Source organism: Larimichthys crocea, chromosome X (assembly GCF_000972845.2).
Source record: "Larimichthys crocea isolate SSNF chromosome X, L_crocea_2.0, whole genome shotgun sequence".
Taxonomy (NCBI): Eukaryota; Metazoa; Chordata; class Actinopteri; family Sciaenidae; genus Larimichthys; species Larimichthys crocea.
In genome coordinates, this window is record NC_040020.1 from 21,220,621 (window position 1) to 21,364,799 (window position 144,179).

Here is a 144,179-nt window from a genome sequence, read left to right on the forward strand (position 1 = left end):
CACTGCAGGCTTTTAAAAAGCCTCAAATTAAGAAAAGAATTGAAATGCTCTCAGTCACATTGATGCGTGCAATGGAGGAAAAGGCCCTGGGATCAAGACATTTAATTTTAAACACACCAAAGATCATCAGGTCCAACTGCAGCGAAGCAATCTGTTTGTCTGAAAATAAAATAATGTCTAATAACACCATGTATCTTCTTGAGTGATTTTTCAAGTCATAAGAGATCTTATAAAAACATTGGGACCCTGAGAAACAATTGTCTTCCTTGGTTTTCTGCCTTTTTTGCCACAAAAGGAACCATAATTACACTATTTTAAAATGGACCAAATTTATATTCTATCTTCTCTTCTTTATGTTGTAGTGTTTTATTGATACTAACATGCTACAAGTAACACGTTTAAAATAGCTTTTTTTTTTTTTTACAACCGTGTAAAAGGGCCAGTGAAAACAGGGCAGAAAGCCCTCAGAGTTCACTCTTTCAAGAGTAGGAATTTATTGAAATATAACTCAAAAGTCTGAGTTCTCTCATTTATTTATAATTGAGGTTCTTGCAAGACTATATACTGAATGGTGTGACGTCACAGAACTCCCTTATCACTAAGCAACTGGGAAAGAACAACTTGCCCTGAAAGCCACGGTCATGGCTCAGTTCAACAGAGAGAGGGGGAAAGTCTAGACCACATTGCTTATAGGGGTCAAAAGAAAAGAGGGTAGCTAGAGGTGAAGGGTCAGGAGTCACCACCAACCAATGGGAACAAAAAAGGGTGAATTTCTGTGAACAAAAGCAGACACAAAAGACAAGGACTGCACTCAAAATGTTGTGCAAGCTTGAAGTGTATTGACCTGACCGAGTGTGAGGACAAATAATCATCTGTCTTTGTCTAAATGATGAGGGTGCTTTTAGGCCTTTAAACTTTTAGGGGTTGTAGATTTAAGGGCCTTTAGAGGCTTTTCAAAAGACCACCACCCACTTGTTTTTATGCATATTTAATTAGCACATAAAAAGAAATGTATGTATGCTACAACAGCTACAACATCTTGTGTTATTGTTAATGACACTGATGGGTTTTTGAAATGACTGCACATCTATTGTACAATACCCACCATATAGAACGTATGATTCAGGAATAAACTATGTGAGTAGGCAGTAATTTAAACAATGGCTACTTGTAATTACAGGTCCATACAGCCATGCTTTATGTTTACCTCGAGGGCAGGTTTGTTCAATAAAGTAGATCAACATGGAGGTTACAGCTGTTTGTCTTGTAAAACAAAGGAGAAGAGTTAGCTCTGATAGTATAGCTTTATTACACTGACAAAGTTGATTTGACATCACATAGGAACATGTACCTTCAGGATATTTTTTTTCATACATACACCCACACAGAACAGACAGTGTTAAGCACAGACAAAGTGGTGGAGAATCACATGATCAAAGTGACAGCAGTCTTTGAGTATCGTGTGGGTTGTAAGGTGTTTGCCCAATGATCTCGCAGTTATAAATCACAAGCTGTATGAGCATCCACTCACACGTTTATCAGACGGACGTGCAGCACATCCGCATGCTGCACACCCACACAGACCCCCAGGATCCCTTCTCTGTATTTACAAAATGGCAGTGGTTCCTCTTGAAAAACAACGGGTCAATCAGGCTTTGTTCATTGTTCGTGGCACTATTCACTCACCGCTGGTCTTCTGATTGGACCAGATTTAAAAGACGAGGCTCATCATCAATACAAAAATATAGTACAGCAATTTTCTTGTCATAGCAAACATTCATACCTGTCCGTCAATGGCCCAGTCATATCAGCAGCCATTCAGATAAAAAAAACAAAAAAAAACAGAAACATAATCTGCTACACAAAGCAAAGAGAAAAGGGGGCATTGATCACATCAGGGGTTTGCAAGTTTTAACCCATTCAAAACAAATAGTTTACTTTGCATCACAGCAAAGAACTGTAAAACATGCTAATGTATTATAGAGAATTTGATGTACATATTTTAGCCGTTAGCTTCCGTTCATTTCTGTACAAAATCAGACTCCGGAAACTTGCTTTGTATCTGTGCAATCCATCCACACATGAAATGAACTGAATGAAGCTCATGTTTCGCTATTTTCTATTAGCCATAAAAAAATGTAAAATTCATATTTAGGAATTTAGTAGTAGATTACTACAGCAAACTGACAAGGATTTTTATACAATTTATTAATATATGTTGCTCCACCTCTGCCAAGAGAAATCCTCAGAGGTTAAAAAATTGGCATTCATCTATTCATGATATGATGAAATTGTCAGTAGTTGATATGATCATTTGGCACATCTCTACATTACAGTATGATGTAATGTAGTACACATATCTGCACTTTAGCTGCACAACAATAATATATCACTGACAAAACATTACATAGTTGTTATGTAGTTATCATTATGTAGTTAACTGTGATGACTTGCAGTCTCAAGCAAGTTTCGTATTGCACAGGAATGAACGGAAGCCGGTGTCAAACTGTAAAGCATGCTTTGAAAAATGGTCAACAAAAGTACAAATTATTTGTGAGTTAAGATAATTTGCAAACAGACTAGTATGCTCTTTTAACATTACAATAATTCTTCATAATGACTTAACGCACAGTTGTCGTAAAGATGCAGTGATACACAGCTTTCACTGATAGTCACGCAATAACATGTGGTTTGAACCCAGATGAACGCGGAGACCCTCTGAGGTAAAGGTTTAACTTGAGGCTTGTGAAATCTTCAGGGACATACAACAAGCTCTTTGTTGAAATGCTGACCAAACAATATTGAATTAATAAAATGTTATAGATGAACTTTTAGGTTAAACATGAGTTAAAACCTTTCAGGCTGTAAACCCTCATGCCCTTTGTCTAGTTATCATTTTATCAGTTACAGAATGTTCTCTGTCGATAAAATGGAAGTTATAGAAAACAGACACAGATCTGACACACAGTAAGCAACTTGAGGAATTGATCAACTGACAAAGAAAAAGGACATGGTTCCTATTTGCTCTCCTTCTCCCGTCCAAGGAAACCACAAAGCTTTCAGGCATGTGCCTGTTGTTAAAGTTGTACTGTTTTGACATGACGGGACATTTCAGGTTTAAAAACAAGGTGTTTCTAACCCTTTTCACTTGAAAACATCTGAGGTTTTAACGCAGGTGAGTCACGGCAAGGCTGCGAGACAGATTTCTTTTTTTCCAAGCACATCAAAAGCTAATCGTCCAAAGATGATTTTACAAATAAAGCATCCAGTGAACTGCACGCAGGCAGCAGATTTGCTTTTTTTTTACATCCCACCTCACACCTACACTGCCCTTCCCCTGTTACCAACCTCCAGAGAGCCTTGGTTTACTTACCCGAGGCGCCACAATCTATCAAAAACAGACTTCATTCTCTGAGTGCAGACGCAGGGCATGCATATAGGGTGGCACATAGTCTTGTTTATGGTGTGTGGAGGTGTGACATTTTCTACACGACACAATATATGGCCATTTGTCAGACATTCACATTACAGACGGTGAAAATAGGTCCAAGCCACATCCGCGTATCGAAGCACATGCCACCCGGGGGAGAGCAGAAACATAAAATCTATCCTCTCCCTGTGTGGGCACAGCAGTCAATCAGACTTTGTGGGTGTTTGACGAATAGTTTTGTGCTTCTGCGACAGTGACTTTGTCCACTGGGAGTCTTCGAGGAGGAGTTTCCGGGTCTTGTCATCGTCTTGTCGAGGACACAGGAAGGCTGACCTCATGGTCCCCGGGGTCGATGAAAGGTCAGAAGGGTCGATATAGTCAGACCTATAGTTCGTGGAGGACCCAGTCGTTTGGGGATGCTTTAGAAGGTCAAAGGTCGATGATCTATGTACATTGAGTGAACAGTCAAAGCTGCAAAAAACTGTGTTTTTCCTCAGCATACAGTGTCCAGTGTTTGGCAAGTACATACAGTAGTTCTTCATCACTTCACTGCTTTTCTTCCCCCGCCTCTCATTTTCTCAATTTCTGAGTCTTTTTTTTCCCACCTGCCATTCATCCCTCTCTCAGGTGCAGCATTCCCTCTCCACGTGGCAAAAGAGGGGGGATTGGGTGGGCAGGGACGTGGAGGTGGTGGGGTCCGATGAGGAAGACGAAGAGAAGGAGGCGGTGGTGCCGGTGGAGGTGGAGGCGAGGAGGGAGGGGTAAGGGCTCATCTTGTCGATGTTGACGTAGGTGGTGTTGAGCAGCACGTAGTGCTCCCCGCTGAAGCTGGAGAAGATGGCGGAGATGCGCGCCACTAGCTCGGAGAAGGAGGGACGCCGCTCTGGCTTTGGATGCCAGCACTCGATCATCACCGTGTAGCTGGAGGGAGAGGAGGAGAGAGGAGTCAGAACTGACCGTGTCGCAATAATTAAACCAGATAAAGAAAAAGAGATAACTGTTCTAGCTTCATTTGATCCAAAAAAACAACAACTGTCAACTACTTCTGATAATCAAATGAAAAATTCAAATCCTTTTTCAAGCTACTTTTCTTTTAGCTTTTTCCAGCTTCTTAAATTGAAATATTTATGGATTTTTATCTTTTTTCTGTGAATTCTATAGAATAAAGAATTTTCTTTTGGGGCTTTTTTGCCTTTATTTGACATTTGAAAGCTGAAGGCAGACAGGAAATGGGGGAGAGTGAGTGGGGGTTCATGCACCAAAGAGTTGAACTATGGCTGCTGCGGCAAGAACTTTGAACCTAGTTAGTGGGGTGCATGCTCTACCAGGTAACTGCTTACCTGCTTAAGCTACTTTAGTTTGTTGTTTTTTTCTCTTGTTGACTTTCACGGTCGTATAGTATAGTTTCTCTAGTCGTCATAAGTTTTGCCATTTTCTTTAAACAGCTTGAATGTGTGCTTCTCTTCTCCTTGTGTAGAGTTCTTCCACTGAACAATTAATTGCTTATATCCACCATTTCGAGCTGAAGATCTGAGAGGCAACATTATGTTTTAGTTTTTATCAGAAGAAAAAATATATTAATAGTCGATTTCATCACTCGGTAGTCCACAAACAGACAGTAAATTATTCCTCCCTCGCCGGTGTTGAAATGATAAGGTCTTACATTATTTCACTGTGTCTCGAAGATAAGTTTGACTTTCACACTATCATTTTTACCCTGTCAGAAGCTGATGTCTCTGATATTGTCTGTATTATTTTTCTTTCCCCCGACTTTGCAGAACCACAGTATCATTGTTAGAAATGAAGAAAAATGGCCCCATTACCATACGTCTGAGGTATCTGCCAGTGACTGCTATCACCAAAACATCCAGTAAACGATCAGGAGTGAAGAACTGCGGGAATGTTTGCAGACGTGCATCACCTCCTGACGTCTCTGTTTAATTTACAGCCAAGGAAACTGTTGGGCCTCTGAACACTCCCACTCCGCACTAATTTACACGCACACTTACCCTATAGACATGTAGCGTAACCTTGTGATGTTATCTGAATGGTATGAGATCACAGTTGGCAGTTTTGTTTCACAGAACCAAAGGGTCAGAGTTTAATGGCTAAAGATAATTTCAGATACAGTAGTGTCAAGCGTAATGACACTGAAATACTTTCCTGTGATTTCATGTGACATTTTTATGAGCATAACTGTATGTAAGATGTAGCTACATCTAGCAGTAACACTGTTCTATCAGCAAAAAAAAAAATAATACATTTTTGGTCTGTGTTCACCACATCATATCAGTGGATTTTGCCTGGCAAGCACAGATCTGATTAAAGGTACGCTCAGGTCTGCCAACACCGTTCTGTATGATAGCTGCTCTTTGGGAGAGCTTAGCAACAAAAAGAGAAATAAATAAAGAAATACTACACTGGCATTAGATTTCGATTTCCAGAACTTGCTTTGTGTTTTGTGTGGTGAAGCAAGAACTTTCAATTGACCCGCAGCTGTGATGAGATGCATCGCTCGACTGAAAAGACAGAGGAGCTGTGAGTGTGTTTGAGACTCTTGCTGAGGTAGATGATGGATGATCTGAACTTGAGTGGTTCTTATTTATGACTTCCATTGCTTATGCAGCTCCTTCACATCCACCGTTCCCCCCTGCTACTCTCCGATGATTCAGACTCTCGCTTCATGATGAGTGCAGCTCTACAGGATATCACTCATGCTAACTGAGCCATAGCACTTTGCTGGAGGAGGTGAATGATATATACATGTGAGTGTAAGTCTGTGTGAGTGTATGTGTGTGTGCACACTTACAGGGCATCAGGACAGAACTCAGGCTGCAGCAGCCTCCTCCCCTGCAAGAGGAACACGGTGATGTCGAAGGAGTTCACATCAGAATATGGTGGGGCTCCACGGGTCATCAGTTCCCATAGCAACACGCCAAACGACCACTATGGGAATAAAACAAGAATTAACACAATACAGCAAACTTTCATCACAGTTTGAAGAAAGGGTGTAATCATATAATATTTTTTTATCGATTGGGCTACACATGTGCTTACCACATCCGACTTGGTGGTGAACTTGTGTGTCTGCAGACTCTCCAGAGCCATCCATTTGACGGGCAGCTTGACTCCACTCTTGTTGTGGACACTGTAATATTCTTTATCATAAACGTCTCGAGCCAGGCCGAAGTCTGCCACCTTCACCGTGTAGCTCTCATCCAGCCTGTCAGGGCAAAGAAGAAATGACTTTATATTTTCCTGTTTTTTCGCCTCTCTCTTCTGTTATTTTTACTTTCAGTATTCTTTCCTCACCTTCCTCTTTAACTTGTTGCTACTTGAAAACATTCTTTCTAAGCCTATACAGTCCTGTGCTTCTTCTGTCTCCTTTGTTCCCCTTTCTTCCTGTCCCAACTGTATTTACTTCTAATTTAGTGTGATCTATTGTTGCTTGCTCTATGCATAACACACACTCACGTCATATCGAATGAATAAATATGAACTCACATGCAGTTCCTGGCAGCTAAGTCTCGATGGACAAACTTCTTGCTGGCCAGATACTCCATTCCTCTGGCCACCTGCAGCCCGAAGCCCATCAGATCCTTCACTGTCGGGTTCTGAAACAGAACCATCAGAGGACTGTGAGATTATGACTCAATCAATGCAGAATGTGGTCTCAGTTGCAATCATGAAATACATGCATGTGTTTTTTTATGTGTCCATACATGTCCCTCATCTCGGATAAAGTTGCGCAGGTCGCCATGCTTCATGTAGGGCAGAACCACCAGTGGTGAACCCTCTGGCGGCAGGCAGATCCCCAGCAGAGAGAGAACGTTGGGGTGGCTGAAGTCCTTCATGATGATCCCCTCCTTCAGGAACTGGGACACCTCTTCCAGATCTGTGATGCCTTTATAGAAAAAAACAAACATACATGAAAACATGAACATTTTGGACCACTTACATCACATCACAGAGTAAGTGAGGGGCAGGGAGAGCTGGTGATGTGCTGTATTTTCTTTTGAGAAGATCTTTTAGACTACAGTGGCAGATGGAGAGTAACTCTGCTGTACTGACATCAGCTGGAAGGTCATTCCATACGAACCTTTGTCGGAATAATGATGATGATGAAGATCAAGCAAAAACAAATACTAAAAAAACAATCCTCCCTGAATATCTCCACCCAGCCCTGACCAAACTCCCATTTACCAATTGCATCCCTGCTGTGATGCCCTGCACTTTGGCCCCACTGACTCGGCTGTAATCTGGTTAGAGATGGAAGCTCTTTATGTCTGAAGAAACCAGCTGACTGGCCTTCAACTAAGGTTAGACCCCAAAGATGGAGAGAGATGATATTTGCTTTCAGAGGTTCAATGTGAAAGTTGAAGAAGATAATTACATTATTGTTGCGTATAAAATGAATATTCCTTTCTCTATCATACATGAATCATTCTGGAAACACAATATGTGTCATTGGCTCTTCTACTTTCAACTCCTTGTCTTGTATTTTATTAGGATGAAAGCATCAAATATAACAAAAGAATGCAAAAAAACAAAACAATGACAAAATGCCCTGAGAAATCACTAAACTTAATAAAAGGTCCAAATCCCAGAGGACACAACCCCAACAGGCCAAGCTCATCCCACCCCACAGTGGTTAGAAGCTCCTGGTGACTGCACGGAGCTTTCCCCCATATTACTCCAACATCAATCTCCCTGGTCCGACTGACAGGTTACACGATTAGCGGGGACCCTAATGCTGTCCTCACCATTCGACGCTCATTCATCACCATCAACTTGACCAAAAAGGATTCAAGGCTCTGATGAGATGAGATCCCTTAATGCTATTTAAGTGTTGTGATATCATACAATGGGAATGCGATATAAGCAGATGTAGGGTGGAATAATTGTGGCTGGATGTAAATATGTTTAGACAAGGAAGGAGTGTGTCAAGTGAGAGAGAGAGAGACAGAGTGTGTGTGTTCTGAGAGGAAGTAGAAAAGCTCCTATATAAAACAATATGTCACCTTTAATTGAACGTCAGGTGAATTTAGTTAAACCTGAACTCATGAAAGGATGTTACGTGAACATGGCTTCTCATACAGTCAACAGCCAACAAATATTATTCCAAGGCTGTTTTTTAGCACGAGTGACTTAAAATCAAGAAACAGATACAGCAACATTAGTTAGTTAAATGATGAATGTCACAAAGAGTAGATTTTCCTCAGAGCCAAGCTCTGTGAGGAAATGATCAACTCTTTTGAAATTAGAAAGAAACGTGGTCACTGAAGAGCCAAATAGAAATTGTCACAATTCTATATTAAATCTGGAAACGGACAAGAGCTACTGTGATGATATGTATTGCATAGTTTCACTCAAACTGTTTGAGCAACCTTTGCAGAAACACTCCAGCAGGGTTTTTTTTGTGTCGGGCGGTCGGTCGGTCAGGAGAGTAAACATGAACATCAGAAGAAAACATGAGGAGAACAAGCATGGGTTTGCTCATTCATTTAGTCTATATATAAGTCTCGTAAATCAAGCCTCCATTTTCCCAGGAAATATCGTGCTTAGTGGCAGTCAGAATTACACAGTGAAAGCGAGGTTTATAGGGAGGCAATCAAAACAAGCATGGTCATTATTCTATAGCTACTACACTGTGCAATAAACATTTACTTCATAATTACAAGTTAGAGCATAGAAGTTGGCTAAAATGTTTCTGAGCAGAAAAAACCTAACTATAGGTATTTCCATCGTTCAGCTGTAAATGAAAGCAGTAACACTCATGCTGTGTAAAAAAAATCTGCATCGCTTCAGCATGGCAAGTCTCCAGTAAAACTGCAGAAGCCGGTGTTTGTAAAATATATGAACGTGAAGCAGATTTATGCTTAGCACACCATTCTAGGGAAACCTTTTCTCATCTGTAAACAGTTTGGCTAACCTATGTACGGGTAAAGGAGTTTGTACTCACGGTTCAGGGACTTGACAGCACAGTGCTGCTTTTGGCCGTCTGGCTCCAGCAGAGTTCCATGGAAAACACAACCGAAGTGACCTGCAGGTTACAACACGGGCGTATTAGTCATAATTCGTCAGCATCACTGAGTTAAAAAGCTCGTGTTCAAACTCCTTCCAAGTAACATGTTTTTAAACGCACATAATAAAAAAAGTCTCTCCCATTTTAGACAGACACATGAGCTGCACCACATTCAGGCCCAATGACAATGAGGTCCAGCTGTGAAGCAGGTGAATGGCAGCCAAGTACATGTCAGTTGGCAGAAATCAGTCAGTACTTCAGGATGTTAAAGAATGATCTCTTTCTTGAGGGTCTTTCTTGCTTTTGAGTCATTTGCTTCTTGAGCTTACATGCACACATCAGTAAAGAGTTTCACACACCTTCGTGGAGAAAGGGAGCGAGGTAGGAGCTAGAACCTCCCTACCAACCAAACAATACGAGTCACTACTAGAACATGAACGTGATCCCGCACTTGTTTCCCATGTCTAAACTATAACCATCTTTGAAAAACACAACCAAGCCAGAGAACTTCTCCTTTGCTTTCGTGAGTAGGAACTTTGCCACTGCACCAGCTCATAAACTGATGATTTAATCACAAACCTGGCCGGCTGATTTGTGTAATGGCTTACAAGAACCCCTGAGGCTCAAGCAGAATAGACAGCAGACATAAAATTTGATGCTTCACCATTCACCACCATCTGAATTTCACCATGACTAAGAGACATTATGAGAACGTGCATGTTTATTTTGGCACAGCGCAGACGGACACTGAGAGAGATTGACCAAATTCCAATTCCTTGTATGTGTGAACATGGCCAATAAATCTGATTCTGATCATATCTTTCAGAGACGAGTGAAAAAAACTGCAGTTTCTACATCTTGCCCATAAATGGTAACAATTTTGTTATCTTAAGCTACTATCTTACATACAGGAAGGCATTGCAGGCCATTTTGGGATTTTGTGCGATCAGCATCCTTCATTTATATCTTGGCATGTTGAAGCCTTCTTCTCGACAAAAAGCCCTGTGATTCAGATCTTGGTTACATGAAAAAAAACTGTTCCAGAAATTAGATCAATATATATCTGTCCACGGCTGACACACAAAAATGAAAGTTTGGAGCAGAAGGATTAAGTGCTTTCAGTTTTTTATGCACATTGTTTCACAGAACTCAACCAGCTGGTTTTAAAAAACAGCATGTCTGACGCTTGTGTGTGTGTTTTGCCTTTTTTTCCACACTTTTAACAGCCAATTCTGATTATCTTAAATTACCATCACCCTCACACTAACCCAGTAACCCAGTATGAAGCTTTATTCATTAATACCCCCGCAAGCTAATAGGCTATGCCAAACCCGCCTGAGTTATTGTGCATTTTATTGAATTATATCTCTTAAGACACGAGGGCTCGCCCCAGACTGGGAGGGGCCCAAGAATAAAATGAGCGCGGCGTTCTCCTATCACGTCCTCGCAGATGGCTGAGGGTGTTGGATTACGACTCCCAACAATGGACCCTGGGAATACTAGCTGTGAACAAATCATCCTATGCCACTTTAAAAATCCTGCCTCGAAATCCAGGCTCCTTTCTTCGGGGGGGATAATTCAGCCGAGGGGGTACGGGGGCTGTTTTCTGTGACATGGAGGGATTTGGGGTCTTTCTCCTCTTGATGTTAAATTTGATCCATGGCTCTGACCCGCCCACTTAAACGGCACAATATGAGGTGATTTTGCGTCTGCATGTCAAGCTTGTGTTTTGATAAAGAAGGCAATTAAGCTCTTTGTGGGGAACTTAAGCTTTTGTATACCTTTACATAAATCCCAAATTTGATCTAAGCTCGCTGGATAATAGTATCAGTCCACATCAGCCACAATCCCATCATAAACTGTTTGTTTTTAAAACGCTGCACGCTAAATCTGTTGCATGCCCACAAATAAAGCAGAAACAGACTTCGACACAAGAGAGATCGTAAAAGTATACTTTAAACGAGTGAAAGTAGAGGTTCATGTAATTAAATCATTGTTTTACTGATGAATTAAGTTTTTTTTGTATTTATCTGCTCAGCTGTATTGTATTTCTGTATTAGCGACTTTCATTTTATCTCTGCAAACATTTATGTGGCATTTTGCAAGCTGCAGGAACAAACGTCAAGTATCGGCTACTATTGAGATGTGTGTGATTTTGTTATGATCTGAGCTCTGTGGAGTGTATCAGTAGATTAGCTGTAGTTCCATAGTGAATGAACACACTTATGGTGTGTATCAGTATTTAAACAATAATTGTTTTTAGGCAGACATCTTTGACGCTTCACTGAATTATTTATCCCTTTTACTTTTCGCGGTTATTTATGATTATGCACATCCATTTCTAGCTGCTATAAAAAGCCATAACCCTCCTCGTGAGGCTCTTTAATGCATTCTTTTGTGATAACAGAGCAACCAAAGCACTGCATCACCGTCGTGCCCTGAATAGGTTCTGGCATTGTTGCTACACTGGCACTTGGATTAATGATTCCACAGTTCTGTATGTATGCTTTAAAAGCTTTGACACGACAGTTTGTATTGACCGGGTCTTTATATATGACATTTTAAAATGCATAAAAGTCTGCTTTTCTACTTTATTTTGCACATTAACAGCCATTAGCTCCTTCCTGGAAGAAAAAAAACACATTTTTTGCCAGGAAATGCTCAGAAAATTATTCATTTACCATTTCTCCATTTAGAAAACACTCAAGACACCCAGTACTGAACGAGCTGTTTGAACAACAAATGATGAAAGCAGAACTGAAATGTCCACCCTAAAAAATTACTTGATTACCGTAGAAGAGAGCCTGTGATATGAACAGTAAACAAAGTACGTCTGTGACTGACCTCTGCCGATGACCTGGTTGAGGTGGAGCAACAGCTGCTCCCTGGCGATCACCACGTGCTGCACCTCCGTTAGTAGGTCTGGGTGGAGACAGGATGGGTCGATGTGGACTGGGGCCATCAGTAGGGGTGACACCAGCTCGCCCTCCATTCCCAGACCCATCCCACCTCCCAGTGCCCCCAGTCTGGGAGACAACAGCTCCCCATTACCTCCATAGATGGGAGGAGCTGCCCGACATGTCTCTGGCCTGTCAGTGCCCTGATCTGGAGAAGCAAAGTAGATGGGAGGGGGGGTCAAAGGTCAGCGACTGTATCAGTGGGGCCTCCAGAGGTCAAGGTGTGTTACATGATCAGAAAGGGACAGCTACAAAGGAAGAGAGAAACTTGACACTGTGATGGAGGGTAGCTGAGCTGGAAAAACACAGTTTCTGACTTCTCCTCTGGAAGGAAAATAAATGGGCAGAATCAGCAAGCAAAAATATGTCAGATTTATCCAGGACAGAAGACAGAGAGGACAGACATAAAAGATGGGCTCAAATATGAGCTATAGATGCGTTTGCAGCCACTGATCCTACACCCCAACTCTCCCTGAGGACAGGCATTAGTTCATTAGTAAGTCTACCTTCTCAGATTTTAAGCCTTTCAAGTTGCTTTTTAGCAGCAGGAAAATTGCTTTGCCCATCATACTCAGGATCATAATACATGGAGGCCCTCTCATGCCCTCAGGATTTAAGCTTAGTAACCAAAACCGCAGGTGCCTCTAAAGACCCCACTAAAGTTTGGTTGTTCAACACAGAGTCCAAAATCATCCATGTCTCACTGGCAGACTCTTTGCCTGTGATAACAGAATATTTTTCTTTTCTTCTTTCCAAAAAATGTGAAGTGACAGAATCACTTTGCAGCAGACAAATTATATGAACCATATTCCATGTCTAAGTGTTTGAATCAGCAGGCCACATTATGCAAAACACAACCTGTTATTTGGTTACTCTGGATCATTTACCGTTTAACAGTGTTTTTATAATAATAAACCCACAGTGATGATTATTTATTCTGCAGCTCTATGGAGCTTTTCAGACTTTTATAGTATATTCTTTTCACTTTATGGCCACTAAGATAATATGAAAAATGAAAAGTCAATAATTACTTTTGATACTGGAGAAAAGTGTCAATAATAATATGGAATACAATATATAATATGATACATCTATTTCAGGCAAATTATACTGTGTACATGGATGATTTTGATCAGCTGATTAAAAAAAAACATTCAATTCATTCTGACTGATGGATCTTTCAAAAACTTACATTTCCTGAAGGCTACAGGTGTTAGTTCAGAACGTGTCAGGCATGCACCGCTAGCATAGTGTTCAGCCCCACAAGGAGGGAAGCAGGTAGGAGGGAGGGAGGGAAGGAGGGAGATGGGATGTGGGGAAGAAGATGTCAGGTGGGGGCAGGGAGGGGCTTATCTGGTTGACGTACCCTCCAGCAGGGTTGTTCTATAGTCGACTGACTCGTGGGAGACCATTTCGTTAGTGGGGCTGACGCTCCTCGCATTAGCCAGCCTGTCCAGATGCTGGATGTGACCCCGGCCATCATACCACACCTCAGACAGATCTAGAAGTAGAGGGAGGAGGGAAAGAAGAAAGAATGACAGAGACATCAGGGGATGAGAAGCGCGTAGAAGGAAAGTCGAAAGGGTGGGAGAGACAGAGAGGAAGAGGGTGAAGGAAGTGAAGGAGGAAAAGGGGGAAGGGGTGAAGAGATAAAAGATAAAGGGGGGATGGGGAGAGATGAGAGAATTACTAAGAAAGGCAAAGCAGTTCACCAGTGCGCCCCACGCACAAACACTTACTATAAAACCCACCAGGCAAAAACAAACCCAGCAGACACACATGCACACAGGTTAGAAAAGACACACTGAACTCCAGTTGCAAGTAGGCACATATATCAATCTACACACACACGCACACGACGAACACACCAGGGCTGGGGTCAATTCACTTTTAATTCAACACATATATAAAACTATGATTTAAGAGGCGATTATATTACACGATATTATCATAGGTGCATCATTAACATGAGATTTTGCATATCAGGATACTGACAATATCTGTATACCACAATACACCCTATTCATATCGTCATTTTCTGCTTATTTATGACACAGGTACATCATGTATTTAGCATATTCTGACTTTTTAAAATTCCTGCCATCCTTCATTTCATAAAGTAACAGGATTTGACTGGAGAGTCTGTTTAAAACAACATCGCAGGGCAGATAACATTACATAAGACTGTGAAATCAATGCCAGTCGGTCACTGTCTCACATCAAAACTGAGTTTATGATCTCAGAAATCTATGAATATGTGGCAGCCGTAGAAGTGAACTAACCTTTGACCCCATGACCCCACCAAAACGTGACATTTCTGCTCTTACCATCAATGTGTTTGTTCCTCCTCCACATGAGCAGAGTTCCCAGAAGCAGCAACAGCGCGCTGACACACACGCAGCCCACAATGAGGCCTGTGTAGTCCTGCTCCTGAGCCAGCGTCACCTTGCCCAGGTGCCTGATGGAGTCCGCCTGTCGCCACTGAAAGAAGCCAAGGGGTTTGAGGTGTCATAATGAAGGAAGTCAATTTTAACAACACTAATAATTACTATTGAACTGCCCTCCATCCATAGGTCAGAGGTCAGGTAGCTGGTAGATTTGGTATGTGTGAGCTCATTTGGGTTCAGGTTAGGGACATTTTCATGTGTTTTAAATGTGGCATAATAAGAGCAGCAGGTCACATCACTAATGGAGACAACAAAGTGTTGCGTGTTTGATAAAGTGCTGAGCTGGTGTGTAGGAGCAGATGTTGCAGCAGAGACAGTTAATAAAAGAAATGCCCCATTGGAGAAGTAATTACTGGATTTATTTGTCACACATCTTTGTTTGAGATCGGTCTGTCTCAGCAGTAACACACTCTTGCAAGATCTGGTAACAAGAATCTCTCCTTTCACTGTCGGTGCTGAATCATCAGTGTGGTTTCACCAAAGATAATCTCAACAGCTGAACTAAAACTTAAAGTACTTTCTGAACTATCTCTGCACAACAACACAATCTGTTTTCATCCATGCACACAATGAGACAATGAGGTTTGCAGACCCGGGGCAAAGAGACAGGAAGTGTATATAATTTCATTCATCATATAATCATTTATAAATCTTTGGTTGCAGTCAATGTGACCAGTGTTGTTACCACAATATGAGCAAGTGCGTTACAGCTGGACACAGATTGCATCATTGCAAAAAGACTGCTGTCTTTGTCATAAGTGTCAAGTGTGAGTAAAATGCCATGATTCATATAGTCTGTCCCAAATGGATCTATTCAGAATGACTCACATGCCATGTGATCTTATTATTGTGTGTCATGTGATCGTATTTTTCATTGTTTGAACACTGTACTCACTACTAGGGATGGGAATCGAGAACCGGATCTTTGTTGAGAACCGGTTCCGTGTGTTTCAATTCCATGGAATCGTTTGGCAGTTTATCTAACGATCCTCTTATCGAAAGCACGAATTACGTCGCGTAACTTCCACCAGAAATTACGCACGCTCGATTCCAGCAAGCACAACAAATTACGCCATGTAACTTATGCAAGTTTTGCACGTGCAGTGCAATGAGTAGTAAACAATGGCACCCACTCGGTACAAACGCTCTAAAGTTTGGCTGCATTTTAAGATGGCAACAGGGCGACTTGCAATCATTGCAAAGTGGAGATAACAGCGTCGGGAGGGAACACGACGAACATGCAGAATTATTTGCACACACAACATGCAATATTTTTAAATGAATGTCGTGTTTTTGACACACTTCGGACTGGAGATGAATCTCAACCTAGCAGCAGCGGCTATGACCAGGCTATGACCACCTCTACGGTTACTACGGAAGGTACGGAAGGTAAAAGGAAACAGCTTTTTCCCCTCAGCTATCACCCTATTGAACTCTGCTCAAAGATATTGTAATACATCTGAATATTATGTTCATACTCTGTTAAAAAAAACATACATCTGTACTATATAGTTAGCCCTCTTGTTCAGTATTGTAATACATCTGAATATTAGTTTAGTCACATCTGTATCTTGCACTCTGTCAATTTATTAATTACACTACCTGTACATTATGCTCCCATAAGTTATTTGTATATAATCTGCCCATAACTACTGCCCACATTGTTTAGCTGTACATACTCTGCACATAATTATCTGTACATACTCTGCACATACTCTGCACATAGCTATACACACCTTACACCTTTGCACTACTGTAAATACCGCATTTAGCTGTATCTATTGCATTTCTCTATTTGCACTTCTGATTTGATGCTAAACTGCATTTCGTTGCCTTGTATTTATACATGTGGAATGACAATAAAGTTGAATCTAATCTAATCTAATCTAATCTAAATAACACTGCCTACCATGTTAGCGCGATGTGTTTCTTTGTAAAACATGCTATAATAGTTCACCTTAAACGAATACCTTCTGCATTACATTTAGAAGATGACCATGACGAGAGAGAGAGTCTGGCTGGCTCAGAGGCTGGCAGCTGTACTAGTACTTGTTCCAGTTCACTACCTCCTATAGATGATGCTGATCAAACTGTTTGTTCTCCTTTTTTTCCCAAATGAGAATCAATAAGAGAATCGATAAAGAATCAAATCATTAAGCAGAATCGATAATGGAATCGGAATGGTAAAAATCTTATCAATTCCCATCCCTACTCACTACACTGGATTTGAATAGAAACAGTGACTATGAAACTGATGCACACGCTCTCAGTTTTGATTGTGTTCTATGATCTTTGTCTCATTTTTTTTTTACAACGTAATGTTTGGGAGGTACCATGTAAGTCACATGACATTGCTGAAGAACAAAAAAGAAGTGAAAGTACGAAATGATGTTGTGCTGCAACACAAGCCTGATAGAGCATCACCACGTGTCCTCAGGCAGTCAACCTGTCCAATTACTGCCTGTTTTCCTAAAACTGTAGTACTCTGTCACTGTCCTAACTCTTACAGACTGCACTAAATGAAGGCATACATGACACATACAGTATGTTATGCATGGCATATATGGTCCACAAGCATTTAAAAGGCATGCAACTGGCATTCAGACATATGGTATGCAATAACACACGCACACACACACACTGACAGGGTCTGTTGCCACAGCCTGGAGGAAGATTACATCAGTGATATTGCTTTTGCCATTATTAGGTTTAGTGGAAATGAGGTTTATACTGCTGTCTGCTGCTGCAGATGGGACGGCGTGTCTCCGTGTGTGAATGAGTGTGTATCTGGGCATGTCTGGAGGTAGGGGATATATGAATGTGTGTATGTTGGTGGAGCTAAGAGATATTGGCTGACCCTCCCTCGAGATAATGGCTTTCCTTTGAAGGCCAGTTCACAAGTCAACAGTGATGAGGCTGATATCGTCTAGTCTGGACCACGCAGCCATTTTCACCAGGAGGCAGCCGCTGGATATTATATTTAAGGATGACATGAGGATGTTTGAAGCTCAGTGTCTGATATTATTTTTTATCATAAAAGATTCTCTTATCAAACCTTTTATAGCCTACTATGATGTTTGGAGGCTGTTTGCTGCAAACAAGGATGCATGTTTACCAGAACTGCATTTTTTAATGTAGGCATATAATTATGTTTTTAATAATGTGTGATGTTCAATGCACTTGGAGAGTCATGTAGTTCATAGCAATATCTTTCCATTCAGGTGCTTCAGCTACTTCAACTTTAGTTTGGTTTCTATTTCATAGGATGCTTTTTTTTTCTCCACAACCACTTAAAAGATTTCACTCGAGTGACAATAAGACTTCATAGTAAAAGCAGGAGAAGTGGGTCAACCCCCTACTCAAAACATAACCAATCTTGTGGTTGCATAGCATTCTGCTCTATTCTAAAATGATATAAAATGAGTCTATATTTTCTATGGTGGATTTCTCACTGTGTAATTGTTAAATATTGGTCCAGAATGTTTTTCTTGAAGCCCTCACTCTTTTCTGACTCCTAAACCTGATTCATTGTTGATGTTGCTTACTGAAACATTTCCTGAGTCCACTTAACTGCAGGAAAGATGTTGACATGGGGCTACAATGTGTACACTTTGGCCAGTTTTCCACAAAAAGAATTATAATACACCAAATAAAGAACTGGACTTGGAAACAAAAGGCAATAAACTAAAGACAATCAGCTAGTAGTTATTTTCGTTTTAACCACAAACATTTCTATGTATTTACTGACTAAAATAAAGGTTATAGTAGGTTGGATGGCTCTGTTCGCAGGTTGATAAGCAATGTTTCAATGCCCTTTCTGGTTGAACGTTGAAAGTTTGTTTCACCTCTGACCTCTGATGTCACATGTTCCTGATGCATACCACAGGGGGTCTTGAGTTAATAAAAAACTTTTTTTAATGCTTTATGATAGCTTTGATATCTTTTTATACAGAATATGAGTCACTGTTTGTTTAGTTTGTTTAAACTGTTTCATCATAGAAGGGAAACTTTGGTATTTTCTAACCCTATTTTCCCATGTGTTTGTGTATAAGTGACTAATGCCATGCAATGTGTAATTCTTTGAAGCACCATCAACGTGCGTTCACTGAAAGTGTTTGTTTTGCCACTGACAAGCTCAAATGGGACCCTACAGAGAGAAATTTTTATTAGAGGAACTGTTCCTCTAATAAAAAATTCTCTCTGTATCACTACCAGATCATGACCAGATTCCATTGAGAAAAAAATTAATTATACAATCGCAAAAAACACAAGAGTTTCTGGTCTACCACTGCCTCAATTAGTTGGTCTCTTTGGCATTTTCACACATGAACTAAACTCTGAATAAAAGTCACAGCATGCAGTACAGGGTGAACAATACAGAAGTCTCCCTTTAATAAAAGTGTATGTGTGTGTGTGTGTGTGTTTGACCGGGGTTTCTGCTGACATTTCTATACTGTATGTCCCCTTCTTACGACTCAGAAGATGCTTGACTTATATTCAAGTGACAAGACAGCTGGATGCTGAGCCCTTTCACTCAACACACTGTGTAATAAATTTCTCCCTGGGCTGGTTTTTATAAGGGACTGCATTAGGACAGGAGAGTTATTGAAGTCTCCTGTAAATGATCTGGAACGCTAAAGGAATGTGGTGTTTTCCATTAAGTTCCCAGAGCGCAGAATGAAGAGCTCAGTATGGCTGATGGCAGAATGATCCTGTTACTGTCTTCAGAAAACTCCCAGTGAAGTCTGTCTTTACTTTGTGTTTTAATATGATCAACCTGGAATCAAATTAATCAAATATTGGGAATAATCTGAATGAAACCTGAAGTAATAAAAGTGTTATTTATTCGAATTTAAGTCAAATTCAATGAAACATATTAATAATAATCATGACTAATAAAAAAGGTTCTTGCACATACTTGATTCATCTATCATCAGAGTGTGTAATGTTGTTGCTATGTGGCGATTAAGCCTCTTTCTCCTCAGAAGCAGGTGCCGTGATATGATATGATACAATTTATTGCTAAAATTCCTTTCATGAGTCTGACAATACAAACAGAGGGGAATTTTTCATAGTGCATTATAAGTGGCTTCATGGATCTCTGCTGTATTGCATCCACTGTATTGCATCAGAGCAGATGTTTGATATAAATTCTGTCTCTATTTAGACATAAAAAGCCTCTCTTGAACATGATTATTCTTGGTTCTCGGGAATATAATAGAAGCAGTGTTCATAATACGTAAATCTAGTGCAAAAGTCCCCCATCATAAAGAGTGATGTTATCTCAAGGTGCTTTAAGACATGGCTCTGAGATAAAACCACTTGTTTACTAGGAGTAATTGAGACAGGATAAGGCAGATAAGTGCTCTGGTTTAAAGGAAATTAACACTGCCTATTCAAAGTTTGAAACAAGCTCATTTGAATTGGACGAAGGTCAGAATAATCTCATTATGCTGACAGATTTTTTTTTTACTTGTTTCAAGAGGTTTTAAAAAGATTAAGATTGTAGTAATACAGACTTGCAGGCAAAGTTACATTTTTTTGTAAGACACGGGTGCATCTTTAAAACAGCTTGCACCTCAAAAGAATAATGAGCTAATTCATTAACATGCAAATGAAATTAACCTGACCAACAGTTTAACACACCCTGACACAAACACAGGCACTCTGCACCATCAGCCAAACCCCATTTCAAACACACACTGAAGCTTTTCTCTGCTGTCGGCATGCAGGGACACTTGAACAAGACCTCTATTGAGTGTTGTGAAGAGGATATGTGCGTGTGTGTGGCTGGGCGTGGATGTGTACTTGTGGTGAGCAGGGTGTCTCTCTAAATAAAAGGCTCTCAAAAGATTTAATTAAAGAAAGTATCCTTGTTGACCAACTGGAGCTTTGCACACCTGTGTGTATACATGCACCTGTGAATGTTTGCACTCTATGGGAATGTTTGTATGTGTCTACATCTACACATTTTTACTCTTAACTCAAACAAAAATACTAATTTCAGATCAGGTCAGTCTCACCTCAACCTGCAGCTCTTTGGCAGGGGCAGCCTGAAGCTCGGTGGGCACTGTGCACTCCAGAGTGTTTCCAACTAGAATCAGACTCTCACAGCTATGGTTGGAAACAGTCAGAACTTGACATTTCATGGCCTCCCTGTCCATCCGGTCACCCTACAGTGGAGGGAAGGGGAGAGGAAAGAGGGAGATGGAGAGAATAAAGAGAGATGGAAGCAGAAAGACAGCAAACGAGATGGAGGGAGTAAGGGAAGGAGAAGCGAGACAGGAGGAGAGAAAACAAAGAGGCATATGAGGTCAAATTCCAGATCAGCCACATTACAAGTGACTATTACTAAAGTGAAAGGTTGGTGAGTCCAGGAACATGTCATCATCAGTTGACAACAAACTTCAAAGTTCAAACTAAAATATCAAAAAGCTTCTTAATGATTTTTAGGTGAAATGTGTCAGTCAAAAAACAGTATCACTGATGTACTCATTAAGCCTCTTTACTGTCAGTTAAGGTCTATTTGCTACCTGCAGGAAGGAAAAAAACTCACCAACATAAAGGAGTAGATTGAAATGGAATTGGAAATGCAGCAATGGGCACCACTGCAAAGCAGCTAGATTTACAAAAAAGCAGGAGAATGCAAGCTATGCATCTGTGTCTGAACCACAGTGGTTACTACCGTCCCAGTTACCATAGATGCTGCTAGTATGAAAGAAGAGCAAACAACAGCACTGAAGGCTTGATGGGAAAGATGTTTTTTGTTCTTTCAACTGATAGTGTTTGATGTTACACAGTTCATTAATTTGACTAATCAAAGTTTGCCCATGATAGACAGTAATAGATGATTTATCTAATCAGCTGCCAAGTGTTGAAAGTGTCTGTCTGTCTTTAACAAACAGTTTCCAGCGACAACAAACCACCTGCTGCAGTAAGGTTACTGTTTGGGAGCGGCTCAAAATATATATATTTTTTTGTTTAACCTAACCTTTAGTTTACTTTACTTTACTTTACTTTGGTATAAATCAATCACATGTCAAACAAGTCTGCAATTTACAGAGCCTTTGTATTGAGTCTTTCACACCCTTCAAAGTTTTCTTGTGCAGCTTATAAACTGTTTATAGGACTTTTAAAAGGCCAATAAGTGACATGAGTGCATGGTTGACAAAATGATATAACTTTTATAGTCTGAAGCCATGGTTTGTTTAGGACAAATTGGGATTTGGAAACAGAAAGCTGCAGTTGTGTTGGAAAAAAGTGAAGAAACCATCCGGAGTGAGGTGAGGATATACTGAAATAAATTGGGTGCAGGTCTTTTTTCTTGGCAGTGCTCATCATGATTCATAGTGATTGAAAGTACTGAGCATAAAGTGTGCTTGCTGCTGCTGACATGAGTAAGACAGAGCAATTTATTCTGCTCGTGTGACCTCCAGTGGGATGACAACAAACACCCCCTCTGAGATCTAACTGGAAGCACACACAGCAATTGTCCACGTGAGCCTGTGTTACTAAGTAAGTGAGTGTGTGTCGTTTGATGGGAAGCTGCGCAAGAACAACGCAGCCTAATTTGTTCTGTTTCACCGCTCTCAGACTCACTCTTGCTCCCCTTCTTTTCCTCCTCCCGTTCGCTTCTATTTCTCTGATTCCATTTTTCTTTGTGTTCCTCTCACACGCATAAACACACTTGTTTGAGTGCAGCAGAAGGCAATAAAGAGAATGATCACATTCCTTGCGTGACAGCTTGGGATTTTCCAATTTGACACAGAGTGGAGGCTCACACCTGTTCCTAAACTCACTCACACTCTCCCTTTTTCTCTCTCTCTCTCTCTCACTCACACACACACACACACACACACACACACACACACACACACACACACACACACACACACACACACACATATTCACACTGCAGTTTGGCAGCCTACAAAAACCACCAATTCATCCACTTACTTGCAATTAGGACAAACACAAACAACACTTTGTAACAAAATTGTCAAAAATTATGATACTATGATACTGTACAGACAGCAGAGAGGAGTTATTAATATGATTTTAAAAAGCTGTCACAGTAATAGCAGTAGGTCTAAATAAATTCTGTTGGTGATAATTCAAAGCAAGATGCTACTCAGTCTCCCATGATGTGATCGAGCCTGGCCGCGAGCCAAAGTCAACCGCCTGGTTACTTCATGTGCCGCCCTGCTGGTGTTGGAGCTGTCATTCATAGCTAAATATTCCGTTTTGTGTTTGTTATTGAGGGCCAGTTTGGAGCTAGAGTTATCAGATGGCGCTAAATGAGCCCAGCATTTGCCCTTTACTGGAGGCCACTGCAAGGCAGGGTTATCAGATGGCGTTAAATGTGGCTTGTTTCGGTGCAATGCCCGGTACCATCCCCCCTGGGTTAAAAGTGGGGGTCTGTCAGAGAGATGGGGGGGGGGCGGCGGCTGGGTCGGGTTGGTGGTGGATTTAGCATTGGGGCCAAGGTCACGTCTGGGAAAAGAGAGAAAGAAGAAGAAAAAAACAAAAAAAGAACCCAGCCAGGATCCCCTGAGCGAGTTTCAACACAGCTGCCACAAACCGTCGAACGGCAGTCAACAAACAAAATTGAAAGAAAGAAAGAAAAGATGAGAAATGTGTATTTCATTGTGTTCCTAAAACTGGCTCTGGGGATTAACGTGGCTTGTTTGAAAAGCGGCATTAATATGTCAAGAGCTTTGACCTCGGCAGGCAAAACAATGCAAGTCAACAGAGAGAATACATAGAAAAGGTATTGCAGTGGAGAAGGGGTGGGGAGGTCAGCATGGGGGGTGTAAACGATGGGAAACAGGCTCCACTTCCTGTTTTTCTTTCAGTATTGTTTCCTTCCCAACTTGACCTGGACCACGGTGGGTTATACATGTGAATGTGTGAACTGGAAGGCAAAGTGCAATGACCTGCAGGATGAACATCAACTTGGTCCCATGTTGTGAATTTATCTCATTCAGTAAAGTTCTGAGTCTCAAACAAATGAAGTGTTGTGCTGTTGTGCAGACATCAGTATTTTCTGTATTCTAGTTTCTGGCTTTTGAAGTTTACTACAGTGCAAAAATAGACATTTTCTTACTTAACAACCATAAACTGGGCCATTAGAGTTTCTGCAGGTGTCTTGAGTCTCTGCACCTGTTTCTGCAGGTGTCTGCCCTAGTGTTCTCTTTATCATTGTGTAGAAATTGGTACTGCTGCAATTATGCATCCCTAGTGCATAATCATAGATAGCTGTACACATGTATTGGTTATGATTACATTATTTATGATGGAAACATTAGCAAGGTGACAACTTTGCTACTTTGCTAACTGTGCAACAAAACAAGATATGGCAGCCAGCTAATATTACGTACTAGTCCAACAGCTCAGCGTCTCTCTCAGCCTTGTGTTTCACAAAGGTCTTGCAAACAATTAAAAGTCAGTCGCAGATTTACTCTTGTCTGGCGGTCTCTTGCTCAGTCACTTCCTCCTTTTCTCTTCTTAGCTTCTTTCGTCAACATCCTCTTTGAACATCCTCTTCACTATAAATGGCAGAGGCCCTGTCATATTGCTCACTTGCGCAGCTCTGGTTCTGGCATGACACTGGCACCGCTCCTCATCAGCATTCAACCACGGCTAAAAACCTCCTCTTCATAGTGGTCCAAAATGCCTGTGGTACAAAACTAAGATTCCCCTCTGATGCTAACAAACTAGGGTGCAATTCTGTAGCTATCCCACACCACTGTCGCTAACCTTCACTGTTCTGTGATCTTTTTCCACATTACACACAATAAAAGTCTTAACTCTCATGGCACAAATGAGACCTAAGCCTTTTTTGCATTATGATAGCGTGAGGATTAACAATGCTATTTTACCTTGAGCTCCACAATGCTCTTGTTGTCCTTTGAGGTGAGCTTGGGGTCCTGGAAAAGAGGGTCCTCGACATAGATCAGATCCCACTGCTCTGTGGAGTAGCCATCCAGGACGAATGCCACCTTGGTGACAACGGGTGGCTGAAGAGCTAGTTTGGCCAGAGAAGGTGTGGTGCACTGGATGGATGTCCGGTTCTCACCATACACACAGCTCTAGAAGGAACAGACAAAATCTATAGGTTAGTATTGTTCAGGGACTTTAAACACTTTCCTTATTGAAGTTCAGGTTTGTACCACACACCACAAATAAAGTATGACCATCTGTAGCTGCATTGAGCACCCATCTCCTACTACTGAATTTGTTGCTTATACATTATTGACATTGTATATCTTCCTTGTTTTATTGCCAACGTGGATACCACTAATAATGTTATGACATGTGCACACAAATCTATGCCAAATATACTATATAGAATTTTGACTGCACCATCATATCATGGCTCAAATTATTCTGACCAGTTAATTAGATCTAATTTCTAGGTATGTATCCAAGTTGGGAAGAAACATCCAAATTTGTATTCTAACCAGAGTCAGACAAAACTATCATTGCGAAAGCTCCATGCTCTCTCAAGCAATGTCAAAAAACAGAAAGATTAACATTCATACTGTTGTACTAATGAAAACCATCTACTGAACGGATTTTCTGTCCTCTTTCTGAGTGAACCATCTTTGCTACATATCAAACATCAACCATTAGCCTAATTTAAAGACGATCCTAGTTTAGAGCTAATGTTAACCTATTCCTGCACCTAAAAATAGTCTCTTGAAGGAGTTAAAACACATTTTTGGCTACTTTCTCCTCAACTCCTCAACCTCTTAACTTTCCTACTCCCTGCAGGTCTGTCTTCATTCCATCATAATGTACAACAACCATGCAGTAATCCTCAGGTTGGCAGCTTCTTTTATACTCAATTATTGAGACACTGCCTGTTTACAGCCACAGCAGTGTGAACACACGTGGCCTGAGGGCACAATAGAGTTTCATCCCATGTTGGATTCAACCCACATAGGCTTCCCAGCTTTTGTGCTCATTAAGACCGCCTGGTGAGACACAGAAAGCTTCGAAAAACACCCTAAGCCCTTTTTAATTGAGGTGTGGCAGAGTTTCATCTTGTCTGGAGGGAACACAGGTATCTAATGTGGATAGAGACATTAAGGCTGACATCTAAAACTTTGATTTGGCCTTGTTTCTGCTGCTCAAGAAGAGCTGGACTTTGCGTGTTTCCTTGTTTGCATTGACATTTTTTTGCCTTATGCATTTTTTTGCCTTATGCATTTATAAGAGGAAATAAAGCATGCACTGTTTAGGTGGCACAGAGCCACCTAGGGAAAATAACTAGTGCAGAAGAAAGTTAGGCAGAGGGCACATAAGCACTGAACAATCAAATGGCAGATGGATACTTTATTATTAAGATATTTAGTCAGAAATGGTTTCCTGATAGTTTATTATGATGATATTATTTAAATTATCAGCATTTTACTTCCTTGTGGCATTTTCCCAGGTTGAACTAAAGATATATTTAGCCTCAACTGGAGGATGGAACATGATGAGAAAAATTTGCCTTAAATCAAGATTGTTCTAGATCTGCCAACATGTGTAAAATGTGGCTCATTTTACCCTGTTCTTCCCTACAGTTTCATAAAGACACATATTCCTACACAAGTGCAGCATGCAGTGGCTTGTAATTCAACAGCAAAGTGTTGTGAAAGTTAAACTTAATATAGTACACAATATAGTCAATATAGTAAAGAGTAAAGTCACTGCTGAGAGTGGGAGGAAATTTAGGGAGGGAGTGGTCTTGTGAGGGAACAGCATCCAAATGGGGGAGTTAGTGGGATCTGAATCTGGGGCAACATTCCCAGAAACAACAAATCAATAGTATGAGACTAGAGGGGATATAGAAAATAAATAGGCACACTAATCTGTAAACTGTTCTTGATATGCCTTGACAAGCAACAGTAATGGGAGTAGTTAAAAATACAATAGTGCTAATAAAATGATTTATTATGCCATTTTTTTCTCCCTGTCAGGTGTGATGTTTTATTCTTGGATCACCTCTCATTTCTAGTTTGTTCAGAAACCAGACTTGTATATTTCTGTGGGTCAGCTGAGGTGAAGATAAAGGGTGGATGTGTGTTATCATTACACAGATTGTGGTTTGCGACTTATGCAAAGCAAATATCAATGTGAGCGATACAAAAGCCGTTAAAAAGTGTGACGGCATGGTATTCCTCTATGCACTCTAGAAACCAGACTCGTTTGCCTGCATGCTCAGAGATCGATGTTGATATTTGCGCTGTGGTGGCTGATGTTAGCGTGTGTTTATCTTTTGGGCTACAAAGGGTAGATGTGTCCTTGAGTCGACGTCCCATGAGGACAGGAGGTAGGAAAAAAAGGTGCTCAGATCCTCTTGTAACCTTTGAACACAACAAATGCTGCATTCACACTGTTGTTTAGTGAGTGGGCGCTTGCTGTTGTGGTCATTTAATCGACTCATTTACAAAGCATGACGAATACTGAGAGAAGAGCAGGTTTTAGGATCCTTCTGGACATAGTGGCCACGTTACAACTTAACAAAGGCACAGACTTGTGCCTAAAAGACGCTTAACTAGCAAACAAAAAGTGGCCTAAAAGTTGCCACTTTGTCTGCAGTTGCGGGACCCTCACCTTGCTAGTCGAAGTGTTGGATTTGTATGACAAAGAAAATATGTAACTTGGTTTTGCTCACATTGAAGAAACATGGGCAACCTTCTCCATATCCTTTTCAGCAAAACTACTGTAAGCCTTCTAAAGCACTTTTCTAAAAGCCTTAAAAACACCTTTCCCCATAATTAGAGACTGTGAGTGATAGGATCTGACATGAACACACTGCTTTGTGCCAAAGTTGGAACAAGTTTTGTTATTTCATATGAGATATATGCACTTACTCTTGCCACAGGTTTCACTTTCTTTCTGCAATACTGTTCATTTAATTAAGTTTAGCTCCAACTGCAAATGACAGATGGAGTGGCAGCATGGACCCTGAGACTAGTGCAGTAGACTTTGGTCTGTGAAGTTCGTTTTGCTCCCCTCCAAAAAGAAAAGATCAACAAACTGGTTGAAATCTGACTTCCAACACTTTGACTGATAACCGGCTCCCTGGAGAGTCTCTCTGACTGCAGTAGCAGCAGATCTGTCGAAGTATTACTGAAACTTCCTCATACACTTCCCAATGTGACTCCCCAGTGAGCTGTAGCAGCCCAGATGGACACACACACACACACACACACAAACACTCAATGTTACATCCGCAAAAGCTCCAACACAAGTATAAAAACATAAAACATACACATGGAGGCAGGTGTGGGTGCATGCATGTGTGTGAGGGTAACGCTGGGTTGCCTAAAAAAGCAATCCAATTAACCTCCCTCCTCCTCACACCAATAAGGAGTGAGTAGACCGGGACTGCAGGGTAACCCCCCCCTTCTCCCAGGAGTGCGACGAAAGGAAAAATATCCTGTGAATTAGTGGAAACCTCAGTCAGTTTCATTGTTCAATGGATGTCTCCTCTCATTTAAGGGAGAGGAGGTGAAAGGCTGTAGGTTGGGAGCAGCTGTAAATACAATCGCTGGGCAGTGAGCTGGCCGAGAGGTTTACTGTGGGGTGATGAGAGAACCAGCGATCCCAAAAACCTCCGCCGTCCCTGAAGGATCATTAGCGTAACAGCCTGCGAAAAAGCCAAGTCATAACGGAGCTCCCACGTACAAAAGTGCTTGTCAAATCTAGAGTGATTTATACCAGTGGATTTTTCTGCTGTTTCCTACCATGCTGTGTTGCGCTATTATTTACTTTGGATTGAAAGTCTCCAGTTCAGATATGTCTTTGCTTATTATCTTCATTTCTTAGGTGTAAGTTTCACTCTTTCCTCTTTTGCGTAACGTTTTTGGACCTGCACACAATGTGTTTTGCATTATGCCCTTTTTTTTTTTTTGTAGCTGAATGCTTCCTCCTGTTCCTTCACTATTATGTTTTGCCATTCTGCAAATGACCAACACTAACCTACAATCAGAACTCATTGAGGCTTTTTGAGTTACACATTGTCACATGTTAATTCAACATACGCAATCTCAAGAAGTAATTAATTTCTTTGGCCTAAGTTTGACTGACCACATACAGGCACGGTGCCTAACTTGTAACAAAAAAGTAACAAAACACTTTTTGGAAATAATGTCCCATGAGAGTTGGGCAGTGATGTTGCAAGGTATGCTTTTTGTGTATCTGATGCATTCAAATCTAAAAAGGTATAAGTAATATTCTTTTTATTTTATTTGGGACTCGAATTCCCTGGGACCAGTCCACTACATGGTACATCAACACCACTGGTTGGTCAACTTTGTCAACTGTTACCATGAGATCTCTCTTTTGCCATTGTGTTAATTTTGCAAATCAGTTAGTACGACTGATTTATGCCAGCATTTATCAAATTTTTCCAAAAATGCCAAAGATTTACCTAATTCACACAACTGCATAATTGTTACTTTATCACAATGATATTATGATATTAAGATATGAACTATTGGGACACACGGCCATCATTTTCCATAACCGCTTATCCTTATCAGGGTCATGGGGGCTAGAGCTGATCCCAGATGACATTGGGCAAGAGGCAGGATACAAGTGACTAGTTCATCACACACATAGAGACACAGCCATTCACACTCACATTCCAACCTATAGGCAATTTAGAGTCACCAATTAAACTATTAACCTGCATGTCTTTAGACTGTAGGAAGAAGCCGGAGTACCCATGCAGGCACAGGGAAAACAATCAAACTCCACACAGAAAGGCCCCAGCTGGCTGAGTGGTTTGAGCCAGAAGCACAACATATCTGTTTTAAATATTAAAAAATATAATGTGAAGAGTTAAACTGCTAATTAAATAAAGAGAAGCAGAGCCAATGTGACACCACAGCAGAAGGTTCCAGAATAAAAGCCCTAACATAGGCAGTGTGTGTGTGTGTGACAGGTCACTTTGTAATTTGTTTTTTATATTAATACCATAATACAATATTTACTGACCAGGTGTGAAAAAGGTTTCACATTTCTAAGTACACAGTAAACATGAAAACAATCATGTTGACGTGTTCATATGACATATGACATGTCCTGTTTCATGTTGATGGTACACACATACCGTCCATACTGTTATTAAGCAGCTCCACTAGAAAGAGTTGGCGCCTTAAAGCACCTTGACTGCTAACAGAGGGGAAAACGTTACTCACTCACTTTCATTCAGTTCCTTCTCTCAGATAACCTCCAGCTGTGGGGGGTATGGGAAAGGAAAAGAGGCTTCATGAGGCATTCAGGTGTCAGCTGGAGGGATTTAGCCCACTGGGATGTGATAGGAAGAGGAGTCTGACACGAAACAAGCCAGTTTGTGAATGCAGGCGACAGGTGTCTGGCTACGGTGAAGGCTCCAGTTAAACCAAACTATCTGCCATGGTGCAGCCTGGCAAAGCAACGCTGGCATGAAGAATTCTACTCCCTGAGCTATGTGATCGACTTTTTTGCTGTTTTATTGTGTATGTGCAGCCCCCTTTGGCTTTGTGACCATGCCAGCTTTTCATGACGGATCGTAAAAAAAAAAAAAAAAAGTCTCTTTCATGTTTGTGGGAAAGCTGAGATTGGCTGAGACCAGGCTTTACTGGAGATCTGAGAGGCAGATATCAAGTCAACACTGGACGTTTGTGTTTCTTTTTCATGCTTGGGCTCCAGCTGAGAGTCCTGAACCTTTGCTGATGGCTTTTAGCAAGTCTTGGTTGCTTCCTCTCTCTCCAACCTGCTTCGGTATGAAGATCTCGCAGATTCATGTCCGTCTGGAGAACAGATTTCGCCAACTTAACTCAACATCTCTTGGCCGCTGGTCACATGGCCGTCACTTAGGTTTATGAACGCAACTCTGGAGGCATGACAGACTGGCTCACATTACTCAGGGTACCGTTCCACTGGCGTTGGAAACCTGTGAGATGTCTGATTGTGGAAGCTCCTAGACTCTATTTTCAAGGGTTGAGACAATAAGACACTTATGCTGTCCCTTTCCAGGCCGAGCCTTAACTCATCCTGTTTACTGGAAGGAATTTAACAGGCGACAGCTGGGGCCCTACGGGGCATGATCCCATCCTAAATCATTAGTAATAATAGAGCTTTATTTTATACAGGCTGCATGCTTCTTGCTCTGGCTCTATCTGAAAAGCTAGAAATTAGTTTTTGCCATTCTTCTCCGGCTTGTTATTCCAGACAAATAATAAACTATCAGGGGCAAGGGTTGGCTTCAACACGCTGTCTTTCAGTCATTCTAGAGGCCTTCTTTCTTCACATCTTAACAGTGAGGGTTCAAAAAGTGTTCAAAGTAAAACACTCCCAGTTTGCATGGTTTTAAAGACAGTCACAGCATGTGTCACTGACATGAAAGTGAGTTGAAACCCTGACTACCGTGGAGCAAACTTGCAATAGTAGAACACCAGGTGACACATAAAGAACATTTTAACACACCAAGTGACCCTGTACATCTAAGATTACAAGTTAAATTAAGTAAACTCGGCTGTAACTCTTCACAACAAACCCAAACGGTGCAACATATTTTTGGTATTTTAAATTATTATATCCATCCATTAAAAATGTATTTCTTGATCACACACATTACTTGTTTCTGACTGTCTTTAGGCTAGCTTTAAGTAGCTATGATATAGGAAATACATACAATAATAAAAGTATTGTCTGTTCTCAGCCTTAAAACGTCCTTTTGTTTGGACTTTTTTTCATTCGTGAATAGGGAGTTGACCAAACATCCTGCTCCACCTGACACAAACGCACACATTCACACCTGAAAACATCTGTGTGCAGCAACAACAGTCATCTACTGTAATAACCCTCAACTGCTGAGGCTGGAGGGCGGTGTGGGGGGTGGTTGTGGGTGTGTGCTGCAGTGTTGGATGCATGTCCAGATACTTGCCAGCAATTTTTGGATCATAAGCCTAATTTCAGTGCCCTCAAGCTGTTCACGCTGTTTGTGTGTAACGAAGCCTGAGTTCCCCAGAGATCCATCAACCACTGACCTGAACATAGGTCAATGACCACAGAAAGGGAAACTGAAAGATGAGACACTGCAGGGAGTGTGTGCGTGTTTGTGTGTGGTGGTGTGTGTGTGTGAGAAAAGAGAGGGCGACGTAAAGACAAACAGAGGAAGAAAGACAGATCAGAGATGTTGTGTCATTGAGGTTTGAGATAGAAATCTTATTGCATGAATGCGTGTCTAGGTGTGTGTGTGTGTGTTTACTGAGCGCATTATTATCTCCTGACTGAACCTGTAGCAGCGTGTGCCTCAGGATGACAGATAACATCATTACAAAGCACTGCCTGTTCTCAAACCACATCCTTGAGGCAAACATCTCACACACGGACACGGAAGACAACAAACCTTTGTTTTTCAAAAAGGGCTGTTTGTTTGTTATGACTCCATAAGAAATGTCAGAATATGCACTCTCAAGAAGCTACTTCCAATATATAATATAGTTTATAGAAAAAAAGTTTGCATCCAGCCAATGTAAAGCAGGCCTTGATGACTGATTAAATGACTTCTTCACACAGAGATCTCTGCGCTGTTGAGTTGGTCGATAAAAAAAAGGTGCTCTGTTACTCTTTTTTTCCTTCAAAGGACGCGGTATCATTTCAGCAACAACTGCAATGAAACCCAAGCTGTCAGACTGTTATCCAAGCCCACTATAAGAGTGGATCAGAAGGTCAGCTGGTTCACACAGAGGTGGGTAGTTTCTGTGGTCAGTGTTATTACTTCAGACAGCGCTGACTCTTTTCTGGCTGCAACATGACAATTTTAGTCGTGCTGCGCAGCAGTGGCCAAAGGAATATTGTATGAATGTTGTGTCTGCGTTACGAAGTGGAAGACTACATCTCTCCATGGAGTTTAATATTCGGTTGCTTCTCTCTGTCTCACAATCCGAGAGCTCTATTTTGTCAGGTCATCTCTGCCAATTTTTACAAAATCAGCTAATGCATTAAGGATTTTTCACCAGTCAACTTGTACAGGCAGATCCTGTTCACTTGCTTTAAGAAAATAAAACTTTTAAAAGGCAAAAATTAGTTCATAAATATTTGTCGACAGAAAAATAGCCATGTGCAGCCTTTCTTCTCTTTATCTATGATCATTCTGTTCAGGTAAAATACAAATCTATAGGTGTCTTTTGTCCAGGTCCTAACACCTGAGGTCAGCCTGAAACCCAATGACTAAAAACAGTCAGTCCTGCTGCCTTTGACGTACTGTATGACTGAGAATCTGCACAGGCTCATAAATGACATGTTATACACATTTTACACCTTTTAAAGACATTAATAATTAGGCTCCATCAATTTCAGATATGTTAATGGCCTGCAGACAGCGTGGTGAAAACCTGGTGAGTGTCAGGGTCAGATAATTTAAAACACCTCCAGGCTGCTGCTGTAAAGGCCACCCGGCCTAATGGAGTGATGACGTGCTTTAAGCATTCGTGCGTGTGTGTTTGTTTCATTTTCCTGCTATAAGTAGAATAAAGTCTGACGGAGGTGAGGAGAGCCAGAGCATCCTAAAGTTCTGCTACCGTGTGTGAGTCAGGGGGTGACAGCTGGACCGTACAGATTGGCCTGTGGGTTTTCCATTTCCTTTCTTCTCATATTTGTCTGATACTTTAGCTCTTTTCCTTTGTCAAAAACACTTTTTTTTTCTTCTTGAGGTTTTTTTCTGGGGGGGCGTTAGTATGTATAATGACAATACCATGCATGTGACAGCGAGGTATTTGAAAAGGAATTATTCCATTTTGCCTGCTGTTCAGCTTGTGATGTTTGAATGTTATTTAACCAAATAGACCCAGGATATAAGGGGCCGCAGGAACTAAATCATGAACCAGACGTTTCTTTGGCGCATTTTTATTTGCGTTTCCACTGCATCTCAGTGACTGCAAAGATTAAAAAAATTGTTTTATGAATGATGTCAATTAATGTTTGAACAGGTGTTGGAAAGAAGATGTACAGAGAATCAAAAGGGAGGCTGACGTGCCAGAAAGGAAAGATGTCTTCAGTGACTGTTGTTGTTGAGTGTTTTCATGGGTGCCATGGTGGCTCACCTGGCAGAACCTGGCAGAACATGCCAGGGCTGCAAAGGCTGAGTCCTTACCGCAGCGAGCCAGTTGTTGTAGCTCATCTCTTGTGGGGGATGGGGGATGGCATAGCTATGATGCAAACTAACTTTATTTTATTAGCTAACCAGTGTGAAATTCTAAAGAAATTATTGTTATTATTATGTTTTACATATGAACTAAACCGTTTAATGGACCAAAGTTACTGTAGATTCAGTTGATTAAAACTATGCGCTATTTAGATGTCGGTTTTGTCTTAGACAACTAAGACTAAAACAATTCAGATGACTAATCATTAAAAGAAATTCCCCTGTTGTATACTGATTCTGGTGACAAGGTGTTGATGAGTGGTTGACCTATTTTCCCTGTTAGCAACCTTAGTGTGACCTTAGGATTAGGGACTTTTTGAAAGACAGGAGCTAAAGCCTGCAGTAGGTTCTTGCATCTTGCAGTGCATTTGCACTGCAAATGCATGAATCACTTTGGATAAGTGTCAGCTACATACATTCAATGTAAAATATAAAATAGTTCCAGGAAAAGTTCCTTTGTTCAAAATGGCTATATTTCTCAAAGAGAATAGACTCCACACTAATGGGTGTTTTTTTTTGTTGTTTTCTTTTCTTTTCTTAACCAAGATTTAAACTGAACTCCAAGTGATGAATATCTCATTTGGGGACATGAAACCCTTCTTGTACTCACCACATGAAAGACCTCAGCATCCTGACCGGTGGTGAGGACCATCTGGGGCTGGAGGCCGGACTGGAGAAAGAAGCCATGAGCGGCCACCGTGCAGCCTCCGCTACAGTGAGGGGGATGAGAACGGATGTTAGTGTCAGCATCAGACAGAGACACACTAGATCCCCACTGGGAGGGACCTGCTGTTAGCGTTAGCAGTTTAGCTACTCGTCACCTCCTACTCATTTCCTCTTGCTGTAAAGCTAAGGCATTAATCTGTCTCCGCTCATCCACATCTCAGTCAAACTCAGCCTCGCTTTCTCTCTCTTGCATAAATTCTTAAGCGAATACCTCATGTTTGAAGCAATATGGTCGAGCTGACATTGACAAACTACTTCTGAAAAGCAGTTCAGTGTTGGCCACCACGCTCTGCGGACTGGAAGTGAAAAACTGACTGCAGATTGACCCCATTCTAAATGAACACCACTCTAACCTGACGAAGGAGCGTGAGGGCTGGATGCTGTTGATGATGGGGTCTTGGTTGTAGGTGAACATCACAGGGGCGAGGCGCTCCACAGAATCCACCGTCAGCTTCACGGGTTGCTTGGAGGGAACAGCGTGTGGAGGTGTCTTGCATGTCAGCATGCTCGATGACAAGCTGATGGTGGCGGTTGAGGGGGAATGAGGAAACACACAGGATATATTGTTGTATTAATATGTACAGTAGTAGCCATTGTTCAAGCCCCTATTCATTCTATTCATTCCTATGAATTTCTCTTAAATTAGTCTGGCACATAACCCCTGATCATTCCCGCTTGAGTGAAAAACAAGAACTTCCAGTCAACAGACACATTTTTTTAATCCCAAGGGACATTTGAATTTGACAGTATGTCACAAAAACTATTCATTTATAGGATTACATACAATGCAACCATCCTTTGAGCCTTTCCTGTTATGTACTGGGTGAGGAAAAGAAAAGAAAAAGAAAGGATAAGAAGGCGACTGAACTGACCTCTGGATCTTACAGACTGCTTTCCCTATCATCACCTCTCGCTTGTTTCCAGTATCAAGGAAGGCTCCTCTGATGGTCAGCATGGTGTTGCCGGACTTCGGCCCAAATGTTGGGAAGATTTCGTGAATCACAGGGTCCTGGATGCATTAAGACCATCAATGTATACAATTTTTCAGATTTGTTTCTGTCATAAATCACTTGCAAACTACACAACTGAATCAAAACAAAGAAAGTGTTATTCTTACCACAAAGGTGAAGCCCTCCATCTTGGCCACCTTTTGGCCACTGATGACCTTCACTGTATGTCCTGATGGGGTGAAGTTTCCATTGAATACTGGGGAACAGTGCATCTCAGTCCACCTAAACACGCCCCCCCCAAACAGCACACAGACAAGGCATTATACCCAGCACTTATCCTAATTCAATGATGATCTACTGCCCCTGCAGTAATGCACAAAGGGTCCATCTTCATCTGGGATCGGGTGGGCAGTGTTTTTATTTTTTTCCCCCTCAATGTGTAATGAGGTTGTTTGTAGCGAAAGAGACTTTTGAATGGGACATGGCCCCAGTGGATTTGGGAAAGTGGAAAGTCTGGATGTAGCGATTTTCCCAGCAATTTTTCAGTTAGAGGAGTCATGTGTTGAATGCGGCGGGTTTCAGGAGAGGAGGGGGGGGGTTCTTAACATTCTTTCTTCAACACAATAACCCCTATTAAACCTGCTCTGCCCCTATAGGACGCCAGTGTACGGGTCCCTTTATCTCGTAAACACCCACCACTTAACACACACTCTGTCTCTCTCTGCCTCTCAAAGGTGGCTTTTCAGATACGCTGCAGGAACAGCGCTCACGCGCAGACAGAGTATGCCAGTATAACGTGCACATTGGCGTACAAAAGCTACGTGAACAACTTTCTACAAAACACACATTCAGTTGTGAAATGTATGTAGCGAGACATAGATGCTATATGCTCCCTGAACTGGAAAACGCATACCTGTTGATATTGTCTTGTCTCGGCAGTTTGCATGGAGCTCCCGCTACTTCCACTGATACCAGAGAAGCCTTGAAGCTCTCCGTCTTGTCGAAGCCGAAGTTGCGCCCGCACATTGTCACTAATGTGTTGCCTCGTATTGGTCCAGAGGTCGGAAAAATCTAATTCACACACAAGGAACATTTACATTTTAAACATCAGACATCAGTCCAAAATCATACCTGAAGCAAAGAAGCATCAGTGGTGACCTGCACCTGCTACTTTATTATTGTATTAACCTTTTACAGTATTTCAGTCGTCAATGTAAACCTTCTTTGCTTCCTGTTTCAAAGAGGATGTTGTTGCTCCCCCACCTGCCTTTCCCTAGTCTCGTTCCAGGTGTATTTGTTTTTTTACTGGCAGGTTAAACATTATGGATGTGAGTTACTCCTTTCACCATCTGCCATTGCAAGGATCTTTGTGAACCTGATTGATCTGAAGCTACAGTGCTCTCTGTATGTTTTAATGTAAATGAAGCAACCTCAAGTTAAATTCAAGCCTAAAATTGAAAACATTGTTCAATTTTGTGTTGTGTTTCTTCACATAAAGATGAATACTTTCCCTAGATCAGATTGACAGCTGCTATAATCAATATATTTAAGCTTTTTAGCTATTTAACTTTTGGGTGGAGGCTTTATCTCATTTAACACATTTAGTCATTTAAATGATTTACCTGTTAAATCAACAACACTCAAAGTAGGTAATACATCCTGAGCAAGTAATATATCCTGACAGATTTAAGAAAAGGCATTTAAGTGTTGTGTAAGAAATATCCATGCAACCTCTCTGCAGTGAGTTAAAGCTCTTTTCAAAGTCCTGCCTGTTAAAACAGCCCCAGAGGAAGACGTTTTACAGCTTCTTGTCCTATTAAACCATTTTGTTGCATTTAGAGCAGTGGAAGTAGCTTGGTATTGTGTTTTTTTTTATATGGAGAGAACCAAACAGCATGAGGTGTAGCATTAAAATCAGAAAGAATGAATACCACACTAAGCTCACAGTGTCGGAGCAGTGTTAAATAGGACAGTGCTGCTATGAAAGGTCTGCTGTTTCAGGAGGGACCTTGACCTTCACAAATGCCACACTGCAGAGACAAATACAGTGCAAACACACAGATCATGGGTTCAACAGACAGGTTGTGTGAGCCGTTATTGCAAGGAGAGGAGTGAGGGAGAGTTTGAACAAAGTTTGTACCCGGACCCATGATGCGATCACATGATAGCAAAACTGAACGTTACTCAAAATGACTTTTAGGTTATTTGCTCAGTGTTGAAACATCAGTGAACAATGACGAATTCCAAAAATAGTGAAAGTGGCTGGTGAAGAGTGAAGAGTGAGTGGAAGATACTTCTTATCTGATCACTGTGGTTACCTTAGTGATGACAGGTGTGCAGTAGTCCTGGGTCCAGTGGGAGAAGGAGGGACACTGGTTGGCTCTGGTGCAGCGTCCATCACACCAGCCGCATTCTGTCACCCGCGACGCCAACAAACAGGAAGTACAAGTGGTCAGCTGACCACAGCCAGGGCCAATCAGAGGGACCTTAGTAATCTAAGAAGAGGATAGACAACATGATGAATTGTTTCTTAATTTTTTTGCTTGACACATGAACAAATACATTACAAGAAGTAAGAAAAAAATCATGCAGTAATCCTCAGGGAACATGATTCCCTTTTAACTTTATCTGTTGGCTCTGCTCTGCTCTTTTTTATTTCCTTCCAGGGAAAGAGAGTTTGGGGAATCATCACACTAATGTAAGAAATTTGTAAAAATTCTGTTATGGCTCAGAACCCTTTTCACATTTTGCTCCAGAAATAATCAAAACTGAGCATTTTTGTCCTTTATCTTTGTTTTTCCAAGCCCACCTTGTTTCCAGTGGCCATTAGCAGGGCTCCCTCTGAGTGTTCTGTGTCCAGCAGCGCTACACTGGCAGACACAGGTCTCGGGTCCAGGTGGATGTTTACATGAGGAGAGGCAAATCGGGAGAACAGCACCTGAAAGATGGAGGACACATCACATTATTGCAGTTATCCTAAAGAGGGATTTATTGATGTAATGGTGCTATGTTGTCCTCACTCTGGCTAAGTTTCAAATGGCTGAGACTGACTGTAACTGAGAAGACTATTCAGTCATATAATAAAAAGGTAGCCAGCTAGAGATCCAACGGAAACATCAGGCAGACAGCTAGCAAAATACCATTTAAAATGCATGAATAGCAGGAATACTACTTTCTAAAACACTTTGCTTCCCAATGGACACAGTCAGAGTATAAATTATAGTAACCTGTATAATTTAAACATGATTTGATCTGATTTAGGAGTAAATGCACCTAAGTAACCCAACTTAATCTATTTGTTCATTATTCTATAGCCTAATGCAGTCAGTCCTTTGAGTTTCTCAATAAATACCCATGTAAAAGGGCCCCCTTTTTTAAAAAAGGAACCAGCACAGAGTCATCCCTGATACATACGTAACCACAGTTTTTCATTGGTGCTGTTACACACCATAAATTAGATAAAAAGGGAAACATTATATGGAGTCTAGGTATACAACAATAGACCCCGAAGACAAATGAAGCCTCGAGGATGAAAAGGTGGAAGGCATCAACAAGTTTTTTTTTTCTTTTTTGCCAGCGCACCTTCATTGGGCGTTGGTACAAGAAAATGATCCAGATTGTGTCATGTTTTCCTGGCTGATACCTTCACTGGAGTTTGGCTTAAAGCAGAGCTGTGCTGAAGTGATTCCAGTGTTTCCTCTAAGCGGTGTCTAGTCCAGGTTCATGGTCTAGAAAAATTCTTACAAGCTCTTTGTCATTCTAGACATTTTGGGCTGTCACAGCAGGAAAAGCACAGGAATAACTAATACCACTTTAAGTCAGTGTGCTTATATAATGCCAAGGCTCTTTGTACACTGAATTGGAATGCAGCCATTATTGATGTTAAGCTAAATCTGTGTTTGTCAAAATATATGCCCTGGCAATGGCAAAGGTTTTATTTATAGAGCACTTTCATTACGTAAGAAGTCAATGTGCTTTACATTAAAATACAAAATATGATAAAATAAGCATCAACAAGAGAACATGAAACAGGGTCTGGGATTGATTTTAAAGCAACTCTGATTTATTTAAGAGTTTAGGTTAAACTTTACAGCAGACTGAAAAACTAAACTTGAACTTGGACTTTAGTGTGTTTTTTTACTAACTTTCTATAATTTGAAGGTCAAAGTTACCAAGACATGTTTTAAAAAAAGTTATGTGTATGTAATTTATCCAATATTAGGCTTTTTTAAATGTATGTTACAATGGGTAAACAAAGCCAGAAACACCATTTTATACTTGACATTTTGTGAATTTCTATTTTCATCTTTCTGAGACCAAAAAATAAATGAATTTCATCTCTGCGTGTTCAGTAACAGATCCATGGCTTGTAGGTTTAACAAACACTGGATGCAGGAACTAATTTGCCTACATAAGCCACTTCAAACACATCCAGAGCTGTCTCCATATGTATTTAATATATGTAAAAATAGACATTGTGGTGCGGTGACAAGTTAGCTCACTCATCTCTTGACCAACAAAAGCTGGAGTACACAGCACATGTAAAGTCCTCGTGGTGTTGAGCTCATAAAGTTGGTGATTGTGATGTCTTTTGGCGGAGGCTAGCTGTTCTCTCTGCAGGCAGTCTTTGCACTAAGCTATGGTACGAAAACACATTATTCATTGAGCTAACTTAACCTAGAGACGTCAAATTTGATGTGGTTCTTCCTCTAACGCACATCAAAAAAGGATATCTGAATAAAAACCTTTCATTGCAACTACACCATTGATGGTTTATGTTATATTGGCTGCGATTAAAAACTTTTGACAGCCATAAAACTGTTTTGGCAAATAGTCAGGTTCAGCCTTTATAACCATGTACTCTGCCTGCAGTCACGTAATCTTGATGTCTTGATTTAACTGCATTTTATCTGAAAGACATCACTGTCTGTGTCCTAATGAGCACTAAATATCTTAGGTTAAGAGCTAACTTTTACGAGAGACTTACAAGCTAAACTTCCAACACAGTTGAGGGGTTTGAGAGAGAAACAACTTTGGGGCACAGGACAAAAAGATTCAGCCAGCAATGGAGACATGGTGTACTCTGACATGTCGAGAGGTGTTTTATACACACACACACACACACACACACACACACACACACACAGTACACATGCAACACACACACACACACACTGCACACATGCAACCCACACTCACTGTTTGTCTCTACAATCTCACACATGCAGCACAACACTTTCAATAACACACGTCATACGTCATAAACCCATATACTCAAACATAAACACCCATACCCATACCCATACACACACACACACACACACACACACAGACTGACGAACACACACTGTTTGCACTGTTCCCACTTGTTCTCTATCTATCACACACACACGCAGTCAACACACCTGGAACAGCATTTATCATTTGCGGTTACGCTGCAATTACAGGCCTGGGAGCAAACAGAACAGAACAGGGTCTCTAATGGGGTGTGTGGTTGCTCCAGTTACATGAAGCCCTCTAAATTATACCATTCCCCCTATCAAATACACACACACCCACATACGCAAATAGATACAATCCATGGAAACACACAATCTTTCTGCCTTGTCAAGATGGAGTTGCAATGTGACGCACAATCTTTCTGCCTTGTCAAGATGGAGTTGCAATGTGACGTATCCTCCAAAAACAAAGCAACATTTTTATTGCAAATGCGCGCGCGCACACACACACACACACACACACACACTCACGCGTGCGCGCACACACACACACACACACACACACACACACACCTAGCTGCCTGTAACACACTAAGGAGACACTGCAAGGATCTGGGGTATGGCATGTGAGTGTATTTTATTACTAAACAAAACACAGTGCAATGCACTTAAAATAGAGTCTCCAGTGAATACTTGAACTCTCTGCATTGTAAATCTGAAATGTGATTTTGTTGTTTGACACACCCCTCACCCTCGCCTCACCCTTACAAATGCCTTGTTTTCCAGCGTCATTCCTCCCACTGTTTGAGCCGCATGATCAACGTTAGCTTTGTAACAGCGAGTATAATGGGTGACTTTCCGCTGGGGACGAGGCCATACAACAGGCATCTCTCTGGAGGTAATAGCGGTGTAAATTACAGCTTATTGTATTAAGCAGGCGGGGGGAAGTTTGGCCTATAAACACGGCCACTGTGTTATTCCCACAGTGGCCTAAGTGAAGCTCAGGGAAACACTTCCTGAGCCAGAATGGAGTCCATTGGGGGGTACCAACGTTCTTTTTCTTTCACTGCCTCAACCTCATGTTCCCTCTGGTCTATTCCACTGGGAGCAACCAGGAAACTGAAATACATGAAAAGTTGACAAGTTCTTTCTATCGTTCTAACAATGAAATGTGCTGCCAAAAGAACAACGTCCATCCCTCTCACAGAGGCTTTCTGTAGCTAGGATTGAGGAAAGGGCAGGTGGCCGGAGGGTCATCAGTTCAAGTGTACGGCTCGTAAATCAGGGAACTGGGAAAGTGAATGGCACACCCAGATACCTTTAAGCAAGGTGCTTAATGCTTGTGTTTATTACAGCTGTGGTCAGGTAATTGCTATGTTTTGGGAACTAGCCGACATCTTTACATGGAAGTACAGCACAAGAACACACACAGTCTGACTGGCTGTAAACAAGTTTTGCCAGACTATCTCAACTACTTTAGTTGGAGGTAAAACCAATGAGCCCATTTGACTTGTGGGTACTAATCCTTCATTTCACAGGTAGACTGTGTGCCCACATCTTCAGCAAGCACTGGGGGTGCAGATTTGAGTCATAAGACTTGGACTTGATGTGTGGGTGAAAGTTTTCTGTTGCAATGAGTTGTTGAGTATTTTAACCCACTCTTTTTTTTGGAGAAATGTTTGAGCTTTTTTATGGCTTTATTGGACAGCGACAGCTGAAGAGAGACAGGAAAGGGGGGAGAGAAAGACTGGGTACGACATGCAGTGAAGGGCTTACTGTATCTTGGTGAGTACAATATGATTATTACTGTTAGAAATGATAATAAAGCTGTAGTTGGCTTGGGCAGTTTGAAAATATAAATGAGCATGAATGAGGAGGACGTCACTGAAAATGTTCTGTCTCTTTTCTTCATGTTTTCTTCTCTGGGCTCTCCACAACTTTTTCCAAGCAATTTATTTCTCTCTCTCTCTCTTCGCGCAGTAAATTTCTTCTTGGTATCTTGGAAAGCAGATTTTTTCAACACCTTTCCTGCTGTATTAAGTTGGTTATCGGCTGCTCATTCTATCAGATATCTTTCTCTCCCCTCCATTTCAGTCTCAATGATGGGAAGAAAGTACAGTGTCGGACAGCTGCTCTCCTCTTCAGACCTTCTAAAACCCTTCAGCTAAAACAATGAACTTCAGCCAATTGAGCCAACCACAAAAAAACAAAACCAAAAAAAATTGAAGGAGGGCCTGGGAGTGGAGGGGGTTTGGTGGTATAGAAAACACACAGCAACAGCTGCACGGGATGCTCAGCGAGTAGAAAATGCCGTGCGAGGGAACGTGTCAGCGAAGCCCGCCGTTCACCATTAACGTGCCGTTCGGCTTGTAAGCCCTCTCGCACCCCTCTACCACTGTCTCTGCCCCCTCTCCATCCCTCCCTCCCTCCCTTTCCGTGCAGCTGTCGACCCTTTTTTTCCACGTCTCTCTTGCCTATGTTTTTTTTTTTCCATGCGTGTCTTTTCATTCTTGTGTTTCAAAAACACGTGAGGTAATTCAGCGTTTACTTTATGTGCTCCATTCCACTCGTCGTGGTTTTTTGGTCCAGCACTGGACTGATGCACCAACACAACATCACTTGCTGCGCTTTACTCTGCAGCTGTTGCATGCATGCAGTTGTACTGATAGAGTGGATGGACCAAATAACTTTTAAAAACCAATGGGAGGGAAAGTGACTACAGTGAGTCACTGTCTAATATACAGCTACACAGGATAGTCATACTGAGTTAATTAGGTCGAATGCCAAAATGTTATGTTTTACCCTGATGATCAACACTAGTATGACTCAGAATAATGCAACTAATGGACCTCCAACAGGGCCAATCCACATTTAAACTACAGGTGCACTGGCACAAAGTTAGAAAATTATTTCACGTGCCAGGACTTAGTCTGGAAAGTCATACAAACGTATTCTGACTGAACACTGATTTGTGCTTTACTTGTAAAACTGGGCTACTTTTGGTTGAAAAAGATAATGTTTTTCAGATCTCTAATAATTGCTGTAGATTTTAACCTAATACAGAAAGCCAGATGACTGCTAAAAGGCAGGTATGCAAAACTTGAAACATCTCTTAAAGCATATATTAATGTCAGCGCTACAATTCAAAAACATTTTGCAATCAATGCCATTGTTTAAGGATGTACATCTTGATATAAAAACACATTACCTTTATAGGAGAAGGAAGAGAAATGGAAGAAAACAAGAGGACTAAAGGGTGTCAGCTTTCTATTATTGTGCCCATGTTACAAAGTAGCTTGAAATAGTCCACTGTCTTTGTCATGTTTCAATTTTGTATGTCCCTGTATTGTGTGTACCAATGTTTAGTGCTAACCAGTGTCACCAAGAGAAATATATCTTATGGTAGATGTAAGTCACATTGAAAAACAAAATATACAAAACATTAAATCTAAATATTGCTCCACATGATTCTAACTCAACTGATGATTGCTAACAAAAAACTCCCACGTCTGGTTTCCTGGCTATTCTCAAACAGGTATCATGCAAAAATTGACTCTCTAGTCACTGTCCTGCCTTGATTCAAGTTATCCCATGATTAAAATCCCCTTCAAGTCGCACTGACAGGTCATGTATGAGATGTTGAAAACAGCTCCCAAGCTAACAGGAGGGTGAAATCAACTGTTGGTTTGTACAATGATCGACAAAACATGGGCTGTGTTTGCTCAGATGTCAGGCTGAAACGTGGGCTTTTTTGGAGGCTCTGTGAGCAAAGGTCAAAGGTAAGCAAATTGTGCAAACAGAAAGGTTGGTTGTTTGGTCATAGTTCCCCACAACTTGCCTCTTGCAGAGGCACCTGCAGCTGACTGTGCGTTGTGTCTCCGGTAGAACGCTTTCACTCCTCACGTACAAACATCCTGCCACATTTACATGAACAATGAAGGAGGGAAACCGCACTGGCCACTGTAGCCTCAGGGTCTCTATCTATGCCTAACTGCTAGTATTTTCCATGCAAATTAGGTTATTGACAGTCTTTTAAAGATATTAAGGATAGAACAATGTGACTTCTTTACCTGTATGTGCCGTCCGTCTGCAGTGCCCAGGTATGCCACTGCACGGCCATGGACCGGCAACACAGTGATAGACGTAACCAAGGTGTTCGTCAACTCTTTGTGCCAGTACTCCAACCTTTGGACAAACTGGGTCACCTGCAGGTGGTACTTGCCCTCTTTACCTTCATGGATTCCCTCATGGGCATCGCAGTCGTCTGATGAGGTCTGCAAAGAAACCAAAAGGCTTGGTTAGAAAAAAATAAAATCTCTGCAGCGTGCTCCAAGAATAACAAACTATGCAGTGACAATAATAGTGGAAAGAATGTTTCTTATTGCGGTTGCAGGCATGATATCGATATGACATAAAGTGCAGCCAAAAAATGTCAGCAACACCAGTGTGGTCATGTTTAACATTGAAGAACATCCACTTCAAAGTAGTGAACGTGCATAAGAATAAAAAGGTGAAATGAGACTGCGAATACTAATATAAGCTAATGGACTGTTAGCCATACTTTCCTGGGAATCACCAGCATGACTGGATCACTTTATACAAACAGTTTACTCTCTATAAACTACTCATTATATAATATCATGTTATACTATCTTCTTTCATATCTGGCCCGATGGGAAAGGGTTAAGAGCCAAACCTCCTAAGCCCTCCTTAGCTACTCTTTCATCAGGCCGTGCTCGTAATGGAGGTCTCAGCGTGAGTACCTCCAGGGCAAGTGCGCGCTTTGTTGAATAGAAGTTTGGGGACGGCAGGATTTCATGGGAAACAGCGAGTAGACTTTCATGTTGTTTTTCATTCCATGAACTGCTTTTTCTCTCCCCAACTGGGCAACGCCACTTTCCCCCCTCTTTCTCCACCCTGCTCTTTCTCTTCTTCTGTCACCTCTCTTGAGTTTTGAACCAAAATCTGTCACTCCAGCTCCCCTCTATGGTCACTGGGTTGTACAAATTGTTGTGTCTGGAGCCTTTGGAGCATACAGTGAAAGCAAGGGCTGTAGCCAGAGCTGGATTCAGGGCCTTTTCTCTCTCTCGCAATACCCCCTCCTGCCCCGCTCTCTCTCTTTTTGTGTTTAGTCATGGCCTCCTGTCCCAGCCTCAGGTTTCATTAATTATTAATGACCCAGAGGGTGGCGGGCCTCTTGTGGCTCTTAAGGTCCTTGACCTGGGTGCCTGACCAGGCCTAAGCTTTCTGTTGTTTTCTCAGCTTCAGTGCATGATGACCCCTTCACTGGAGTCACAAGGAGGGGGGATGGTGCACAGGTAGAATGATTATGACGACCCATGGACGCCTTCATGAACCTCGCAGAGCCACTGATGCGTACAGTTTTGGCATGAAATTTCCTCACAGAGAAGTTTATGACATTTTGAACTTTCATTGTGGCCTAAAGAGTAAAAACTGAATTGGTTTTAATAACTTACAGACTCATGATCCCTTTCTGTCTCTACCTAAAGCACTGCTTGGGTCATAAGGCCATTATTTGTGGTTTGTGTGAAACAAGCAGCATCATTTGTTATGATGCTGTATTGTGTAGTGTAGATCTCAAAGGCAAGCTTTGAAGATCAGGAAAACAATGGTGGAGTAATAAATCAAGAAAGTTTTTTTCTTGGCAACATTACAGAGCTGAGACGAACAGGACTACACCGGGGAAAGCAGAGAAACCTGGCTGACTGACAAGCACGCAGAAACAAACCTTGGTTAAATTAAATGTCCTCAAGGTCAGTGGCTGCAGTAAGAGATACAATGGTTAAGTCAAACCCAGGGAAAATGTGGAGGAAATTGAAAGCTGGCAGAAAGGTTGGATGTTTTTATGCCAAATTCACAGCTGTGAGGTGGCCCTGCCAGCTGATCTGCACTGAATTATTAGCGTTAAAAGAAAAAAGAAAAAAAAAATGCAAACCGGATAAGAAGTGACAGTTTTTGATTGATATTGATTTGAAATTGGATGAAGAAATGGACACGTAGCAAGAGATAACAAAGTCTAAGAGCTGAGGCAAAAGAAAGCAAGCAGATGAGCATGATGGACAGGTTGCCTATGAGGTACGCACCTGTGTGTGCTTGTGTGTGTTAGTTCACCTTTACAATGTCTATCTTTGTTCAGAAATTCAGTTCATGATCCTTCATAACTTCTGACAAACTGGCTAGCATTAAACACATATAAAACATATGCCAAAACCTCTTCTCACTTCTCAAAACTACAGCAGACAGAGAGACGTCGTCGCTGCAGAGATTATGCCACGCGGCTCAAAAAACTGGCCCGGGGCTGATTATTTTCAGAGCAAACAAACAGGACTTTGGGGTGTTTGCTGAAGCGGTGCAAGACGATGGGAGGGAGGACTGGAAAGGTCTTGGAGGCATTCTTATGCCTCTGCAAAGGTATTCCTGAGGATCAAGGCAATGAAATTGGACAGTGGAAAGACTGTTTTGACAAGCTTCGTTTGAAGCGCCGTTGCTGTTATCCATGGCTGCTTCTTGGCATGGAGACAGAGAGTTTTAGAGGGCGTCACACTGACACCACAATGGAGGCAAATGGGTTCTTCGTGAAAGTAAAGTCTTACATAAAGTTCAATAAAGAACCTAAATATAGATTTTTAATTAAAAACAAAGTAATTACAGACAAGTTTAATCCAACTCCGACAATTACAGAATTCAAACAGCAGTTTATCGTGATGGACAGATTTTCAGATTAAGCTTTCAGGCTAATTAGACAAGAAATACAACAAAATGTTAAATACATATTTTCTTTACAACCCTGCAACACTGGCAGAGTATGAGTACAAGAGTTTCAAATGTTCAAGGTTGAAATGTTTAGGTGGTATGTATCATTCAAAAATCCAATTTGCAGGTTGAAGCAAAGAACCACCTTTTTACTGCTTTTGGTCTCTCCAAAAAAAAGAGGCCAACTTGCAGACCTTGAATTGCCATTGAAATAAAGATCTTTAATGAAATGTAATCCAATTTTGATGGATGGCAAGACATATTTTTACCTGTAACTCACCAAAACCACATGCACTGAGAAAACCTCAACTTTGGAAGGAAAAATGGGAAGTAAAATTCACAGCTCTCTGAAGTCTGTGTTAATGACACTTGCGGTTGCCTACAATGTGCTGTTGCCTGCCTGCGAGCGGGGTATTCTACTCTGCATGTTTCCAGGTCATGATAGCATTTGTACAATGTCATACTGTGAGGGTCAGACTGAACCAGTACATTATTTTTTATTCAAAGCCTGTCATAATCAATTTCACACCAGTATTTTGAGACCTTGTATCAGATGGGTGACAGTCTGCTTTCACCATCAGTAAAAATGTATTCAGTTTGACTCTGGTATTACAGTAATGGTGGCGTCTATAGAGCCAGCACTTACAGTACTTGTAGTTTATTAACCTTGGTGCTACAAACGCATTTTAGTATCGGAAATGTATTGAAATTTGACATCCAGCCCTAATGGAGGATTACTCATTGAGCATATGATCAATAACCCCATAACACTGATTCCATCGGAAGTTTAACTTGAGCTCATTTTGCACCTCTTTCTTCCATTCATCTTTTGGAAGATTTACAGTGTTGGCAAGTGCTCCTGATGTTCTACACCTTTCAGACCATTTTGTGACCGTGTCTTTCAGCCGTAGAACAGGCACCGTGGGGCAGATATGTGAAATATTGTACACCTTTTGCTCCGTACTTAACCAGAAGCTATTGTCCCCAAAACAACGGTGTGATGATAGGGTTTCGGTGTCGTCGAGCCTGTGGACCCTCTGGCACTACTGAGGAGAGTGAAGACGCGGGTGAAAGGTGATCCGTGCGGTCTAATGTCGTTTTCATACTCTCACTGTGGCCCCTGGGTCTTGTGTGAATAGACACACAAATGCCTGAATTATAAACCATGGACTGGGTTACTGGCAGCAGAGGATTTGGATACAAACACTGTCACTGCTGTACATAAATAGGGTAAAGGCGCTCTTGTACAATGTACAAAAATACACATTGTGTTGCAAAGGCTTAGGCTAAGTTAGCAGACTTGCACACATGCACAACTCTGTGGAGACTGTCTCGTTGCTGGTCGCTCAGCTGGCTCTCGCACTGGAATAACAGACCTTTGACCTTTGGATTGCGCGTGCAATTGTGTGCTCCAGACAGCAGAGAGGTTTGCTTGTCGTCAGGGTGTGTTGAAATGCATTTTTTAGAGAAAGTGAAATGCAAAGGAATGCAGACTGCACAGATATGTCTCTGAGCGCGTGTGTGTATGCAAGTGTGTATGGTTGCACATTAAAGTACTCCACCTGGATTTTGGGTGCACGTTACTCTGCAACCTGACCCTCAGTAGTTGTAATGACCGTGTGTGTCTGTGTCTACACAGTACACAGGTGGCTGGTCACACCGAGCATATGCAGCCATGTGTTAATGCGCGTTTGCGTGTGTGTTGCTGCAGGGGACTGTCAAGAGAGTGTTAGAGACAGTTAAGGGAGTGAGAGAAGCTGACAATAAGCCAAAGACAGACCCTGGTACACACAGTGCAGCTGGCCTCGCCCTCGAGTGGCACCCCCCAAGACGCCAGGCAGGACTACAGCTTTGTTTATAATGGGGCCCTGAGGTGGGCCGAAAAATTGCCTCACACATAAACAGGTCCAACCGAAGATACGGAGAACGATGTGTGGAGATTAGAGCAAAATTAGACAACGTGTGTTCCAGAAATGTGAAATGTCTATGAGAAAATGACTGACATTTGATTTGCTGATTCATTTATCAGCAACACTGCATCAACAAAACTCTTATTTGTTTATTTATTTAAGTCATATTCCTTTAACTTAGTATCACTCCATATTTTTCATCATCCCAAATGCCCCAAATGCAGTGGCTGTATGACCATCAATAAGGCCTGCCTCAGAACCCCCGATTTAGTGTTTATTTATTTTACACATGAAAACAAGACAGTGGGAACTTGTCACAGACACACTGTAGTCTTGAAAACACCATTTCAAATCTCTTTGACACATTTAATTCCAAAATTGGACATCCAGCATCCAGCTAAATAACAAAATTTGATCGGGCCACACATACAGCGATATTTACAGCCTCTCATGTCCAAAGATAATGGACACTCTGTCAGGCCAAAAGAAATGGATCTTGGGTTCATTTAGCATGCATGAATATAATCCAAAATAGAAAGTGTCCTGGAAATGACAGTCCTCATGGTGTCACTTAGTGAGGCTGTCTCGGTGCAGCAAACCCAGCAAACTGGAGGTTTCTAAAATCACTGGTTTGCAAAAGACATCCTTCAAGTAAAATTCCACAACTGTCATTTGCCAGCATCTGAGGCTGAACGTAGCAGCTACTGAAAGGTCTTCGCTCTGTGCATGGACGTGTACAGATGTTTTTGGATTAACCACACTAGCAGGAAACTGAGAGTAAGGATAGGTCAGCCTCTGCTACATCGATTGAGACTTTTTTCTAAAATAAAATCTCCAGCACATAAGTAAAAGTGCATTTTTGGAGTACCCTCATAAGATATTCTAGTGGCCCATCCATAACCACCTGAGGGAAATTATGGTGTCCATGATGAGATATTGTATCCTTACCCATGAAGCAATGCGGTCTTTACATTATTCATGCACACAACCTGTAATTTGCATTTCAGAGTTCAGGCTAACTTCAAGACAATTCTGAGCCTGTGAAGTCTTTCCCAGGGATGAAGTGGGAAACAACACCCTTTAATTGGCTGATTTTGTTTTATTTGCTGCCCACAATGATGCACTATCCACAAACTACAACCAAAATAGTCCACAGATTTTTTTTCTTTCTAATACGTAAAACAAATCACTTCCTGTGCAAAAACACTTCCTGACCAAACCAAGAATTCTCACGCACCGCTGGAAGACGGATATTCTCTTGTTCAGTCCAGATACTGAAAATAAATAATTGTTAAATAGTGTCTTAAAGCCTCTATGTCTCTCCTCCTTTTCCTCCTGCCAGTCCTGAGTTGAAATTTGTCCCTTTGTCTCCCCCAACCCCTCCTGTCCCCCTTCAATTCTTCTCTTGATTGACCACCTTCCTCTCTTTTTTCTGTTTCCTTTACCTCCCTGCACACACACACACACAGTCCATTCTAACAGTTAAGTAACCTGTTATTGTGTGTGTGTGCGTGTGTGTTCTTCAGACTTCCACAGAGGAACAATACAGCTTCCAGCCTCTCAGCATCACTAAATCACCCTAACCATATGAAACCTGGCCGGGTGAATGATGATCCTGCATCCTCTGTCTCCTCAGCCTCAAACAGAGACTAAAATATCATCTCTGAGAACACAGTTAGGATTTTTCACCGCAGCTTGACACAGCAACTTATTTTCTTGCATGCATCAACTTATTTTTCTCCTCTTCTTCTGGGAGATCTGGGATTTATGCAATTCAAAAAAGGGGGAGAGTGATGGACTGCTGAGTTTTGGTGATCAGGGGCCAAAAGACACTATTTCTGCTCTGCCTGAGAACCTCTTTGATTCCACTTCTGCTAAACAGTAACAGCACATTCATCCCTCAGATGAGCTTTCCAGAGTTGCCCTGCAAATCCACATTTCGGTCAGACTGACACAGTAGCTAAAGTTACAGTCTGCAGATCAAAGAGAATCAGATAGGTCAACTCCTTAATACATTCTTATGTGCACAAATAGAGATGAGATATGAAGAGAGAATATTTTTCACAAGGGAATATTTCTACATTTATTAAATAAGGCCAATGTCTGTTTTATTTACATAACAGACTGGTTGTTTTTTCTATTGATGATTAATACTAGGTTACTTCCATGCAGCTCTTATGATAGGTGTTTCATAAAACCTCCTGACACATGAGATACATTACACCATATAAAGCCAGGCTGATCATGCTTGGTTTGCACTTTCCGCATGAAACATACAGTAAAACATCCCCACTGGACTCAGACTTTCCTTCCTGACTTTTATTTGTTTAAATACTGAGGTCACATCAATATTTGTGACATCTGCTGTGAGGGTACAGTGACAGGGAACCTCATGACGGGTATTACTGCCTGCTTGTAATGTAACTGAGACAGGATAGTAAGTCTATTCTGATATAAGTTTAGTTTTGGCTTTACTTTTTGGCACACAACTTCCCAAATGTATTTATTTTTGTACTGTCGGCTGCATTTATATTGACAGTGCAGTGGATGCTGAGTGGGGGGTGTGGTTGAGGGGGGGTTCATTTTACCTCTGCCACCTCCTGCAAAGAAACTCTGAAGCTCTCACTCAAACTTTCAATGTTTTTGTCCTTCAAATAACAAGCTAGTTATTATATTCAAATACCAAGCTAGTTGCTGTTTTTATATAGAAGCTATTTTCTATATGTAGCCTAAATAAAGAGCACAATGGTGATGTCAAAACATATTAACCTTGTGCTTTCGTAACCTCTCGTAGTTTAAATTCAGTCTCCTGTTGTTGTGGGTGTGACAAACAGAGATGAGAAAAGATGGGACACAAATATTGCTCCAAGTTCAGGCTGATTAATGTACAAATAGACTGAAATTGCATGGCTCATGGGTTGGGAACCAACAACTTCTGCAGATTGAATATGAAATATAACAATGACTTTGAGGTTTAACACACAGGAAAAACTCAAACTTTCTTGCCTATGACAGTGGTATTTATCCATAAAGGGAGTTTAGGTTTAATCTTTTCAGGTTTTTAGATACATATGTATCTGCCTTCTCCACAATAAATTGTAAAAACATGCCCTTGTTACTCTGAATAATCAAGTGTCCTCGCTGTGAGAGAATTTCCTCATAGAAAGTAGTCCCAAAGACAGGCCTGGGCGTCTAACCTGGACAAATAGATATCATCATGTGTACATGAAAAAGTATGTTTGGGGTTATTTGGGTGAACCCAAACCTTTAATTTGAGGGAGTTTACAGTATATTCACTTTAGATGAATGGTGTAGGCTTTTTATAGCCCCCATGGGTAAAAATGGTATATAAAGTATAAAATGGATGAATATAAATGTGAATATGAAAGTGAACACCCCAAAACACCCTGTCTTAATACTTTCTGACTGCACTGTAACTGAATGAGTAATGACACTGGGGTAATTTTCAGGGTGCAAATGAGCGTCACAGCATGCTTTGCTTTTTCAGCCTGCATATTATTCACTCAGACCATTAATTTAGAGCATTAATGTCTTTCTGAGGTCAGATCAATCTCCGATGTGACAGCTAAGCAGAGCGATCAGTCGTATTTACTAAAGCAGCTGCCATTCCTACATATGCTCTTAATTATAGAAGCACACGAACGTAAAGGAGGGTGGGGGGTGATTTAGTGTCGAGTCTGCTTCAGAGAGTTAGCACCAATCATCCACTCACATGACTTTATTAGCATTAGCATTACCCTCTCCTTTTGATTATTACAGTCAGAGGGGGGTTTGAGAGTGCAGCTGTTCCACCGTGCACAGCCGTAATGGCTTCACTGAAAATGTTGAAATGACTGTCCCTTTATACCGAGGAGAGCTATATTCTCTTTGATGCGAGAATATGCACACAAGTTCTATAAAGATACAAACTGACATATTTTCAGCCTCTTCTTTTTTTTTCCAGAATTCCTGCTTTCTAGCAGTCTGGAATAATCAAATCCATCCACCGGTGCAGACACTTGGCAGAATCTTCACAGTGAAGACTTCACTGTGAGCAGAAATTGCCAAAAACAGCTCCTCAGGCCTTCTTGCTACCATTTAAAGTATACTGCCTTCATGACTATAAGTGGGTGTTTCTGTTTCTCTTTTTTTTTCTCTTTCAGATGTGAGAGACGATTTTCTATCTTGGAGACAGACAGAACTGCGGGGGCTCATACATGAGGTAAAGAAGGGAAACAGCAGCTGGTGAGCCTGCAGCCCAACAGGAGGAGCAGCCAGATAACCTCAGGTTGTAAACAGCACTGGCCTGCGCCTCAGCAGCAACGCAGCTTATCAACCAAAGGTCAACATACGGTCTGAACACACGGACCTCCTCATCTCAGCATGGTCCTGGACGGGATGAGATCACTGGCAGGCTGCTGGCAGAAACACTGTGCTCGTACTCGTAGTAGATCAGACCAGAGCCAGATGAAGAAAACAAACAAATATGACCGCAGATTGCTGGTGACAGCGCGCGCCCCGAAATATAGCGCTGTAGAAGAAAGTGTTCTTCACAGGGAGTGTACTTTTTATTGCTCAGCTGCATGGTCTTTTACATTCGTCTCTTTTCACTAAGTGACACAGAAAGGCAAATGTAATATTCCAGCAGCTTTGCATGGAAACCGACAGAGCTAAATATAATTGTGAAATCACATGGAAACACAAACAGCCAAAACCTCATCAAAAACCCTTCAGAAAACAGACAGGGTTTTTTATAGAAGCTGATCTTTATGAAGACGCCATAAAATATTTCACTGCATGTCGTGACAGCTTGCAGGTGGCAGCCATTCCTGTGCTTCAGACTCTCTACACTGCATGACAAAAGATAAATCAGCATTGCCTCTGTCCTCAGAGAGCTGACCATGAGAGCAACAATGCATCATTGTGCTACTTTTTCACACTTGTAAAACTCCTGGAAGTTGGCATCTGGCTCTGCAGTGTTGCTCAAGCCCCCCTTTTCACACACATGTACACATATATCAAGAGATCTTAGGGGATCAGGCTCTGAATAATTTTGCTTCATCTGATTGCACTCACTCTCTGAGCCACCAGGCCTGAAGCCAGAATTTTTAATGCCCGGGACTGGAGGATCTCAATGTACTGACTTCATGATGAGGGCTCGGTTCCACGTTTTACTTTGAAAAATGTGCAGACTTGAAGGTGCGTGATGTAACCTAACAATAACAGTGGTTTCAAGACCTAAAAGCAAACTGGTAATCATTCTTTCCCCCCCAAACAATAAAAACAACTGTTTAGTCAAGTTTAAAAACTAATTCTATATTCTCATAAAACTAAAAATAGTCAATAGCTGTTTTGGTTGAACTTCTAACCTTCTTCTCACTCACTAACCACAACAAAATTAGTAAGAGTCCAGCTGCTTACAAAAATCAGTCTTTTGACCGTAAAACACACCATTCAGTTCCGAGAAAAGCTACTCAGCCCTCTCAGGTGTGAGCTTGCCTTCCTCCCTCCTGCAATATGATTCAGGCCAGGATCACGGATGAGGAGGATAAGATCAAAGACTGCAGGAGACAATATCTACGGCGTCCTGGGGATTGACTTGATAGATTCTCTGTTTGTGGTGCATTGTTTAGGAGCGCAGCAGGGTGATAAGTGTGTGGACAGGGAGAAGGAGAGGAGGGTTTATCCTCTTATTTGCCTCCATTACTTGAGTACACATTCAGGCACAATCCTTTGCTTGTATTGTGTGGGGATTACTGGTTGAATGGAATGGGAGGGATTGGTCCTCATCTGAGGTGAGACCTTCCCCTTGAATGACTTGTTGTCCACTTCCATTTGGTTAAAAAAAAGCTCATTGGTTATCTGTGTATTCAGGAAGTATGTTGAAATGGATGATAGACAGAGGGCTACAGGTCACTGCTAATTTAGACTAGAGACTTAGACTCCCCACATCAAAACAGGCTTAAGGGGTCAGTTCACCCAAATAACAAACACCTTCTCACTTCTGAAACCTCTGAGGTATCTAACCATGCAGATGGTTTGGGGTTTTTTTTTTGTACAAATTTTGAATTTCTACTTAAACTCTGAGGTGAATTCCAATTAGGTTGCAAAACTATAACAACAACCTCAAAAGCAACGCATCTTTGGCACTACTTTTCCTGTGCTTGAGCAAGTTCTGTCGATAATTTAGTAACAAGGACAGTGCTTCTAGAGAGACATGCTGCATTTTTTAAAATGTTACTTTTTCCTTTCTGTGAGCACCACAAAATAAATTCCATTGGTGTCTATTGGCAGAAATCCCAGAGACAGATAAAAACCATCTCCATAATTAGAGAAAATATGCTGTAAATGTGAATGGACTCTTTGACTGCACATGTGGCTGATTGGGGAGATGACTGTTTTATTGCACAGTCTCATTGCAGAAGGCAAGTAAATGAAACTAACAAATAAGGCAATGTAACTGGGAAGGAGGGTGTATTTCCATTTCTAGTAGGGTTTTCTTATTTCACCTTTTTAATTCTACTACTACTACTAGTGTAAAAGTAAGGTTTTGAGTCGTTAACATGAAAGTGTGGCAAGACAAATTTTGATTATCATTAATAGGTTTCATTATGTGATTAATGAGAAACACTGGTGATCACCATAGTTTTGGTCTTGATCGTTTTTAAACTAAAATCCTGAGGTCACCTTTGTCCAAGGTCAAGACAAGACTGAGTAAAAATGCATTATTTCCATTTCAAGATGAAACCAAGACTGATCACAAGTACTACAACACTGATCTGTTCTGCAGTATCTGTGGGGCGGTTGTGGCTCAGAAAGATCCATAAATCACAGTGTTGGTGGTTCAATCCCCAGCTCCTCCTGTCCACATGTGAAAATGTCCGTCAGCAAGTCACTACTACCGACAGCCAGGCCAGTACCTCCTGAGAGTACTTTAGATACAGTAAAACAATATACACATTGCCTTTGCCATGCACTCCTTACTTGCAAGTACTAAAACTTGAGAAATATCGAGATGAGGTAAGATTTCATTTCTGCCTCCCAAGCCTCTGTGACTGCGGGCCTGAAGGGATCATTTGCTTTTCGAATGACCTTTGTGATTACGAGTGTTTCAAAGGGCCAGACTCAGACCTCATGACAGAGCTTGAAGGATCTAGAGCCAAGGAAATGAGAGTGATCCGGGGTCGAGGTGAGGCCGCTGCTCAGGACACGAGAAAGGAGATTGCTTTAGGTCCTTCATTGAGAGCATTGACAGATAAGCATCCACACACCTCATTTCAGTAGAAAGCAGGATATCACCATGTGGCGAAATAGAAGAGTAGGAGGCATGCCACTGATTAGGAAATAGCTCCGGGGCCTTGACTCATAAGCTCAGTGGAGCAAAGCTCCTCCATATTTGACACTACGCAAGGGTACCGCAAATGGCTTCTGGCAGTGCTGGCAAACGGCCTCCTGCTGGTAAAGAAAGCATTTAAGAAATCCAATCAGAGATTAATCTGTCAGCAGGATGATATTTGAGGAAAGTATCTCATTTGCAAGACGGCATCAAAACAGAAAGATGACATGAGTGGGCCACAATGATCACCAGGGCACTTTGTGTAATTGGATGGAAACAACGTATTTTATCCATCAGCCAACCACAGTGACAGATAGATCTCAAATTTCAGCAGCTATGTTTGAAACCTTCCTGCAGAGTTGCAACCAATGATTTTTGTTTTGGCAAAGAATTAATTAATTAATCTATAAATTAGTAAAGAAATAGAGAGAATCACGTCTCAGACATCTACTTGACCTTGTTAAATCAATTGTTTTGTCTCACTAACACTCCAAATCCCAAAGATATTCAATTTTAATCATTATGAAAGAGAAAAGATGAGAGAAAAGAAGAAAAAAATAACAAATGATTTCTACTTTTATCTGACATATTTGTAGTTAGCGCAAAAAAAAAAAAATCTTATCAGCAGTGGCCTAAATTTAACTGTATTTGGGCTGATGGTGGCTGGTGGTAGTTTCCCACCCTGCTTAATGGAAGACAACTTGCAGGCGATGGCGGTTTGCATATTTACTACTCGACTCTTTATCAAGGGAACAAAGATAAGATGTGCACACAAAAACCCATGCAAAAGGATTTACACACACGCACACTCGCACACACACACACACTTCCAGCTTTCCAGCAAAACAAGAACCCAAACTCAAGGGCTAATGATTAACTCTGTGGATTTCAAACTAAACACTGACATTGAGTGAATGTGAAGTCATGGAGAAAATCGCCCAGGAAATGCCTACAGATGTGAACAGATACTACTGACTTGGATGGGAAGTGTTGAAATAAAGTTGCTGCAATCCATGCATGGCATTTTTATCTTCTACTATCTAAGAATCATGAAATCTATTTGTCTATTGGGTGACTGCTCTTTACAAAATCAATGGCGTTTAATGATCTGTTGGAGCACAAATCATCCTGTGGCTCATCAGTTGGCACAGCTTCAAGACAAGGTCAGTCAAGGTTGAGCCTCTTTTACGTTGCATAAAGTACATGTTTTTTTGTATTTTTCCCCTGATGTGCAGCTTGATGTGGGCGCTGACCGAAAGCCTCTGCTCACGCAGAGGGACCTGCCTGGACACGGCTGCCAGGTGACGCAACAGCCCACCTGAAAGTGGAGGGGAGAATAGCTGCCAGCTCTCACCAAAAACACATCACTATACGTCCAGTCTTTCTGTGCTGGGACCTATGATGTTAGAACATATAAACAACAGCTCGCACCAGACTGCACCTCATTTTACACTCCCTGATTTTGGCTGAAGGCTGCTGGAGATTTTTTATGTTTTACTCTCCAACGTAACCCTAAAAGGAACACGGAAATAAATATTTCAGTGATGCAAGTAACATTTACTTTCATTATTAAGTTGACGTTCATTAATCACTGATATAGAAACCTAAAAGATATTTTCTTTAATATAATGGAAGATTAAGAAAATCATCAAATATTCATGTTGGAGAAGCTGAAACCAGTGAAATGTGTACATTTTTATATAATAGAGCATCAAACTGCCAGGTCAATGCTTGAACAAGAATCTTGTGTACTGTACATGTGTGAAGATGTGTGTAAAAATGTGTTATCATAAATGTAGCTTACCAAAACAACAGCAGATCTAATCTAATTCTAATCGCATTCTTATTTCACACACACACACACACACACACACACACACACACACACAAACAAAGTGTTCTTTATCAAAATGGAGCTTTACGAAGAGTAAAATGAGAAGACAGGCCAGGACAAGAACATAGTATTTTCGTTCTTTTGTTGATTCCTGTGTGCTGTTGGAGACCTGCCCACCTGCGGAGAGCACCACTGGGTTCTGGGTGTCTGATGTGTTTTTTTATGATTTTAATGTTTCTGGTTATCCTACTTTAGGGGATTAGTTTAGCGTTAGGGACCCTTGAGGCAAATTTGTGATTTGTGGTGTAAAATTGACATGACTGCTTGTCTGACATGACAGGTAAGTTCTTATTATACGAAACGAATCTATCTATCTATCTATCAACATATGTGCCTGGCAGATTTCAAATCAGAAGATCAGATACTCAAACTGGTTTTAAAATTTCAGAGTTCTTATGAGACAAAGTTTGGATTGGGATTTCCAGTGTACAACACACTGGAAATCTACTTCTGTCTGTACATGCAGCACCGATTGCATGACTGTGTGGAGGTGAAATGGAAAATGGTTTGAGAGCCTAATCTACCGCAGTAAGTCAAAACAAAACAAAACAAAACAAAAAGAAGCTCCAGTAGCTTTCCAGTGAATGATCATGTTTTGTCTGGCTGTCAATTGTGGTGAATGTTTATATAATGTATTTTATCATGTGAGTTCCAATTCATTGGTGCCAAATAAACAAAGTATTGAGGGACAAGGTGTCCATTAGAGATTTTCAAAATAAGGTTAGAAGGTCAAAGATCAAAAATAAAAATCTGCTGCTTCATCTTTTCTATGGTGTAATGTGCTTTGCAGCATCTTATAAAACACATTTACTTCTCGATGATGGTAATGCTAATGTTATACCAGGTCCATAAAAGCATTCTGTTCTGTACATCTGGTTCATGCAGAGAGAGAGAGAGAGAGAGAGAGAGAGAGAGAGTTCAAGCGAACAAATACCAGCTTAGTGATGGCATGAGCAGGCTCGGGCATGTGGGGGTAAAAAATTGTGACATTCACAGCAGAACCCATTGAATCAGCTGCATTACTGAGAAATTTGCAGTATTAAGTACATCTATTGTCAGACTGCTGCTACCCTCATCGTCTGTCAGTACACAAAGAGTGAACAAAATATCAGGGACACTTAAACAGATGATTGAGTGATCAGTAATTGCTGTTATTAGAGCAGGAGATCTAGACTTTAGAGCTTTGACACGCACTTTGTTTTGGCTGTAAGGCAACTGGTACAAACTCATACATGTCTGTGAGCATGAATAATAAATTTCACATGACAGTTTCATGTCAAACCATGTAGTTAAATATAGATTATAAGCAGATAGACTGAGTTTGCTAAATGTTCCTACGTGTTTATCATGTGGATCATGTTTTCTTCTCTTTCTATAAAGTTCTTCGTAATTATTGTTTTGAAAAGTGCAATGTGAATAAAGTTTACTCAGTTATTATGTCACAAAAAATCCAGATTTGGAGACTAATGCAGCTATTTCCAGTTTTTGAGGCTTTGAGGCTAAGTTTTAAGGTATTCAAGGTTAAAAAGTCAAGTCAAATTTTTTCACTTAAAGGTCTTGTGTGTCAGATTTTTCCAGAAATTTCAGAAATGGAATAGAATATTAGCGTATAATCACATGAAAATAAGATGTTTTTGTTGCTTTAGGATAAATCTTTTATATCTACATACTGTGGTTCCTCTTACATAGTTGGTCATATTGACACGTCATGTCTCGACCAGAATGGACAAATTACACACTGGAATTTCACATTTTACATTCGTTATGCAGCCACTGTAGTTTCTTCTTCATGCTTTGAAAGGGAGGGTGAGACGAGAGAGTTGCAATCAGCAGCTATACCACTAGATGCCACTAAATCGTGCACACCGATCCTTTAAATCCTGTTTGAATTTCAAGTGATCTCAATCTGATCATTCTATTTTTCCAGCATCATACTTTAAGTCCTTACTGCATATACACAAAACACAGTATCATTATGACCTCCAATTTGAATTAAACAGCAACCTAAGAGAGCCATTTTAGGAAAAGCAACAGGGACTGACAGGCGCAGAGTATGTAAGACATATACCAAGTGGACATAAGTAGCAGTGGTAGAATTACATGATGAAGAGACATAATAACAAGCCAAAGTAAAAACAGCAGACAGTATTTGAACATGAATTCACCACTAGACCTCCATCAAGCCACTAGCTGTGGCTTTTACAGATTTGTAACTGTACTGCAGACTCAATAAGATCCTTGTTGTTTAAGAGTAGCATGTGCGTGCTGTGCATCTTGTCATTAACGTTGTAAAAATCTTTATTGTCCTAGCAATGACCTACAATTACCAAAACCTCTGCTGCATGCTCATCTCATTCTTTGACTCAGTGTTGTCTGCAAGTGTCTCATGTGCAAATATAATAAAATCATATCTAATCCTGTAACGACTGACTGGCAAAGGCAAACATATCTTGGAAGTAACATAACTGGATCTTTATTCTATTTCATTATCAGAAATTATTAGGAATTCCTGAAAAGAATAGCTCAAACTCAATAGAGCCTTTGTGGCTGCTTGCTTTTCATTTTATTTTCAAGGCAGCATTTAAAGCTTGTTCATTAAGACAGGCGGGCTAATTAAAATGACTGTCGGTCAAAAGCTTCTCCGAGCTGGAATTATATTACACACACTATAATCAATCAGGCCAAAGATTCAATTTAAAAGCAATCAGCATTTGGTGGGTTTTCTCGAATCAATAGTAATCTGATGATAATTTTGACCCGTGGCTGTTCTTTATTTTTAGTCTCAAATGTTCCTCCTCCCTCAATAGTCTTATGGGAATGGGTGCCAGGCATGTTGGGGATGCTCCAAATCCCTGCCATGGCTCTGCACACCACATTACCCAGCAAAATGGCCTTCCATGTCTTGGCAACAGCACACTCAGAAGGTCGGCTCAAACTTAAAGGGCACTTTATTCAACTCAGGTTAGACTCTGGCAGACATGTTGAAGAAATAATTAGTTTAAAGGATCGTGCTGGCTCCAAAACTTGTTTGAATATAGTGGGTGTCCCAAGATTAGTGACTAATTTCTGTGTGGCCTTTGTAAATAAAAGAATGAACTCGCTATCATTTCAATTATTCATTAATATCAGTTCTCCTTTTGCACAAATCAACAATGAGTCAACTGAGGCCATTTTGATAGGAGCTACTGTTATATTCTAAGCTGCACGTAAAAAGGTGGCATAATAATAAAAAAAATATATAGAGTAATCAGTAGTTATATTCAATCTCAGGGTGAATAAGAGTTATTATTCCCTGACTATCATACTCTTCATGTAACAGAGCAACGTGAAGACAGACATGGCGGCGCAGAAACAATAAAAACAGCAGATTGGCTCCATCACCTCGACAGCTCAAAAGTGAGCCACTCATGATTACATTTATCATATCTTGCTGCATATACTAGAGTTAAAAGGTATGTACAAGTTGACAACCGCAACTTAAAAACTTCAAACATGCTCTTACATCGGGCTTTCATCCTCATCCAGATCCAGTTTGCTGACACAAACGACAAAAACAACCTCCCGTGCTCTCAAATATTCCTCCTCTGAGTGTTTACACCATTTATGAATTTATGACCGTGCTTATCTCTCCCAAACCTCATAACTGAGGAGTCCACCTGCCATATGCCACTGAATATGAGTCATAAATCTATTAAGCAGTGTTATGATTAGATCATTCAACCCCAGGCTCAGTGCATGAGCATGAGATGGGCAGTTGTTCAACGGTATTTTGTCGTTACAGCTTGTTTCTTAACCTGGCAGTTGAGGACAAGAGGATTCAAGTGAGCTGTCAGCAATAAAAGAGAAATTGGAAAACGGCGTCCCTGTTGCACCGAGATAAAAGCTCTTTTGGCTGCAGAGACTCAGCACTTGACCTGCTGCGTCTGCATGTTTGGAGGTACAAACTCAAACACATTTTAAAACAGCAGATTTTTGTGCCATTCGTCTCTGCTGAGTCCTGCAGAGAGAAAAAAAAAGTCAATGTTCTAGTTTTGAACTCACATGTGTTTGAGTTGGGGGTACTCAAAAGGGATCTGTGAGTGAGGATAGTATTGCAGCTACAAAGGAATGAAGTCAGCGTAATTTCAACTTTTGAATCAGATTGTTTGCAGACTTATCAAAACTATGCAGAGCACTGTGCAGAGTCAGAAACAAGACGATTCTGCGATAATTATACGGCGGAGATGCTCCTGCACCGTTTGCAAACCTGATGTCATGCCTCATGTTGGCCCAGTAATAAAGTGAGTCAAGAGGAAAGAATGTCTAATAACGGAATTATTAGCGATCAAAACAACAGTTTTCATACCAACAGTCATCGTCAAGAGGTAGAAAGAGACAATTACTGTTTGGGGTTTCAGAAAGCTGAAGTTTTCTCAGCATTCGATACAACTCTTGTTAAATAGTTTGAAACCAGTGCAGCATGAAGTGTTGTTTGATCCTGTGCACAGTAGCTCAACAGGCTCTATGAGTTATTGGTTTACAGATGAACTGCTTTACTGTTCAAGATTACATAATGCAAAACAGTTCACATCTGTTTACTAAAGACTTTAGAGAGCCAGGAGATCCATCTGAAGGTTTCAAGTGTTGAACTACTTTTTTTCTACATCCACTGTGACAAAAAGGCGACTCTAGGATGCATCTTCCACTTTCCCACAGGTGCTGGCAACAGGTGGGGGTCGAGGGGAGTGGGGAAGAGGCCTTCGCCAGCGTGGCCGGCTGCCACGGTGGGTCAGGGGATCGTCTTCCGCCCAGCTGCTGATGCCCTGTTATCCCTGAGCCATTCATCACGGCTCGCTGAGAGTCAGATATGCGCTGCCCCTGAACCCCCCAGCTCCCAGCATTCCTCACTTTCCCCAGTGGATCTCACCACTGATAGCTGTCAGGACCTTGCTGATGTGCCCAAACACCCTAGCCACCATGTATTTGCATTTATTTGCAAAGCTGGTTTGAATCTGGTTTGAGAACATAACCACATGTCTGTCTGTCTCTCTGATCTCTTCAATGAAGGCTCCAAACAGTGCTGAACTTAAAGGAGCAGACAGCAAACTTTTCTCTTTTGCCAACCGTTTTACAATGCATGCTACACAGATTTTCTTTTTTCTCTATTTTATGCAATAATTGGCTTCTATAATTTTCTAGTATAAAGATCACTTTGTGGACTTGATCCATCATTGTGAACATGAAGTCTGCATTAACTGTGTCAATGCCACATTATTGTTACATGTTAATGCCGTTTAGATGCAAATTGATTGAGTTACCTCTTTAAATGTCCTGTTACCACTTTGACAAAAGTTAAAGAGGTACCCACTTGAGTTTTTGACCACTTGTGGTGCTATGGACCAATATTGTATTGCACAAATCACTGTTTATTTTGTATTTGGTGCTCTGGTAGTATAAAAATGCATGTGAGCAGGAGCGAGGGCAACGTGGGCGGGTACACACAGTGGTAATTATGACTGAATGTAAATATGTGTGTTTCCAAGAGGTAAACAAGAGAACTCAACAGGGTATGTTAATGCAGACTTCATGTTCATTATGCAACTTGAAGTTTCATGGGTCTCCTGATTTTTTCATACCGTACAAAATGTATGGAAACCAATGGATGGACTAAAACAAAACAGCGCCAGGTGTTCAAAATGATTATACGTGACAACCAATCTGTGATGCTTTCTACCCACAGTGTTAAAGTGCATACTTGTGGTTTGCTGCCAAGCAACAGCAGCAATAAATGTTGCATCTGTGAAGGTGCAGTGGTGTTTGAACTAGTTCATGATACAAAAAAATAGCCTACACACACGTACCCAGTGTTTTGACAGAAGTCTTCCTCAGAAGTGTGCTGGTTGTTTGCACACGACTCTGAAGTTACACCTGTATGTGCTTGCCCTTTGACAGCATATTCAGAGTAAGGCAACTAGGCAATCCACTGACTGACTGAAGATATACAGTACTGAGTGATGTTGAGGTTAAGTAAAGATGAAGTCACAGAGGGGGCAGGTTAGCACACATATTGACCGACCCTTTGGCAGGGTGGTCGGCAGTTAACTTCATGTCATTATTGATCAGGTGATTCAACCGATTGATTGAGTCAACGGTGATGGATAGGAGGTGAGTTAGTACAGGCAAGGTAACAACTGGCTTGCAGCATGCGGAGGGGAGGGTTGGTTACTTCAGTACAATGCATTGGAGGAATGACTATGAGGTAGTGCAGCCTTTCAAGTTTAATTTAAGGGTGATTTCATCCACATCAGATCACCAGTGAAGGAACTGTAGGCCTATTTATACATAGTCACCCACTTTTAGAGGCCAGAATGTATTAAATAAATTGAATCTGACGTCCAACTCAAATACATCAGCAATCATGCCAAGCTTGTAGCTCAATCACCTTAATTTTTTGCATGCTTTACTGTCTTTTTGCTAAGCAAGTGAAACACATCATGATCAGCTGGATTGAGGTCAGGTTTCACTGTCCTTTTATTCCCTGTATATTTAGGATCATTGTCCTGATATGTGGCTAAGACACACTTTTCACCAAATAGGGATGTAAACAGCTTAAAAGGAAGCTGAGAGTCTACTATTTAACCTCATAGTCATTGCATCAACACACTCTAATCAGGTATTTGTTTCTTTACATGACCCTAAGATGCAGACTTGCATGTATGCTCTTAACCAGAGAGGTCAGAAGCAGGTCATGCTTCAGTGTCTTGCTCAAGGACACTTCTACACAATGACACAAGGACAGAGATCCAGTAGACACACTGGCTGCCCGAACCTGAGACCACCCAGTCACCAAAGCAGTCTGTGCAGCCAACAAACCAACCTGTCTGTAGTGAATAAACAGATCTACAGTATAACCAACAGATAAAAAAACAAGCCATGCAAGTACAACAGATGACTGATAGAGGCTTAATGGTTCTGACAAACGAGATCGTAAAACATTGTCATGAAGCTCAATCTTGGTTGCTGATCTGTAGACACTGTTATTTTATCTTTTCAATCAACAAATGTTGCAACTTAAATGTCTAAAAGACTGTTGTTGAGCAAATATTTTTGCAATTACTTGCTGGCATTTGTGTTTGGCATCAGCTTCAGTGTGCAGAAAAAAACACATTTGACATGGATATATAGTGAATGTAAATGAATACAAACATTCTCTGTTGAGTAATAAAAGGAGGAGCCATTGTAGAGATTGCCATCACACTTAACTGCAGCCACCCCAATTTATTCAGTCTCAAATGCAACAGAACTTAGAACTGAATGGATATAATTTCAGCCCTTAGTGTGTTGTGAGACAGACAAACCAATATCGTTCTTTTATTTAAGATTTAAGAATTTGGTTTTTTTTTTTTAAATGGCAGGGGAAATGTCTTTTTATCTCTCTTAAATAAAGTTGTGGGTTTTGAAATTATTTGCTTCTTTGACAGTTGAAGAAAGAGCAACATTTAAATTTGCCTCCAATCTCTACAATGGCTAGCTTGCCTCCCAGCTCTTACCACATTGTAGCAGGACTTCTTGTCTGATCCAGTGAAGTGATATGGGTCTACTGTGTTGCACCTCTGCATGTACATCTTGAACATGTTGTTGATGTGTTTCAGGGACATGATGCAGACGGCTGAGTTAGGGGTCGGCTCCGGAGAGTTCGGCTTTCCCCGGGCAAAGGCAGCAAACAGCACATCATCACCTTCCTCCACTTTCAGCTGTCTCTGCAGCTCAACGTCACTGCCCACCTTGGTGACATGGGCTGCTTGGAGTATGTTGAATACCTTCACATCTTCTGTGGAACGCCGTCGTCTTTTATCGGTACTGATGCATTCAAGGGGCATTTCCACGTAACGGCGGATCACAAGGTCCGAGGAGCACATACGGACTATGCGAGTGTGGTAGGCCTGGGAGTCCTTGCTCACCCGTTGCACTGTGAGGAAGTAGGTGAATGGTCCACTGTGGAAGGAGTAAACATATTTCAGGTAGTAGTTTCCACGTAGAGATGGAATCAAGTCCATGTGTGAGTGGTTGGAGAAGAAAGTGAAACCATTTTGGCTTGTCTTCATCTTCCGCAGAGAAATGGTATGGGGGTGTGTTGCACTGCCTGCTATGTTTCCTATGCCTGGGATCTCAGAGTTCCCAACAAAAAACGTGATGACGTTGCTCTCCACATTGAGCACCTGAGAGCCTGAAGGGCTGACCACAACATCTGAGTCGATGGGATGACCCTTGCCTTGCCTCACCTTGTCAGCGAAACAGTAGACCTCTTCGTCTACGGTTTTCGGGCTAACGTCATCATCAAGCACGTGACGGCGGCAAACACCATTGTCTGCCGAGCCGCAGCTGTATAACCCCTTGTCGTAAATGTTCTCCACCACCAAGGCAATGTTGTTGTTGTCCACCCTGCCACTGCTGGTCAGTGTCTGGCCACAAGTCTGGTTGGGAAGCAGTGGCCCTGTATGGTACTCTGACAGCTTTGTGAGGTTCGGGGCCAGGGCATAGATTCTGTTTACAGCTCCAACGTAGATGATCCCATCCAGTGTCACCATGTTCTGGATGGGGAAGTCTGCAGTAAACGTTGGAAGCTCGTAGGTGACTGAGAGGTTGAGTTTGTTGGTCTCGGGTGATTTATCACACTGGCCCTGCGCACTGGGGCACAGAGCCCACAGCAGCATGACAGCATGTAGTGAGCGTGGATTCATTCTGTTCCAAAAATAAGAGACATGACAAATGAGTTAGTAAAACATTGCCGCTGGAACACAAAGAATACAAAACATTCTTCACAAGTATCTTTGAATAGGTGGCCTCATTTGTCTGGAGTGAGTGTGAAAAACATGCCCAATCATTGTTGAATAGCACCCACAGACATAACTGGAACTGTGTCAGGGTATAAAACCAGGGTTTACTCACTTCACCACAGGCAGTGAAACCATTCATACTGATGAGACTGGGTTCTTTATGATGACACAAAGCTTTAATATCAGCCTCCTAATCATCAGGGCTTCTAATCTGACTCCACTGACCATAGACCAGGCACCAGTGAGACCTGGGTGAGCATTCTGTGGTGCTCGGCTCTGTTCCCAAGTGACCACAGCGAGAGGCAAAGCAGTGAATCACCCAGAGAGCAGCCCGCTCTGCAGGGCGACACAACCACAAGCCTAAGTTTAGACAGCGAGGGCCCGGGGGAGCAGAGATAAACTCAATTAAAACAAAAGAGGCTGGAGGGAGAAGGCAAGGGGGACCATCCTGCAAAATGATAAATAACCCCAGCAACTAAATGGTAGTCCACTGGGAGATGCTTTTAGTGAAAGGAGGGAGGTAGGGAGGGAGAGCAACACCAGAAATGTGCATTTGCATGCTCCCTATCTGGATGTGGTTTTAACACGATCTCCAGATGTAAACCAAAGCGAGGCAATAACATCCAACACAGCTGGTTTAACATTTATACCCACAGTGATGCATAAACTCACTGAGATTCCCTGTGTGCACATTTTGACTGATTTATGACTGATGTCTCACTGTTAGCACCTTATTTGTTTGATTTTTAGAGCAGGTCTGAGAGAGAAAGCTCCGTTTTTCATGTGATCAGTGTTTGAGAGAGACAGGCAGACCAAAACAGGTGCTTGGAAGCAAACTCCTCTGAAAGTTTGGAGCAGAAAACATTACTAATAAGCGGGAAAGACATAATATAAGAGTCTGGAACAGCAATGTGGGAGGATAACAGCGTTATTGTAGAAAATAAACAGAAAAAAAACCTGTAGATTTAGAACCCAAAGCACAGTATTATAGCCAGTTTTCTATTATTAAGAGTATGTTAAGATGATTATCGTCCTGTTTTGCCCTAAAATACTGAGTAATAGTGGGCACATTACCGCGCACCTGCACCAAACACAATAAATATGCAGGGTCGTTTCTTTTTTCAGAGGACAAAAGGCAGCGGGAAACAGAGAAAATGTTTTCATTTAGTGAGGAAAGTGACTCATGGCTTAAAGTCTCAGAAAACACAAATGGGAAGTTGGTGAAATGGTGTTAGGAGCCAGAAAAAACATTTCAAAAGAGGCTGTGATATCCAGAGGGGGAGGTGAAGGAGAAGAGGGTCAGGAGTTTCAGGGTCAGGGTCTCTGCGTTTTTACGCATGAAAATACAGATTGATTAAAAGCAAAAGAGAGAAAAGTCAAGACCCCGGGAGAAGATGTATAGAAAATAACCTCACCTGTCAGCAAGCAACAGTGTTGTACGTTCCTTTTATTCAAATCATATTCCACTGGTCTGTCCAAGAGCCGGACTTCTTGACTTTCTCATCAAGTCCAAACTGATCGCTTTGAATTTTCTCTTCGCTTCTCTGAGAAGAAAAAAAAAATAAAAATAAAAATCTTAGGAAAACAAAGTCCAATCTTCTGTCTCAGTCTGACTTTGCTTTGTTTTCCAGTAGTTGAACTCAAGTTCGTTGCGCTCCAGCTGAAACCTGTGAGTCTAAACACTGAATGAGTGGCTGCATCCAGCAGACACGCTGCCGCTGCCGCTGCTCTCGCTCCAGCTCCTCTCGTGGCACCGTGAAAGCTCCGCCTCCATCTCTCCGGACTGTGTGACGCGTCCAGGTGCCGGTGCTGCTGCTCCTCGGCCTGGGGAGCTCAGGTGAGACGGATCCACAGGTAGGAAAGCAGAGATGGAAAAAAAGGAGCAAACAGTAAATTATGAGCTCTAGTTAGTGATTATCATGTGGCACAGAACCGCCAATTACAACAAAATTAGCTCCATTTTCAAAGAGGCGCTGTCTTAAGTTTTTTAATATATAATTTAATAGAGGTTTTATGTATAATGGCATCAAAGAACTTAAATGACTTTGATTTATCTCATTTTCTAGTTATACATAGTACATTGAGTGGGGCACCCAGGCTGTTTGCTGGGTCAGGGTGAAAAAATAAATAAAAAGAACACCAGCTGTATGCTGTGGGGCACCAGTGTGCAGAAAGTCATGATGCATTCATGGTGAAAGAGCTTAGTCAGGGTTACAGTTTGTACTCTAGAGGGCACTTTACTATATTCTCTCCACTGAAAGGCACCCTAAAAGGCCCTTGAACATGTTTTCTCCACTGGAAGGGGACACTTTACCATGTTTTTTCTTAAAACAGGCTCTGGAGTTTTAAACAATTAATAATAAAACATATCTTACAGCACAGTATAGTCTATTATGTCCCCTTTACTGACCATTAATCACATCTAAAAAACCCACAAGGTCACTCAGGCTGCATTTCTTTCATCTTCAACTTCCACCTGACTCTCCTCCAGCACCCCTGTGAGTCAGACTTCTGGTTGTCATGTTAAAACGGCTCACTCAGCCATAAATAATGAGCTAAGTTATAAAGGCTAAACCAACTGTGTGTGTGTGTCACAGCTATGAATCACCAGCCAGCACAAAAAATTCCTTTGTCCCACTTCCTGAAGACTGGAAACCGTGATAACAGAGTGTGGATGGAGAATTAATAGGTACGGAGCTGCTGTGGAGCAGCACAGTGGCTGCTTGTCCTCCCTTTCTGACAGACACAATGACATGTGAAGGTTTAATGAGATAGACGAGTGTGAGGAAACAAGTGTGTTCAAGTGGCTAGACGAGTGATGTGATGGAATCTGTGACATCTTTCGCGTGAAACTAGACATATCACTGTATGTGGATGTTCTAAGTGTTTTAATGACTTTAAGCGTCATTACAGAGTAATAGCTTCCTCTTGTTTCCTTTCCCCCCAGTTTTTTTAATAACAGCGAGGCTCAGCTGGTTTCAAATGTCTCATCCAAACTGATCATCTTTGACGCCACACAGAGGCATTTTCTGGACAAACCCCCAAATTTATCAACCTGTCTACTCTAAACTCCCTGATTTCCCAGAGGACAACACAGTTACCTCTGACATCACACCAGAGAGCCTTTAAACTGTTACTTTACCTCATCAATCTTTATCTCATCATTCATTGGAATCTTCATTCACAAGAGAGCGACAAAGTGACAAAACAAGCATAATATAAACAGTTTAATCCAATAGCAAAATGAGTAAACAAACATATTTCTACGTTTAAAAATGAAAAGCAATGTAACAGTGAGCTCATTATTTAACACACTGTATATTGTTTAATTTGTACAAAAACAGAAGTTTAAAAACAACAACTCATGGTTTACATGAAGGGTTACATGCGGTACTATTTTTTTCCACGCTGCAGTGATTTCTTTGAGTTGCCAGGCAACCACCAGAGACTCCAGCAATAAGCAACTTTCCCCAAATGTTGAGTTACTCCTTTACGTTCACAGGCTTTAAGCATACTTCATATGAGAATCAGATTTAAACTCAGAAATGAAGCATGTTATACCTCTCTATTCTGCTCACTTATTTGAATGAAGTCTGGCTTAGAGCAGCAACTAAATGCACTAAAATGTGATTCAGTTCAAGTGTGTTCTTGCACAAAAAAGAACTCCTCTAAAAGCTCATTGTCTGCAGCTCAATCTCCTTTTACTTGATGAGCCAAACGTTTCACAACACACACTCCTTCAGCCTGTGTACTCTGTGTTTGTTAGAGGGACTATGTTTTGCCATACCTCAGGGCATTTCTGACGCAGTTGTCAAGGGGTGTGTCTGACACAGGGTGTGTGTATGTCTGACTGTATACCAGAGGGGTGTGTCTGTGTGGCTCCTGTGGTAGTTAACTTTTTTGGCTCAGGCCCTTGTCTTGGCGAGGAACGAAAGACGAAGAGGGAAAAGAAGAAGAAGAAGAAGGAGAAAACGGAGAAGGTTGGCTCAGTGGTGAACCTCACACTGCTGGCATGCAGAATGTGGAAACCCTAAAGTATGACACGTGCTGCAGGAATGATCTGCATCCTGTAACCACAACACCTGCAGCACAACAACTATGCACTTCCTATTTTCTGTGTATATTTTGGTCGAGGCTGCACAGTAGCTGAGAGAATAACATGAGGAGGAATGTTTGACTGTGTAGTTTGTGACAATGTGAAAGGATTAGCGCACCCAAATCAAAAAAGACAAAACAGAGACACTGTTACTGGAAATGTTGCTGTTAAAATTTCAAAGGGCCGGTGTGTTGGATCTAGTTGTAATGTAGCTGTGATTTGCTACCTGCTCCACTTGCTCTCTCATTCCAAGAGGTCCATTTTGACCTAATATGGCAGTGCAAAAACATAACAATACTTATTTTTAGGTTATAATACACAATCTTACACACTGGACCTTTAAGTTACAAGAATGGAGACTTACTTCAGGACTTGAGATATGAAAGACTTGACTTTGTTACCTTAAGATGTTGAAACTTAACTTGGACTTGCCCCCAAACCGTCAAAAGCACCCATGGAAATAGCTGCATTAGTTTCCAAAATAGTATTTCTGAGATATGTTAGTGATAAGTTAGTGATTAGATGATAAGTTAGAACTCTACTCACCTGGTAGACCATGTACTGCATATCAAGATGAAGTCCTTACTGCAGCAACCCCAGATCGACAAGGTTTTACTGCACACCATTGCCACACCGTGCCCTGTCTTTCCTGTCACTATTTAAAATAATAAATCTAATATAGAAATATAATATATAATATAGAAAAACATAAACGAATTAATGCTTTTGGAACAATCACATATGTTCACACGTTTTTGGCCATGTAGTGTAAACCTGCATATATCTGTATGACTAAATACCACTGAAGTTAAGTGAGTTGTTTTGTCATTTGGGTGAACTGACCCCACTACAAATCCTAATATAGTTGCAGGTATCTACAGATAGCGCCATCTGCTGGGGATTGAGATGAACAAGCACTTCAGAGACCTTAATGGGACCCTCGGGTCAGGCTAATTCCCAAGCTACCAAATGGAAATTGAAGAGAGTAATCTCGCAGACAAAAGCGAGTAATTATCAGGGAGGAGCAGGGCTGCACTCACTCTTGATTTTACAGTTTCTGTCAACCCTTCCTGGGCACCTAAACCTAGTCCCACAGAGGTTATTTATCACCTGCAGGGTCAATACAAACCCTGGTTAACTGCTGACCGGGACAGTAAACTCTGATTGATGCTCCTGACCCATCAGAGGCCTGCGGCTGCTTCATTCTCCGGATGGACTTATTTACCTCTCGCAGATCCTTTAGCTCATGGATGGAGTGGTGATTAAGTGCGTGCTGCCTGCATCACTCAGCTGTGTATCTCCATAGACAGGCTTCTTCAGCAGGATCTTTACGGTTCATGACAGATAACGACAGAGTGGCTCATAAAAGGTTACATGAAAACAGTAGGTCAGGGGAGCATTTTTAGCTGACGAGAGCAGTTCAGTGTTTATAGTATTTACTGTTTGCCAGCTGACAGGTATTGGGTGGAGATGGCCATTTCAGTAAAGATCTGCAGTGTGTCTTTTCTAAAAATAGATTGCTAAAATACTATAATTAGATTTGTCTTATTGCACCTGTTTATCAGATCTTCATGTCCTGCAGTTATATTGCATTATGATTTTTTCTGCTAGTGTGAAAGTAGAGACAGTTATCTCTGTCTGTTTTATTGAATTTAATTGATGACTGACACCCAGAAGTGATCCCACAGTAGAATTTTAGAATTTTCTTTACAGCACTTTAAGTAACATCTGAGCTAAGCATTGAAAGTCTATTGAAAATTTGCAAATTGGTCAAATTTCTTTCTGAGTCTATCTTGTTTTTAGTCTTCAGTGATACACACATATATGTTGCCATATGGATTCAAAAAGCTTTTTCTTGGTCCAGTATTGACAAATGTAGTAGTGCAGGCCTTAGAGACGTTTTATATAGTATTCCCATGTGATGAAATTAATAACCCCATTTCACCCAAAGTTTCACTTTTTGGAAATGGATGTAGTCAAGACACAATAAAGAATAAGCCCCATGTTATAGAAATCACACCTTTTTTGATAGAAGTTTAGATAGAAGTATTTTTGGTCAAGCAGAATTTTTTGTGCCATGTTCTGTTTTTTTGCTCATCTTGTTTCCTGCCTAGACAGAACCTGTTGCCCCCCTTTGCCTTCACACCTTGCCAGTCATCAGAACACCATGCTGGAAGACTAGACTTCATATTTTCATGTCTGGAGAGACAGATCAGTGCTCACATATTACACTACCTGTGTGTTAGATAAAGACACTTCTAATGAAAAAGGAAATCAAAAGATTACAATCTCATGAGAGGAAATGGTTACTGCAAAAGACAGACAAAAACCTGTCAGTCAATAAGATGCTGCTGCGTCCGTATCTGAAAATCTGCCACTGATGGGGTCACAACAACAATAACACACTCCTATCCACACCATCACTGGAGGAATACGTATAATAAAGGAGAGAAAGCTGTGTCACCACATGGCTTTTAGACCCACCATGTCCCTGTGATGAGATGTTGCAAGAGATATAGCTTAGAAATTTCAGTTTATTAGACAGATGAGTGTCAGTGTGACTGAGAATCACTGTCACCAAAGATTTCTAAAACTGGTAGATGTTTGTTTCAAATGTCAGAGAATCAACTTCAACCTTTTAAGACAGAAGCTCCCTCTCATTGGGAGAGGTACATACATGTTGGAAAGGTGGCTTATGAAAATGTTATCTTAAAATGCTGAAAAGCTATATATCTATATATCTATAAATCTCTAAGGATAAATAATGCTGTAATCGATAGTTGATCAACATCTGTATGTTTAAATTTACATTTGTTTGTTTACCTTAAATAATAATAATAATAAAAACTACTTAAAACATATTTTAAAATTGTCTATAAAACAGACCATTTTGATGTGATAAAAAATACACTCTTGCTCTGCTCAAGTACCTAAAATAACTTTAGACAGATTTACAGGAGAAATGTTTTTACTCTGTGACCCTTGTTACTGAAAAATCCTCCTTCTCTTTATTCATTTCTGTAATGTAATCAAATTAAATATGATAAAAATGCACTTTTTCATTTCTTTCTGGGCAAAATGAAAGTCTCTCCTTCATTCTCATCTCAAACTGTTTATGAGAAGTCTTCAAGAGCTCCTCCAACCTAAACTCTCCCATCGTTGTTGTTTATCTGTGGAAGCTTTCCCTAAAATAAACCAGACTCAAGTGCCAATGACATCTGGACTTTATCCTGTGCGCACATTTGCCTATTTCCCCACTGTATACATCTATGCCCTTCTTCCTCCTTCAATGCAAACGGTAATCTGCTGTAAGTTTTAATATTTATTTGACAGTGTTTTTGTGGTGTGTTCTATACCTTCAGTTTAAGATAGACTGAATTTTGACACATGATTATAAAGTAATATTTTAGAAAGCCTTATTTCTGTATATCTTCATCTTCATAACTTGCAGAGGATAGAGTTGTCCTTTTAATTTAGTAGCCAGCCTTACGTCATCATACTTCCGGCTTGTCTTTGTTTGGAGTTTATGAATTAACAAAAGATACATAAGTCAACTTTAAACACATCAATGGAGGAGGGCAGCACATAATGTAGTCAGTTGTCAAGACAACAATCAGCCAGTTTTCAGAGCTAAAGCTTTTTGTTCTGTAAAGCAATACAGCTTTCAGTGTTCAAAGAGCACAGGTGAGAACATTTAATGGATAACCATGACTAAGCTGTTTCTCCATGAATGCATCATATCTTTCTGCTGCTGAGGCCCTTTTTATCCTTTTCAACTCTGCCCCTAAACAGTCTACTACTGTCCTGATTTCTTCACGATGTGAAGACACACTTTTCAATATAATACATTGCGACTGAAGTGGTAATTAATGTGCTATTTTCATAGATGTATGTTTAGCTCACCAGTAACACTGCAGTGCTTTAATCATATCCAGTTCTGTAACAGAAGATGAACATGGGCAGTGATGAAGAAAACAGCATCACCCAGAGAGAAGCAAAATTCATTGAGACAGTATTGGAGAAAAAGACGTCGTCACAAAGGCTGATTTATGGGTGATCGCTGGGATACCATCATGGCAGTAGACAGAGTCAACAAAGCAAGATGTCATAGGTTTCCCCTGTGAGGTTTGTTGTATTATGTTGTCACAAACAGATGTGGTAAAAGTGACGTATGCTTTCAAGAGAGCACTGACTGACTTACAGAGAACCAGGTGTGCCTGCGGGAGGAACATCTGTAAAGGGCCAGTGTGGTGGGCACTGAGCCTGAGGTGATGAATCTGCTTCTGCCTTCTTCTTGCTTGATGTCATAGCACACTGCATCAAATTCACAATTCAATTCTGTAACGACAGAGCGTTAGGCCAAAAAAACATTCCTCGGATAATTTTTCATGTTGGATTTTCTCTCTCTGTGTGTGTGTGTGTGTGTGTGTGTGTGTGTGTGTGTGTGTGTGTGTGTGTGTGTGTGTGTGTGTGTGTGTGTAAGTTTATCATTAGCCAAAACAAATTTAAGAGACTGGACAGAAAAGTGAAAAACAGACTCAAGATTGAACAAATGTGGTGCAAAAAAAGTGTGCAAAAAAGCAGGTGTTGTTCTTTTCTGCTCAATAGAAGGTCTGCCATTTCAACAAAGTAAGGTTCATATTTTTCAGTATAAATCTTCTGTGTCTTTTGATTTAATGTGTATGTAGTGTGACTGCAATATTAAGTTCTAAGTAGTTATAAAGAAGCTGAGTTCAAGTCAAATTAAGTCAAGTCGAGTTTGATTGAGTCCTTAGATAAGCATGTCAAGTCCTTGTTGAGGCACTTAAAGTCAAGTCAGAAATATTCTACCATGATGTCCATGATCTGATCTGGTCCATAGACCATCAGGTCATGAGGAGCTTGACTGACAGGGTAGTCATCCAGTCATGACAATGTCATTCTCAGCGTGCACTTGCATACACATACACAGACAACATTGAACATGTTTAACATTTAATATTCAAAATGAAAACATTTAATGATCACAGAGAACACCAACACCGTCATCATATCTCAAGTCAAGTTATAGGTCTAAGTCGAGTCTCAAATTATTAATTTTCTGTCCAGTCAAGCTTAAAGTCATGAAAACAGAGACGTGTCTAATCAAATACAAGCCACAATTACACAAGTTTACATCTCTGATACGTAACATAAAACAAGATTATGAATTCTATTGTTCTATTGTGTTGTGTGAATTCACACATGATGCCCTGCAGGCAAACAGTCTAAGAGCTTGTTGTGTGTGAGGTTGGGGTGAACCCGGACAGCAGCTTCCCTGAGGGTTTATTTGTTGAAACCAAATAAAAAGGACACACTGGAGAACACAGAGGGCAGTGTGTGTGATCTGACCCAAGAAAGCAGCTTTGTAAAAACAGAAATGTGTTTCAGCTGCAGATGTCTGATTATGAAGGCCAGAGCGAGTCATCATCATCTGGACTGCAGATAAATGGTCGGTCAGTCAGCGCCCACTGATGGTTGCTAGCCGCCAGCAACAGACTATATACTGTAAACTAATAGAAAACACCATGTAATCTATGAACACATTTAGATATCAAATCAGTAATGTGGGGTTGAGTTTATATTAAGTGTTAATAAAACATGACATTTTAAGACATCATTATTCTGCTTCTTAACACTGTGCAGATGCAGTGAGGATCAAACTGGCCATCAAACATCTTGCATCCTATTTGTACCATGGTGGCTCTCATTTTCATATTTCTGGTTGCATACATAATGTATGATGATGCAAATTAATGAGCTGGACTACTACAGAGTAGTAATGGATTTTTATCAAATTTTTCACTCAATCAAGTGCCTTCATTTGTTAGGTATTTACTTGATTACCCCCCAAAATTGGCAGTTTTATTCATAGATTGTTTTGATTTTTCCAGAAAAGATACACAAAATTTTAATAGGCTGTAAAATTATATATTGTGACAGAACATTTTATCCATATCCTCTAGTAGATGAAGCATACAGCTGACTTTGTCTCTGAACATCATCTGTTTTCAAGTTTTAAAAATGTCTCATACTTGAAAATTGGTTTTACAATCATGCAATCAACTTTTCAGACTTGTGTTCTTGTCAGCTTTGCTTAGAAGAATCACAACACACTAAAACAAGTTTGATCAGCTCTGCTTCTGCTCTGCTATAACAGTCTTTATAGGATTATTATTATTTTTTTTTTTGGTAAAGAAAAATATATTTAATTATTCTCATATTTTTGAATTGCCCTTTTGGCAGAGTACATGGAACAACAGACCAATTAAACAGCCACAAGTGCAAATAAAAAATAAAAAAAATACACAGAATGCCAAGTAAACCTGAAAAACTCAAAGCTAAAATTCAGCAGCAATTGTCCTGTCATAGAACAGTTCAGTCAGGTTTCAGGCATTAAAGGGTTTTAGCTTAGCAAAGCTTACAGAGCTGAAGTGACGTAGCTGTGAAAGTATCTTCTTAAGCACCATCTTCAAGAATGGTGAGTGTCTGTACTTGATGTATCTTGACAGCAACAAATCACACAGACAGTCATTGACAACTCTCTCTCTGTAATCGCTGATGTGTCTGCTGCGAGGAGAAACAGCTGTAGCCTTCCAGGTGGTTAAAAGCCACAGTGTTTATGTCACCTGGTCTCTGACTTTCCGCTGACGAACACCACTGACACTGACTGAGTCAGCATCATGTCTACCTTATGTTTGTTACATCTGGTATTACTATCTTCCTCTTTTACCCAAGGAGTTCAAGTTACTTTGCAATTTTAGTAGTCTATGTTCTGTTGACACAGAATATTAGGAGTTCTTTCCATGACTCATTAACCTCTTCCACTCCACGTGGACGTCGGCCGGCATTGCTATCTTTGAGGGGCTGTAGCAAGCTGTGAGTGAAGATGCTGGTATCACACAAAGCTAGAAGACCTAAGGCATCCATTGGCACCAACCATGTCATGCTATCTTGTTGGCATGAACATATTTATGAATTTTCAATTTGTAACCAAATTTAGAGTGGAAGAGGTAAAGTGGAAAGAACTTGTGGCGCCAAATATAGAAGATAAGAGAAAATTATAGATGATTCTACATTAAACAAGGTGGATTTGTCTATAAAAAATAAGCTTTAGATCTACAATTTAGATGCAATTCAGCATGGTTCATAAAGAAAGAGTTTACCCAGTTTGGTGCAGAAGAACTGGCCTGCACTGACCCCATCTAACACCTTTCAGATGAACTGGAGCACCAGTCCTTATTACCCAATGTCAGTGATGGACCTCTCTAATCCCTGCAGCAAGGTTCCTAAAATATGGTGGAAAACCTGAAACCAGAAAAGTGAAGCAGTAAGCACCACACTATGACATGAATGTTATGTTTGGGTGTTCACTTATATGCATTTCTTAATTTGTGCCACTAGATGGTGGTGTTGTATTGTAAAAACTGAGGTAAGTATCTTTAAAAAGAGAGTCAAGAGACAGCATAACACAGATCAAAACAAAATAGATATTTTGTATGCTTTATTATTCTTCTTGTTCTTCATTTAGTCACAGAAGACTGGAACCGTTTCAGGCATGCATATGACAAAATACCCCGGCCTCAGGCTCAGCAGATATTCAGACTTGATCCTGATATTCACATTTATCAGTCTTTTATCCACCTGACCTGTTGGAAGCCTTTGGGCTGTCAGGAAAACATGCAGATATGGAGAGAGCAGGCTGAAAAATAGAAAAACAGAAACTCAGGAATTTCTCTTTATAAGGCAGACAGCTGAACCACCAAATATCTGCATCTTGCAACGATGTGAGCTTCTAAAAGCCCCACAGTTTCAGAATGCAATACCACCACTGTTGTAAATATGGACAGGTTTACACATGAATTTGTTATGATCACATTTTTTATGATCAAAAAGGAGTCTGACAACTTTAACAACATTAAGCAAGGCATAGCAGCCAGCTAATATTACTTACTGATCCAATCCAATCTACCCTAGTACTTGTCTAGCAAATCTGCACATTCTTAAACCTGCACATTATACTCTAGTACTTTTTGTAAATATGTACACTTGTGTTTCCCTCCTTGGTTTCTATTTTTCGCTGCTGTAATAAGTGAATTTCCCCGTTGTGGGATCAATAAAGTATTATCTTATCTTATCTTATCTTATCTTATCTTATCTTATCTTATCTTATCTTATCTTATCTTATCTTAACTGAATGCAGCCCGGCTCAGTGTCTGTTTTTCAGCCTTTTATTACACAAAGATTTTGCCAGTCCCAGTTTTATTCTTGTCTGGGGGTTTCTTGCTTGCTCACTTTCACTTTTCCTCTCCTTAGCTTCCTCTGTCAATGTCCTCTCTAATAATCCTTTTGCCTTTGCCATTGTGTTCATAGAGGCTGCTGAGCCTTTGCTCTCTTGCCAAGCTCCAGTTCTGGCATGACACTGGCTCTGCTCCTCATCAGCCTTCTTTTGTGGCCCTGGCCTAAAAAATCCTCTTTACTTGTTGGTCCAAAACACCTTGGTACAAACACTAATGCTCTCACTGTGCTCTGAGCTCACAGTTCGGGCAGCCCGGCAAGCAAACTGAGCTAACATTAACTAACAGCAGCTATAATTCTCAGTAGTTTACCTATACCTTCCATCAGGAAACTGTAAAACACAGAGTTACTGCGGAGAACATTAGAAGGGAAACCAGAAAACGTTTTCTCCATAAAATATGATCTACCTTCTTTTACTAAAGAATGATAAAAATGCAGAACCAGATTATATTTCAAATGATATTTGATGAACAAGCAAATTTAGCACCATCACACAGAGCAGCATTGAGTCAGCAGCTGGTGGTAACTTCTCACCCTGGTTGCATCAGGTCACTGCTATTAGTTCACAAGTGCCACTGGTCAATCCTTTCGTCTGCATGAAGGTAACAGAGCCGTCTGTGTGTTCTGTCAACCTCCTGTTATGTCTGCTTCGCTCCTGCACTGGCATTAACGTGAAATTTCCCCCCTGAGTGAGCAGGTTTTACTCTGTCAGGACCTTTTGCATGCTGCACAGAAGTCTTCTGTTGTGTTTGAGATTCAGTGTGTTACTGTTATGAGTGTCTGAGTGCAGGCTGTTGAAGTTGTTTATGACTGTGCAGATTTTAGTTTACATGTTTTGCTGTTGAGAAGTTTCAGATGCAGTTTTTTCCGCTATATTCTTTACTTTCTCACTTATTTCTGATTTAAATTCACCTTGGCAGAACATTATTTAGATAATTCCTGCCCATCTAGATAAGAAAGTATTAATTCAGCTGCAAAATAAAGAAGATTTCATGAATCCATCCATTATCTGCAACTGTTTATCTTCATCACAGTCACCGTGAGGCTGGAGCCTATCCCAGCTGACATTTGGGTAAAAGGCAGGGTACACTCTGGACAAATCGCCACTTCATGACAGGGCACATTGAGACAAACAAACATTCACACTCACATTCACACCTACAGACAATTTAGAGTCACCCATTAACCTGTTAAGTTCATGTCTTTGGACTGTGGGAAGAAGCTGGAGTACCCGGAGAGAACCCACACAGACACAGGGAGAACATGTAGACTCCACACAGAAAGGATGCACCTGACAAGCAACCTTCTTGTTGTGAAGTGTGCTAACCACTGCCCCACTGTGCTGGCCTTCACAAAAGGTTGATTTCTCACCAAGTTTGTTCACACATTTATTATAATCTGTGTTAGTGAGCACTTCTTTGCCATCCACCAGAAGTGCTGTTATAACAGCACATTGATGCCCATGGTTTTTTAAAAATGTTCATGGTTCTAATGTTTGGCTGTCCACATACTTTTAGCCACTTCATGTAGCTCTAATGTTATTTTTATACATCAGAGGCACAAACAGGACTAGGCTGGGGCCAGTTTTTGCTTCATAAATTGAAATAAAAACCTGGAGGCAGCTTTCTATTGTATCCATTGTACTCGTGAAAATCACCCTTGTAATTTTAAAACAATGAAGCACTGTTACTAAGTCGGCTTCATTCTCAACATGTTACTGCTGAACAATAGAGTTTACAATGAGACTCCAGGCTTGCCTCTGGCTGCATAATTATGTGCCTGCTTTTGGTGTAAATTAACTTGAATAAAGTCAAGAGACTTGACTCCAGTCTGATGAGCATTGCCTAGCGCTTTTATTTGTTTTTCTCGTAACCATGGAAATGTTGTGCCAGGCTTGGAAAAAAAAGTCTGTGAGCAACACTACAGGCATTAGACCTTACTGACACACACTCAGATACAAATACTATGGAAGGGTTGGACAGTGCTGCTGCTGGAAATTATTTTTCAGCACCATTCTTATGTATATTTTCCGCAAGCCGCTTCAACTGGCTTGTTCCTGCAGTACAGATGAATGAAACCAGTCACTGAGTATCTACTGTGAATGGTTATACAATTAGATTTGCTATGACTCAATATCACAAGTGAAAAAAAGAACAAAAAATCTACTGTTAAGATCTGACTTTCATGCAGAGGCACATGCTAGTGGTCACTTTATCCATCCTGGCAAAGAAAGTGTGGATAGAAAAAACAAACAAATGCACACTGGATTATATTAAATTTTAATGTGCACAGCGTGATATTGTACAGTAAAAGCAAGGAAGGAAAAAAAAATCTTATAAAAATATCACCTTTAGAGCTTAAAAACACTCAATTCAAAGATCAGGTGCTGTGATATAACCATCCCTGTGAGAAGACAGCAGGTAGACTGAAGGTGACGGAGTCAAAGCGATGTCTCAAAAAACATAACCCAACCACCCCATCCTAGAAACCCCACCCAACCATCTCTCCTTTCAACCATCTCTGGGGTGGGAGGCATCAGTTTGATGCTGTTTTAGCATCGTGTCCACAGTAAAGAAGCAGGGCGGCTGAACAAACTAATAAGGGGAAATATGAAGACAAAAGAGGGGCAGGGTGCAAAAATATGACCAGATAACAAATAAAAATGCAACTAAAATCACACATTTCACCTCACATTGTCCAATTCCAATGCATTAACCTGTGTAAGTAGCACAGTGCATAAGAAAAATCTCCACACAAGCTTGTAACTACACATCCTGTAGTGCAGAGTGTGCAAAAGTAATGGCTAATATTCTACTACCTTTGCAAATATAGAAAGGAGATCTTCATGTGCTGTTCACTAACGATACTTACCCATAGATTAGTGCACTGGATTGAGGCCATGGCCTGCAAAGTCTCATTTTCTGCATAAGCATCCATACAAGACATATATGATATTAAAAGAAAGTTAACCCCTCAAAGTTCTTCATATTCGTAGTGTAGGAAAAAAGCATTCACTGTGGAACATGGTGGAACATGGTGACGTGCTTTGAAAAGAGCTTCACTGAAAAATGAAATTGGTCACAAAACCCACATTGGAGTTAAAAAAACAACAACAAAAAAAGAAGTTCTTGTAAAATTGAAACGCTAACATTCTCTGTCACACACTCATGTCATTATGAGGATAATGGTGATGTAGGTGGAGTAAGAAGCTGATGCACAGAGCGTGGCGGTGGCGGACGGCGAGTTGCTGGCAAGGCGACGTAGGTGCATGCAGGAACAAGGGCAGGTTCAGTGTGTCAGACTGCTGGAAAGCCGGGTGAAGGGGGAGGGGATGGGGTGGTTGGTTTTTGGTGGGTTGGAGGTCATGGGGTGTGGGTGGGAGGGGGGGCAGAGAGAGGTGTTGCTGCACTGTTCGGCTTGTGTGGTTGTTTTGTTTTCGCTGAGTCAGATAGAATTTGGCAGAGCTCACTCTTTCTCTCTGCTTTGACCTTAACAACCCCCCATCCTGCCCTGCCCCAACGGCTCCAAAAAACACAAACACACACACACAAAGCGCGAGAGAAGACAGTGATACACTCTGACATCCCCTCTTCACATGAATCAATCAAAGTGATAAGCTCTCCACAGACATGATAAGAATGGAAGGAATTTACATCATGTGGCAAGACTAACAGGAAACAGATATGGAGCTGGATTGCTTGCTTGACAAAGTTAACAGTGAGGAAATAAAAAAAAAAAAAAAAAAAAAAAAAAAAAACTGAGAGAACTTGAACAAAACAACAAAAACCCCGGAAAATGACCCTTTGATTTCCTGTGCCCACCCCTTTGGATACACCAACATTGGAGAGAAACAAACAGCTGGTGAAAAAAGGCGATGTCAGGTGCCATATGACCACGCCCCTTCACTTCCAAACAATCTCCGCCCAGCTCTGGAAAAGTCTCACATCTCATTTTCCATTTTTTTCTTTTTTTTTTGTTCTGACTTTTCCCTCCATCTGTGTGGCTCTAGCCCTCCCGTTCTCCCTCCCCTCTTTCCGGTAATCCTCCTCCTCCTCCTCCACGCAGATGCTACACCTCCTTGCTCAAGCGGATTCGGATGCTGCTGAAGCACTTGCCCATGGCCTCGAACAGCGGGTCGCAGAAGGTGTGCACGCAGATGGAGTAGACACGACTGACGCAGTGGATCTCGATCAAGTAGCTCTTGACGCATGGCACCACGGCCCAGATGTGTATGAAGGACAGGATGGCAAAGAAGATACCCCAGATCAGTGCCAGAGGGATGCCGACAAGCGCTGTCAGCAGCCGGTAGCACCAGTACTTGGTGACAGTGAAGGTGGTGTAGCTGGCTTTCCACACGCCATCAAAGCTGTAGGTCCCTGCAGGCTCAGCAATCACGTCCTCAAAGTCTACCTGAACAGGGAGGACATGGTAGAGTAAGAAAATGTTGGCAAAGTATTTGTGTTTATTGTTCATTTGGATCCTTTTCAGGTGCTACTTCTCCACAGATCCTGTGATACATGTTAAAATTATGTAAAAATGTCTCCTCCTACATACAATATGTGCAATACAATATGAAACTATACACAATAATTGACATCACTAAAAATATAAAACATTTAACTGTATTTGTGAATAATCTGTAATGATACTTTTAGCAGGACAGTCGTGACTAATGGCTTTATTAATGGTAAAAACAGTATTTATTAATGCTTAAAGATCAGTTATAAGCTATTCATTCGATTAAGTTTTTGTTTGGTTTGCATGAATATCATTGGATGTTTCTGTCAGCTGGTAAGAAAAACAAAAATTGTATTCACTCCTATCACATTTGGGTGGCAGCAGGAATCTCATGGATATCTTGAAACTTTGGTCATATTAAAATGAAACCGATTAGTAACTAGAGTAAAGGTGAGAGTTGGACGTGAAAACAAAGCACCAGCAACCATTACACACTGAAAGTTACACGTACTGTCCAGCATACAAAGACACATTCACATTAGCCTCATCATTATGACTTGTCAAATACCTTCATCCACCACTAACAGTATTTTGTAAGAGTCCTGATTCAGTGCTAATGAAACCAGCACACAAACTTTATAGGCCTTCAAATCTGAACTCATTATTTCCACATAAATCAGCTGCTTCACTCCCTGTTGTACATGTGTCAGTTGGAGGGTGGGAATCCTGACAAGATTTACATCTCCACTCTCCACCACCGACTGGCATGCAATGTAACCACCAACAAAGTGCCACGCCCAAACTACTGATTGCTACACACACTGTTTCTGGTTTTATAGATAGATAGATAGATAGATAGATAGATAGATAGATAGATAGAACAGGTGTCCCTCTGAGGCTAAATTTGGACCACAATGGACAAACTAAACAGTCCTCTTCAGCTATTTTCAAGTTGGACCAGATGTAACCAATTCAACATTGCTTTGACTTTGTCTCCTTGGTGGTTTAAAGACACCATGTCACTGTTTGATATCTAAATATCAGGCTGGTCCCTAGAAGCTTTGTTGTAAACATTCTGTGTGTGGTACGTCTCCATTAGGAAAACAATCTGTGGTGCGCAGGAAGTGACGTGTTTTACAGTTTTGGTTTTTGTGGAGTAAACAGAAGGAACACAGTTAAAGTGGTGGTCACCACGATTGGACAAAAGACTATGCTATTAACAGAGAGTCCAAAGAGGAAGACATCTCTGTACCGCCCACTGTGTTTGATTGACAGATGTGGTTCCCTTCCTCCACCTCTCATTATGAACAAGAACATTGTGCTTCTTTCACTGTAAACACATTTCTCCGGCCTCTAAAGTAGACAAGCCAACTCTGCAAGTGTCTGTGACCTGACCTACGGTACGGAGGGAAAAGTGGCAACTCGCACACTGTAAACACAATGCAGACTCTCCCTCCCATCCTCTCCACAGGCTTCTGAGCACAGAGTCAATATTTATTTTACAGTTACTTGGAAACTGTGTCTTGTCTAACAGAACAGTTACTGCTACTGAGGACTAATGGCTGTAATATCAATAAGTCACACAGATATTATCCAGTGTCACGCTGACAGTGAAATGGAAAAGTGAAGTGTTTCATTCCTAAGTGAGATACTATTCAGTGTTTAGGCAGCGTGATGCCCACTTACATGAAAAGACTGTTGGAACATTACCCTTTTACCGCTTTAGATCTCTGAAAAAAATAACTTTTAACTTGATATACTTATCTCTATTTTTAAGATACTCACTTCAAAGAGGAAATCAGATTCTGTTTTGTAATGGCAGCTATCAATGTTTGAATGGAGATATTTTAGGATTTTAATGGAGTAAGACTGCAGGAATAGTTTTGGGAAATCTGATTATTTGCTTTTTTTTCAAAGTCAGATGAGAAGAGAAAGTCAGTTAGCTGAACTCGGCAGCATGAGGTCATGAAAAAAGCTTTTTAATTAGCTTGGTTCCATCAGAAGGTAACCAGCACCTCTGGTAGCTCACTAATTAACACGCTGTATGCCTTTTGTTTGATCAGTTCAAATATGTAATGTAAAAAAAAAACACACAGCTTAACTCTTTTATTAAGCAAACAAATTAAAAGTGAGCTTTGGTGGTTTCCAGTCTATATGCTAACCATCTCCTAGCTCCAGCCTTTCATTTCTGAAGTTCATAATTCTTAAACACATAGTGAGTGCAAACAGTTACAGTGACTATAAAACTTAATTTCCGTGCTGTTATTCATTATGTGAGAATAAGTGTTTTCCAATCCTGCATGTTTTGGAACACAGCTCTTTAAATATGCATTACTTTTATTTTCTTTGCCTTGAAACAGCAGCCTGTAGGTCCAATTCTTTCAGTCCGAGCAGCAGCATAAAGACTCTCACACGGCATCAACTGGCGGAGCTCACTGCAGCCTTATAATATAAATCTGACTGCAGCCACAAAACCAGCGCAGCGTCCATTTAATTTTTCCACAGCTACAAATTTTAAAGTGGACCCACTCTGCTCCAGTTTCCAGAACTTTGATTGAGACTAAATGAGGGCCTTCTGCAGAGAGGCAGGAACACAACCACAGCAGGACGGCGGAGAGGTTTGACTTTATATAGTGAAGCTGTTTGCAGCTGTTTTCTTTCCACGACTTCTAAATACTGTTCTGTATGCAACATTATGAGGAAAATCATCGCCGTTACCTAAGGTTTGGCAACTTTAATGTTGAGTGTAAAAAAACATCACCTGCAGTCTCAACAGTAGATTGTTTGCTGCTACAGACGTAAGATGTTTTATTTTTATTTTTGTTATACTATTGTTGATTTTTGTTGATTTGAATTTTAGCAAGAAAGTGATATAATTTACATTTATTTCAATAGTATATGAAGACAGGTATGTGGTCAGCAGGGAGGATTTTTTATCAAAAGGTCACAGAAAAAAAAACATTTTAGGTTGATTCAACAGTTGTTGAATGAAGAAATTTAATAATGATAACCAAATATGGGCATAAACAGCATAAAAAGACATTTCAAACACAAACAGCAGCCACAGTTATGCCGGTCAAAGTGTGGATCTCTGCAGTCCAATCAAGTTTGATATGAAACAATGGAGTCTCAGGGTCAGCATGTGACCAGTCGCCAGGGCAACTGTAATATTGAGTAAATAAAGCGATGTGCTATTTCCAGAGCTCTATCTTCAGGCTGTCAACTATGCCTGAACAGACAAAGTGGGCCTCTGGAGGAGAAGGTCAGAGCAGAGCACATTAATGGACTCTTTTGTTGGTTTGAGGGGCTTTGGTAGTCAGGGGACGTGTCAGGTTTGTTTCAGGACAGTGATTAAGATGACTGGCGTCAGAGACATACTGTATGTGACCAACAGACATAGACGTCAGGCTCATTTCACTCTATTCGCTAAAATTGTTTAGTTCAAGTAATAACTACTAACTAAATCTGTTTGAATGAATCTAAGAAGAAGCGTTGCTTCTTTGTGCTTCAGTCGCTCTTTTGCATATTATTTTTGTGACATAGTTTTGTTACATTTGCATAACATTTGGATTGGAACAAATCTCACTACACTGAGTTTGAAAGAGTTTCATTTTAGCTGTGGTAAAAACACAGCTGAAGTATAGAGTTTCACACAAATTTATAATGAGATCATCCCAGAATGAGGTGTTCGAGTATGATCAAGCGTCAACCAATCGTAAGCTTTGCAGCGCCAGAGGGAGTCTTTCATTCCTTTCAGTTTGACCTTGGTGACCTGGATCTGCAACTGGAGTTCAAACTTCTCACAACTCCTTCTCAGAAATTGTCTCCAGTGGGGGCATTTTCACTCTCCTGACCCATCCTCTCTGCTATATAAAGCCCCACAAATTCTCCAGAGGCAAAAACTCTCTTCGCAGGGTAAACTCCACATGCATGTCAGTAATGGAACTTGTTTGATGTGGCCAGGTGATTGAGGCCAGCTGCAGCCGCTACAGGAGCACAGCTTGTATTCCTTTGATTACAAAAATGCTGTGGGTGTGTGCATGTGTACAGCATGCCTACATGCACAGTACACACATTTATATGTGAGTGCTGTATGTGGGGGTGTGTGTGTGTGATCACTGTGGACTGCAGGATGGGGTTTGCTGGAAGGGATTCCCTGCTTGTATTTTTCACTGGGGCGCACCAAACACACGCTTCCACTTGGCAGAGCTGTTTCATTGACCTCAAAGAACCTCAGAGCTGCAGCAAACTGTAAAAACTACAAGCTCACCAGGGTTTATCCTGAAATCCAGTGGGAGGCAGTGAGCACCTTTGGGCTCCTCATGATTGAAAATAAACCAAAAGTATTTCTCTACATGTGTCAGAGGTGCGGAAGGATTTAGACTGTTTTTCCAAACAGTTTAGCACAGTGGTGGATGAAGTAACTTTACTGAAGTAACAATATCACAATGTGAAAATAGCACATTAAAAGTAAAAGACCTGCATTCAAAAATACTTATACACTTGTATAAAATACTTGAATAAACCTACATATTTACTTTTCACCACTGGTCGCAGGTGCTAAGTCTCAGACTCTTAACAGTTTTCATTCTCGCATGTGCTTTCACATCATTTCACCAGCGTCCCTTGAGTTGATTAGAGAGGGGCGGGGCAATCATAAAGCTGCATTCTATTCTGAGACTGGAAGGAGACTCTGACTCATTGTCACAATGGAGGAGAACTGGGAGGGAGAGAAAGCAATGAGCGGTGGTAAGGAGAGGAGAGAGAAGAAGAAAACGGGAGTAGTGAAGGTTGAAGTTCACTTTCTCAAAAAGATTAAAGATAAGTTGAAATGAAAATTGCTCTCTTCAAAGAGAAGAGATGATTCAAGCTTTACTACATTCTTTCTCTTATTAAAAAGAAAATTCATCACATGTGAAGCAGCATGTCACGTGGGAAATGTGGCTTTCAGACATTTCACAAGTGATAAATTCACATGTCCTGAGATGAGAACATGTGATTTGTAGATTCAACATTTCAAAATGCTACTTCACATGTGATGATGTCACATTGTGCCATCACATTTCACATAAATAAACTTAAACAATCTCACATGTGCTTTCCTTCTCACTCTGAGGTGGCATCAGTAGCTGGTAGTTATTTCATGTGTTACTACTTTAATGTGTGTATCTACTCTCTTTCTGTATTTACTTTATTCACAGAATCACCCAACAGTAAAAGGTTATCTATAAAGATGATTATTCTAATCATGGAAATCAAAGATATCAGACTGTCATCATCTAGAATCTGACAGCAGCCAATAAAACGCGACACATGGATATTTGCTCCTCTGACGCGAACAGCAACTGCAGGCAGGGAGGAGGGAGGGAGGGAAGAGTGGACTAGAATGGGAGGAAAGAAGGGAGGAGAGGTGGGGAGTGGTGAGGGATATCCCTTCAGTATATCCAGCTACTTGGGTGTTTCCCTGTTTTAACAAGGCAGAGTTCAGGCATTTCAAAGAGCTGACCCCTGCTGTCTCTCGCAGTGAGTCGTTTGACCCCACTCTTTTGAAAAAAAACTGGCCTCATGTGGTAGAGGAGCGCGGCCGTGCTGCTCCCCGCTACCATGCAGACGCGTCAGGTGGCTTCCAGCGCGCCACTCCTCTGCTGCTGCAACCTCTCCCCCTCTGCTAACTCCTTTAAACAAAATAAACTCTTGCTATGCGTGCGGTTGAGGAGGCTACTCTCTTATGGAAAGAATTCTACTTTCCCAAAAGCAAGGCGTGTGCAACAAGGACTGTGGGAAATGTGTGTTCCAACAACAGGAAATTCGTAATGTTTCCTCTGTTGGAGCGAGTTTTCGGGTCCGCTTCTTGTGCGGACGCGCAGATATTTACACATGTGGATAGCTTTTCATTGTATTGCATCAATGAGCCCTAATAGCTCTGCAAAGCTGCTTCCTAATAGGGGAAAGTCAGTGCCGTGAACCACAGCGCGCAATAGAGTGCGCAAAAGTACTGCCAGGCACCACTGACGCGCGCACCCGCACGTAACATCAATCTGACAGCTCCTACACTTTGGCACAGTTTATTTTAGTTTACAGTTATTGCCAGGCGGCTCAACTGAGCACAAGTTAAGTGCAGACAGTGCAACAGGTATTCTGAAGTTGTGTAGGCACAACTTTCAGTAGGCACAAATATAAAGAGTGAACTCGCACCATCTGCGCGCTTAACTCCAAATATAAATCCTTCCAGGTTTCACTCACCTTGACAACATCGTCGTTTATGCGCTTTGGGTCCCGGTTGACCAGGTCGATCTCTTTGGTGTGGACATCCTCCATCGTCTTCTCGTTCAGACTGTCGTTGTCCATGTCTTTGTTGTTAGGTTTGTATATGTTCCCTTGTTTTCGGATGAACGGCGAATGCAGAAACTCCTGTCAGGATCCGGAGGAGGCAAAGAGAGAAGAGAGTGAAGAGGAGGAGGGATAGTGTGCAGTGCGCTGGATCTTGAGAGGGAGAGAGACTGCGAGCTACGAGTTACCAGCCTGCCCCACAAACAGGGATGGGTTTAAATGAATAGAACGTGAAGCACCACACCCCTCGATCCAGCCGCAAGGGGTCCTCACCACCCGGACAGAAATCTAATACTCTGACCTGACATACAGTTAATTCAACGTGAACCTGTGAGCATGGCAACGTTTTAAAGGAATGCGTAAAAGCGCATATTCCAACAATATTCCAACCATTCTCTCTTTTTTCCCCCATATTTCTTCGGATATTTTTGAACAAGCAAGAGTTATCAACTACATTTGTAATCTGACTTGTGCATATATGGACATATGTAAGTAAAGTAGGTGAAGGACGTTCGTTTGGAGTGCGTAAAGATCCCTCTGATGCCACACTGTCCTTCTCTGTCCGTGAATCTTTCAAGCACATTTTCAAGTATACTCACACAGACATGACATCGATCATTAGTTAGTTTTCAAACATGTGCATGATTTATGATTCAAATCTCATGTCAGGAAAAAAAGATATGGGTGACTCTCCATTGCGCTTTTACGCATGAAAATGTCAAAATGTGATGCGTAAAACGTTAATAGGTTGTTCTGTTAATAAAGGTTTTATCAGGTAAAAGTTCACACCAATATGCTAATGTATACTCAACGAACCTTCACATTCCCTCAGCGTGTGTGGGAGAAGCGTTCATGACTAGGTGCCAGAAAAAAAGAGAGGACAGCACTCTGGAGTTGGAAAAACATCCAAATTTCCTTCATGGGTGCAAATTATGAGCGAGAATAATCAACTTCCCGGTAAAACAAACCCCTCCATGTCAGCTAAAAACATTAAACTATAAACAGCGCCAGCTGTAGGAGAGCCATACTGTACCTCGTCTGTTTCGCCGTCCTTCAGTCCTCCTGTCATGCTGTCCTCAAGTTTGAATAGATTAGCGCGTTGAAACAGACAAGAAGACAATATAGGAAGTTGAGTGGGAGGCGTGGAGGCAAAAATGAGAGGACCGGGGCTCTTCTCAGGGACCTGTATGGTGATCTAATTCCTGCCCTTTTCGCGAACGTGACTAGAATTTAATACCAGAGCTGTGAGGGGAGACCTCCGGTGTTTCCTCGGATCCCGCAGCGCGCGTCTTCGCAGCCCGGGAGTCACCTGTGAGCAGAGACAGGAGAGCCACCGCGTAACCTGCTCGGCTGGAGGAGAGACTGACGTGATTTTAAACTAAAGGGGGGTTGTGGCTGGCGTGGAATTACTTTATTTGGGGATCAAGGCAGAGTATAAAAAGCTTTTTGTTCAGTGAAATGTGGGCGTTAATTGGGAATGACAAGGTGTGTGTATTTGCCATACCTTAGCCTCAGGGAGACCAACTCAAGTGGTTATAGGAGAAAGAGAGAGCAGGAAAAGTATACTCGAAATCAAAAAGCAACGAGTAGAACAGAGACTTAGAGGAGTTTTAAAGCACAGACATAGAGCTATGTCTGTCATCTACAGAAAATACGTTTATCTAATATTTACAGCCTGGACTGACACTCCAGCTGTTATTCTAAGCTTTACAGAGTTTGGGAAGACATGCTGGTCATTATTGTTTACATTCTTCTAACAACTCACCTTGGAGTGACACCAGCTGGCACACTCAGCTGTTTTTAACATGTGATAGGAGTAATGTTTGGGTGCGTCTGATGGGAGTGGTTCTCAAATAAACGACTTGGCACCATTGACTGTACATAAAGATTTATATATAGTCTATGGTGGGCACTCAGTAGCAGGTTGTTTTCACATCTTTTAGACTTTGAATGTGCTTTTTATTTTAGAGCAACATGCATATTTCAGAGTGACATGGAGAGGCGGTGTATTCTGTAAAACATCTGAATATTCTTTAAAAAATGAACAAATCTTGATTGTCCTTTGGTAGCCCATTACCACTTCATAATTATAGTAGTAACTTTCTAATATAATGTATCATACTTATATCAACTATGGACAATTACTAAGAAACTTTTATGGTTTGCTGGGTTTTAAATCCATTTGCCCATTGTTTTTCCTGTTTATCTGGCAATAATGCAGTTATAAATGTTGGAAATAAATCCAAAACCTGTTGGTAGCAGTAACCACAACTATCACAGTCTCACAGCATGTTAACATGTTACATCCATAGACTGTATAAAACATGGACGTAGTCTCTGTGAGATCACTAATAGGTTTCACAAGAGCTGTTGTGAAGCCCAAATTGTAGTTGCTCTGGCTGTGGCCATCTTGGCAGTCCTGCTTCTAAAAATTGGCAAAATCATGGGTGGAGCGGAGGCAGGCTGAATGAAGCCCAGTTGCTCAAGCAAGCTGCCTGTAACACTCTCAATTATGCATAACTTCAAGCTTTAATATAATTTAAACAAGCAAGTTATATAAAAAATCAACCCCAGTACAGCTGTAATGAATGGGCAAATGAGCATTTTAACATAGGGGGCTTATAGAGATTCACTTGTTTTGTAGCCAAATTCAACTGGCTGTTTTGAGGAACTGACATGTTTGGCACTTCTGCATTGGCTTCACTTCACTACTGCTTTTAACCTTTTGTCAGATTTTGACCAAACAAAAATGTGAGGTATCTCTAATCTGCCTGCAACTGTTAATGTTATTTAACTTAAAAAAGTGTGTTGCTAAAGGGATTTTTAATAACACCAAAAAGACACTGGCTCTAAGGTATAGGGTAATATGTGTTTTTCAAATGCCACCATGTTTTCTCCTTAATGTTAGGAGGGAGATGTTGAGACGAGGGAGTTGCATTCAGAAACTACACCATTAGATGCCACATTCTACACACTAGTTTTTTAAATCATCATGATTCAGCATTTTAACTATTCATATTCAAAGAGAAGTTGAACTATGATGATCACTGGGAAATACATTAGTCAAAGCATTAGTGCTTGTTATTTTTCTCTTTTATATAAAGTAAATACACTGAAACTGAAAGATTGAAATTATTTTCTTTGTGAATCAGTTTGTGTCTCTTATTGGGTGTGGCACTGAGCACCGATCAAATAACCAAGTTAAACCTGTTTCAAATCAAGCTTCACTTGATACCAAGTCAACTTTCAGGCTATGGGATGTAGACAGTGACGTTAATATGTGGCTGCTCCATGACCTCCACGACGATATCACATTATAGTGGGTAGGTTCATGATCAGACTCTCAAAAACATGTAAATGTGACAGAAGGCTGTATATAAAATGCTGATTCTGTACCAGAGCCAGAGGGGTTCCAAGTCTGGAGGGTGTTTGTTGAGAATCTGCATGATTACAGTGAATGCTCAATGTCAGGATAACCTTTCTGACCTTGAAACAACAACAACAACAACAACAACAACTGGTAGCTCAAAAATGACATCTTTAAAGGCATGACAAAATAAGAGCTTATGCAACTCATTTGCACACAGTAAAAGGCGTGTGACATCTTGTCACATTGGCATATTTACCAACACACATGTGATGCAACTATCACAGATGCTAAATGTAGCTCCATAGACATGAGACTGGTAGAAATCTCTGACTATCACAGAGGAAGTGTTAGAGAACTAGTGACAGGAACCATTAAGAATATATCCACAGTATTGGTAGCTGTAAAAAAATGCATTATAACAGTAAAATAACATTACCACAGCAGTAATAGAATAATATAATATAATAATAAGGTCTTCATCCATCTATATGTGTGATGATTCTGTTGGATCAAAACAAGACACAATGCTTGCCTGAGCTAGCCTAAATGACTTCAGGTCACACACAGCACATTGTACAGCGAGCCAATCAGTCTGTCTGCCTGAAACTAAATAAACCTAACCTTGACTTTGGAGTTGGAGCACAGAGCTCAGCCTTATCGAGGCAGCCACGTCAGTCTAGTCGCAGAGTTTGACTTTGGAAGAGGCATAGGCTGTGGCCTCCTTTAGGTCTGTGTTAGTATAGGAGTGACAGTGGTATTATACGGAGCAGCAGTGGTTATAGTAGTTTTCCCAACAGCAACAGTATTAGTGGGAGCATCAGCAAAAAAGTGCTTTGGGGGGTCAGTAGACCAGAAAAATGCTGTATAAATACAAGTCCATTAGAATCATTACTAAAAGTCCTTGTGGAAGTTGTGTTTGCTCACCAGTCAGAAAGGTCAGAGGTTAACCGCAGCTGCTGAACACTTTGGAGGCTATTGTTAGACATGAGGACAGCCAGTCATGCTATCATCAGTTGCAGTAAGTGTAATTTTTTTTATATTTATCGCAGCATATTTGGGAGGCATAGTTGTTACAGTTACGTAATTACTACTACTACTATCATGGCTGAAACACGGCAGAAAACAGCATTCAGATGTCCCTTGAGTTTACTTGCATTTAAAAACATCACACAGCTTTGTTTCACTGTGGGCTGCAATTGGCTTGTTGTTTTGCACTTTATTCCAGTCACAAGCGGCAACGCAAGTCAAAGCAACTGAGCTTCACAGGAGAAAGCTGCATGCAAAAAATTCTTCAACAGTGATGTCAGCATAGATAGCATAGTCGTCATAGATCCTCCCAGCCTGTGTGCTGTGTATGACTGTAAATTGTTAAAGTTAAGGTGAGAACCATGGTCCAGTCTGTTCATTTAAAATACAACAAAAAGTATGTGTGCTTGAGATGCTCAAGAAAACAAAAGACTTCTGTGCCTTTATGGCTGAACACCACTGAAGCAGCAGGCTTTTAGTGCTGAAGTACATCGCAGGGTTAGGGTTGGGTAAAAATGCAGGGTAATGCAATTTTAACCTAAGTGACAGTTTTGTGAGACCTCTACCACTGATACTACTATTTTTATAGTAAATAGCAGTATCAGTGGTAGTGGTCTCACAAAACTGTCACAGAGCATGAAACATCACAAACTTACAGAGTGCTGACAGGCATCAGGGAGAAATGCTGTGCAGGCCTGCAGGTCTAACAGCAAAGCCTCAGGTGATGTTCCATCAACCCACAGCTCATCTTTGTATAGGAAAATATCTTATGCAATCTCAGCAAAGAGATTTATGAGACCTTTCTGGCACTGAGCTGCATTTCACAGAAGAAGAAGAAGAAACCACACAGAGAAACATTACCTGGAGGAAAACATATCTTTATTTTGGTCACAAGGAACAAATTTGATTCGATTTGACAAACATATGAAGGCGGTATTTTCTCCTGACAGATGCATGTCACATTATAATTCATTGGACTAAAATGGATATATAGCTTTTGAACATTAGCTGGGCTGAGGTGAGGTTAATTAGTGCTACATGGTTTTGCTGAGCAGAGAAAAAGCTTTAGCCACACACCTGTGTCTACCACTATTGCACAACCCTACCCTAACTTTCCTCTGAGAGTTGAAAAACTAAACACAGGCATACCGACTGGCATGCTGTCAGCTGTCTAACATCAGTGAAATGGTTCAAAAAGGACTGCTGACTTTCAGTTGTCAGCTGGAAATAAGACATCACATCACACATACAGTATCTTCTTCTGAGTCTGACTCTCTGTGTTCTGGTTACTTGCAGTAAAATCTTGAGTAACACGCTGTATTAACTATTATTTAGAGCTATAACCCTACAAATCTGGATAAACATCCACTACAAACGATATACAGTAATGAACTAAAAGACAATTATCATCTGAGTCTACAGCTTTACTGAGCTTTTTAGCCACTTTTACTTCAGTGTTTTGGTATAACGGCAACGGTTCAGTCTCTGTGTCCTGTTTGAAGAAGCAGCATGACCTGCCCAGCAGCAAACTGCAAACAAAGTTAGCAACTATCTTCTAATGAACGTGACACATCTAGTAGCTACACAAGCAGATGTTTTTTCTCAGCAGCAAAAGGATGACAGAAACACATGAAAGCTAATGCTGGATGTGGAAACAGGCAGCTGACATGTATGTGTCTGTTTATTAGAGGAGGATTTGCACTTTAAATTACAAATTTAAAGTATACAATAGAAAAGTTGAAATCTGTTCAGAATGCACCAATCAGTGTAAATATGTACCAGACACTCATCTCCATAACTGCTACACCAATTCTCTTGACGTCGCCTTCTAAAGTTTAGATTGTACAGCTCATAGCAAGTGGGAACTGTGCAGGCTTGTACCTAAAACTCAACTCTATCAAATATACTGCAAAAAATATACGTACATGTACCAGAGTCTCAGCTTGATCAAATACAATAAGAAATATGGTTCACCCTCTTATGTCAGACATGCCAAAAGTCAGAGTTTGCCAAGCAAGAATTGGTCGTTGCATAAATAATAAATTAGAAAGTCACCCCTCCGATGATATCCAATCCTGTTTTTTGACATAGTTCAGTAACATGTTAAAACAACTATATTGCAAAAAGTTTAGGTCCATATAAAGCAAATGCCCAATATTATTGCCAACACACTGTGAAATCAACACAGCAGTTACAGTAAAATAAGCTTGAAAATGTGCAACAAGCTGCATTTTAGCATTTATTATTAATATGCCGTTCTCTCAGACTAGCTACTCTGATTAAGTTCAGTACATTCAACTTCTAGTTGAATTATTTGCAATATATACAATATATATATAAAAGCAGAAATCTTACATCTCTCAGCAAGTCAGCAGTAAGTTTGCCTTAATATTACACTCCTCCAATTGATTCTTTCAGCCACAAAGTCAAATGGAATGACAATAATCTTTTTTTGGTCACAATCAGCAAAACAACTCCATGTTTGGTATCACAACTATTTACTTCACTATGGTGATGTGACTAACAAACCGTGTGACCACGATCATGGATCTGTTGATCTGCAGGTTAATAAATGGCATCTTAATCTTGGATAAAAGTACAGTAGATGTAAGTTTCAATATGAACACTGAAATATACCTGATTATATGTAACACATGTTTTTAAGATATCTTGTTTTTGCAAATTATCAAATTGCTGAGCCTAATCTTTCTATTTATTGGTGTATGTATCATTAGTTTTCATTGTTTTCTCTTCAGGATTTCATATTTTACTCCTGTATTCCAATACGTGCATCATTCACTCTTTATTTTTCTTTCTCCATAGGCACAGGGGGGTGTCTGCATCAGTTCTCTGTGGTCTTCACTTGAACAGAGGACAGGATTTTTCCCATACTGTGGAAGAGTGGAGTTATGAACATGTCTGTCAAACTCTTCCACACCACCTGGACTGATGGTAAGAGCATCAAGAAGCACTGGATCACTGGCATCACCAACCTGGAATGACAAGATCAAGAAGTCACAGAGGAGAATCCTTCAGAAAGTACAATCAGTGAAACCTGCTTTAAGTTGGACAAATGTGAGAAAGTCCCTGAAAGACCCTAAAAAAGGTACATTGCATTTTTATTGATTTTGCTGGTATTGATTTTATATAACTTCAGTGCATAAGGAGAACTACCTGATTAGGAGCATCAGTTCAGACTTATTTTGCTCTGTTTCATTCTCTCAACTCCTTGTACCCATCAAACCATCAATTTTATTGGTAGTTGGTACAAATGTCCTTCTCAGAGTAGATTAAGGCTCAGAGTCTTACTAATGTTCAAAGGGAATTGTTTTAAACTTTATGTATCAAACTTGCTGTCCCTGCAACCTAGCTTTCAAAAAGATTTATTGGTCCATATTCTCAACAATGTTGCACAGCAGGTTTACTCAAGGATGCCGCTGATTGACATAGTTTGCTCTTTTAATCCTCAGCTAGGTCATAATGTCCAAACAAGCAATATAAATGTGTATGAGCTTTGTTTCCTGCATCTCGTCTAATTTTCTGTCTTAAAAAAACTCTGCAAAGAACCGCATCATGCTGTTTCTGCACCTTCTGACCATCACTTCATCATATTACATAAAACAAAAAGTGCTGTGAAAGCTGTGTTCTCCTTTGAAGCAGCACCCCTCTGTGTGATTGCCCTTCCTGACATTCCACATGTATTGACCAGCTCGGCGTCACCACACAGTCCTCTATTGACGAATACCTTGTGGTGACTTCCTCCTTTACACACTGGAGCTGAAGAAATCAACCAGAACTTGTGAACTCACCTGGGTGAAAGGTCATGCGAAAGTATCTGTGTCTGAAGAATGTCCCACTCTGGTTTGCAAATAGGACTGTACATTACTGCTAGAATGCCAGCAAAGGGCTTGGGGCGTTCTTTTTTTTTCCACTACCAGTGGAACTCAACATTCTTCCCAACTTTCCATACAGTGCTTACTTCATTGCATAAAATGTTGTTTCATCAAGTGTTAATAAAAGGACTCTATGCATGTATTGCACGAGTCGCTCGGAAACCTGCAGGCACCTGGTTTAACTTGATGTGGATGCTTATAGCTGTCATGAACATAACATGACATAATTATCCAAATAAAGGTATAAAAACAAAACGCATGACTTAATGTTTCAATTTTAAACTACATGTGACGTTAACTGTAAAAATACCTTCTGTCAATATTTTCCTAAAGAGCCAGAACAAGCATGCTGGTAAGAGGCAGTGGCCCCTGAGGAAAAGTCCCATAATGTTCCCACAGCAATTTAGACTGTTTTTGGTTCTCAAAACAGGGTTTGAAGAGATACAATCATACTTTTATAATATTAATAGAATGATTGCATTACTATACTGATTATATAATCTTCATATGGGAAGATATAATATGTTTACAGCACTCAGTTTAAGCTTAATATGATCCTTTTAAAAACTCACTATATATAAAAAGAAATCACTATAATGTGTTTTTTAATCTCTTTGAAGTAGTTATCATCAAGTTTACTGGTTACCTTTCCCAAATTATTATAATTAGAAGTATTTAATGTCTAATGACTTCCCCATAAAATTATGCTTTTGTACTGTTTTCTTAAAAAAAAAAAGAAGTTGTCTGGCAACATTTGACACTGTGTCAAGCAACCCAGGCTAAAAAAAAAGAGCATCCAGCTGAAACCTGCAGGTTGAGATGAACTTCTTCCTACCAGATGTGGATGCAGCTCAGCACCCCGAACACCACTCCGAGGATGAACGCCATAGGCACGGCCAGCAGTGTGGTCAGGAGGCGGTAAAAGATGAATTTGATCACCTCGAACGCGGCGTGACTTCCTATCCACACTTTGTCGAAGCTGTGAGTGGAGGTGGGCTCAGCGATGACATCTTCAAAGCCAACCTGTCAGAGCACACAAGTAACGGACACACAATAACCTTTGAATAATAATAATAATAATAATAATAATAATGACCAGCACTGGCAGCAGGAAGGTGTTTGTAAATGATGGATTGAAGCGCAGGCAGCGACTTCCAGCTATTCACACTGCAGATGACCAATCCCACAGCTTGTTTCATGTGAACAAGATGGTTACAATACTTGTTAACTGTAGATAAATCAGCTTGACAATCGCAACCATGTGCAGTTTCACTTTCCACACAGTGTACAGACATTACCTTCAAGTGCGCGTTGATGTCGTTTGGATCTCGGTCCGGCTCCGGTGTATACACCTTCCCTTTCTTCGACAGAATGGGTTCTATCGATCTGTTGAACTCATCTTCATCCATAATTATGCTCGTGTCCAATTTCTCCTTTTCCAGACCCATGTTCTACAGTGAAACAGGCAGACGGTGCAGGGAGAGCAGCTGGTGACGGTGCGCTCTGCGCTGTGCGCCGGACTGAGCGGCACCCCGCCCCGTATGGAAAGCAGCGCAGCGTGGGGCAGCGGAGACACAACAAGCTCAAAGTCACTTCCCAACACCATTTCACGAGCTCAGTGATGACTGACGCTACTGTGTAGTGTACTGGCCTCCGGTCATGAACCATGAAGACCCAGAAATCCTCAGCGTTTAATGCCAGCTGAACACACCAACCCTCTTCAGCCATGTGATTAAGCATGATGAACCTGCAGGCTTTTTTGTTTGTTTTTACAACTTTTTTTTCTTTCTTAAAGTAGTTATTGAAGTGTAGGCATTTTTTCCCTAGCATAAATAGTGATGTTTTGGAAAATGTAATGGATTAATGTGCAAAAAAACACCAGTTAAAATTTTCCTCCAGACTTTGTAGTTTGCAAAGAAACACCCACGACATATATTATATCTATAAAAGGCTGTGTATTATTGTTGCTTTAGCTGAATACACTGTTCAACCTGTTGAGTTGATTCACCACAAGTGTTATTTTTGCTCTGTGTGGATTTATCACTCTTTGTTAACACAACAGCCAACATTGTTAGAATGTCTGCAGGTCCTTAGATGTTTAAACATGAAGCACAACAGGAAGACATTTTCCTCAAGCAGCCGGTGTTTGACATAGAGGTGAATTAATTTGTGGTGATAGAGGTCTGACCTCACCCCAATGTTACTTGTATACTGGTACCAGTACCAGCACTGATATTTTCATGTGTGTGCTTGGATGTACTGTTCTACTTACTACCACTACTACTTACATGTAATATACAGGTCCAGTTTTCTTAAAGTCTGTGAATCTGTCTGTGCGTGTTTTGTATGAGAGAGCTCGCCTGTGTGCATGCATTGTGTGATTATACTTACACATCAATTAATGTCAATATTGTGACATCAAATTTCCTGAATTAGTCAATATCTATCTACCTAAGAACTGTCTTTGAAGGAAGTATTTGAGTAACGGAAAAGACCACACTGTTAATATTCTATTGAATATAAGTGAATAACTAATCAGGGAGTGTAGGTTAGTGAGAGTGGGATGCATTGTTGTTCAGCATGACAAGAAAAGGGAGGGGTGGAAAATGAAATATTTCTCGCTTTTGCAACAAGAACTAACTTCACCTCCGAAAAGATTTTCCAATAAAAAAGGACAAGGTTTTTTTAATTAATCTCTCAACCGCTGCTGCTGTGTGGGACAATTGCCACTGAAATGCCATGGCAGTTGCTGGAGTCTGGGGCAGTTACTGCCACGGCAACTGCTGCTGTTATGGGCATCGGTTTCTTTTTTTTATTTTATTTGCATTTATTTAATTAATCTCTCAACATCTGTCTCAACCGCTGCCGCTGTGTGGGGCAGCTGCCTCTGACGTGCCACTGTGCTGTGCAGCAAAGTGTTGCTGGAAAGGAAATACACAGCTAGTTACTAATACACCCCCACTATTATACAACGCGACAATGGCACCAACGCACTCTGAAAACTCGACGACTGCCACTGACTTTTTATTGGGTCTAGTAAATCGGAAAGCACAGCTCACAACTCGCAATGTGTTGGAAGGGGCTCATCATTTTGTTCTGGAACTGGGGAATTGAAAGGCATATCTATCAATATATAGGTGGCAGGTCAGTGGCAGCTGCCCCACACACCGGCAGGGCAGGGGCAGACCGCACAGCGGCAGCTGTTGAGAGATTAATTAAGAAAACCTTGCAAATTAATGCAGAAATCACGTAATGGAAATGCTACTTCCAGCGAGTCTAATACAACACTGATGAGTGTTTGATAAAACAAAACAAAAAACAGATGCCCATAACAGCAGCAGTCACCACAGCAGTAACTGCCCCAGAAACCAGCAACTGCCTCTGCCACAAATTGAGCCAGCCATTGTTGCAGCGATCATTGAGCAGCACACCTAGCAGTTGCTAAAAACACCGGCAACCAGACCAGGTCTCACAAGATCTTGTGAAATGTCGTAAAATGTCGCGAGATTCCGCAGATCTTGCAAAACTTTGTGAGGTAACGCAATCTTTGCGAGATAACGCAAAAGTACATTTACACAATTTTTTCCCCTCCATGTCCCTTCCAGGCTTCCATAAGCGAGAGTGAATAAAAAGAAGGAGCAATATTAATGAGAACACCACAATGAATCAGAGGAATTAAGCATCATTTTCTGATTGTTTGACGGTGGTTATGTTCTAAAGAACAAATAAACATTGTGTGAATACAGCTGAAGAGCATGTTTCATCATGTCCGCTGTTGGCTCACTGCTCTGGGCCTGTGTGCAGTTCAGCCCCATCCTCAGTCAAATGGACACAAACCTGTAGTTCTTTCTACACCGCAAACTATTTGGAGGGGGTCACGTGCACTCTGGAGACGGTCCATTTCAGGTGCAACTTGCACAGCTCAGCGAGTTTAAACTGATAATTGAAACACAAATTAACAGATCATGGTTTGACTCCAGATGGCCAAAAGTGCCAATGGAAAAGCCATGTTGGATTGTCCAAGGCACTACCAAGCTAAACTGGTTATGACATTTATTTGACTATGTCAGCTTCCTCTTCTCTTATGGGCCCTTCTCATTGGTCTACACTCACAAAATATTATATAATCATATCAGAAGGACTGCGGTTCTTTGGTTTATCTTTAACTCAACCAGAGTTTTTCTTCTCCACCAGAGCAGCTCTATGTATAAAAAAATATTTGTTGTATTGTAGCAACTGCTTGCAGTATTTTGCACTTTGCATCTCATTTGCAGGTCCAGAATCCCGCCTATTGAAAGGTATCCTGTAAACAACACCCGCTTTTGTTTAGACATCAGGGCCTGGATGTAACAAATGGACACAAAAAAGTAGGCCAGGAAAGTGAGTAACAGAAAAGCAGCAAACACAGCAGGCAAAACAGAGGGATGCTGGGCATTCAGAGCAAGCAGGGCGATTCCTGGCTCAAAGGACAGCCACAATGCAGCACCACAATGCTTCTGGATTAACACACAGCGAGCTATTCTGACAGACAAGCATTCATCAAGAGGAAACCTGGCAGGCTGACCTGAGGGTGAGGTTCGGAGAAAAGATGGTGTTGACATGAATGTGTATGGAAGAGAGATCATCAGAAGAAGTTGCCTTTAGTTTATGTTACAGTTTGGATACCAATGATGTGTTGAGATTACTCTAAGACTTTTGCTCAGCCAGTGGCAGTGCCTAATAAGGATGCAGATGTTGGTCTGTCTAAAGATTTGGACCAGAACAAGATGTTTAAACAAATACTTGCAAGATTGCCATAAAAGTTTATGTAGAGTCCCCTGAGGAGGATTGAACTGATTCTGATTCTGGTGTCCCCCTGACGTTTTAGTCCAGTCAAAGTTTCCCTTTGACCAGCACTTCACTCCCCAGAGGATGTTTTTAAATGTTTTGGTGGGCCTCTGATTTTTCATAATCAGATCAAAATTTTGAATTTTCATCAAGAAATATTAGAATATAACAATAATAAGTACATTCATGCATTCCACACTCTAGAAACTAAAAGTTCAACTTTTCAGTATTCACTATAATTGAAATGGAAGTTAACCTAAAGTGCCTTTGCAGAACACCTTTTATACCCATAAGATCATGAACCATTAAATTTTTTTTAACCTCTTGTCTTGTCTTTGCATTTTAATCTCACAACTAAGGTGTTAAAATTTGCAAACAGTATGCTGTTTGTTCTATCCAACACTTTCATTTTTATTACTGCAGCCTCAGGAATGACCATATAAAATGTACACCTCTTTTAGAGGCATCACAAAGGTGGTATTGGTTGCAAGGCTATTATACTTGGATACAATTAATTTCTACAGGTACTGTTGATGTTTTTATGTCCACTTCCTGAATATTTAAGTTCCCATGTCCAGCTGACTTGCAAATGACCGAATGTTCAAGTTACAACCATAGCACTGTGATAAAAAGCCCTCTTTGTACACTCTATCAAGAGCAATTCATCCACACACACACACACACACACACACACACACACACACACACACACACACACACACACATACTCCAATGAATCCTGTTCAGTACAGTCAATATACCTTATCACGCTATCAGTGGATGATCCACTGGACTTTAGTAGGTTTTTACATCTCGTTGCTTAGCGTACCACTTCACCTCATCCCAGGGCCCTAGCTGCAGTGTTCCAACCTACCTAAATGTGCCATGTCGCAGTGTTTTATAGTGTTTTAGGCCTGCCTATGTGCAATTGCAAGCTATATAAAGCTGAGATTCATGAAAAAACCCTGATTGATCCCAGTTTAAATGATCATTACACACATTTATCTCACAGCTATAGGTACTAGTTAAACTTGAAATTAAGAGTTTACATTTAAAAAAAAGTTTATTAGATGCAGTGTATTGCTCTTGGATCACGACCTTTTTCACCTGTCAACCCAAACAAAGTTTACAGTTCTACCAAAGAGACATTTCTCCTTTAAGATTATCATATGGTCTTATTTAAATAGTATATTTTTGGAAATTATCCAATATTTCGCAACCATCATCTCAAAACTCCTCAGATTTCTCCTGAGACCCTTTGGAGATTACTGACCTATTGGTGAATGGCTACAGTACAATAATAAAATGCTCCTCACACATTTATGCATCGGTATTAACAAACTATATTCATATATACTTAATAATATATCATTATAATGACGTCATATAGAATGGTATGTCAAGGACATTTTTTCTGCAGAATTATGTCTTTTACTTTTGATACTTTTAGCTGCTAATACTTCAGTGTTTTCACTTTAGGACTTAGAATGAAAGAGTTTTACTTGAAAGGGAGAATTTTTACACTGTGGTATTAGTGTTTTTACTTTAGTAAATGATTTGAGTACTTCTTCCACCACTGGTTTCTTTACTCGAATTCTCACGGTTTAATCCTATTCTTGAATGTAAACAAATCTCTAGGAACATCAATCGTCTCTTTGCAATGTTGCTTTAAATTGGAATTGTACTTTCAGCGCTGCAAAAGTGTCAGAAGTGTGTGTGGGAGTGCCCGAGACCAAGCAAGAATGCAGAATGACCTCTGCTACTTCTTGGACTTCAAAGGCTCACTGTCTGTTTTTAGGCCGGACCTTAATGAATTTTCACAGTTTTGCAGATATGAATTTTCTCTTTTGAAAGTGTATTTTGTATTTTAGAGGTAGATTGAGAACTGAGCATGGAATAAAGTAGGAAAACTCAAGTCTCCTTGAACTTGACCCTAAAAACTTATGACCCCCAAAACACAGACCTAGCTGTCAGTTGTAAAAATGTATTCATTTTATGGAAAATCACAAATTCCTTTTTGTCAAAATTCATAAAGCAGCCACACAATCCTCGACTGACCTTCTTCTGGCCTTCTTCGATCCTGCAGGTATTATTTAATGAATTCACCAAACAGCCACATTCCAGGACATCCCGGCTTGCGTTCCCTTGAGGATCTGCGTCCTGATGCAGAGCGACGTTCAATGCTTCCTCTGATTTCATAGGGAACAAATGCACATTCGTCCAGGAGTTTCCAGGGGGAACAATGATATCAGCGCACCCACAGTGCACAGGGATTTCCTGTTACACCCAAAGGACCCTCATCTCTGCGGTCTTAAATGCAGATCACCTTGAGGATAGTGAGGGAAAGGGCGTGTTTGTGCCTTTAATTGTGTGAACGCTACATGTGTATGTGTTTGAACTCAAGCATTGGTGTACCCGGTGTATATCTATGTATGTATGTGTACACGTGGGTGCTGTATGGGAGTAAACACCCTAAACTTTCCTTCACTCTTTGTCTCAGGATGTCGTTTTGCATTCCAGCACTCAAATTTATTTTAATTACGTTTTCTGACTTCATCTCAATTTTAATCATACAATAGTTTCCCAGGAATAAAAACAAAAATATAGAACAGACAAGTAGAGTACAAAAAGTACAAAACAGAACTATCATAGAAAACAGCAGTTCAAATCTACAACACTTACGAATTACAACAACTAACCTATGATGCATTTTTATTATGAACTGTTATCTAAAGCATTTATCCTCCAGATAATCAAGGAAATCACTTTTAGCTTCTTATTTATTGTTGAAACTAAACCTAAATCACTAACATATTTGCATCATGGTAACATTGTCAGCAATGAATCATGGATTTGGATCAGATTTGAGCCAAACCAGAAACATTGTGTGTGAAAGCGTATGATAAATGAGAGCCAGACCGGCATACATATAAACCCCAAATTTCCACCACTGTGAAAGACGAATAAACAGTATGTCACTTCATATTTATATAGGAAGCTTTTATTTGATGGAGAAGGTTTGTCTTGCGAAGCAAAGAAGGGTACAGATAAAAACATATGAAAAGCAGGGCTTGTATGATGGTCTGTGTATAAATACATGTGTGTGTGCATGTCTATATTTGTGTAGGAACTCACACAGGTGGTATATGTGTTCTGTTTGCATGAGGTTGTCTGTTTAATGTAAATGATTCTGTTTGTGAACGCCAGCAGAGCGCTATGCATGTGTTCTGTGTGTATTTATTTCTGTCGGTTCAGGCTTGTGCCCAGTTATTCTGGGCTCGTACAGGAGTGTCCAGAGGTTGCTGACTGTCCTGTACTCTAAAGGTCATAAGTTTGATTCTTTTCTCTTTAAGCTCTGGTTAAATGCAGTTCACTGATAAAATGTTTTTGGGCAGGAGAAGGTGGGCTGAGCCTTGTGTCTGGCATACCCAGTGGCCATTTTCTCTCTGATGCCGCAGACCCTGCGAGTGACTCATTCAAAATTTTTTCCAGTAATAATGAATGTTGCTCTCTGTCACAGAAAAGCTGGTAAAGAATTGGGTCTGTTAAAATATAGAAAATGACCCTGGGTAAATGAAAGCAAGGCCTTGAATGCATCAGTCTAAGTTTAGTAGAGGAACCAAAGACTCCTGATTTAAATCTAATTTAAACTAATAGGAAATATACAGAAGAAAGTGAAGAAAACAAAAGATATGAACATGTAGATGAAGATACTAGAATAACATGCACAGGCCTCCAGTGACAGAAAGAAACAGATACATTTAGTATCGTCTTGTGTCTACCTGTGTCTCCTGTTTTTCCTGGCAAGTTCACAAGCAAGAGCCTTAATCATAAACCTGTCGAGTTGAGTCTCTTCATTAAGGCAGAGATTACTGTCCTCACCATCACTGCTAACAGCCAGAAATGCACTGGGACTACGCCCCTCATGACCCGAGGCAAAGAAACCTGAGAAAAGAGGACGCTCATCTTTCTTTAGGATGATAAATACTAAGAGTGCAAGAAAAAACAACAAGGATGTGAGAGATTTACAAGGGGCTGAAAGAATTGTGATCAATGCTTCCAAAATATTTATTTTGCTGATATTTTTTACATTTTAATACACAAATATAACTATTGTCAAAGAAGATCAGCTACAGTGACTTCATGCTACTACAGATTACTTTTAAAAACATACTTTCCAGGAAAGATTCTGCTTTCAAGCTGCTTATTGTGACCAAAATACAGATTTTTTGGCCCCAACACAAATTCATGTAGCTTATGAATGTGTTGCACTGTAAATAACATTTGCAATATTTCGTCAGATAGAATGCAATACTGCTGTGTATGCATGTTGGAATGTGACTGAGTTGCTTAATAAAATCCAGACACTGATAATTTTCATACAGTGCAGCAAGAACCAGAGCAAGAACTTTCACGGCAGATCCTGACCGGGCTTCAGAATCGGCAATGAAACTTATTTTAAAGGATTTTTAAAGTTTAACATTATTCAGTCACTAACTCAAGTAATATGTTTGTAACCTTGCGAGGCAGGTAGACTCACAGGAAATCACAAAATCGTGATAGGATTCATTTTGCCAAAGTTCAAGCTATATGATTGTGTCCAAGTGTTTCGGATCGATCCGTTGCATGACGACCGAATGGCAACTACGGTGTGATCTGCAGGCCTGGTTTAATATTTGGTGTGTGTGACAACATGTTGCTTGACAAATGGTGGCTGCTAAAGACATAGCACAGGTCAGAACTGGAGAATATTTCTTCATTATAAGTAGAGCAAAGACACACTGAATACCATTTTCTCCATGGCTTTAGTAAGAGTTTGACTATGACACGATTCTATGGTCTGATCGCTTGTTCGACCACCTGCCAAACAGTTTCCAACTACAGCTTCTCAGATGGTTCTGTGTAACATCATCTGGTGCAGTCAAAGTGTTCTTCAGCAACAGGCAGATATTCAGCAGAAAACAAATCAGTTGAAACAGGTGTTTAGTTCATTTTAACTAGATTTGTATTTATTGCTTTACTACTGACAACAACACAGAAATAACACAGAAAAATTGTACTGTGTCACTGATGCTTACTAAGTCTTACTTCAGTAGTATAATCTCCCCAGAATCAGTATCAGAAATAGAATGCAGAATTTATACCGTTGTCTCTGCACCTCTCTCTCTGCTCAGCCTTCAGATGTGGTGGATGGATGGAGAGATGTGAGGGGGAGAAGATGGATGTCGGTTTTGGAGGGAGGAATGTCCTGACAGGCCCCGGCATACTGAGGCACTGACTGTCACATTTGTTCCAGGCAGTGGAAAAATTTCACATCATGTTTGAAAGCCCCTCAAACCATTTTCCAAAATAGCCCGGATCTGTCTCGCAATATGTTGGAGGCCATCTGCAAAGTGTGTCGGTGTCCTAAAACAAAAATGGACAAAAGGTGAGTTGAAGACTTTCACAATGTGAACTTCATGTTCAGGGATCAAAATATCAAAGATAGCAAATTTCACAAAGTAAAATGCCAAACCCTTTCACTCACTCCACTCCCAATCACTTTCCCATAATGTGTTATCTTATTGTCACACCCTGCTATGTATCATCATGTACCAAACAGACCTGACTGCTCTGTATTGGTTTCTGTTAACTTCCTCTTGAGGATCAAATTCAGATGCCTCAAGTCACAAATTTCTTTCATTCCTGACCTATAACAAGGCACCATGACAAGATTTTTACCTCCTTCCAACAACAGATTCTATGAAATAAGGTATTCTTGTATCCCAAAAGTGATCATGTGACACTCACCATCCTATCAGCTGACACGGGTTGCCATGGCGCTAATCAGACACCCCTTCCTGTTGTTTTGATTGAAGGGAGGAGGCCCAATCTGCTTCCATGACAAGTACAAAACAAACATCATAAAAGCTAATGGGGCCAGTTTTCTGCTGCTATATGTTTTGATAAAAGCTGAATGTGTGTGCCTGTCGCACAGGAAGTGAGCATGGAGCTGGCTGAAATCTGTATCCTGCTGCCGAGGGGTTTGTTAATGGCTGTAACAAAGGTAGTCCAAGTAAACCAAAGATAATTTATGTATAACCATTAGTGTGCCTCCTTGACAAGTCAGTAACTGCCTCCGATGCATTTTGTTGAAATCATTTATGGAGGAGGCACTTTGTCCTCAGACAGAGAAGATGAGGCGATGTTTGTCAGACCCAAGGTCTTTATCCTTGAGAGTTTGGTATGTTTGTTGAAACTGTTCGGAGACTCAACCTCTCTTAGTCTCTGTTCAAACTCACAACGTCAGTGTGTGGGTGGTTTACTTCCATTGAGATTTATTAATTAAAGTAATTATGTAAGATTACAGACTAAGCATCTGGTGAAAAATGAACATTGTCAAACAAGTGCGCCTCATTTAAACATGCTGCTACATTATGATATGTCATGCTGCCAGATGTCGGTACCTTTCATCTCTTTTTCTGTGGTATGAAGATCACAGAAAGATCAATGATCACATATGAAAAGTTATGTGTTTAATGAATGTGATGTAGAGAACATAAAGCATTGCCTTGGATGTATGTTACACTCTTGATCCCAGCTACAGAAAGATTCTCGCATGTGAATACTGCAGTGGTCACTCACCACCTCCCAAAAGACTGAACAAATTAATGTGGGTTCAATCTGGACTATTTTGAGCGACTACTGTATGACATTGGATTAAGTCTCAGAGAAGCAGAGAAGGGTAGTGACACTGGTGTTTGGCCTGTAAACGAGAAATCAATAGAATAAAACTGTCCTCAGCTAGGAACTTTATGTCCACCACTCTTTCTGACTTTTTCTACCGTCTGAAACATTTATAATTAAAAAAGTTTGTCAATCAATCAAAGTGACATAGCAATTTGGCAATATTAAACATTTACCCTACCCAAAATGGGCTCTATGAAGCACGTAACACAGACCTTCAGTGTTGTCTGCAGACACAGAAATGAAAGAATGTGAAACATTAAAAAGACAAAGACAAGAAGAAAAACAAAAGAAAGTATAAAATGTTTTGTTTTTTATTTAATAGAAGTTGTCATTGAGTTGAAGGATATTATTGAATGACCTTAACAATATGAAGCAAAATGCTAAGGATTGCAACCATTCAGCTGTAGAACTGTAGTTCAACATGATGATTAAGGGTTAACTTCTCCCTCCAAGGCATCACAACATAAGCGTTGATTGTGTGAATGAATGAAACCATCTACCAAACTTCGCTATAGGAAAGTCAGCATTGTAGCTTTGATCGCAGAGGAAACTATTGTTGCCAGGAAAATATTTGAATAGCTTTTTGATCACCTTTCAGTGTGCCAGCCTTTCGCTGGGAGCGTTACCCATAAAACTGCCTCTTGTGTCATCACCCTGTAGGGTTACTATCTAAAAATGGAAAATATTACCTCATACTGAGCGCCGTGCACCTGTCACTGCTTTTTCTCCTTTACTGAAATATAAACACCCAGAATTACAGAGACTGGAGGAGGTTAATGATCACTCATGTCCTTGAGTGTCTGGGTTATTATGCTCGTATTTAGAGTAACTACAAAGTCACTCATGTATCCCAAAGAGAAAACTGCATCATTTGCACTGCATTCCCTTTAATCTTTCGGTAACACCCTGTCATCCCAGGACTAATAGACATTTTACGCCTCATGCCAAAGGGATGTAATTTCTTCTCACGCATGGCAGACAAAGAATTACTCTCTTAAGTGATGAGGGTTGGCTCCAGCCAGGTGAAAGACACTGATGTTTTTCTCGCTCCTTGAAAGTGATCTTGTGGCTGCAGATCACGTGAACATAAAGGATGACAGCACTGGAAGGTATGCACAGCAGCTGTTGGATCATGCATGGTACCACTGGTACAATGTTTCTAGTGTTGAGTCAGCCACTGCTGGCAGACCCACTGAACAACTGGCAAACCTTTTCTGCTGTAAAAGCAATTAGGCATGACAAGAAAAACAGTGCAGCTTCAGTTTAGAGTGTCCACTTTTATTCCAGTAACCCTGAGATACCCAACATTTTCTGATAGATCAGATAGATTTCTTATAACAGATTCAGTTTTCTGATTTCCTCCAGACATGCTCTTACATTCACTGTACCATTGTCCCATAATTACACCTTATGGTTACAGAAGCCACTGTTTACCAACAGTTACATAGGCTCACTTTAATGACATGTAAAAGTACTCATTAAGCAGGATGGAGTGTTTCTGATGCATTCAATATTAGGCAGCATTTCGATATGGTTGGTCCACATGGTGCTACGTCAAAGTACTAGTACATGTTAGGAACTAGATGATTATCAATACATTCTATGATGAATGAGGCACATGTTTAGTCTGCAAAAGCTCAATCTGTAGTGAAATAAAATGGAAATGTTGTAGAGCAGAGATGCACAAAATAGAAAAACACATTATATTACATTTGCCTCAAGATTTAGCCTGGTAAGCCTGGTCATTTCGTGTATCACAACACAGTTTTGATTATTTTGTGTCATTTAACGCCACTCTCTACTGTGTTATATTGGTGAGATGGTGTGTCCTGTTATGTGGGAATTTCATAAGAAAAAATTACGTAGCATAATATAATCTCAAGGTTGGCCATTACATAGTGAGGAACTGAACAATCTGGCAGCGTTTGAAAAGATGAACTGGTCTTTCATACAATAGGGTTGATTGGATCATGAGTAGCTGGTGGTGAAGTGACAATCAGGAGAGGGCCAAAGGCCACATCCAGCCACAACAGAGGGAGGTGGACAGGACAGACACAGTAAGGAGGCAAAAATCTAAATCCATCATAACAGTGAAGTATACATCACTTTACTGACCAAATAGTTTTGGTGCCTAAACCTTACCAAGCTGCAGTCATTTCATAATGTTAAATACATGTTTATTATTGCTATCACGTCATGAAGTGGTGACATTCATTCCTGCTCATCCAAAACTCATGATGGTGTAAAATTAAAGTTCAGTATTTTCCAGCTCTGTCAGAGAGTACTACACATTTTATCAGATTAACTTTTATCAGGTAATCTCATCAAATTTACAACTCTGACACGCCTTGATTTCTGATAAAAACACCTGGATGTCAGACTTTATGTCCTGACAGCAAGGGCACAGTTAAACCTTTGTGCAAACTGAGTCATAGGTGAAACTGTTTATGAAATCAGTCATTGGTGCAGCTGCAGATTTTCACAATACCAGCGACCTAAATGGTGCCAAGTTTCTTCACTCTTGTTCCTTATCACTTGCTATTTATTCCACTGTTGCCAAAGGGATACGCTGTCCAAGCCCTACAGGCGCTAGTCAGTCTTTGTGTGGGTGTGGCACAAAAACACTTCTTAGTAGCTATCACCTAATAACATTACTAAATCATTCGGTGGACATGTAAAATTAAGACACCACACAGGTTCAAGACTGGATATGAATTGGTTATGGTTCAGCCAAAACTAACATTAAGACTTGTATTTTCTGCCTGCTCTACACTCCCAGTAGAGTCAACACTAAAACGTGCCACTTTCACTTTCTGAACTCCTTTATTACTTTACATTGCTGTAGATTTCATTACTCATTTAGTGTTAGATTGTCTTTCTTATCTGGAAAATAATGTCAGGTGGTTTGTTTGGCTTGGTCTAGCCAATCGGTTCCCAACTGCAAATGAGTGGATTGGTAGCAAAGTCAGTAAGTCTGCAAGGTAATCAGTGTATTATGTGTTCCCTTGATACTAGGTAGCTAAAATTAGTACAAAACAAACACACATGTTTCCTGAGGGGCTCTTTCAGTGTGAAATAGTGGATAAAATGCCAGTTGAGTCTTTACCGGGGTTGTGTATTTGCTGTGCCCTCCAAATTTGGCAAAAGTAGGTTTTCTTTAGTCACACTTGGAAAATCCTTCGTAATAAGACAACACATCAGATCAATCTGCTCCCAACAGGCAAGGCCTCACAAATATGAAAATGAATGAAGCTTTTTTCATGCATTCTTGGCTATGCAAGCTCAGGATCAGGGTTGTCGCATGATTAGGGCACACCGGAGTGTGCAAAAAACTGCAAAAAGTATTGGTGCAAACCTGCATTTGGAGAGTACTGGACCACTGAAGTGCCCATCTCATGTAATACCAGGAGTGAAACGATGCATGAAACATGTTTATGTCCCATGTGGTCACAGATATATCCAATTTGAGTAAAATGGGGGAAAATCCCATGATATGAAATCATTTAAAACACATAAGAAGGTGTCATAGTGAAGATTTTCCGGGAATAAGTATTATATAAGCTCCATCACTCAGGACGTTCCCACTTATTCCAACCATAAAGCCTTACTCATGCTTTCAACCCTGACACAAATATGGGCTGGGTATGACACACCCAACTCCTCCATGAGAATCTGCACATCCTCTTAAGGATATACACACACACATCTGCACCATCCCACACATCCCAAACCACGGCAGCTCTAACTGGAAGCTCTGAATAACTGTTTAAAGATGTCTGCTTTTTCCTTTCTTTCCTTTTACTTTTTTTTTTTTGCCCTGTATGCTCCATCACCCACCATCAGGCAGAGGAATGTGAGGGCTTGGCTTTTATTTGGCAAAAACAAGATTTGTAAAACTATGCAACTGCTGAATATAGCAAACACATCAGAATCATTTTCCTGACGGGTGTGTTGTCACTCTGCACATTTATGCATGACGAGAGGTTGTTTACTTCGGATGAAATAATCGTAATCGAAGAGCAGACAAGAAGAGAAAAGAAAAGAATCACTTTCAGTACAGCTGGACATAATATCCCATCACAAATTCACCGCTCAGGGTCACTGGAGGCTGGAGCCATTGGAGCGTGAATAGGCTGTGAGATGGAAAACTTCCTGAACAAGTGTATCACATACATAGACAGACAAAGACATTCACGCCTAGAAGCAATTTGGAGTTTCCATTTCACTTATCCTGCGTGTGTTTTAACTGTGGGAGGAAACAGAAGCACCTGGAGGAAACCCATAAAGACACAGGCAGAACGTAAATGTTCAAATATGCAGAAGAAAGTTAAAGGGTCACTCCACCTAAATTACAAAAAACAAAACAAAGAAACAAACCACACTTTTCTGTATTGCAATCCAGTCATGCAGATAGTCTTAGTTTTATTTGCTGATTTTCGGATTTCTGCTGCACAGCGGAGATAAATGGGGACGTTAGACAGGTGCATGAATAAGTGTATAACAATGAGTCAGAGCTAAATTCTTTAAGGTTTGCTTAACCTCATCACCAGATTAGAACAGCGAGATTAAGGTCATTATTCATAACCTCTGATTATATTCTCCTTTATTTCCAATGTCAATGTTTTGTAAAATCCTTACTTTTTATAATGCCTGTGCATGTCAACTACTGTAACATTTTAATTAGGGGAAGTTAGTGATTATGGCGGGGTTACAGTTATGGTTACAGTTAGACAACAAAACACTTGGTTATGAACTTATTGAAAGACTACAATTTATAAATGCTACATACTACCTGATACACACCCATTGAACACCATCCACTACATATGAACAAGACTTCCATGACCTCCATTGGGAATGAACACTGGCACTGAATCTAAATTGTGAGGTGAAGTATTGTCTATCATGGACATCATTCTGAGAGACTGTCTTATGTCTTATGTCTGTCTTATATATAAATTGGCAGTTTGATTTGAAAATGATTGCAGGCCACAACGACTTGCAAACAAGTTGTCACACCAGTATGTCAAGTTGAGTTTTTGTCCTGTCTCCATGTTTGTTTTGTGATTTCCTGTTTTATTTTGGAACTTAACTCATTTCAGGTCACTTGCCCTTCCTCATGTGTCACCAGTCTGATTGTCTCCCCTGATTCCTGATTGTGTCCACCTGTTCCCCATTTCCCTCCATGTGTTTATAGTCCGCGTCTCCCTTTGTCCTGTGCCAGTGTGTCAAGTCCTTTGTCCTGATCACCAGCCCTCTCGTCACAGTCAAGTCAGAAATATTCTCGTAGCCTAGTTTTTTTGTTGTTGTTATTTTCTTCTTGTTCCTCGTAAGAGCGATTTAACATTTATTTATTTTTTTTTATTCATTTATTTTTTTGTTGGCCTTTGCCTTTTTGTAGTTTATCTCGTAGTCTAGTTTTTTTGTTGTTTTCTCCTATTCCTCGCAAAAGTGATTTAGAAATAAAGAAATAAAGTCATCTGCTTCATCCCGTACTCCCGAGTTCCCCTGTTGTCAGTAGTTGGTTGTTATGAAACTGTCTTGTGAGCGAGAACTGGCCTCTGGTCCAGTAGTTTAAGAGCCCTGGATGATAAAGCTGCAGATAAGCCTTTAAAAAATAGACTGCACTGACTGAATAAGTTTTCTGTTTTTTCTGTAAACACCTCCCTAAATATAACACGTGTATTGAGTTGTTTTTTGCTTATGTGCTGTCACTGTGACGAACATTGCTGTTATGGTGATAATAGAAGCATCGGATTGCCTCACTAGGTCAGTAAATTTGCAGAGAAGTTTAGAAAAGCTGACTCTACTGTCTTCTCTTTTTCTTTGTTAGTAACATCCCTCTTGTGCAACTCAAAGGAGATATAAACTTAAACAATGCTTCTGATAACAAGGAGTGTCTTACTGGGTTGATAATGCTGCAGATAAACCTTTAAAAACACATTCTTTATTGACTGTGTAAGGTTTCCCATTATGCTGAGGTATTCTCATTCCTGAGGTACTTCCACACCTGACACACACATGGAGGGTGTGGCAAACTGAGGAGACACAAGCCAATAGACACACTGGCTTGCTGACACACACACAGTGCCTCCCCGGTAGTTTTCCACAGAAATCTAAGGCCGGGACGTGAATGATGCTTTCACACAAAATGGCTACAGCTGGATAGGTTTCAAAACAGCACAAAGCTTTCTTTTAACACTGTGGGGGGAAATCTCCGGTTTAAATGATGCTACTTTGTGGCAGGGTTTCCCCCTTAAGACAGAGCATGCTGACCAGTCCACTTTATTAAATATAGCGCTGCATTGTCTGTAGCTGCATGCACTGCAGATACTCACCCTCTGTACAGTACTTCACTTTTTTATTGGTAGATACATTTTCTGAGAAGTTTGCCTTGATACTCATCCAGTCAATCCATGTGCAGGAATTTGCTTTGGTGGCATTGATCCAAAGACACATTTCACAGTTCAATACATTCATAGTATGGTTCCTACAGACCTTGAAAACTCTTGACAGCTAGTGGATGTGAGGGGGAAAATGAGGCCTTAAAAGTTTGTGGAAATGAACAGATAGCCTTGGATCTGTCTTATTACTTTTTTTCATTAAACTTCAGCACAAAAACTTATTTAACACGCCTCACTCATGACTTCCCTTCATCCAAAGGGAAGCAGGATCTCACATGACACATTGAGAAAGCATTTTTTGACTTGATACAGCAGCAGTTGTTGTCGTGTCTTTACCTGAAACATGCCATATTTGAGCTGCTAAATTGCATCAAACAAGACAAGAAACTTCATGTTCAGCGACCTCAGTGAGAGGTCTGTGCAGGTTATACTTCTTGCACTGTAACTGAGTGTTCTGCATATTTTTCAGGTTACAGAATTCATGAGAAAAAACAATGTTATCGCTTATCTCCAACCAAAAATAACTTGCTTAGTGGTACCAAACAATACAGTGCAACAGGACTGTACATGTTATACTTTGGTTACTATCATCTGTCAGTAAGCCTTTTATGTTTTGTATATTTGCATGGCCTAGGAAGCCCAGCCAGTTGCCCTGGTAACGCTGATGATAAGGACAAGTATCTGGTTCCCATTTAATCAAAATGATACGTTGTGCTGAGGAATCTCCCTGTGGCGGGCAAGTGCAAGGAGTGGTTGCTATGCTGCGAACAGGCAGTTGCCATGTTGGGAAGCAACCACAGTGCCATTCAAACAAACATCCCTTCTCTGAGTCACAGGCAGCCTCCCTCCCTCTCACTAGTCCACGGAGTTCCCTTGCTAAAATCGTCCTGACTTGCCGTTAGTCTGTAATTATGCCTGATCTCTCACTCACTCACTTTCAGTTCCTCTCTTATCCCCCTCTCTCTCCACTTTTTCTCACTCTCTCTCTTCAACCACACCATCCAAGCCCAGACACTGCCCACTCTGTTAACCTTCTCTCTGCCTTTTCCTGTTCCCTCCACTCATACACCGTTTTGACAAAACAGCTCCTGGATGATATTTTTAGGGGATCGCCCCCTCCCATTTTCTTTCCACCTTGTTCCACAAACAAGCACTCCACTCCACTTCTGGAGTAGGAAAACTCAATCCGTGCACTCATTACGGCCTCATCTGGCATGCATAGTTCAACCTCGCTGACCAAGGGCAGCTGTTTGTTTTGCCTTCTTCGTCAACTGACGACAAGATGAAGACCAGATCAGAGCAGTGTGGTGCCTTGTTTAAAGAGAATCTGCTGCCATTCAGACTTTGCATGTTACTTTTAGGATGGGGCTATTTCCGAGAGTGACTTGAGTGTTAACTGTGGAGAGTATGATTAACCATGAATTAAAAGAACAAAAAATTAAGAGTCAGCCTGGGATCCATCTCAGAACCCATCAGCTATTGTCTGATGGAGATTTAGCCTTTGGGGCAGCGGCTGTTGTTTCTGGGCTTCTGGTGTAGCCAACAGATACAGTATCTGGTCAACAGATATCTAGGTGAAGACTTCCATTGCAGTCTCATTAGCAATTGATACATGAGAAAGATTTCTGCTACTCTCTAAAAACAGTTATCTGCATATAAATGTAGATCTGTCCCAGAGTGACTGAAGGTTATTTGTGAGGTGTTCCTGCTTCTGTTCCCAGTTTTGCTCTTGGTTCTAGATTTTGCTTGAACCACCAGTTTGTGTAAGTGTTAAAATTAACTTTTGTGTACATACTTGTGTCTGCATTTGGGTCGACTCCTGAACCACCCTTCCATGACAGAACGGACAGACAAACCTGGACCCAGCAGACATTTATATGTGGCCAGACATGGACCCAGTGTCCTTAGAGAATTAAGGAAAGTGCTTCTGGAGCGACAGGAGAGCATCACCACCACCTTCACTGACACTAACCAAGGCTGGGCATGGGACATACAATGAGTGTATTGGTCGCCCAGGTACAGCATCTAACCGCTATACTTATTCAGCGGACTACCATACCATTTGTGCCCAGGTTGACAACAGGCCATGCTCCCCATCGCCAGCCTGGCCAACTCCAGGAGCTCCTGCTCTTCGGTCGGTGGCCTGGCCGACTCCAACAGTCCCTGCTCCTCTGGCCCTGTTGGTGGTCACTGCCTTTGTCACTGCTGGCCTCCTTCACCTTTGTTTGCTGCTCCTGGGTCTCTTTTCATTTCGTTTCGGGTCACACTTTCGTTTGGTATTTTTGCCTGGACCACCAGCTGCCTTTCAGTTTGCTTTGTGTTCAATCTCTGCTCCTGTGTTCCTTTGTGTTCAGCACGGATTGTAAGTATTAAAGTCACCTTTTGTGTATGTACTAGTGTCTGCATTTGGGTCCACTCCTGAAACTCCCCTCCATGACACTTGGATGTCTTAGGTCCACAAAGGCTGCTGAGCCTGGTTACATTGTCCACTTGCCCAACTCCAGTTCTGGCGTGACACTAGCTACTTTTGCCATCAGCATTCCCCACTGACCTGAAAACCTCTGCCTTCCAATAGCAATAGCAGTGTGAAAAAAAAACAGTCCCTTGGTGTTTTGAGTTTCCAGTACAGGCTAGCTGACTAGCTTTCTGGCCTACTGACTTAGTGCTGTAAAACGTTATGTACTACTGATGGGTGATTGTACCCGGAGCACAAAGTGTGAGAACAGGCGAACAGGGCATAGAGTGGAAATTACAGAGACATCATTCACTCATCACAACAAATCAAAAGTAAAAGTGAAGTTGTTATCTAAATGTCATAAAGTCGTGTTCAGTATGTACTGGTTACCCCAGTCAAAGGTCATGGGTGAAACTATTCTGCACACAGCCAGTGTTCCACACTGCGGTCATCCAACCATTGTTTTAAAGGGCGTGGCACTGGCCTTTTTGGTCCTTAATGTTGCATGAATGTGGCCAAGGAATATTCTTGGAAAAAGAGTGTAAGAGAGAGCAGCAGATATCAGACCACACATTTCCTCTGTTTAGGAATGCAACCTGCAGCAGTGGTGGGAGGATAGGCTCAGCTCAGAGTTCAAAGGACACACCCGGTGACTCCACACAGGAGGAGAATAAATAGGAGGAGGAGAGGTAGCTGTTGCGGTAGAGGAACAGCCGGTCAGGGGTGTGCAAGGTGTCTGGAGACAGAAGCTGGAGATAAGGAAGAGAAAAAGACAAGGGCAAGATGAGTAGTTGCTTCAAAATTAAACATCTCAGAAAAGCAAAACTCACTCTTCCATTCAGGCCAGGACAAGAAAAAATGTTAATATGTTAGGAATGATAAGATACATGTCAACGGTTTGACTCACAGATATCTAATGAACTTGACTTGCCCCATGATTTTATTAATGTTATTTTTTCATTAAGTTTCCATCATTTTTTCTTTTCCTGTCAGAAATGGGCTTTCATAATGAAGTTATTCTGAGCACAAATAATAATAATAAAAACTAAAAAATGATGATGTCAACATGTGACCTCATCACACAGTAAATCTTAGAATTTTAGAAATCTTTGCGGTCTAAATTTGAAGTAAGTCACCAATTTTCCACTGCATTGCAACATTGCCACCAGTCAAAAGTCAGTGGTCAGAGTCATGGTAGCTGAACAATAACTCCTGTATATTGAGGTAGGAGAAAGAAATCCTTGATGAGGAGGAGAGACGAAAGGTTGTTTTCCTGCCCCACAAACGCCTCAATGGAAGCTGTGGCGCACCACTTTGTTGTGTCGGCACGTTTCATAGGTTTTGAATGAAGAAATGACACAGTGGTTGAGTCTTATGAGTGGAAAAGTCATTGCCTGAGGACACGGGTAATTTGGCAGAGCTGTGCTGACAGGTTGGCAGAGAAGTGCTGACGAACAGAATGAAAATCTAAAGGAAGGGAGTAAACTTGAGCTCTGTTTGGGAGTGGCAGACAGGGTGGGATCATTTACTTAGAGGATTTTCAAAGAGCAAAGAGAATTACACCACAGGCTGATATTTAGATGCTTGTGAAATGAATATGGAGATAATTGCAGTTCAGGGAAATTGATAAAAACATCCTTTTAGGATTTGAAATGTTAGAACATAAGGACAGACAACTATTATTTATTTTATTAATAGAAATTACTTTTTATATAATTATTAATAATACCTATTGGCATTTGTTATATAAATATATATTGGCAAGTAGAGTCAGCAGCACCACTGTGATCAGCAAGTAGCTCTTCATAAAGCTGAGTTCATTAGAATCTTTAAATAAATGTCACTACCTTTACATAATAAACACTTGCTTAATATAGATTTGAACTGACATCATTGTGGTCTACCACAGAAACTTTGTGTCCATACTCTGCATAAATGGAAGAAAACCATGTTTATACCACACACAGCTGCTGGAAAAAGTAAAGTATTTAGAAAATGAATAAAACATATATAATCTGGTGCATGATTATCAGATAAATATACTGAACAAAGGGGAAAATCGCTGCACATGGCGATTTGATGTAAACAGTGCCTCAAGTGGAGGAAAACTAGAAAGATTCATTTGCTGGAGAGATGAGCAGTGAATGAGACTGTAACCTGTTTGGAATGAAAACATTTGCCTCTAAGCAGAGTTTATCCTTGCATGTGGCTGCACCTTGAAGAGGTTCGGTTTAAGTTGAGAGTGAGTTTGGGTAGGTTTAGGTTAAGGTAAAGATTAGGGTTAGGGTTAAGATGCATTCACATGAGATCAGGCAGATGGTTAATGGCGAACTAGTTGGACGAGAGCAAGGTGGAAATAGTAGGTGAGTCTGACAACACACTGATAACAATACAATAACATAAGACAAGATAAACACCACAGCAGCTGGAGTCCATGAATACACAGATTAGAGAGAGAGGTTTTGTATTCGGTCAGTATTCTGTACAGCACCATGCATGTCCTTGTCTGAAAAAGTAAAGAAAACCCACTGACCTCGGGCTCACCACAGTAGCCAGGCTCTCCGTTTGATTGACAGCTTTTCGTCACACTGGTTGTCCATGTTGTTTATATTTAGACTGTGTTTCAGTGTTTACTGGAGCGGTGCAGCTTTGCCTCTCTGCATAATGTTGCTGACGCCTGGAAACTGTCAAGCTGATTAGATGCAGCAATTTGTCCCGACACGAGTAGCACCTTGATGCAATTTGTACATACGAGAGTGTGTGCGTGTTCACATTTGTGTGTTTAGATCCGTGTGTTTGTGTGCGTCAAAACCAGATGACAATTCTAAAATCTAGGTTAACAGTGAAGACATCAAACTATGAACTAACAACCTCTTCCGCTTTAATGGCTTTGATAGCTTCACACACTCTTGGCATTCTGTCAGTCAGCTGCATGACGTTGTGACCTGGAGCTGTTTTCCACCTGTCTTGAAAAAGTTTCCATATATACTGAGCACTTGTTGACTGCTTTTCCATTACTCTGTGTTCCAACTCATCCTAAACCACCTTATTTGGGTTTAAGTTGAATTTTGGAGGCCAGATCATCTGATGCAGCACTCCATCACCCTCTTTCTTCATTAAATAGCCCTTACTGTACATAGCCTGAAGATGTATTCTGGGTTATAGTCCTGTTGAAAAACAAATGATGGTCCCACTATCATTTCTGAATAATGCTATGGTAGCCATGCTGGTATTAAATTGTGTCAGGTCTTGATTTTGAACAAATTGCCAACAGTGTCACCAGCAAAGCATCCCCACACCTTCACACCACCTTCTCTGTGCTTGATGGCGGAAACCACATATGCAGATACCTTGTGTCTGCTACTAGAACTCTGTGAAGCATTTATGTGAGCTCTGATCTAAGCTGCTGTTAAATGGTGGTTGCTGGCTGGTAACAGAAATGAACTCTTCCACTGCAGTATACTGTAGAGTAACTCTTGGCCTTCCTTTTTGTGGCAGTTCTCATGAGAACCAGTTTCATCATAGTGTTTGATGGTTTTTGCAACTGCACATGATCATACATTCATAATTCTTGAAATTGTCCAGATTGAATGGCTTTCATGTCTTAGTAATGATGAATAGTCATTTCACGCCACGATATGGATTAATACAGTAGTTAGATAAGGCTGTTGCTGGCAACCCTACCTCTGAACAACACAACTGATGATCTGAAATGCATTATGAAGGCAAAAAATTCCGCTCATTATCTCTTAACAAAGCACACCTGTTCATTGAAAACCATTCCAGATGACTACCTCATGAAGCTGATTGAGAGAATACCAAGAGAAATGGCAAAAATTAAGAAAAAAAATATTTAAAACCACTGAAAGAAAAGGTGTGTCTAAACTTTTGACTGGCACTGTACCCAAACAAACAAATAAATCATCCATTTCCAATTATCGCCACTCTGTGTTTTGTAAAACATTTTGTGGGTGATTATTCAAATGGATTATTGCATTCTAACAAGCAGATGTTAAATGGAAGCAAACTAAAGTAAGCAGCTCCTTTTATAGAAGACATACTTTAAACCTTCATCATAAGAAAATTAACTCCAGCAGACACATTACACATGGACTCTGACATTTTACTCCAAATTGAGTGTGAGAGAGTGTTTATTTTGAATGTCAGCTATTTTTAGACTAAATGACTGCACTTGTCTTAAATTAAGTTTCACTTTTAACCCAACAGGTCAAAAGATAGAGAGAGAGAGAGAGAGAGAGAGAGAGAGAGAGAGAGAGAGATCCCTCATGGGATCAAGCAACGCTGGGAGAAGAAACACAATCTGTCATTTTCTGGGCAGATAAGACCAAAACACACTGGTTCACATCCAAAGACTATTAAATTTAGAAGACCTTCCAAACTGAATTGTTCATGTAAATCAATGATTTTCTTCCTCAGTTCAGACCAAAGCATGATCACCTCCGGGACAGTTTTCACATTTTGAGCTTTCCATTGATTGTTTTCTTGACACAGACTGGAGATCATCTGTGACATTAATGAGAATAAATCTATATTCTGTATTTATTGTTAGCTACCAATAACACCAGACATTAGAATAACATTCTTTAAGTTGTGAATGTGATTTGTTCTTCTGCTGCATTTTCAACCTCTTTTGGAAAATAGAAAACCTTTTCGAGTTTCTCATGGCACTTAGGACCTGTTGGCATCAATCCTATTGTATTTGGCTTAATCACTCCCAATCACAAGCAGAACCTTTTGTGATCGTACAGACTGATGGTTAGACATTCTACAACAACTCCTTAAACACAGTGTTGCCCTGCTACTCCCTTGAGCATGATCACTCAGCAATACTACACATCATTTGGTAACATGGATGAGTTTCTTGCCAAAACAAAGTAATTGTGATTACATGATTGACACTTTCTGATATGAGACTGAAGGTACTGAAAAAGCACCAAAAGAGAAATTTGATGTAAGTCATTGTTTAAAGGTCCAGTATATACGATTTAGAGGTCTATATTTAAACAATATGACAGAGATGTAATATAATATGCACAACTGTATTTTCATTAGTGTATAATCACCTAAAAATAAAAAAAACAGCTTGTGTTTTTGTTGCCCTAAGAATGAACCTTTTACAGATACAGACGCTGCAGGTCCTCCTCTGCAAGTCTGCCATGCCTTTCATGTTTTTTGAACCCAAACCACTAGATGCCATTAAATCAAACATACTAGTCCCTAAAGTTAGCTAAAGGTGTCCTCCTTAAGTATGAAAATAATGGATGACAATGACGTTATGAACGCCACAACAAAAAGGAGTGATAAATCTCCTGTATTTTTAGTAGATTGTTTTTATTGATACATTTTCAAAAATGGGTAGAAACTGTTTGGAAAAGGAACAGAGCAAAGTGTCCCATAAAAACATAAAACATAAAGGGCCTAATTAATAACATCACTGTCCACAAGTAACAAATGGTTTGGGAATATCCATTTTTCACCCTTATCTGGAAAGTGTGAAAAATACATCTCTTGGTTACCACCCTATAGGTTGTCTTTAGACTGTCATAATGTTCAACCAATGCCAGCTTCTGTCTCAGTAACAGCTGCAAATCTGTATCACCACTGTCTACAGTGGATTGCCCAAAGTTCATTTGCTACAGTTAAGTAGTTAAAACACTCTAAGCCTCGGATGAGCTCACTCTTCAGGAATCTCACCTCTTTCAGTCTGTCTCGCTCTCAAACACAACACACACACACACACACACACACACACACACACACACACAGCATCTTGCTGTGCCAGGGATGTCAACATCGTGCCAGAGCGAGACAAGCCTTCCTCAACATTCCACTCAGGAAGTGGTGTAAGGCAGATAACGAGCAAATGGGAAGGGGGAGCGGTGTGTAGTTGAGTGTGCATGCATTTGTATCTGTGTGCACATCAGCCATAAAATCTTGGATAAGCAACACAAGTGGCCTAGCTAAGGCTAATTAATAACAATCAGGAAGAGTGACATTTGTTTTCTTTGTGCAGCTAAACATGAAATTAGAAGCGTTATCTCGGCCCCTCAGGCCCCCGGTCGCCATTTTTTAATTGATCCTTTTTGGAAAACTTAGGTCAAAGGTCAGGCAGTGGAACGACAGCTGTGGAGCAGGTAGAGGATAACATTTTGAAAAATTAACTTAAGTGTTGTTGGATGAGTCCCTGACCACATCTCAGATTTGTTCAGTAATTCAAATAAGTCTGACCAATGACAGCTTTGTAGGTGAGAGAATGGGGATGTCCTCTTTCTAGATAACAAGCCATGTCCATGAAGAATTGTGAAAAAGAAAAAAACTTACAGAAATACTTTTTTTTTTCATAATGGGTCATAGACTGGTTGCATTCTTTCTTATGGCCAGCAGGGGCAGAGACAATTAGTTAAAGAAAAACAGCATCTTTGTATTGACTTTAATGGCAAAATGAGTCTGCTTCTCACTTGATTTATTACTTCAGTAAATGTTGTGAGTTTCAAGTCCTCTTCCACACACCATAAACTTCATTTTGTAGTCCATTTTGAGTAAAATAGATGATAAAGCAGGGTATGCTTCAGGGTGTGGCTACCCTGTGAATGACAAAACACCGGAATCACAAAACTCAGACCAAACTGTCATATTAGGTAACGCTGATCAAATATGAAACAATATTCTGTTGCAGCATAGACTGTTCTCTCCTCAAATGTTTTTCAGAAACATCATTTCATGTATTATGTAGCTGTATTACGAGAACGTATGTGCCATAGTTCAGGCCTCAAAATGTTTGTCCAGAAACCACAGGGTTACATCGCGATGGAATTAGACCCAATTCTTACAAACTCAGACAAAGTTAATGACTAGCTGGTAAAGAAAGTGAAACATCAAGCAGCTTAAAAAACAAATATTTCTCTCAGTAGTTGGTGGAGAGCAGAACAAACCAGTTCTAACTAACATGCACGCTTCAGCTTTGTAAGACAAACAAAATGCCTGGATTGTGTGGAATTGTTTTGACATCCCTCTGCCCTCTAGTGGCCAGAATGTATAATTAGTATTACTTAAATTGTATAGCCTACATATTCATATTTTATAAGAAATGTTCATTACTTATCGTGTAATTAAACTTCTTATCGCGTAAATGTCTGCTAAAGTTCTGTTTGTAGAATGCCTTAAAATCCCTTTAAACAAGGTTGTGTCATAATGTGGGTGGTCAAATCAAGCACCCCTCATCACTGTGCTGTGGTTGTGGGTGGTGATGGTTCAGGTGTTCTCATTCACCCATGGGTGGCTGAGGGACAGTAATAGCCCTTCATGTTTTTCTTTGTGCAGCCTGTCAAGTCCGTGCTTCATTAAGTGTCAATCTGTCCCTGCATTTGTCTTGTTCTTCTATCATTGTTTAAGCCTCATTGCTCTTGCTTTACACCCTGTCTCCTCTCCATTTCTGTCTCTCATCACCCTTTCACACCATTCCTCTCTCACTTGTTTCTTGTCACACACTCTCATGGTGTAACATTGTTTCTTCACCCCCCCCTTTTCTTTCATTTGCTTTTTTTTAAAATATCTATAATTTCATCTTTTCATGCCCAGTTAATGCTAACATCAGCACACTGAGGTGTAGCTGCATTGAAGTGTCTGCATAAAGCCCCCCTCCCCTTTCCCCTTCTTCCCACAATGCCCTCTGCCTCTCAGCCTAACCGACCGACGCAGAGTTTCCTGGCCTCTGTTCAGGAAATTGCCGCTCCAAAGAAGGAGGAGGAAAAGGAGGAGGAGGAGGAGGAGGAGGAGGAGGAGGAGGAGGATGGAAACTTAGAGACGGCTGCTTTGCCTTGGATACAATAATAAAACACACACACACTTACTCACTCACGCACACATTCAGAGAGTGAAGAGAAATGCACACACTGCCTGCCTTTGTAATCAGTCTGGATGTCTGATATCAGGACATAGTGTGGGAAAATCTAGACATTTTACATTCTTACCTATTAACCTATAATCTGACAAGATGTTTGATGGCCAACACGTTGAACAGCCATTTACATGACGTCCATCCCTCTAACCCTTCTTCCTCTTCTCATCTAGCTAACATTTGTTTTACTCTCACCTGCCTGTCACATCATCTTCCTGTCCTGTTTCTCTTTAATAACAGTCCCACTGTCTCTCCACTCCATCCATCTGTCCATAACCTTTCTTTCTCGTGATCCTGTGGTCCTCAGCGGTGAAAGAAGAATTGCGTTTTTCCTCTCTGGTGTTCCTCAGTTCTGGTGACTCAGTCTTGCCTTTGAATAACAGAGTTCCCTTCTTCCTTTCTGCAGAAGCGGCCAATGCAGTACGTGTTTTTTAGTGTATACACACACTAACTTTTGATCCCTTCAACAAAGAGAGGAACACAAACAGCAGCATGCGAGTGTTTCATTTATGCTGTGCAGATTACAGAATGTTCCATAAAGAATCATGATTGGACTGTTCTTACTACAATGTTTCTCGGGGGTAGAGTCATTGCGTTGGCTTGCACCTTGGACATTTTATCAAATAACTTTAATTCTGGTAAATTTTCATCTGTATACTAATGATTTGACCTTCTAAGCTCCAACACCAGTAAAACCTCTGAAATCTGGTCACCTAAATGAATGCCATTTTTTCTTTTGGGAATCTTGGACGTCTGAAATAATTCCTTTTTCTCGGCTCCTTTAATAGGCTTAGTAATACATAATACGTTTAGTAGTAGGAAAGGTAGAATGGCTATTATAAACATGATACCAAAGTTCACATAGGCCCTGTTTAAACTCATTTCTACATGTCTTTGTGCAGATTCTGAATGGAATTTTGATCTTTGCGAAAATGCTTTGGGTTGAAGTCAATGACAGTAAGTAATTAGTGCACAGAGTTTCTGGGTCTGTGAAGTGAAACCAACGTAACCTGCATTTTTTCCTTATGACCAACTAAGCATTGTTCATCTAAATATGATACTATACTGTACTGTCTATTTCTCTCTCTTTTGTTTCAGAAATATATTGTAGTCACTGTTTAGCTTTAATAGGATACAATTTCTGACCTGACAAGCCGCCATTTCTTCCTGCTTGAAAATGGAGTCAAAGCTACCAATCACCTGCACGTCACCAACCCAGCTCCACGTTTCGATCCAAATATGGTCTTCTGGTTTCAGATAAACAAAATGTCAGCAACCATAATAATGATAATGGTGACGTCACGGAGGGTTGAATGAATAAGAGTTGATTAAAGTTGCAAGATAAAGAAATAACTAAATGTGTATGTTAGTATATTAAATGAATCATGAATAAAAGGGGCAAAAATAAAGAGATAATAATCGGATTTCATTTAGTTACATTACACAGGATCTCCTCTTTGTAATGTCGATGTCTGTTCAGGAACAAAACTCTAGGCTACAAGTGGCTAACACACAAAATTACTATTATTATTTTATGAACAGGGAAGAATCTAGTGATGCAGATTACTGGAAGGATCCTTCCACCAGGCATTCCGGCAAATGCCATCTTTGCCTTTTGGTTCTCTCCTCGCTGATGCCAACTGGGTTTCCTCACTCCTCACACCACGAAAACCACAAGGCCTTGATCCACACTTGGCATCTAAATACTCACACACAAATGCAGACAACCAATGTGTAGAGAGTCTGTATGAATACACACACAAAACTATAGCCCAAGACACACAAAAATGTACATTCACACACAGAAACAGAAAGTTTGCTAATCCACTCTGAAACAACCAAATCACTCAATGAGCGACTTACAGACGCACACACACTCACGTACACACATACAGACACAATCGGTGTAAAACCACGACGCAGTAAGCCAGAATACTCTTCAGATGACGTACATCCTGCCCTGCCACGAATACCCCTCTAAGCTCCCTTCTCTGTCAACACTGGTGTCTCCCCTTTTGCCTCTAGTTGTAACTTGTTGGCAGCCGGTTGCTATGACAACACTAGGTTGCCGTGACAACAGTGGTAAGAAAGTTACATAACTGAGGGATGACCAGCTCTCCCCCACCATCTTTCTGAGGGTTTGGAGGTTGGTTTGGATATTGTACTGGGCTCTGGGACAACACGGCCAAATCACGCCAGACAGGATAAGTTCTGATCCAAAACGAGACATCAGAGGGGAAAAAAAAAAGAAAGTTTCACAGAGGGAGTAAATGACGAGTTGGTTTATGGTTTACAGGCTTGATTCAAACGGCCTGAATGGTATTTTTAACAGACGTTGATTCCAAAATGAGAAATATGTTTGTTGGAAAAATGGTGTGACCGTTGTAAATCAAAGAGACACAGCAGTGGTTTGCAAACTGTGACTCTATAATGGAACATAGTAGTGTCCATGGAATGTACACTATTTTCTGTGGCTCAGCAGCCGTTAGTGATGACACAAAAGAATGATGACTAGTACGCATCCGAAAACTCAATTTATCACTACTCAGTAAACTGTTTAGTGTCTTTTAGTGAAGTTAATAGAACTATGCTTGCCATGCAGACAAAGTCTAAGTCTGACTTGTCAATGAGATGGATTCAAGAAAACACCCACTGAGAATATGCAGCTGGACGGTTTCTCAATGTCTCAGTAATCATGGTAATGAATTTTAGATTTGGCTTATAATTTCTAAACTTTGGGAATGACTTTAAAGCAAACGAGGCAAATCATAGACCTGGAATCAAACACAAATTAGCAACAGCTTGGCACATATCTTAACCCAAATGTTCTGTCTAAACAGTATATATCTAGAACAGCCACCATTACTACTCACACAAAAACATCATGCAAAACCACCTCTCATTAGTCGTTTGGTTAACAAGTGAAAATCAGCTCATTTAATTTGCCTCAAAGTACTTGTTGGGTTACAGTAGTACACAAGGGGTGAAGCAAAAATATGAAAGCTACCTTCATTTTAATCCATTCATTATTTAGGAAATCTGGAGTTATGTGCTATCTGTGCTAAAAATGTCTAGCAACAGTTTTTCACTTGGGGCTCTTTTAAAGTATAAAAGCTTCGTGAAAACTTTTCTCTCTAGTCTTAACTTTAATAGAAAAAGAAAATGATAAGAACAAGGAGTAACTCTGTACGAGGAAGTTTTATGAATACAGCCCCTGGAACTCAACAGGAAAAAGGCACGAGGCGGGGAAGACTAGCAATGTCGTCTGCCACATGTGAGGGAATTCCGTAGGATGTAGGAGAGTTTGTCAAAAGCCTGACAGGGAAACCCTATCATCCCATGAAATTCCTTCCAAAGCCTCTCACCACACACACACACACACACACACACACACACACACACACACACACACACACACACACACACACACACACACACAGGCGTACACATTCTGACACACACACTCACACACACATGCTGAAATGTACAAAGATATGCATTCAGGAGACCTCTCACACATACGCACACACTCTTACACATACACACAATAGAATTAAACAAAAAAACACATCTTAGACGAGGAGGGAAACCCCATGGAAAAAAGATGAGAACGTCAGCAATCCCCACATGTCTGAGGACACCCCTATGGCCACGTGTTGCAGTCCAGAAGGGCGAGTGAGTTGCATGATGGAATGTATTTTGTGTGGCAGGACACATATGGGTCGGGAGCAGGGATTTCCTCAGTCTGTTAGTGGAATGTCGCTTTGCTAATGGGGCTGCAGTTTAAGTGTGTAAATCTGTTCATGAGCCCGGTCATGCAGGCACACACCCTCATCCTCTGGCTCACACTGTCCCATGTCAGAGTATTGTATGCCGCCTGGTAGCAGCGAGGATATGACGGCATGTTTTGGAGCTCTAGATGTGAAAATGATACCCCAGAGAGTGTTCTCTTGTTACCCAAATAGGCCTCAGCTGGCTGCTTCCGTGTATTGTCACCGCAGGGGGGAAGAGGTGGGTGTACAGTAGAGAGGATTGGAAAGGAGTGCAATGGATTCTCTTCAACAACTTAATCAGGAGGGGAAATATCAAAACATGTTTGGGGAAATTATCCCAGAGGGCATAAACTACACTGTGTACTTTTCCCTTTGAGTTGACAGGGGAAGTTGTGTCATGGATTGCAAAGAGAAGGTTATAGTGATTGGACAGGCTTTCCTTGAGCCTGAAAACAGTCATCACAGAACAATCTGCGTCCTATTGACACAGCTGTAGCCTTGCAGGGTTTCCTCTGAAAGGTTCTGTGGACGCAGTGCTTCAATAAACTTTTTGGTTCATTCATTATGAGTAAGACTGTTTTTGCTTTTCTGTCAGGAGTCAAAAAGATTAAAGGAAAAAGTCCTGTGAGCACATTTGGTTCTAAGTTTAGATTCCTAATGAGAAAATTGGTGTGAAGACTAAAATGAATGGGCAGAGAAATAAGTAAGCTTGTTAATGACTGGTTTGTACAGCGTGTCGTTCAAAAGGCAAAAGCGTTTGTAGCAGTTCCAAATGGCCACAATCGAAGGAGGAGTGAAAAGCTGGTGGTCATAGAGAGAGGCCAGACGCAATAATCATTTAAATATAGGCATGTTTGTCATATTGTCAGTTATACTAATTAAGAAGGATGTAGCTATAAGAACATTAGTTACTCAGTGATTTTTTTCTTAATAAACAAAGGTTTGAAACAAGAGTTGCAAGCCAGTCTGTAATATGGCAGCATCAGATGTGGGTGTGCCCACATGTGGTCTAGGTCTTCTCTCTCTCTCTCTTGTTAGTGGGATAGCTGGCCTCAGGCCCAGATCGGTCTTGGTTTCTAATTAATTCACTTACTGGGTTAATCTTGTTCTGCTTATGATCAAAGTGTGGCCTACTGTCCCCAGTTGACCCGTTCATTCACCAAATGTTCCTCTACAGCTAATGATCAAACTTCTGGAGTTAATTTGGAGGTTTCCATTGCTGGGTAATGTCTGCTTTCTTTCTTGTATAAGTGCAGGGTATAGGAAATGAAAAGCCTCCAGTTTCTCTGCTACTTTAAGTTAAACCATACATTAAGATGTGAGTTTTCTGGTCCAGAAATACAGTATATGTATAATGTTATTCACAATTATGGTAAAACAGCCCCTGTGACTAATTTAGTCAGGGCTTTTGAGTTGGACTAAATGAAACACATAGCACACACATTGTTCTTGATCAGCAACATTGACAGTGGTTGAGCAGGTAGGTTTACTTGTTAAGGAGGGGATGGGGCTCTCGTAACATGTCTTGTACGCTCCCTGGTATTTCTAAGAATACTGTAAACCTCTGTGCACACTCATAGCTCATGCACCATCTGCAGAGGCCAGCACCACAGTGTCTTACACGTACATAAACAAAGCTGTATTATTCATCCTGAGGAGGCCTGAATTTCATCTGTCCACTAGATGTGGGGAATTTTTTCTCAAATCTACAAATGTCAACCCTGTAATGGAGCTACAAGAAAAGTCATGAGATCTTCAAAATCAATTAGATACATGGTCTGTCAGTTTCCTGGCAGTCCAGCAATTAGTTGTTTAGATATTTCACTCTGAATTTCTATCCACCAATGTGGCATTCAATCATCAGTCCTGTGACTTGTCATGCATCTATGATATGTTATGACTCCATTATATACATATAAAGATTGGCCTGTAGGATAATTGATAGGGGGGCAGTGAAGCAGTCAGACTTTCCATGTTAGACAAGCAAATGCACCTGACACAAACCTCATGCAATGGAATGCAGAAAATGCTGATCAAAGTATAAACAGCTGAAGCAACAGAGTGAAGATAATATCATGGAAGACGTTTTCCAGCTTCAGTCTGCAGGGTTCATCTGGAAATGCTGGCGGGTGTGGCACAAATTCACACACACAATGAAGGTGTAAAGCCTTTATGCACACAGTCATTCATGAATGCATTTAGGATACATAAACAAGGACAACACAGATTGTTCACAGTCAGAGCAGCCTGAGCACCACAGTCAGAAGCATGCATGGCCTCAGCGACTGCAGGAAGAGCTACGAGCATTAATTCCTTCCAGGGCTCCATGGTGCTGCACATTGTGAGCAGACACAATTTATTACTGCATGAGGGGCTGGTGTATTCTCCAAAAGCCACACAGAAACAGTGAGGCTCCTGTTCATGTGTCCTGTTAGAAGAGAAATGGCAGGGGGTTTTACAGTGGAGCTAATAACAATTCCATCACACACACACACACACATAAGCATACATCGTGGGAAAAACACAGGGTGAAAGGTCTAACACACAAAGAGAGGCAACTAGTCACATCCATTTTTCCCATTAAGGGTCTCCAGTGTGGATAATAAGCAGCTATACGGTGTCATCTGCACTTGTGAAATGCAATGAAAAATGTATTTATTTATGAGGGTTAACATAATAAGAGCATTTTCTACCATTTTAATAGGTCTACTGTTTGACTTTCTGCAGATGGTGCTAATCATCATGGGTGAGTGTTGGAGATTAGACAGTGTAAATTGTGGAGACTTTAAAGATGATCGTTTGAAAGAAAACATAAACTGTATAAAAAGAGACGTGGTCTCTGTGGCATCACCCACAGGTTTCTGAAGAGTCGTGGTGGTTGACTCTGGACGTCACTTTGATTAATTGAAGCTATTATGATATACATAGTCATACGCAGGTGTTATTTCTTTGGCATGATTAGACTGCTTCTCAGGATTGTGTGGGTTTATACAGCTTGTGCTAGTTTAACATGTCCTTCTCTCTCCTGTTGTCATCATTTTTTTTAGTTGATGAAGTTTCTGTGATGTCTTTTATATCCCGGCATAGCTATCAAGCCAATCCTTAACTTAAGCAGAAACAATGACCCATGTGCATGTTGGTAGTCATTTAGCTGTTTTCAGGGGCTTTAACGAATGTTATGTTGGTGATATGTTTACAGTGACGTGCAAATCACAAACAACGAATCAGAAACGACAGCGGCAAATCAGAAAACACAACGGCAAATCAGAAATGACAATGGCAAATCAGAAATGGCAAGAACAAACGAGAAACGACAATGACATTAACCAAACCAGAAAAGGTAGGTACCCTCGGGCGACATGAATTGTCGTTGATTGGACTGGTCCGTCCTTTGAACCGGAAGGACATGGTTTACATGTTTTCAAAATATGATCGCCGCCAGTGACAACGTACGCGCTGCTAAGAAGAAAGTGTTGATTTGAATGATTAAAAATAATGATAAGTTTATGAAATTAGGTGTCAAAATCTGGTAAAAATGGGCAGTACTCTCAGCTCCAGGACTGTGGGGGCGTGTCACGGTATCAACAGCAGCACGGCACACCTGGCAGGTAGCCACACCCAGGCAGGAGTCTGTCATCCGTGTGCACCGTTACTGACACACGTAAACTCAGATCTGACTACATATATTCCCTGTCATAGCGACAAGCTGCTGTTGCATATAAAAGACGTCCCATTCATCTTTGTTATGTAGCAGAAGGGGAGGGGCCACCGGCATTGTGAAAATGGAAGCAAGAAAGCTGCTGGAGCTGAAGTGGTTGTGGTAAATACAGCAATATGCAAATGTATGTTGTACATATGTTTTATATTTATATTTATATTTTGGCAGTCCAATGTTGCCACATTAACTACTGTATTGTTAAGCGACATCCATACTACTGTGGTGGAAATCAAACATTGTCAAAAAGATGCAGGTACAGTTGTATTTGATAATGATTTTTTTTTTTTTTTTTTTGGAGGTTCACCTAAAATAAAACAGGTGTCCTGTGCATCTTGGAAGTTCTCTAGAAGATACTATTCTACTTACAACAAGTCAAATTTCATGTGTTGTAACTTTAACTGAAAATCCATCCTGTATGTGGAATCCCCCTATACCAAATGTATCAGAATAATCTGCAGTAGTGATGGGGAGTTCGGTTCTTTTTAGGGAGTCAGATCATTTGACTCAGCTCACCAAGAAGAGCAGGCTTTTTCAGCTCCCAAACGGCCAAATATAGCACTTTGATTTGTAAGTGTACGCATATATCATGTATATATTCAATACATCCTTTGTACTGAAGCATTCAAAAGTAAAAATTACATTTTCTAATATCAATAAATTGCAGTAGCCAATTGTTTTCATTGCGTTTACGGACCCTTGTAACTCTCTGAAACCCCCCAACGTGCTTGTAGAACCACGCCACTACACTCTTGCTACACAAAGCAGATAGAAATACCTATAAAAACTATAAAAAGCATAGAAATAAAAAAAAGGGGGGGCAGCTATTGACTGTTGGATGCACAATTCTACGTGTCTGTGAAGGTTGTTTGTGGATTATGCTCGATATGACAGCTTTGCTTTTGCAAAATTCTGCATTCTGCCTTTGTATTTTCAGAATTTTTAAAATGGGTCCAAATGCTGCTTCTTTTTTTACTATCACTCAAGGGCTCACATACCAGAGCCAGCTAATTCATGACCAACACATCACTAATCTGCACATTAGTCTGTCAAACAACAGCTGTATCTCATCATCACCACAGCTGTCCACCTACTAGTGATATGTTAGTACATTCCTAATCTGCCCAGGCCTTCCCTGAATCAGGATGTGCAACATACAGTACCACCTGGAGACAGGGGGAGGAGGGAGAGGGCAACCCACAGCACAGGGGAGGCGTTAGATTCCTTGGTACTGATGATATTCTGTGTGTGTATGAATGACGTTTTGGATGCATGATCCAGGGAATACCTTGTAAAAAAGGCCAGAGAGATTACAGAGGAATTTTCCAGTGACCCATGTGTTGAACTTATTTCAGCACGTTATCTCTGAATCACCAGATGCCAAATCAGTGTGAGTATTGCACAATCACAGGAAGAGAAAAACTTATTTTTCCAAACATTTCTCTTGGTGATGGAGCTCAAGTAGAACAGTAATTCACCAAGCGAACAGAAAAAGATGGAAATTCTGCAAAGATTGCATTTGCCCCTTTGTACTTGTGTGTGTAATGACTCTATGCACACATTATACTACTATAGGTGTACATGTGTGATTTCCATGCTCCTGGAGCTGCACTTTCACGCCTCAGTGGCTTTAATTTAGGTCCAATCATGGAGAGAGAGCCCCACTTTGACATGAATTAGTCCGTGACATTGTGGAAAGTGTGTTGGTTGGCTCAATAGACGTCTGTTTTCAGGGACACCGGGGGGTTGTAACAAGCCCCAAAGCTCTGTCTGTCCGTCTGGACGGCTGGTTAGGAAACACATGACCCAGTCAGTGCAAGAGTCTCCCAGGGTCGCTCGCCTAAAGCTGAACTGGGCTCAAGATCAGCATGTGAAGCAATTTGTCAAGTGGCAAGTGTGAGTGCTTTAGCAATCAAAGACATAAATACATAGGAGTACAAATACAAGAAATTATTTTCTTTATACCTCTTGGGTCTTTTTTGTGTTGTTCTGGTCCTTATTTTCATTTCATATGCAATTTTCACATAGCTTTTTAAACAAGCTTCCAGTTGAACCCAAGTATCAAAAAACATAGGCGGTATACACAAACAGTCCACTGCTCAGGGAAACTGCATGAGAGGACAGCCACAACAGTTATTCATAAAGTTGTTGCTTTCCTCGTGTTGACCACTCTTTTTGAATTAACTTGTAAGTAATATTTTATCATAACTGGTTGTAATAATGGGCAAAACCACAAAAACAAGCAAGTTAGAAAAAATCCACAGAAATGTCCTTTAATTCCTTTTTTGAAGAATAATGTTGAATGAAATGCTGCAAAAGCTGTTCATCTCAGCAGTGACATACGAACCTTAAAACCCTCGAGATATATATATATATATATATACACACACACACATACATACATATATACATATACATATACATATACATATATACATATATATACACTGCTCAAAAATATTAAAGGAACACTTTTTAATCAGAGCATAGCATCAAGTCAGTTCAACTTCTGGCATATTGCTATGGTCAAGTAGCTTGGGGCGTTGTTAATCATTTTCATCTGTATTGGTGTTAATGAAATTAACAACATGTACACTCGAGGGGCAACAATGAGACGACAACTGGAATTGTTTTACAAGTGGAGGCTGCTGACATTTTTTCCCTCCTCATCTTTTCTGACCAAGTAATCATTAGTTTTGCATTTGGCTAGAGTCAGTATAACTACTGGTAGCATGGTGCAGTACCTGGACCCTACAGAGGTTGCATAGGTAGTCCAACTCCTCCAGGGTGGGACATCAATATGGGCCATTGCCAGAAGGTTTGCTGTGTCTTCCAGAACAGTCTCAAGAGCATGGAGGAGATTCCAGGAGATAGTTAGTTAATCTAGGAGACCTGGACAGGGCTGTAGAAGGTCCTTAACCCAATCAGCAGGACCAGTATCTGCTCCTTTGTGTAAGGAGGAACAGGATGAACACAGGAGGCCACTGGTGTGAATGTCTCTGACCAAACAATCAGAAACAGACTTCATGAGGGTGGCCTGAGGACCCAATGTCCTGTACTGGACCCTGTGCTCACTGCCCGGCACCATGGAGCTCGACTGGCATTTGTCACAGAACACCACAATTGGCAGGTCTGCCACTGGCACCCTGTGATTTCACAGATGAGAGCAGTTTCAACCTGAGCACATGTGATAGATGTGAACGGATCTGGAGACGCCGTGGAGAACGTTATGCTGCCTGCAACATCATTCAGCATGTCAGGTTTGGTGGTGGGTCAGTGATGGTCTAGGGAGGCATATCCCTGGAAGGACACACAGACCTCTGCAGGTTAGACAATGGAACCCTGGCTGCTATTAGGTATCAGAATGAAATCCTTGGACCCATTGTCAGACCCTATGCTGGTGCAGTGGGTGCTTGGTTCCTCCTGGTGCACGACAATGCTGTACAGTTCCTAGAGGATGAGGGAATTGATACCATTGACTGGCCCCTATGCTGGACTGACCTAAATCCAATAGAACACCTCTTGGTCATTATGTTTTGGTCCATCCGATGCCACCAGGTTGCACCTCAGACTGTCCAGGAGCTCAGTGATGCCCTGGTCCAGATCTGGGAGGAGATCCCCCAGGACACCATCCGTCGTCTCATGCATACATGCACATGGAGGCCATACAAACTACTGAGTACCATTATGAGTTGCTACAAAGAAATTCTGGCAAAATGGACTAGCCTGTCACATCATTTTTTCGCTTTGATTTTGGGGATGTCTTCCCTCTGTAGGTTGATAGTTTTCATTTCCATTAATGATGTAGCATCCTTTCGTTTTTTAATACGTTACCCAGTCCATATCAGGAAAGATATCCAGCATGATTTCTTTTCCTGTTGAGATCTGATGTGTTTTCAAAGTGTTCCTTTAATTTTTTGGAGCAGTGTATATATATACACACACAATATATATGTAAATAGTATCATCTGTTTCCCTTGTCAGAATTTGTAACCTGCACAGACAACAGTTAAAGCTGTTGTCTGTGCAGTACTCTCGATACCTTGAGGAAGTTATGCAGCAGAGAAAGCTGAAAAGACAGACAAGCTCAGTTCTGCCCATCAAGCCTGAATTTGTCCTGACAATTACCTAACTCACAAAAGACGGGAGGTACTGTAAAAATCACTTCCAAGCAAAAGTGTTTGATATGCCTCGCCTTTATCCAAAAGGCAACAACTCTCAGGACACTGTCAGAAAGATGAAAGCAAGTCTGAGCAGAGCCTCCAGGATTTACCCTCTGTTCTATATTTTCTCATTCTTTTGTTTCTTATGTACCAACACTACACAATACTTTCCTGATGTGTCTTGCCCCTTTGCCGGGAAGGTGAGAGGGCAGCTTCATCTGATCATCAGATCCTCTATGCACTACAAAACTCTGCTTTCACTCCAGAGAACTCTAATGCACTTCCATCACCTCTTGAGTATGACAGTTATGCAAGAGGAAGCCAGCACTTGGCATCACGGCACACTGACAGATGATGTGAAGCAGGTTGGTCCAGATCTACAGACAGCCAGAGCTCATCACATGGTTATGTAGGACAACCTGTAAACATGACAGGTGTGCTAAGAATAGGCTAAGAAAAAAAAGTACTGCACATTCAGTTCACCTCATATAGATTCATTTTGTATTATCTGTGTCTTGTTGTTAATTTATGATAATGATATTTTCAGTTAAGTTTGCTCTACATTAACTTTTACTGTAATCTTTGATTAGAGGCCAGACACCTTTGCCAGAAAACATGTAGTCAAGCAGTTGACAAGAACCCTGATTGGTTTAAAGATTTCAAGGTTTGGGGTGGATTAAAGATTAAAGCAATCTTATGTAAGATTTGGTACATTTGACTTTGATAAAGGTATTTGTGCCATTTGATGAAGTGAAGCCAATGTGAAAGTGCCAAGGACAATGCAGTTCCTCTACTGGCTACACGTTGAGTCAGTCACCATAAGCCCCTATATAAAAATGTCCAACTTCACAACAGAAATAAACAGCTTAGTACAAAAAACTGTTTTGGTCTCCACAGCTAATTTCCCTGTTCATGACAACTATGTGTCCAAAATCTATCTGTATGTCAAGATGATAATATATTTTATTTTATATAATTCTTGCTTAGATTAATGAGTGGTTCCTTTCCAATCGTGTTCTGAGACATGTCTCTCAAAGAGACAGCTGTATTAATGCAACTCACAGGGTCTGACCTCTGTGATAATTGCAGCTGAAGGGACTCTGAAACATTGTTCTCCGTCTCACAAAGTGACAGCAAAAAGTGCTACCAGCGGAGTCCAAATGGAATCATTGTGTTACATTTCATACTACCTTGTTGTTTTATTATCCATTGTATTATAAAATAAAACATGAGTTTATATCAGTTTTACATGTTTAGAGGGTTAACCAACAGGGGGAAGGATTTCCAAGAATGTCTTCAGTGAAATGATACAAATACAAATTGTCACAAATTGTCTGGTCAAGCGAGACAAGAAATTCAGAGTTTTACTCCTGTCAAGAAAAGTTGAGCTACAACATCCACTTCTACAGTTTTTATAGGTAGTCAAAGTTCAAGGACCTTATTTGTTCCTCTTTCTTCAGGTCTCTGTTTTGCGAATATTTTCTATGAAAGGAAGGCCAGAGTGTACAATAACAACATTCCCATGTACACATTCTTTCAACAAGTCTTGATCGGCACACCAAAAAACACAGAGAACAAGTCAGACCCAGACCCACTAGTCTTTGCTGGAAGTCATGAAGATAAGCATTGTTGAAACAAGTCAATCATTTTGATGGGATAATGTTTCAGGGTTACATCCACAGATATTCACTGTGCAGTCATGTAATTATGAAGAATTAATCACACAGAGGTTAATTTAGACTCTGTCCTCATGCCAGGAGAACGAGCTGGCCCACAGGGATATATGAGGTAATTAAAGACTTTTCTTTAAGGATTGAGTAAGACAAGTGTTTAATCTAAGTCTTCTTATCTGTGTCTGCAGTCCTCTTCTCATGCCAGACCACTGATGAATTTATGAAGTATTGCACATTTGTTTTCTTTGACTCAGTGTATTTAAGTTTCCTGAGGCTAATCCATCAAAAACGGCAACGTAGGGCTGTCCACGATCATGTTCCCTAACTCAAACTGGAGAAGTGTGGATTTTGGCACTGACTGGCGACTAGTAGGATGGGTGTGGTTAAGGGTCAAAGGTCACAAGGTGAGAGTCAGGCCAGGGCTGACACCAAACCTTGCTGTTCGCTCATGGAATTTGGGAGTGCGTGTGGAAAGATGAAAGACAGTTTGCCTTTCATCTTTCTATCTTCTGTTTTCACTACATTGCTGCTGTCAAAAGATGACTTCATCAAATAGAGAGATGTGTGTGTGTGTGTGTGTGTGTGTGTGTGTAAGAGTGAGAGAGAGAGTAATGAAAGCAAGGAGGATGTTACCACTTCTTCCATATAGTATAGTTTAATTTATTAAGGCCTGAAGGAGGGTTTCCATAGTAAGTGTTAAAATAATGAGCACACAGTTAACACTTTACCACAAATGCCAAGTTACCTGTATATAAAAACATAATAACATTCCTAATAACACATTTCCTTCCTTTATAGTTTCCTAACTGCATTTGAATGACCTTTTATGAAACATTTATTTCCAAACATGTTGGGTCTTATGCTGTCATAATAGCCACACATTCTTCAGTAGGCTCATATGATTGCAATCTATTGGATAAAACAAAAAATAGATCATAATAAAGGTAAAATGTTTATGCTTCAGAAGAAGATTACAGAAGAAGAGGATTATTTGACATAAAAAGCAGCACATAATAACATGCCTCCTCACAAAAGGCCTCCCTTATACTGTATGTAAAATCATGCAAGCAGTTTTTTAAAGAGATCAAGGTTCAGCTATTCTAAAGAAGGGTTGTATGAGATACTTTATAGTAGATGGTGGTCAGCATCCACTGCCCCCAGTCTGTAGAAGCAGAGAAGGATTCCAATTTCTAAACGTAAATTAATCATAAAATAATCTTATGGTGCAATGCTTTCTCCTTATTTACTTCTTACAAATTCCAGTGTATTGGTCAGTCTGCTCTCAACTAATACTGACAAACATCTTGCGGCATCAGCCATAACTTTTTTTGTCTCTTGTTTTTGTTTGGTCCTTTATCAATTCATTTAATTTCATCTTTATTTTTAAATCAAATTCTGCACTTTCTGTCTTGTTTTATTCCAATCATTTCACATTTGACTGACATTATATTACATAGACGGACGAGGATTGGGTCACCTGCCTTACACTCTCTGGTTACTGTATAGCTGGCCAGTTGAAATTCTAGGATCTTGTAACCAATATTTCCACCATCAAGTGGGCCAACTGCTGGCAAGTTTTAATTTTTACAACAATAAAAATCTCCATTTCTGTTGCTGAATTCACAGCTCACCAGGCATTTGCCAGAATAGCAAGATTGCAGTCTGTCTTTGGCCTAAAAAAATGACTATGTGATGCAGGAAGGAAATTTAGAGCAGAGAAAGAGAGAAAGCAGAAGTAGAAGTACAAGAGTTTGAGAGCACTGAACTTGGCAGCTCTGTAAACATCACACCCTCCTTACCACCCAGCCTGTTGCACACACATACTACACATAACCTGGGTTAAATGGCTTGGCCTTGACCAGATGCAGCTACAAACTGATCTGTGGGAGGGCTGACGAGGCATGTGAAGACGTTTATTCAAGAGTATGTGTGTAGTGTGTTCCTGAATTTGTCTACATGTAGTGCATATATGATCTCATTCATACTGGGTTTGTTTAAGTCTGAACCAGATACTGACTATCACCCATCTCTGTAATCCCTCTGGTTTTCTTTTACACATGTTCACTACTGGGCTGTTCGATACAGGTGAGCAGAGGCAGGTGAGTCAGACTAAAAGAATCAGGATTGTTGTACAGCCTCCAAAGAAGGGAGCCTCTTCCACTGTCCTCACTGTAAAACAAGATCTATTTATTTTCTGCTCATACATCTGTCAGGCATTTTATGTCTCTTCATCTTTCTTTTTAATAATGCCGGAATGCTGCTAATGATGTTGTCATGAACACATGATGATCTATGTGGAGTACACTCCCACTGCACACAGTTTCACATGACCACCTTGCTCAGGTGTATGTTAGACGTGCTTTGGTGAATAATATCTTTTTGTTTAGTTCAGTGCAAATACTTTTAAGATTGACTGACATCAGCACTCAAACAATCAAAAAGTGATGTATCGCTGTTTAAAAGGCTGTAATGTCACAGAGAAAAACATAATTCCTAAAATAAATATATATATAGATTGGTGACGCTGGTCGGTTAACCACCTTGTTTGTGATACGTGCTGGCATTGGCTAGCCCAAAAAGCTTGCGGAGTAAACTGGCTTGCTACAAGTTAGCTAACTAATAGTTAGGAATCTAGCTAGTCAAACCTTATTTTCAAACTGCACATTCATGCATGTATGCACATGTAAATGCTTATGCATGTACCATAGGTTTTCATCAGGATGGGGAACAATTCTTTCAGCACCTTTCAACATACCATAGATGTCATGAATGCAACATTTTAATTACTAGGTACTTTACGAAGGAAGCAGCAAGCCTCCTGGAGCTCTTTAGAAAAGTCAGACTTTCTCTTTGACATGACAGTTCACTAACTAGCATAGTGATAGGGTCTCACAGAAAGAGCCAATGATGTTTACCTGTCACAGACTGGCAACAATCTTGACGACACATTGATACACCAACAATTCAGTGATGAGTTCAGACTCATTGTAGATTGCCTATTGAGTGGATAGGCCATGATAAAAGCTCTAAAAACAAGTATCACTATTATTTCCACTGTGGTGAAAACTATTGAACTGGGATATCTTAGTGATGTACAGATATGTTTCAGGATTTGGGACACCCAGCTTTAAACCAGGACAGTCATGGAGTGTCTGGTCAACATATGCTATCCTGATACTAATTTAACATAATTCAAAAGTAGCAATACTATTTGTAGAATTGTGTGTCTGACTGCATATTGTAACTGTGTTGTGGAGGAACAGGCAGAGCTGGATTGTGTAAAATTAAACTGCTAAAATACTAGCTTCATATATTTTGGACTGTCCATCTCCCTCAAAAGAAAGCATCAAAACTGAT

General features: G+C 40.7%; 3 protein-coding genes and 1 long non-coding RNA gene across 6 annotated transcripts; all 4 read right to left on the bottom strand.

Moving 5' to 3' along the window:
* Positions 1-1,268: 1,268 nt before the first annotated feature.
* On the bottom strand, positions 1,269-69,405 carry met (MET proto-oncogene, receptor tyrosine kinase). 2 transcript variants are annotated; one of them, XM_019261501.2, is made up of 21 exons: positions 69,092-69,405; positions 66,390-67,581; positions 45,017-45,220; positions 38,537-38,665; positions 38,046-38,222; positions 36,641-36,798; positions 35,895-36,009; positions 35,650-35,786; positions 35,131-35,295; positions 34,662-34,761; positions 24,741-24,950; positions 20,883-21,032; positions 14,740-14,893; positions 13,779-13,913; positions 12,300-12,560; positions 9,393-9,473; positions 7,153-7,334; positions 6,935-7,044; positions 6,488-6,653; positions 6,240-6,376; positions 1,269-4,351 (listed from the first exon to the last, which is right to left on the bottom strand). In XM_019261501.2, the coding sequence occupies exons 2-21, from the start codon at positions 67,578-67,580 to the stop codon at positions 4,054-4,056; spliced, it is 4,260 nt and encodes a 1,419-aa protein (XP_019117046.1). In that variant the 5' UTR covers position 67,581; positions 69,092-69,405; the 3' UTR covers positions 1,269-4,053. The 2 variants fall into 2 exon arrangements, with proteins under 2 accessions (XP_019117046.1, XP_027139100.1); XM_027283299.1 differs by lacking the exon at positions 13,779-13,913.
* A 12,945-nt stretch (positions 69,406-82,350) lies between these two features.
* On the bottom strand, positions 82,351-92,272 carry cav1 (caveolin 1). The gene is made up of 3 exons (XM_010746835.3): positions 91,910-92,272; positions 90,790-90,957; positions 82,351-84,498 (listed from the first exon to the last, which is right to left on the bottom strand). Exons 1-3 carry the CDS (start codon positions 91,943-91,945, stop codon positions 84,157-84,159), a joined length of 546 nt encoding a protein of 181 aa, XP_010745137.1. The 5' UTR covers positions 91,946-92,272; the 3' UTR covers positions 82,351-84,156.
* Positions 92,273-96,138: 3,866 nt separating this feature from the next.
* Positions 96,139-100,890, bottom strand: cav2 (caveolin 2). Its single transcript, XM_010746836.3, has 3 exons — positions 100,464-100,890; positions 100,001-100,188; positions 96,139-98,265 (listed from the first exon to the last, which is right to left on the bottom strand). Exons 1-3 carry the CDS (start codon positions 100,611-100,613, stop codon positions 98,115-98,117), a joined length of 489 nt encoding a protein of 162 aa, XP_010745138.1. The 5' UTR covers positions 100,614-100,890; the 3' UTR covers positions 96,139-98,114.
* A 25,146-nt stretch (positions 100,891-126,036) lies between these two features.
* LOC113746484 (uncharacterized) lies at positions 126,037-129,546 on the bottom strand. Of its 2 annotated transcripts, none has more exons than XR_003462913.1 (5): positions 129,451-129,546; positions 129,066-129,197; positions 128,645-128,745; positions 127,694-127,959; positions 126,037-126,185 (listed from the first exon to the last, which is right to left on the bottom strand). It is a non-coding gene; the product is annotated as an uncharacterized LOC113746484 (long non-coding RNA). The 2 variants fall into 2 exon arrangements; XR_003462912.1 differs by having other exon boundaries at positions 129,392-129,508.
* Positions 129,547-144,179: the final 14,633 nt, after the last annotated feature.

Coding starts and splice junctions, on each gene's coding strand:
- met (XM_019261501.2), bottom strand. CDS start 67,580: ATGAATCCACGCTCACTACATGCTGTCATGCTGCTGTGGGCTCTGTGC. Junction 45,221..66,389: donor AGAAGTCCTGCTACAATGTG/GTAAGAGCTGGG, acceptor GTTTCTTTGCAG/ACCTCATCAGACGACTGCGA. Junction 14,894..20,882: donor CCAAAGAGCTGCAGGTTGAG/GTGAGACTGACC, acceptor GGCTTCTTTCAG/TGGCGACAGGCGGACTCCAT.
- cav1 (XM_010746835.3), bottom strand. CDS start 91,945: ATGACAGGAGGACTGAAGGACGGCGAAACAGACGAG. Junction 90,958..91,909: donor AGGACGGCGAAACAGACGAG/GTACAGTATGGC, acceptor GGATCCTGACAG/GAGTTTCTGCATTCGCCGTT. Junction 84,499..90,789: donor TAAACGACGATGTTGTCAAG/GTGAGTGAAACC, acceptor CTCCCTGTTCAG/GTAGACTTTGAGGACGTGAT.
- cav2 (XM_010746836.3), bottom strand. CDS start 100,613: ATGGGTCTGGAAAAGGAGAAATTGGACACGAGCATAATTATGGATGAA. Junction 100,189..100,463: donor ACATCAACGCGCACTTGAAG/GTAATGTCTGTA, acceptor GTGCTCTGACAG/GTTGGCTTTGAAGATGTCAT. Junction 98,266..100,000: donor CTGAGCTGCATCCACATCTG/GTAGGAAGAAGT, acceptor TTGTCATTCCAG/GTTGGTGATGCCAGTGATCC.